Source organism: Saccopteryx leptura, chromosome 1, assembly GCF_036850995.1.
Source record: "Saccopteryx leptura isolate mSacLep1 chromosome 1, mSacLep1_pri_phased_curated, whole genome shotgun sequence".
In the NCBI taxonomy this organism is placed as follows: domain Eukaryota; kingdom Metazoa; phylum Chordata; class Mammalia; order Chiroptera; family Emballonuridae; genus Saccopteryx; species Saccopteryx leptura.
In genome coordinates, this window is record NC_089503.1 from 261,627,570 (window position 1) to 261,771,228 (window position 143,659).

General features: G+C 47.4%; 1 protein-coding gene and 1 non-coding gene across 4 annotated transcripts; both read right to left on the bottom strand.

Moving 5' to 3' along the window:
* Positions 1 to 21,678: 21,678 nt before the first annotated feature.
* LZTS1 (leucine zipper tumor suppressor 1) lies at positions 21,679 to 91,107 on the bottom strand. Of its 3 annotated transcripts, none has more exons than XM_066351074.1 (4): positions 90,950 to 91,107; positions 30,948 to 31,422; positions 27,744 to 28,547; positions 21,679 to 25,331 (listed from the first exon to the last, which is right to left on the bottom strand). In XM_066351074.1, exons 2-4 carry the CDS (start codon positions 31,284 to 31,286, stop codon positions 24,660 to 24,662), a joined length of 1,815 nt encoding a protein of 604 aa, XP_066207171.1. In that variant the 5' UTR covers positions 31,287 to 31,422; positions 90,950 to 91,107; the 3' UTR covers positions 21,679 to 24,659. The 3 variants fall into 3 exon arrangements, with proteins under 3 accessions (XP_066207171.1, XP_066207151.1, XP_066207159.1); XM_066351054.1 differs by having other exon boundaries at positions 90,955 to 91,089; XM_066351062.1 differs by lacking the exon at positions 90,950 to 91,107 and adding an exon at positions 86,297 to 86,402.
* On the bottom strand, positions 74,692 to 74,883 carry LOC136390069 (U2 spliceosomal RNA). The gene has a single exon (XR_010748579.1). It is a non-coding gene; the product is annotated as a U2 spliceosomal RNA (small nuclear RNA).
* Positions 91,108 to 143,659: the final 52,552 nt, after the last annotated feature.

Consider the following 143,659-nt stretch of genomic DNA (forward strand, 5'->3'; position numbering starts at 1 on the left):
TTTTTTTTTTTTTTTGCCTTTTCCTAAATACAATGTGTCCGAAAAGTCATGGTGCACTTTTGACTGGTCACAGGAAAGCAACAAAAGACGATAGAAATGTGAAATCTGCACCAAATTAAAGGAAAATTCTCCCAGTTTCTGTAGGATGATGTGGCAGCATGTGCGCATGCGCAGTAACACCGTGTATACAGCAGAGCAGCCCACGGCCATGCCAGTCGAGATGTGGACGGTACAGAGGAAAGTTCAGTGTGTTCTGTGGCTTGCTAAATTCGAATCCATGACCAAAGTGCAACGTGAATATTGGCGCGTTTATAACGAAGAGCCACCACATAGGAATAACATTACTTGGTGGGATAAGCAGTTGAAGGAAACCGGCAGTTTGGTAGAGAAACCCCGTTCTAGTAGGCTATCAGTCAGTGACGAGTCTGTAGAGGCTATACGGGATAGCTACCTAAGGAGCCCTATAAAATCTGTGCATGAGCCCACATCGAACTGTATTGAATAGGTATGAAACTGGGAGGGTTTTCCTTTTATTTGGTGCAGATTTCACATTTCTATCGTCTTGTTGCTTTCCTGTGACCGGTCAAAAGTGCACTATGACTTTACGGACACACTGTATGTTAACCTCCAGCTTTCTCATCTTGGCTTTGGTATCACACAAGAGGTTGCTCATTTTCTGCTCAAAATCTTATTCTTCCCTCAAGGTCCTGTTATGAGACGACAGATGACACATACCCCCAAATTCCTGTACCAAAGTCCTATACCCAGTACCTCAGAATATGACCTTATTTGGAAACAGGGTTGTATAGATACAGTTAGTTAAATTAAGACAAGGTCATACTGGAGTAGAGCCCTGCTGACTGGTGTCCCACTAAAGGCTGTTGTGTGGAGACAGTGTCACAGGGAGAGCACCAGGTGAAGACTGGAGAGGTAAGCCCCAGCCAAGGAAGGCCACGGATGACCCGCGTGGTGGGCGAGGGGCTTCGATGGCTCCTCCCACACAGCCCTCGGAAGGAACCAAGCCTGCCTGCACCTTGATTTGGGACATGACTTTGACATCTCAATTCTTGGACCTCCAGAACGATGGGGACATACATGCCTGTTGTTTAAGACAGTCAGTGGTAATTTGTCACGGCAGCCTCACAACACGCATGCAGGTCCAGTCCCTTCTCTGCAGTCTGTTGTGGGTCAGCACTCGGGTCCCTGAGGGGCCCAGGAAGGCACAGGCTGGTATCAGCTCCCGAGTCTCAGTGGCATAGCCCTGCCTCTCTAACTGAAGGTGCCCTTCCCCCAAAACAGGCTCTAGGCAGGGGGGAGGCAGCCTTGGCCTTACTCCCAGGCAGCACTGAGCATGCTCAGGAGAGAGTCCCTAGAGCCCAAGGCCCAGCCACCACTGGTTGGCTCGGCCACTGACCACGGATGCAGGTGTTGGGTGGGCCCTGCTTTCCAGGTGATGCCTGTCTCCCCTCAGGCTGCGAGCTGTTTGAGGAAGAGTCTGTTAACCTCAGCCCAGACAGGTCCTAACTGGGACTCTGGAACAGGATAGCGACCCTGCGAAGTGGTGGAGTAACCAGGGCCGAGGAGGAGCAGGTACATGGGAGGGGGGCAAGAAGAAGAAAGGAACACTCGTTCCTCTGCACGGTCTCAGCCCAGCGGCAGGCTCACCCGAGAGCGCCAGAGCAACACGGCCTGCGTCTTCCTCTCCACTCACTCAGCCCACCCTGGGGGTGGGGCGATGTGGGGAGTGGAACCTCTTCACTGTGACAAACAGGTGCTACCTTCACTTTCTGCTCCCCGTGACTGACGAGTAGTCGATGTGGTTCCCATTTTACAGATCAGAAAACTGAGGTTTACATTAGCGAACTGGACAAAAGCTCCACAGAGGTTGGTTACTAGCAGCAGCCACCAAATCTGCTCTGATTCGCAAGCTCCGGTGGCTTTTGGAGCTGGACACCCCTTGTCTGGGTGCTGGCTTGGGTCCTGGGTTTGAGGGGAAGCCAGTCACAGGAGCAGCCAGCTGGGGCCCCTTCTGCCACTGAGGACCTCCGTACTTCTTCATCTGTGAGTTCACTCCCTGATTCTTATCACAACCACTAATTAGAATCTTATCATAACCCCTCTGTGACTGAGCCCCGATGCCCCCCAGGGCTGCCTGTTAGACAAAGGGCCTCTGTTCCCCTCCCCCATCATCACAGCCCGGAGAGACAGCAGGTAGCCCAGCAAATGGGGTGTCAGGCGCAGCTGTGCCAGCACACTCAACACTCAGTCCCCTAATCCTCCTCCACTAAGTGGTGATTGCCGCACAGCCCAGGGCCTGGGCCTCGGCCCCCTGACTGCAGCCGGTGGCCGGGAGAGGGTAGCAGCTGGCGGGCGCACTTCCTATGGCTGCCGCGGAGGCAGATGCCAGGCCAGATTATTCCAGGAAGGCTGCGCGAGGGGTCTGCATTTGCACTTCAAAGGGGTCGGGCCACAGCTCCCCACTCTTGGGACCTCGGTCTATTGTGAGTGAGTTACCCACCCGGCCCCCCTCTTTCCTAACCTGAGGGTGCTTTACACACCCGAGGAGTTGGAGCCGCCAGTCCTGCCCGGTCTGGAAGCTCTCCTCCCGGTGGGTCTGCTTAGTGGGCTCCGCACGGACTCCTCACGGTGGCCTTTTAGTCTTAGACCTCCCAACACCTCGGTGAGAGGTCGAACTGTGTCCCTCAGTAGCTGTGTTGCCATCGGAACCCTCAGTACTTGAGAACGATCCTTGTTTGGAAATGGGATCCTTGCAGATGTAATTAGGTTGAACTGGCCTTGAATCCAATCTGACCAGTGTCCTTACTGAAGAGGAGAGAGACACAGAAAGAACAATGCCCGGTGAAGACTGACGCACCAGGCAGCCAGGGGAAACTGAGGCAAGGCTGGAAAGATGCTGCTGTGATCAGGCTGGGAGATGCCAGAGGCCCCAAGGTGCTGGGAGAGCCGGGACCACCCCCTGGAGCCTTCAGCGGGGGAGGGGCCCTGCCCACACCTTGATTCCAGGTTTCTGGCCCCACAGTGTGAGACAATGAAGTTCCGTCATCCTGGGTCATCAGCCTGTGCTGCTTGTTGGTAGCCCTAAGAGAGCAGCAAGCCCCTGAAATGCAGGTGGTGTTACACCGCGTTAACTAAAGAGGAGAGGAGCTGAGAGCCCCTGACTCCCCAGGGGCAGAGAGCTAGGACTGCTGGGGCCTCTGCTGTTCCCACGCTGGGCACTTTCCCAAGGACCAGGCTCTGACTCCAGGCGATCTGTGTGGCTGGGGGAGGGGAGACCGACCCTAGCTACCCCTCGCCCCCCGAGTAGTTAAGGTGTGACTAGGGCCTTAAACCACCTCATGAAGCGGAAAGAAGACTGGACTGGAAGCTGAGAGCATCCCTCCTCCACCTGACCCCTCTCAGCTCCCCACGTGCCCGTGGTCACCTCATCATCACTAGTGTTTGTGTCTCCTCGACCAGGAAGCCAGTCCTGAGAGCAGCGGGGGCTCAGCCCTCTCCCCACTCCTCCCACTCTGCTCAGCGCATGCCTCCTGGCTGGTCCTGGGCCGGGATTTGAAAGGCGTGAGCATCCTCAGGAAGCTTACCGTCTGGAGGAACCGTGAAGGAAGAGGTGTTCCAGCTCCTTCCAGGCCGGTGCTGTCAGGGCAGCTGTCAGCCTTCTTGAAGGCAGCATGTACCGAGGTCCAGCCGGGCCCAGAGCACAGGCCCTGACTAGGTACTGTTCCGCTCTGCACTGTACAACCCCCACCCACCCCGGTTCTGGGCAACCTCATGGGACCCAAGGGTGGGCTATGTTCCACTCCCAAGCCAGGCACCCAGTCCCAGTGGAGCAGCCCCGTCAGTTGTCAGTTTCCTTGGTCCTTCCCCACCAGAGACCCTGGCCGGTGGCCTCCAGGGGGTGGAAGCCAGCTTGTAGGTCATCCAGCAGCACCCTCGCCAGGCTGGTGAGCGCTGCTGGCATCTGGGTGGGGCAGAGGTAATCGCTCATCTTGAGATGTCACCATCCCTTGTTGTCTGTCTGGTGCCTCAGGGGACACAGACTGGAAGATGCTGAGGGGAAAGACCACCACGTGAGAATCTTGAGAAAGTGTTGTTTCAACGGCCACCAGCTGTGGAGGTGTGGCCCTTGACAGTGTCCTGGCCATTCAGGGAGCTGTGAAGGGGGCTCAGCGTGCCTCCCGGCACAGGAGTGCCACGACTCCTGCGGCGCGTACACCTGGGACTGCAGAACCACTGTGCTTTCCCCGACAGTCTGGGCTGCTGCCTCCCTCCTCCCGGTGCCTCCGAGAGAAAGGGAGGCCAGTTATTGTGCCTGCCCCTCCTGGGCCAGGAAGCGAGGGGAACCCTCCCCTTGTGCCAGTCCAGGCCCTGTCTCCTGCCCAGGAGTCTGAAGCAGCTTAATGACCTCTTCTTGCTTCCATAGGCGGTTGAAAGGCGAGCCCTCAGCCCTCCCTAGGCCACCTCCCTATCAGGCAGCCATTTGTCTACAGTCTGTCCTTTCTTCTCTGTGTAGAGCACAATAGCCTGGAAATGGCCACTTCCTCAGTCACTTACTTCCTGAGATGGCCTCACCAGCTGCACGAGGGAAGAGCCCTCACCAAGGATGCTCCTGATCATTATGACATGTGGGTAAGGGAAGCTGGACCGCAGAGGTTAAGGGGTTTGCTCAAGGTCACTTAGTGAACTAGTCATGAAGCCTGTGGAAGTCTGACTCCCCATCCAGACCCTTCTGCCAAGGACTGAGCGCCCACTGTGGCCAAGGACGTACTGGCTGGCTTTTGGGCCACTGCTCAGAGGTTACTGATAGCTGGGCTGGTGGGCTGGCTCTTAGCAACCACAGAACAACACAGCACAGCATGCCCCGGGCCCCCTTCCTTGCCAGCCCCAGTTCTGGTGGCACCAGCTGTCCTGCACATGCCTGGTGTCTGTCTCACTAGGGGAGGTTTGCTGCGGGCATCCGAGGAGTTCTCAAAAGTGCCTGTCACTGAGCACACTGGAGAGATTCAACACACGTTTCTTCTTCTCTCTGTAACTTGCCCAAGTTACAAGAATGATCCTTGGCAGTGAGCATCAGTGAGCATTGGCACAGCTGTCTTTAGGGGACAGGAAGAGGGCGCCATGCATGTCAGTCACAATTCAGCTTTCCCCAGGGCACTGGATTGGCTCTCGGCGCCATCCCGTGAGGACTTGGGCGTGGGCTGGCGAGAGCCAGGACAGAGGCCCCCCGCCATACTGCTCTGGTTTGCAGTGCAGGGTTCAGGGTGAGGGTGGGCAACAATGAGGGTACAGAGATGAGGGGGGAGAAGAGAGAGAGAGAGGCTGTGGTGGGGGCAGACCGCCCTCCAGGAGGAGGGGGCGTAGTGGCTGCAGCTCTCAGCTAAGGTTCCCTGAGACTGGCCCTCAGCTCCGAGAGCCCCTGAGCCCACAGCACACCTCCACGGGCAGTGGCTGGGGAGTGGGGATGGGGCAGGGGGTTGTACAGGCCCCAGGCCTTTCACCCCCGTCTGTGTGAGGATCAGCTGAGCACTCACAGGGAGGTCTCCCCTTTATGGGTTCACTGGCTTCCTGTCCTTGGGGTGATCCTGGGACAGGTTCCCCCGTGGAGCGTGGAGTGTGCGTGCGTCTGTTTAGACCCAGCCTCCTGGGCTGCCTCACCAATGTCAGAGGCACTTTCTGGAGGTTGACCTGCTCTCTGGTAAGGAGTGGGGATGAAACCTAAGAAATGTGGCGCCCTTTCCCATTCGGAAGCACCCTCCAGCCCCTTCTTACCACACCCATGTACACACACTCACACCCACCATGCACACTCGCACATACACACACAAGCCCTAATCTTCAACATCAACTTAGAAATACCTGGAAACTAGAGAAAAGGAGCCTGTTTTCGCTGGTTTACCCATATGTGTGTGCGCACATGTGCACATGTGTGCGTATATAAGACAAGTAAGTGGCTTGATAGTCATCTTTTCTGTGTGGCTGTGCCCTTTGGTGTCGGGAGCCGATCCACTAATGCTGGCTAACTAGGTCACAGCAGAAGAAGATCCACAACTGCTGGTTGACAAAGTCACAGCAAAAGAAGATAGAGTCACCGCAGTAAAGACCAACAGCTGCGGGTTGACAAAGTCACCGCAAGGAAAGGCACGATACTTCCCCCTTTAACTTTTTAAATTAATCTGGCCTTATATCCCCCCTTTTTTCTGGGTGTGTGCTATTAATTATGGCACAGGGATAATAGTACCGTGCTTTCCCTGTAGATTCATAGTAATTTCTTTGGAAATGAGACAGAGGGTGTAAGTTCCACAGAAAAGCCTGTAAGCCCCTTGAACTGGGCTCATAGACATAAGAGGCTGGCTATGATATCCCTCATAAAGGGTTAAGTTTGTAGGAGAATTCCTTCTTAATCATGTTAGAAAGAATAGATTGTGACTTGTGACTAGGTAGGAGGCAGTGGCTGTGTACAGAGCACCTCTCGGCCTTCACTTAATTCAACATTTTTCCTCCTAGCCTTTTCATGTAATAGAGTAAAGAAACATTCCTTTCTTCTTGCTTATTTGATCTGCAGATAGTGATACACTCTGAGAAGAATAGAGGTAGAACTTAACTAGTGTTTAAATATAATAAATAAGTAATATTTGACTAGACAATAGTATCTTAGGTAAGGTATAATAAAATGGCCCATTGTGTGGCCTAGGATGAAAGCGCAGTCAGCAAGAAAAGAATGTTTTACTAAGAGAATTGTCTTTTGACTAAAGGCAATTGCTAGGCTTTCTCAATGAGATGTTCTCATAAGATTTACATACTTTCCAAAATTCTTTAATAATGAGAGATATGTAGGGAAATCCATAGAAGTAATAACAATTAATGTCTTATGTTGCTACTAGGCTATCTTGCAAGTGCACTCTGTATATCTTTGGGTGAAAGCTATTCTTAATGTTCTGTCAATTTCTTTATAGGCAAGCCTTTTAGAATCTTGTGAGAAAAAGTAGGACACTGCTTAAACTCAAAGCCATTTATCTGAGCAAACGGTTGTCCATTGTTAGTCCTTAATAATCTCGTCTGCTAATCTCTCTCTGCCCCTTAACTCACAACAGCAGTAAAGTTAGTTAACTTTTAGTACTAATACCTTAAAAGCTTTTACCGATGTTGTTATCACTATTCAAGTTATTTTGTATTTTGAATGATTTGCTACCTGGTTTGTAATTTATAGATATAAATTAACTGTTATCCAGAAACATGTAAACATAGTGAAACAGAAGCAATGATTAACACCATGTAATTGTAACTCAGTGTGTGTGCATAAAAAGGGAGCTATACTAGCATTGAGCAGAGATGCCTGGCAGTAAATGCTAACTAGAGAATAAAGAGAAAGAAAAGAATTCGGCTCTCTCACTCGATCTCGCCGACGCCGTCTCTTCCTGTGGGACCCCTGGATCCCCCCCGGGGCTGGACCCCGGCATTTGGCGCCCGAACAGGGACCTACAGGTAATCCCCCCTCGTTGTCTCGGGACGGCTAGGACTCCACTCAGGGTGCTGCAGACCCCCCTGTAAGAAAGACAGGGTGAGGATAGGTGGAGAATTTCAGAACTTAAGATTTTGAGAAGTCATGGGCCATACTGAGTCTAAAGAAAGAAGACTCTTTATAAAAGTCATTAAGTATACACTTTCTAAAAAAGGAGTTAATGTTTCCACTAAACAAGTAGCTCGTTTTATGAAATTCGTACAAAAATGTTCTCCATGGTTTCCAGATGAGGGAACGCTTGATTTCGAGAAATGGGTTCAAGTTGGAGAAGATTTAAAACTTTATTATGAGGTACATGGACCAGAAAAGGTCCCAGTTGATACATTTGCTTTATGGAGCTTGATTAAAGATGCCTTAAATCCAGAACATGAGATGCATAAACTTTCTAAGGCAACTGCTCCTCCAAAAGAAGAGACTCCGTTAATTAGAAGTAAAAGGCAGTCTCAAGATACTACAAATCATGCTATGGCCTCTTTAAAATTAAGTAAACATCAGGATGATAGTGAAAATCTTTTATCTCCAAAAGATGAGGCTGAATTAGAAGATGAGGCAGCTAAATATAATAGGAATAATGAGGATTGGAAGTCAAAAACAGTCTTGCCCATATTATATCCCTCCAAGACTGACAAAAAGGATGAAAATAAGGCTATTAAAATGTCTTTGCCTCTACCAGTACAATCACCAGATGTTAATGAAAAGAAAAAATCATTTGGGTTAACAGGGTTGCAGAAGGCAATTCAAGCTTCTTGCGACCAAGGGGAAACTGATTTGGCATTATGTTTCCCTGTGGCTGTGGCTGGTGAATTTGATGAGGAGGATCCTACATGGGAGCCGCTTTCTTATAAATTATTGAAAGAGTTGAAAATGGCTTGCAGTCAATATGGACCCACCTCTCCTTATACTATGTCTTTGGTGGAAACAGTTTCTCATAATTGGATGACTCCTTATGATTGGGAACAAGTGGCTAAAGCTTGTTTATCTGGAGGAAATTATCTCCTTTGGAGAGCTGAATATGAGGAGCAAGCTAAACAACAGGCAGTTAGGAATCGGAGGACACATAATCCTGTGATTAGAGAAATGATTACGGGAGAAGGAGAATTTGCTGATGTTAGTGAACAGTTAAAACTTTCTAAACCAGCTTTGATACAAGTGAATAATTGTGCTATATCAGCTTGGAGAAAGTTGCCAGCTTTGTCTGGTGGAGATGTTACTGTGGTAGGAGTAAAACAGAAAGGTGATGAACCTTATGAGGAGTTTGTTGCTCGGTTGATTCAAGCAGTAAGAAGAGTTATTTCAAATGAGGCGGCAGGAGATATTATAATTAAACAGTTGGCTTATGAAAATGCTAATTCCACTTGCCAGGCTATGTTGCGGTCAGTGAGGAGAGAAGGAACGATAGGAGATTTCATCAAAGCCTGTCAGGATGTAAATCCTGCTTTTGTTCAGGGAGTAACTATTGCTGCAGCTTTAAAAGGAGAAACGTATCCTCAATTTATTAAGACTATGTATCAAGGAAAAATGCCTTCTGTCAATGAAGCTTCCTCTAAGGGAAGTCTTACTTGCTTTACTTGTAATCAAACGGGTCACTTTAGCCGACAATGCCCTAATAAGAGTGGGCAAACAGGCCCAGGAGTGCAAGGGACAGCTCCCGTAATTAATAATGCTAATAATAATGTCCCATTGCCTAAGACTTTGTGTCCACGCTGTCAAAAAGGATATCATTGGGCAAAGCTGTGCCGTTCTAAATTTCACAAAAACAGACAGCCATTAGGACCAAAGTTAGGAATAGAATGGCAGCCCCCACATAATTCAAATCTGACAAGTAATCAAAGTAGCAATCAGGGAAACTGGCAAGGGGGCCAGCCTCAGGCCCCGATAACAATTGGGGCCAGCCTGAATCCATTTGTCAACTCCGGTCCATCTCAGACCTCACCAGGGCAACCCCAGGCAGCGCAGGACTGGACCTCTGTTCCACCGCCTCAGCAATATTAACCCCTGACAGTCCGGCGGTTACATTACCAACAGGAGTTAAAGGTCCCCTTCCTAAAGGAATGGTTGGATTATTAATTGGCAGAAGTTCAACATCTTTAAAAGGAATATACGTAATGCCAGGAATAATTGATTCGGACTATGAAGGGGAGATAAAAATAATGATTGCTCCCCCAATTAAAACGCTTGAGATTTATCCTGGTCAAAGAATTGCTCAGCTTTTACTATTGCCTTACTGTCCCATCGGAAAGCCTATATCTGAACAAAAACGGGGAGAAGGTGCCTTTGGCTCCAGTGATTTTGTGTTTTGGATACAAGAAATTAAGAAAGTTCGGCCACTAAAGAAATTAAAGATTTCTGGAAAAGAAATCGAGGGGCTTTTAGATACCGGGGCAGACGTCTCCTGCATTGCTGGCAAAGATTGGCCTCGAGCCTGGCCGACTCAGTCAACTCCAACCTCATTAGTTGGACTTGGCCAGGCTTCAAATGTTGCTAAAAGTTCTCAAATATTAACCTGGCAGGATGAAGACAATAACCAAGGAACTTTCTGCCCCTATGTAATTTCAAGTATACCATTATCTCTCTGGGGGAGAGACATTTTAGAACAAATGGGTGTTTTCATGTACAGCCTAGATTCAAAAGTAACTGCACAAATGTTACAGATGGGTTTTGATCCTAATCGAGGGCTAGGAAAGAAACAGCAGGGCCAAGTATATCCAAGTCAGACGTTAGAAAATCAAGGAAGACTTGGTATAGAATATACAAATTTATAGTTGGGGCCACTGAGTTATTTGCTGCCGATCCTATTAACTGGAAATCTAACAACCCAGTATGGGTAGAACAGTGGCCCCTGAGTTCAGAAAAAATTAAGGCAGCCAGAGAATTAGTTATGCAGCAATTACAGGAAGGACATATAGAAGTTTCTAACAGTCCATGGAATACTCCTATTTTTGTTATTAAAAAGAAATCAGGAAAATGGAGGTTGCTACAGGACCTTAGGGCTATAAATGCCACTATGGAAGATATGGGGTCATTACAACCTGGACTCCCCTCACCAGTTGCGGTGCCTCATGGCTACAGTGTAATTGTTATAGATTTACAGGACTGCTTTTTTACTATACCATTAGCTACACAGGATTGTCGAAGGTTTGCATTTAGTCTGCCATCAGAAAATTTTAAACAACCTTATGAGAGATATCAATGGAAGGTATTACCCCAGGGAATGAAAAACAGTCCCACGCTTTGTCAAAAATTTGTGAATCAAGCTTTAGATCCAATAAGATTAAAATATCCTGATCTTTATTTAATTCACTATATGGATGACATTTTGCTTGCTCTGCCTGATCGGGAAAAATTGCATAATATTTTACAAGAAACAACTCAGTCTTTACAGAATTTTGGATTAAAAATTGCCCCTGAAAAAATTCAAGTACAGCCACCTTTTAATTACTTAGGACGTGTTCTGTCTACAGACATTGTCAGTCCTCAAAAGTTACAATTAAGAAAAGATCATTTAAAAACTCTAAATGACTATCAAAAATTATTGGGAGACATTAATTGGATCAGACCCTATTTGAAATTAACTACAGCAGAGCTTAAGCCATTGTTTGATATTTTGAGAGGAGATGCTGATCCAACTTCTCCTCGAGAGCTCACAGAAGAAGCGGCAAAAGCTCTTAGAAAAATAGAAGAAGTAATTAATAATCAACATTTAGTCAGAGTTATTATAGAGGAACCATGGCAGCTTGTGATTTTAGCCACTGAACACACCCCTACCGGATGTTTGTGGCAGAATGGCCCTCTAGAGTGGCTTCACTTACCTGTCTCTCACAAGAAAGTTATTATGCCCTATACTGATTTGGTGGCTACTCTTATAATTAAAGGAAGAAACCGCAGCAGAGAGTTGTTTGGTAAAGAAATGACGGAAGTCATTGTTCCTTATAATAAGGATCAATTTCAAGCATTATTACAGCTAAATTCAGAATGGCAAATTGCTTTTAGTAATTTTACAGGGCAGGTTTTATTTCATCTTCCTGCTCACCCACTGCTGCAATTTCTAAAAAGACAATCAGTAATTTTTCCCACTAAGACTTCTAGAAATCCGTTGCCGCCACCAGCTGCACTGGTTTTTACTGATGGCTCATCTAATGGTAAAGCTGTAACAATTATAGGGGATGAGCATATTATCACTGATACTCAGGAGAAATCAGCGCAAAAAACAGAAATTATTGCTGTTATAACAGCATTTCAAAAATTGAAACATGTTCCCTTTAATTTGTTCACTGATTCACAGTATATAGTTAAAATGTTTCCTCACATTGAAACTGCTTCTTTACCACATCATCTAACCACGATTTTTTCACTTTTAAGCAGCCTACAAAAGCAGATCCATTCCAGAACTCTCCCTTTCTTTATCGGCCACATTCGCTCTCACACTTCTATTCCAGGGCCACTACACGAAGGAAATCGTCTTGCTGATTTTCTTACACAGCAGAAAGCAGTGTTTACAGCAGTAGAAGAAGCAAAACTTTCACATGCTTTACATCACCAGAATGCATCTGCACTCCGGTGGCAGTTTCAATTATCTCGTGAAGCTGCTCGAGCTATCGTGCGTAGCTGTAACACTTGCCCTACTCACTTTTCTAATCGTAGTTTTGGAGTTAACCCACGAGGACTCCGACCCAATGACCTTTGGCAGATGGATGTCTGTCATATTTCATCTTTTGGCAAACTTTGCTATGTACATGTTTGTGTTGATACCTTTTCAAATGTTGTTGCTTGTACTGCACGAACTGGAGAGGCCTTTAAGGATGTAGTACAACATCTTTTTCACTGCTTTGCTATTCTAGGAATGCCAAAGGCTATTAAAACTGATAATGCTCCAGCATATACATCAGCTGCCTTTAAAAGGTTTTGTAACACCTTTAATATTTCACATATTACTGGCATCCCTTACAATCCACAGGGACAAGGTATAGTAGAAAGGACTCATCAGACCCTGAAAATGCAGATTCAAAAACTACGGGAAGGTGAGTTAAAATATAGTTCCCCACATCAGCTTTTAAATCATGCTTTGTTTGTTATTAACAATCTTAATTCAGACTCTCAAGGCCACACTCGCATGCTGAGACACTGGAATCTGGATCTGGATAAGCCTAAACCAATGGCAAAGTGGAAGGATTTATTGACAGGTCAATGGAAAGGTCCAGATGTAATTTTAACTCAAGGGAGAGGGTATGCTTGTATATTTCCACAGGACGCTGACTCGCCTCTTTGGATCCCAGACCGGCTGATTCGCCATGCCTCGCCGGAGGTCTCCGCTGCCGCCCTCTCCTTATCTCCCTCCTCCTCCTCCTTATACACCATCCAGTCCGGAGGAGACTTCTGTGCCACCCGCGTCATCAGTGACTTCCCAGCAGAGGTCATCTAGGAACTCTCCATATGATCCTGTTACATTGCCTCCTAAGGGATTTCACCCATGTGAACTTTATCCTCCAAAAAAGGCAACTCAAGAGCCTTACTAGTAGTCTGTGGAGAATAGATTTGGTTTTCCCCCATGGCAAGAATGTGCATATTACAATTATATGAATTATACTGCATATGCTGTTAATTTCACTGTACAAGATTGGTCTAGTCCTTATTCTGAATATGATTATAGAAAATTAGTACAGAAAATGAAAGACGATTACAGTTGGTCAGATAAATATAATCCTTTAAATAAAATCGTCACACGTTGGCAGTCTGCTGGATGGATACCTGCACAGCTGACTTATCAGGATGAATTAACCACCAGGTATCAAACAAAGCTTTGGCAGCTAATTGCAGCTACTGCACCAGCATATTTGGTTAGGCCTTACCCTTATCCTGCTCAGAATATTTTTGTTCAGGCTTGTGTACCGGCTCCTTATGTACTCTTGATTGCTACAATAGACAGTAATCTTTCTGTTAGTACTTATAATTCTATATTTAGCATTTCCTGCTCTCGCTGTGTTTTAACAAACTGTCTATCTTATGACACCAAAGCTCAAGTTATGTTTATTTTGCGGCAGCCACCTTATGTGATGTTACCTGTTAGTCTGTCTCAGCCTTGGTATGATGACCCAGGGTTGCATGCACTACAGGCTGCTTCTGAAGCGCTTGCTCACCATCGAGGAAAGCGATTTGTTGCCGAATTGATTTTGGGAATTACTGCTCTTATTGCTATTATAGGATCTGTAGCTGCTTCCACCACTGCTTTAGCTCAATCAGTTCACACTGCAAATCATGTGGATAGTTTATCTCGTAATATATCTCTTGCATTAGCAGTACAGGAGACTATAGATAGGAAGTTAGAATTGAAAGTGAATACTTTAGAAGAGGCTTTTATTCACATATGTAATGAGTTGTTAGCTATGAAAGCTAGAATGACTCTTAGATGCCATACAGGATTCAGGTAAATATGTATGACTCCTTTAGAATACAATCAGTCTATCATAGCATGGAATAATGTACAGAATCATTTGTTAGGTGTATAGAATAATAGTGATATTAGTTTAGATTTGAAGGAATTACATCAGCAGATACAAAACTTAGGACATTCAGGCTCTTTAGTCTCTGCCTCAGAAGTAGCTGATCAATTTGTTGAAAACATTAAAAGTATGTTTTCTATGCATGGCCTGACCTCTCTGGCTACTGATATAGGCATAATAATAGCTGTGGCAATTATCACTCTTCTTGTCCTTCCAGTCATGTTCCGACTCTTAAACAGCAATCTCAGAGAAACAACGGTGAAAATACAAAAGCTTTATTTAAATAATAAAAAAGGGGGAGATGTCGGGAGCCGATCCACTAATGCTGGCTAACTAGGTCACAGCAGAAGAAGATCCACAACTGCTGGTTGACAAAGTCACAGCAAAAGAAGATAGAGTCACCGCAGTAAAGACCAACAGCTGCGGGTTGACAAAGTCACCGCAAGGAAAGGCACGATACTTCCCCCTTTAACTTTTTAAATTAATCTGGCCTTATATCCCCCCTTTTTTCTGGGTGTGTGCTATTAATTATGGCACAGGGATAATAGTACCGTGCTTTCCCTGTAGATTCATAGTAATTTCTTTGGAAATGAGACAGAGGGTGTAAGTTCCACAGAAAAGCCTGTAAGCCCCTTGAACTGGGCTCATAGACATAAGAGGCTGGCTATGATATCCCTCATAAAGGGTTAAGTTTGTAGGAGAATTCCTTCTTAATCATGTTAGAAAGAATAGATTGTGACTTGTGACTAGGTAGGAGGCAGTGGCTGTGTACAGAGCACCTCTCGGCCTTCACTTAATTCAACATTTTTCCTCCTAGCCTTTTCATGTAATAGAGTAAAGAAACATTCCTTTCTTCTTGCTTATTTGATCTGCAGATAGTGATACACTCTGAGAAGAATAGAGGTAGAACTTAACTAGTGTTTAAATATAATAAATAAGTAATATTTGACTAGACAATAGTATCTTAGGTAAGGTATAATAAAATGGCCCATTGTGTGGCCTAGGATGAAAGCGCAGTCAGCAAGAAAAGAATGTTTTACTAAGAGAATTGTCTTTTGACTAAAGGCAATTGCTAGGCTTTCTCAATGAGATGTTCTCATAAGATTTACATACTTTCCAAAATTCTTTAATAATGAGAGATATGTAGGGAAATCCATAGAAGTAATAACAATTAATGTCTTATGTTGCTACTAGGCTATCTTGCAAGTGCACTCTGTATATCTTTGGGTGAAAGCTATTCTTAATGTTCTGTCAATTTCTTTATAGGCAAGCCTTTTAGAATCTTGTGAGAAAAAGTAGGACACTGCTTAAACTCAAAGCCATTTATCTGAGCAAACGGTTGTCCATTGTTAGTCCTTAATAATCTCGTCTGCTAATCTCTCTCTGCCCCTTAACTCACAACAGCAGTAAAGTTAGTTAACTTTTAGTACTAATACCTTAAAAGCTTTTACCGATGTTGTTATCACTATTCAAGTTATTTTGTATTTTGAATGATTTGCTACCTGGTTTGTAATTTATAGATATAAATTAACTGTTATCCAGAAACATGTAAACATAGTGAAACAGAAGCAATGATTAACACCATGTAATTGTAACTCAGTGTGTGTGCATAAAAAGGGAGCTATACTAGCATTGAGCAGAGATGCCTGGCAGTAAATGCTAACTAGAGAATAAAGAGAAAGAAAAGAATTCGGCTCTCTCACTCGATCTCGCCGACGCCGTCTCTTCCTGTGGGACCCCTGGATCCCCCCCGGGGCTGGACCCCGGCACTTTGGGAGTTGTAAGTAGGGAAATCCCCTACTAAACTGAGCCATTTCAGGATGGCAGTGTGAAACTGAGCCTGAGCATGACCTGCTTTTTCCTCAGGCTCAGGAAGCAAGAAGGAGCTGCTGACCAGCTGGGACTGCTGGGCTTTAGGCAGGAGTCAACTGGTCTTCCTGTGCTTGCCTTTCTGTGATGCCAGCTCTGGCTGGGAGCCAGCAATGGGCATCGTTGTGACCCCCTCCCCCACTTTCTAAGTATAGCCTTTGAGTTCTCATCAGACGGAGCTGGAGCCAGAGTCTCCCTGGAAAGCACATGCTTTCACAGGGCCGACTGGGAAGCGGGGCAGGAGGCCCAGGGGCTGGAGGGGGGGCTGAGCACCGCAGCCCCCCATGGCTTCCTACCCGGGCGGCCTGGTTTGCTGGGCTTCCTGTCTACACAGAATGGGCTTGGATGGAGGCCCAAGTGAGCGGCTATCTCCTGTCAGGCTGATAGTGGCCAAAGGTGGGGCCGGAGGAGACCATGCTCTGAGCATTTTCAGGAGTGGAGGATGGGTGGCTCTGATTGCTCGGGCCACGCTCATGAGCCGTGGAGGGGAAAACCAAGGCGGGCCCTGGCCGGTTGGCTCAGCAGTAGAGCGTTGGCCTGTCATGCAGGAGTCCCAGGTTCGATTCCTGGCCAGGGCACACAGGAGAAGCACCCATCTGCTTCTCCACCCCTCCCCCTCTCCTTCCTCTCTGTCTCTCTCTTCCCCTCCCGCAGCCGAGGCTCCATTGGAGCAAAGATGGCCCGGGCGCTGGGGATGGCTCTGTGGCCTCTGCCTCAGGCGCTAGAATGGCTCTGGATGCAACAGAGCGACGCCCCAGATGGGCAGAACATCGCCCCCTGGTGGGCATGCCGGGTGGATCCTGGTCGGGCGCATGCGGATGTCTGTCTGACTGCCTCCCCGTTTCCAGCTTCGGAAAAATGAAAAAAACAAAAAAAACCAAAACAAAAAAAAACCAAGGCGATCTTGGTCCAGCAGACATTCGTCTACTCACTCCTGCTTTCTTGCCATCCCCAAGCCCAGATCCTCTCCTGGAGCCGGTGTCTCCCAGGTCCCGTTTTTTTCTGTCTGGGAAATATCAATACTTCAGAATCCCATTCACTTACTCAGGGGTACCTCTGCAGGGATTACTCCTGTTCCTTAAAGCTCAGCCCACAGACGTGTGCTTCTGACAGTGGAGTTTCAGGCCGCGCAGGGGAGGGCCTGTGCTGAGGCGGTGGTGGCTCTCTGTCTGTGGGCAGTGGGGCAGGGGCTCAGACACAACCTTCCAGGACTTGTCAGGGACAGTGAACCGGAGCTTACTGTAATGAGGGTGAAAGCAGAGGCAGCCTGGGGTCAGCGCTGTGGCCACAGCCAGGTCTCACGTCCTGGGGGCCTGAGCTCCTGAGCCATAGCCCCTTGACACGGGAAGTGCAGGGCCCTGTGAGGGGTGGACGCAAGCTCAGGTTTGGGAAGTCACCCAGCCCCAGCGGCGCACGTGGGAACATCCCTTTTGGGCTTGGGCAGCAGCTCCGCCCCACTGGGCCTGCTCTGCTACACACTGGTCTTCCTCCCTCGTAAAGCCAACCACGCAAAGGGAGCCGTGGCTTTGAACCCATGGGCTCTTTGCACAGAGCCTGCAGCCCAAGAAGGTGCCACCAGTGACAGGTCATGGCAGGAAAATCATCCCGTTACTTTTGGTGTAGAATTTCATTTGCCTCACCCGTCACCCATGATAAATATTGTCTTGAGCTACCTACTGCTCAGTTAGCGCTGCTGGAAGCAGTGGGGACAGGGGTGGCAGGAGAATGGAGGGGAAATCTGTGCCTGTGTGGGCACATGTATGTGGATTGTGCTGTGTGCACATGTATGTGGGTGTGTGTACGCACATTTGTAGGAATGAGCGCAAGGCAGGGCTGAGTGTGGGGGAGAGCGGTGGGCGAGGAGTGGCTGCCTCGGGGGAGGGAGCAGGGTGCTGACTGCGCCCTTTGGCAGGGATCTTGGTCAGTGTCACAGGCTGGCTCAGGCCCAGGCCTGTTCTGCCACACCCCCTAGCAAATTTCTCTTTGTTCTTTTCTTTCCGCAGCTGCGCCCTCCCCCAAGGGGCTTTCCCCACAAGCCAGCCTTCTGGTGCTGAGGAGGGGGAAGAAGAAGGTGGAGAGACAGCTGACAGGATCAAGTCAGCTGTTCTCCAAGAGCTGGGGCTGCGGAAGTCTGGGTAGCCACTGTAGTCATCACAGATTGGAGCAGCGACATATTAACAAACAACAATAACCATGGTTAACAAATTATGATAGTAGTAATAATAATGGCAACACTACCGTATTTCTATTGGGTATTACCTCATCTAATTGTCAAATCAGCCCTCTGAAGCCCAGGGTTAAGTCAGTTATGTCACCAATGTCAGCCAGCGGCCGTGGTGGAGCCTGGAGCAGGGGGCAGCCAGCTCTGGTGCGCAGGTAAGCACCTGTCCCCTCCCGGAGCTGCCCCCCACGCAGGCACCTGCTGGTCTCAGGGTGGAATCTGGGACTGGGCAGCACAGTGGCGTTTTCTCACAAAGATGGTGACTGACAAGAGGAATGTCTGGGTGTTTACTGAGCCTGTGCTGATGGTAGATGTGAAGTTTCGGTGAGTATACTTTGGTCTGTGGTTAGATTCGGTTTGCTGAGATAGGTGTTGGGACCACATAGTGGAGAGGCTTGAAGCCAGCTGAAGGCATTGAACTTCATTTGGAGGTCAATGGGGAGCCCCTGAAGGGGTCTGAGCAAAGGAGGCAGCATGGGATAAACCCGACTGCTGAGTGTTGGTGGCTTTAATGGGACAGAGTGGGTTGACAGGGTTGCCAAGGCGACTGGGTCTGTCATTCACTAGCCATGTGACCTTGGGAATTCCTTTCTGGTCTCTGTCATAGTGAGGTGGTTGGAATTAGGTGCTTAAGGTCTTGGGCATTGTGTGATTCTCCTGATGACTCAGCTGGGACAGTAGGTGCAAGAAGGGAAAAGGACAGAAGGCTCTAAGAGGAGGAGTGGACCCTACAGGATCTAGGTCTGACTAGAGGGAAAGGACGAGGAGAGGCAGGGAGCCAGCGGCAGCGCCCACTGCAAGACAAGGCTGGTGGACAAGAGCAGCCCCAGGACGGGTCAGATGACACAGCGCGCGAATAAATGTCTGCTGAGCCCCCAGCAAAGCAGACCCCTCTCATCCAAACAAAAGGACATTAAGAAATATGTATAGATGGATAAGTTAATTGAACATGTCTCATTCAAATCACATGGAAAGATGCTATTTTAGCTTGAGCCTCCATACAAGGTTTAAGCCATTTTACGTGATTTTGTTTTTAATTTTCACGTGTGGAAGCGCGATGCTTCATACTTCAGGCCTGCCAGTGGTCTTCGCTGGAAGTGACAGGAGGAGCTGTGGGAGAGGAAGGCAAGGTTGCAGCTGCTCAGGGCTGTAGGGAACATTCAGGTGCAGTGATGAGGATGCTGAGGTTAGAGGAGAGCCATGAGTCGCCTGTCAAGAAGCTGTCTGCTGAGGCCCCAGGGAAGGTAAGATTTCCAAGAGAGAGAACTTAGGGGTGAGCGAGGGGGAAGGTCCAAGTTAGGAAAGGACAGTGACTAGCACAGTCCCCCAAAATGTTGAAAAGAGGGGATGCTTCGGCACTTCAGCCTTCCTTTTCTTGTGCCGTCTCTCCCTCTCCCTGCCTGTGGGCTCCGCCCTGCCCAGCGCAGAAGAGTGCCCGTGCTTCCCTGGCACTCGGCAGAGCGGGGCCGCCTGCTTCCCTTTCCTGCTGCAGCAGGAGGTCTGTAAGGAGGGGGACCTCGGCTGTTTCTGTCCCCCTCTGTGCCTCTGGTACCCAGAACAGGGCTCAGCATCACACTGGAGCCCAATGAGTATTCACTGAGTGGATACACACAGGCGCATGTGAGGGAGTGAACGGTGATGTTCGATGCTTCACCTTGTGATGTGTGGGTTGAGGAGAAGTTTGGGGGCAGCATGATTTTCCTCACATAGCTCAGAAAGCATCTGCTACGGAGGCTGCCGGGGGCCATCGCCCACTGCCCCCCCTCACAAGCACAGCACAGCCCATCTGAGGCCCAGGGAGGGCACCCTGGGACTGTGCTCCTGTGGCCATGCTGGGGTTCCAGCTGCTTGTTCTGAGGAAGAAAGAGGCTCCTTCCCTCTCCCTCCCTCTCCCCCCCCCCACTTCGTTTCCCTTTGTTCTTTTCCCCCTAAAATAATAAGCAGGTTTGGGGGTTCAAGGAAGGCTTGCGTCCTGGACCACACTCCAGGAGCGGGGTGGGGAAAGTCTTTGCCCCCCACTCTGCTGCCCCTCCTGCAGCTGGGGGAGTTACTCCCGGCCTGTCCCTGTCCAGGGGCCCTGCTTCCCTCGGTTCCTAGACCTGTGGGTGGAGTGGGGCTTGTTGGGGTGGCATGCATGGGGGTGGCCGGAGTGTGCTTTGGTTATTTACTTCTAAGCCACATAATAAATCACCCCAAATGTCGAAAGTTGGGCTTAGAAACCCTGCCTGGCATGGTCCTGAGGGCAGGTTTGTGGAAAGGCAGCAAGGGGGGTGGGCAAATCTCTGTTCTACAGGGGTTGGCTGGATCCTGGTCACTGTTCAGCTGTGCTCAGCTGGACTCTAGTGGGACAATAGGGCCTTCTGCCCCTGGGGTATCTGTAGAAGGCTTGGGGGACTTCTCACAGGGCAGCTCAGGGCCCCCAAGAGTATAAAAGTGGAAGGTTAAAGAGAACCAAAGGGCCTGCCTGAACTCAAGGGGAGGGGGCCATACAGGTGTGAACAGCGGGAGGCTTATTTCAGGGGAAGCCACCAATGCAACAGTCTGGCAGCCTTGGGTCGGGCTGCGAAGGAAGATAGGCAGGGGGGCTTCCCAAGCTGGGCCTGACTCCCTGGCCCCAGTGCAGGGGGCTTGCCATTGGACCACTGTGGGATCCAGTCTCAGCCTGGTCACTATCAGCAGCCTGGCCTTCCTGCTTCTCCAACATGCTCCAGGGACCCGTGCGGGCAGGCAGTGACCTCGCAGGTGTGAGCACCTGCCTTGGCATGCACTTCTTCTCTTTCCCTCCCCATTTTCTCCCCCCCTTGTTCCCAAGGCCCTTTCTGCCTGCCACCTTCCCTGGACATTCTGATCGGTCCCACCGAAGAGACTCGGTCATCTAACCCCCATGCATCCCATAGGCTGCCTCCTGCTCTGAATTCCCTCCTTCCACGGCTCTTCTGTCATCTGCCACCTGAATAGAAGCCCTCTGATCCTAGGACCTGAGCCCAAGGCAGTAAGTCGGTAGTGCTTGCCGAAGTAAATAAGGTAGGCTGGCACAAGATGGCTGCACAGATGGCCACTGTGGTGACTGCGTCTCCCCAGCTGGAGGCCCTGGTAGGGGGAACAAGAGCCACTCTGGACTCCTGCCAGAGAGGCCGTGTGCGACAGACCAAGGGCTTGGCTGGTGAGGTGGGCGCTGGAGGCGTAAGGTAAGGGAGGCCGAGGTTAGGGCTGGGGAGGGGTTCTTTTGGGGAGGAGCCTTGGCCTTTGCAGAGGACCATTCCCTGGGTCTCCTTTCCCCTTCTCAGGGCTAACCAGGGTCCATTCACAGATGAGGCCACAGGGTTGGCGAACGGCAGGGTCCAACTGGATATCTAGCTGCTGCCAGGCCCGTGCTTTCCTCTCGACTCATCATGCAGTCCCAGCTCCATCCCCGGTCGGAAGGGCATTGCCTTTCTTATTCCAAATGGAGCAGCCCCAAGAAACTGCCGAGCTGTAGACAGGGTGAGGTGGGGAGTGTGGGGTGAGGTGGGGAGTGTGGGCAGACAAGAGTGGCTATGGAGGGCGTGGGAAATGGCATTCTTTATTCATAAATAAAAACATAAAATCACCAGAAATAGTTTACATGGCCAAAAAGGGGGCATCAAAGAACAAAATAAAACAAAGCTGTCAAAAGCAAAGCAAACCAAACAACAACAAACAACGAAGAGAAAAATAACTGTGTACATATTCCTCCAAGTGCGAGTCCATCTAGAGGCAGCCGTGGCCGGGGGCTCTGGCGCTGCCTGCAGACACAGCATGGACTCCGCACAGAGGGGAGGGGAGCGCCCACCTGCACAGGGCGAGCGCTCAGGCTCAGCGAGCTCAGGGCCGCTGGGAATGACCCTCCTCGGAGCTGCTGCCCCCGTGGTCCAGCCCAGCTTCCCTTGGGCAGCCCCACTGGGTCAGAACAGGACCAGGGCAGGGACAGAGGCGCAGCAGTTTCTTCCCAGGGAGACACGGCCCCCAGTGCCCACAGGGCTCAGTGCCCATGGTGTGCAGAGTGCCTCAGCAGGGCCGCCTGCACACCTGCAGCGGGCACCCGAGAGTCTGGGCCCCTTGAGTCCCAGAGGCGACTGCCCCCCTGGGAGAGGGGCTGGGTGCTCTCTTTGTGGACAGTGTCACCATGTTCAGGCATTCTTTGGGAGCAGAGCGGGTGGGTCTGAGTGAGCAAGCATGCCAGCAGGGCTGCTCAGAGGGAAGGACAGCGAACTCATGTGGCCCCAGGTCGGGCTGAGGCCACGTCGCCTGACCGCCCCAGTCCCTGCTCAGCCTTGCTGTTCGGAGCCTCCTTCTGGACAGCTGGGCTTGGCATGGTCCAGGGGGAGTAAGGAAGTTTTTCCACAGGGAGGGGAAGGAAGTCCACATGGCAGCGAGTTTGCTATGTTACAGGACACTGATGCGCTCTGGTGCCACCCTGGGGCCTTGGGCTGGTGGCAGCCAGGGAGGGCATTCATGGGTTGGCTGAGGGCAGGGAGGTGGGGTGCAGGGTACAGTCACACAACAGTTAGCACCTACCATCCCGGACTCAGCACCCACCTCTTCTCATGTGAGGGACTGTCTTTGGGGAGAGGTGTCAGGGGTATTTCTAGCCTGGAAAAGGTGCACAGCCCCCTTTCTGTCCTGCGGGGCAGTCTCACTAAGGGAGGGACTCGGACAAGGCACGGGCTGGTGGAAAGGGAGGGGTGAAGGGCCACGGCACAGGGGATCTCTGACTTAGGGGTCTGCACTCTGCCCCCAAGGCAGGGAGGGGCTCCTGGCCTATGGGGTCCAGGTTTAAATCTAGTGTATGACTGAGAGCCATGGCTTCAAATTCCAGACACGCTCCTCTGTCGTGTGAAGGCAGCAGGACAGGCACAGCTTAACCCTGGGGGTCAGAAGGCAGATCCAACCTCAGGAAGACGGCCCTGCCCTCACCCCAGACTCAGGGAAGGAAAAGGAGCAGCTCCATTCCCACCTGGAGGCCCGTAGCTGAAGGTCAGAGGTCAGAGGTCGGGGAGGCAGCTAGGGACCGGCATGGAACTGGTAAGGACCAGACTCTCTGCCCCCCTTGCCTCCGGGTGAGCCCTCCCAGCAGGCAGGTACGAGGCGTGGGAGCCCAGCAAGGGCTGGCTGTCCCGAGCGCAGCAGCTGCGGCTAGAGTAAAAAATAGAGCACAGAACAGCCTGGCTGCCTGCTAGGACTCGCTTGCTTCTGAAAAAAACACGAAAAGAAAGAAAAAAAGGAAGAAAAAAAGATTCCTGAAATAAGCAACTGAGAAAGCCTATCTTTTCTGTCCTCCCCCAGCTCTGCGTGTCTTCTGAAGAGAAACCCAGCCTCCCCAGCACGGCCCAGCTCCCGGCAGCTGCCGCCTCTGGCCTCTGACAGTCGGGGTTCTTGTGGGGCCGTGGTGGGGCTCAGGGTGGAGGCAGACCACGGCGGCCCTGGGACGTCCCTGAGGCTGTGCCTACGCCTCTCAGCCCCGCTGCCTGGCGCTCTGGTGGGAGGACTCCAACCAGGAAGGCCTCCTGTCTGAACCTGGCACTGGAGCTGTGAAGGGAAAGGGGGTGTGTGTGGGTCGTGTGTGCTGCGACCCAGATCATCCTGCCAGTGCTGGCGGGTCGTCTTAGTGGACGCGGGCTATTTTGGATCCAGCTAAGGCTTGATTCTTGGGAAGAAAACAAGTTCAAAGTAGCTGTTGGCCAACTTCAACCAGGTGGGGAAGCCCTGCCTCCAGCCCTTCCCCGGCACTACCTGGAGGTTCTCCTTGGGACAGCTGGAAAGCCACAACCATCCCACACCACGGTGCCTTCCATCTTCCCTTCCCAGCACCTACTCAGCTCCTCAGCATCTATGGCTTTAAGGAGAGTGGTTGCTGAGGTCCAAGGTCGCCAGCCACCCAGAGGCTGCTAGCCTCCAGTTGGCGGAGCCCAGCGGGGTCTCCCTCTGCCCCGTGGTCCTCCCTGAGCGAACTCCAGGGCTGCCACAGCTCTGCTCGCTTTCCGTGGCTGCGGGATCAGGACAGTGCTGATGGTGCTCAGCCCAGTTCTGCACACTCCACTCCAGCCCCTACACCTCCTCGGCCAGAGGAAGAGCTCCGGTTATGACTGGGTCAACTTACAAGGGTGCTGGTCACAAATGGCTTTTTTCTATTCCCAAGGCATCCCAGTGTATCCAGGGGAGAAGGACCGTGGGAAGAGAGGAGGTTACTGGCCTTCACGGCAGCCACCGCCATCCCTGGGGGAGGGAGGGTACCTCTAAGTATTTGAACAAAGGCCAAGGCTGGGGGAGACCTTAAAACTAGAGGCCTGGTGGGCTGCAGAATGGTGAGCACTGGACCACGGGAGAGGGGCAGAGAGGCCAGGCGGCAGTCCCTTCTCTCGCCTCCTGGCCCTCCCCTCAGGGACCCCAGGCCTGTCCCCAGGCAGGCTCCAGAGAGGCCCAGCTACTGAGCAGGGAGGGCAGGGGGCCTCCTGGACAGGCCCAGCGCCTCTGCCTCCCAGGGCCAGGCCCCCGCTCTCCCCCTCCCAAGAGTCCCTCAGATCTCAGTGGCTATTATGTCCTCGTAGGGGATGTCAGCCCCTTCAATGTCGATCTCCAAAGATACCCCTGCGCCGTCCCTGTGGGCCAGCTGCTGCAGTGCCTTCTCCAGGTGCTGGTTGCGCTGGTACATGGCCAGGTAGCTCTGCTGCAGCTGCTTCTGGTACTGAATCACCTTCTCCTTCTCCTCCTTCCACACCAGCCGCTCGTGCTGGAAGCCCGATGACATCTGGCTGTGGCCTTGCCGCTCCTCCTGCAGCTCAGCCCGCAGCCGCTCCAGCTCCCGCTGCAGGGCTGGGATGTCCTCGCAGAAGGCGGGCGCTGGCCCCGCCCCCAGCCCCGGCCCCCAGGCCACGCAGTCCCGCTGCAGGGCGGCCTGGGCCCGCAGCTCCAGCAGCTCCTGCTCCAGCAGGGTCACCTTCTCCCGCAGCAGCTCTGCCTCGTTCTTCTTGCGCTGCAGCTCATTCTCGCAGACCTCCAGCTCCAGGCCCTTGGTGTGCAGCGCGCCCTCCAGATCCTGCGTCTTCAGCTCCACGCCCTCCAGCCTGCCCCGCGTGTCCTTCAGCTGCGCCTTCAGACTGAGGATCTCGCTGGCCTTGGCGTTGACCTCCATCTGGGACTCCTTCAGCTGCTGCTTCAGGAGGGAGATCTCGCCTGACTTCTGGCACACCTGCCAAGGGTCGGGGCGGGAGAGGAGAGAGTGCAAGGAGTGAGACATCGTAGCCCAGAGTGAGTTACATCTCCACTGCCTCCCAGCACGAAGCCATCCTGACATGGAGCCTCCCAAGAGGCCCCAAGCCTGCTGGTCTGAGTGACCCATGGAGCCCCCCCCCCCCCCCCCCCCCCGCCTTGAGGCTCATTTCATTCTGTAGTTTGGCTTGGTCTGTCCTCATGCCTCCCTCACCACCAATTCAGAGTCAAAATCTCCATCTATACCCAAGCCTGTGGTCACAGGTCAGTCAATGACCAGGGGCTAAATCTGTCCACTGCTGGCACCTCCATCATCCACATTTAACATCGATGGTACCCACTTCCATGTCTGCCTCATTTCCATCCCCACGCTTATGCACATACATTCTGATCTCTCCCCTGCAAACCAGCTCCCCTCTCCTGCCTCTTGAGGTGAAGATACAGCCAGGCATTTACCCTGTGATAAGCACGGCACCTGGCTCAGAGACAAGGCCTAATTCCTACCTACCAAATGACGGGCTACTGTGTTTTCACTGCCCCCTGCCCTCACATTTCTATTCCTCTTCTGCACCCAATGTTGGCCAAGATCTGCAAACAAACCAAAGGCACTGCAGGTCCGTCCGTTTCTGAGCCATGGCCCTTCAGGGTCACGGGTGGCTCAGAAGACCAGTCCGGTGCATGCCACAGAGTGCTTCCTGCTGCCCTGGGAATGGGCAGAGTGAGGTCAGGGTGTGGGCCTCTGACGAGGGGATTCTGGGAACAGGACTGGAAGCCACCTAGATACTCCTCACTTTTCATCTCACAGTGGAAATCTGCCCCCCCTCCCTGCCGCTGTCATGAACCACCTTGGAAGCACTGACTGGAATCAAGGCCGAGACTGCATTTGTTCATGGGGGGAGCAGCACAGAGTCATGGTGGAGGCATGAGTCTGGCTGGGGATCCTGACTTGACCACTCATGCCCTGAGTGACCATTAGCGCAGTAGTAATATGGTATAGTGGTTAACAACTTGATCTCTGGGGCCAAGCTGTCAGGATCACGTCCTGGCTCCGATACTTACAATGTGGTGGGCATGGGCAAGTCATTTAACCTGCTGTTTGCTATCACAACCTCTCTGTGCCTCAGTCTCCTTGACTATAAACTGAGGATTAGTAATCATATCTTCTCCACTGGGTAAGGAGTAGAAGAGAGAACCTAGGGCCTGGCACTTAATAAACACGCTATACATTATTATTATAAATATGTTTGAATGTATCTATGCTATAAAAATGTTTAACTGTATAGCCTGACTGAACAACCTGGGAGTGAGGTTCGTAGCAATGTCCAGCTTAGTTCCAGGTCAGACAAACAAGGACGGGGTGCCTATTGCCAGCACTAGCCTCTATCTCCGAGATGCTCTGAAGTGTCCCCGAGCCCTGGCTGACAAGCAATGACCAAGAAAGGGTCTGCTGCGCCCACGTCGACAGGAAGGAGGAAAGGCACTGCTGCCGTGGCTAACGTCCTCTCCGCTGCGGGAGACCTGGCAGACGAGGAGTGACTCTCTTCTCACCTGTCTGGTTCCCCATCATCTCTTCCATAGAAAGGAGCCTTTCCCTCCACTCCTGGTGACGCTGTCACTCTGATTCCCAGTATAAGTACACAGAGCTCCTGTGCCAACAGATGGCTGAGCTGCTAGGGTGGTAGTGCTGGTCCAACCAGACACAGTGACCCCTCAGTCCCTGTCCAGGGGAAAGCCTGCCCTGGGGTGAAGCACAGCACCCCCCTCATCCCAGCACCACCTCCAGGGGCCTCCCAGAAATAGAAGCTGCTCTCAGGCAGGATGTGGGGGTCAAGGCAGATGCACAGGCCTCACCTCCAGCTTGCCTGTTGGTGCATGAGCCCTTTTCTTCCTCTTGTTTCTATCTCAGACCCCTGATCGAGCCTCCACTTCCACTTCTAGAAGTGCTCCATTCTGTCACTGAGATCTGCCACAAATGGGGTCACTCTCACCAGTGGGTGGGACCCTTCCCTCAAAAAGTAACAAATCCTATGCTTTCTTGTGGCTCCTGGACCGGCATGAATCCAGGTGTGGCTGTGCCTCCGTGGAGGCTTCTGTGAGCAGACGAAGCGAGTCGGCCCTCAGGTACCCAGCTAGGCTTTGTTTCTCATGACTCCAGCCTCTTGGTCAGTGGCTGGGTCAATAAACTCCATTCTGGGGCCATGAGACCCTGACACAGGAAGAGAGGGAGAAGCCCAAAGTGCATCCCTGATGTGGTTACCCGGGAGCCTCTCGCTTGGATCATGAAGCTGGCTCTCCAGCACAGCATGCTGGGCTGGGCTGTGTCACACACCACTGGCCAGACCTGGAGCAGGGAGGGGTCTGGGCACCAAACCTCAGCCACCCCAAGCCTCACCTCCCACTGGGTCTCCTCCAACGCAGGGGCGAAGCTGGTCTTCTCCTTCTCGTAGGACCGCAGCTTGGTCTCCAGGAGGTCCTGCTCCTTCATGAGGTTGTCGAGCTCCTGCCGGAGCTGTCGCTTCTCCTGCTGGAGCTGCAGCACCTGCAGGTGCAGCACTTGCTGCGTGCGCTGGCCTTTCTGCGAGGCCGCCTTCCGCTTGCTGCCGCCCTTCTGCTCCGGACCCTCCGGCTCCTCCAGGCAGCGCCAGCGCCGCTCCTCGCAGGCCTGGCTGGAGGCCAGCTCCTTCTCCTCAAGGCTGCGCTGCAGCTTGTGCAGCTCGCCCTCCCGCTCCAGCAGCTTCTGCTCCAGCTCCTGGATGGCGCTCTCGTCCGTGGAGATGGGCGAGCGCACGCACGAGGAGCCCCTGTCCACCTTGCCGGGGTGGGCCAGCTTGCTGCCCCCATCAGAGAAGGACAGCGCCTTCAGGCTCATCATGTTGCTGTCCTGGAGGAGGATGCCCTGGGTGATGTTGTGGGCTGAGCCACCGAAGCGGCTGGCCGGCCCCACGGCTGTGACCAGCGGGTCCAGCTGGTAGCTGCTGGTGGTGCTGTGCGTGGGCAGGCTGGACATGGAGTTACGGCCGGAGTCGGAGAGTGCCCCAGAGCACAGGCCGGGCTTCAGCTCCTGCTCCTTGGGCTTGTCTGGAGGGGCGGGGTGCAGCTGGTGGCTGGCGCTCTCGGGGGAGGCATGCAGGACGGCCCCCGATCGCGGCAGCACAGGCTTGAAGGCTGTGGGCCTCGGCGCACCCTTCTCTGAGGCCTGGGGAGAAAAGAACCACACAACCTCATGTCCCCCTCCCCACGCTGCCGCGTGGCATCCTTCTCCATCACAGCCACAGGCGATCTCCCCAGGTGCTCGGAGCAGCCTAATGTGTGGAATCCTCTCAAGCAGGAGAAACCCCTCCGTGCCACAGGGGGATGTCTTTCATAATCACCCTGTCACCAGCTTGCCTCAGCTGCCTGCGATGGGGAACAGCTTCAGCTCTGTCTCTATGCAGTGCAGGCAGGGACTCCGGGCTAGGTGAGCACGGTGTCCCTGTGATAGTCAACCCCTTGCTCACCTCACTGTCCCTTCTAGTAGACACCACCCTGGCCTCCTCAAAGGTTGGGAAGATCACTTGGCATAACCTTTTTCTCTCTCCTTCCTTCCTTCCTTCCTTCCTTCCTTCCTTCCTTCCTTCCTTCCTTCCTTCCTCCCTCCCTCCCTCCCTCCCTCCCTCCCTCCCTCCCTCCCTCCCTTCCTTCCTCCCTTCCCTTCCCTTCCCTTCCCTTCCCTTCCCTTCCCTTTCTTTTTCTTTCTTTCTTATCTTTCTTCCTTCCTTCCTTCCTTCCTTCCTTCCTTCCTTCCTTCCTTCCTTCCTTCCTTCCTTCTTTTACTCCTTCCTTGTTTCTTTCCTTCCTTCCTTCCTTCCTTCCTTCCTTCCTTCCCTTCCCTTCCCTTCCCTTCCTTTTCTTTTTCTTTCTTTCTTTCTTTCTTTTTCTTTCTTTCTTTCTTTCTTTCTTTCTTTCTTTCTTTCTTTCTCTTTCTTTCTTTCTTTCTTTCTTTCTTTCTTTCTTTCTTTCTCTTTCTTTCTTTCTTTCTTTCTTTCTCTTTCTTTCTTTCTTTCTTTCTTTCTTTCTTTCTTTCTTCTTTCTTTCTTTCTTTCTTTCTTCTTTCTTTCTTTCTTTCCTTTCTTTCTTTCTCTCTCTCTCTCTCTCTCCCTTCCTTTCCCTTTCCTTCCTCCCTCCCTCCCTCCCTCCCTCCCTCCCTCCCTCCCTCTCTCTCTCTCTCTCTCTCTCTCTTTCTTTCTTTCTTTCTTTCTTTCTTTCTTTCTTTCTTTCTTTCTTTCTTTTAGTGAGAGAAGGGGAGATAGTGAGACAGACTCCTGCATGCACCCTGACCGGGATCCATCTGGCAACCCCCATCCGGGGCCGATGCTCAAATCCAGGGGTCCCCAAACTACGGCCCGCGGGCCACATCCGGCCCCCGCCGCACTTCCGGAAGGGGCACCTCTTTCATTGGTGGTCAGTGAGAGGAGCATAGTTCCCATTAAAATACTGGTCAGTTTGTTGATTTAAATCTACTTGTTCTTTATTTTAAATATGGTATTTGTTCCCGTTTTTTTTTTTTGTTTTTTTTTAACTTTAAAATAAGATATGTGCAGTGTGCACAGGGATTTGTTCATAGCTTTTTTTATAGTCCAGCCCTCCAACAGTCTGAGGGACAGTGAACTGGCCCCCTGTGTAAAAAGTTTGGGGACCCCTGCTCAAATCAATCGAGCTATCCTCAACGCCTGAGGCCAACATGCTCAGACCAACCAAGCCACTGGCTGCAGGAGGGGAGAGAGAGAGAAAGGGGAGAGGGAAGGGGACAGGGAGGGGGAGTGATGGTCACTTCTCCTGTGTGCCCTGACTGGGGATCGAATCTGGGGTGTCCACATGCTAGGCTAATGCTCTGTCCACTGAGCTCTAGCCACTACCATTTTCACTGGTAAAGTGCTTTTCAGTTTATAAGCCCTTTAGTTTGAAAAGCTTAAGGCTCTACGCAAATGTGGAGGGTCACTTCCTGGTGTGTCCAAGCCAGTGTGGGGCAGGTGACCACTGGCAGGCCCCATGAGAGTTTAATCTGGACTAAGGGCTGGGTTTCTGAGTATGTAGGACTCTTGTGTCCTCATTTCTGCTAAAGATTATGGCAAGAAACTCATAGTCCTCATCCAGTCAGATGCCTCCTGGCCCAGCTTGAGTGAGCAGCTCTGCACCATCCGGCAGCCAACGAGGAAGGAGTCTGCTGGCCAGGGAAGTGCCCGCTCTCTGCGTGGACTCCCTGTCTGCTCTTCCAGACAAGCCAGAGCACCCTCTCCTCCCACACACACTGAAAATGCTGCTGCTGCTCCTGCCAGCCCAGTGGGGCAGGGAGGGCAGGAGCTCAGAAAGCCTTGCATTTCCCCTTCGCTGTTTGCTCAACGGCTCACCCAGGACTGACCAAAGCTTCTCTTCCTTTGTTCAACCTTTGATTTCCGCAGTGTGGCTGGGCACCCTCGCCCTCACTGAGTGCCCCGACCCTTCGCAGCTCTAGATGCTCAGATCTCTGCCGCCACCCCTCCCTGCCCTGTGCTCTCCACTCATTTTGCTCTCTCCTGCCATTCCAACCCATCTACCATTACCAGAGACTCCCACTTACCATTTCTAGTTGATCAGAGAAGGGCATGAGCTTGGGTGGGGTAGACGGGCCAAAGTCCACCCTAGCCTGGCCCCCTAAGTCCCCACTGGACAGGGCAGTATAATCAGGGTGGTGGGAGCCTCGAGCCTTCTGGCTGACTTTGATGTAGAAAAAGTCTTCACTCTTTCCCATTTTGGACTTGCCATGACCTGAGTCCTGGGAGAAGCCAAATCTGAGCAGCCCGTCTGAGTACCGGTTGAGCTTCTTGAGGTGGGAGGGCTTGCGCAGCTTGTACTGAGAAGCCCGGCAGTGCTTGCTGTGGAAGCCGTGGCCAGAGATGAGGCTGCTGACGCTGCCCATGGCGCCCTGGGGCTGGGGCCAGGCGGGGCAGAGCGGGAGCCTGGTGCGGCTGTGGCAGTGAGCGAGCGGCAGTCCTGGAGCTGCAGGGGTCCTGCGGGCATAGCAAACCGCTAGCAGAGCCTGGGGGAGCGCAGACCTGGAAGAGACACCAGGGCAGAGTCAGCGGGGCTAGTGGCGACTTGAAGGGAGTCATGCTCACTGCAGGGTCTGGGCGGTGGCGAAATGTATGTGCCTGTTAACAAAAGCTCAGCCCTGTTTGTAAGCTCTCCGTTCTTCCTTTGTCCCCAAATTCAACAAACATTCGCCGAGGGCCTGTTTCTGTCAGGCACTGTTCTGGGCATGGAACACCGGAGTGGCCAGGACACTTCCTGTCCCCGTGCTCGTGGCTCGTGCCGAGTGCAGTGAGGACGGGCCGTAAACAAACGTGCACCATCTCAAGTGACAGAGGTGACAGGGGAAGTAAAGCAGAGTGCATGAGATGGAAGTTGGGGGGGGGGTGTTGTTTATACAGGGAGCACCAGGGAGGCCTCTCTATTGGGGTATGATTTAAAGGGACCCCCAAAATGAGGGAGCAAGCCATGCAGCAGTGTAGGGTCTTGAGAAACAGCTCAGAAGCAGTCCGAGTGCCGAGCCCTGAGTCCCGGCGGTGGGGAGAGCCCAGCAGAGGCGAGACCTGCAAGGAAGCCAGCCCAGCAGCAGGGCGGGCGAGGAGAAGTCAGGTGCTAGCAGGCCTGGGCCACACAGAGCCTGGTGGCCTAAGGGTGTTTGCTGTTACTCTGATGGCTTGAAGCAGTGACACCACGATCTGACTGAGGCTGTGGAAGGTCCCTCTGGCTGCTGTGTGGGGAAGAGGCTGTTGAGGGGTCTGGGTGAATGTGGAGGGCCAGTTGTGTTAGATGAGTGACTACCATGGCTGGGTCAGGGTGGTAGCTTTGGAGTAAATTTAAGATTTAATTTTAAGTTTCAGCTGATAGGATTTGTTACAGGATTGAACGCAGGGAGGAGGAGAAAGTGAGGAGCCAAGGCTGACTCCACTGTTTTTATCCAAGGAACTAGAGCAGGGGTCTCAAACTCGCGGCCCGCCGAACAATTTTGTGCGGCCCACAGACTAATCCACGAAGTTCAAAATATTTTGGATAAAATTAAGTAAGCCTAGGGGCCTACTTGTATTTTTCATTTCTCTAGCATCCTAGCTAGATATTAGCTTAGTTAACAGCAGTTGTGATGCGAACTACAGTTTCTGGTCGTTTTGTGACACTGAGTAAACTGCATGTACGATTGTTCTTGTTGTACTGATTTTTTTTTGTTTTCAACTGCAGTGAGAAAAGTGTTGCGTAACAGTTGCCTTTTGTAGACCTAGTGCAGCCCGCCGAACGGCTATGATCTTGCTCTGCGGCCCACATGCTGAGTTGAGTTTGAGACCCCCGAACTAGAGTAAGCATGCTGCCATCCACTGAGATGCAAGACCACAAAAGGCGCCAGTTTAGGATGATGTGGGGTGGGAAGTAGGGGCTCAGTGAAGACGTGGAGTAGTGTTGTGGAGTGGGTGGCGGGCTGCGTGGGGCCTGTGGGGGCTGCAGATGGCTCTGCGAAAGTTGTCTGCATAGAGAAGGCAGCTGAAAGTGGGGGAGGCCATTGGAGAAGCAAAGGCAGGAAGACAAGAGAAGGCTGAGGACTGGTTCGTGGTGGCAGGAAGGTGAGGCGTCTGAGGAAGAGAAACTGAGACGCTTCCAGTGATGCAGGAGACAAAGGAAGCCACGTGAAGACGTTGTCTCAAGGAAGGGCATCAGAGCTGCCGAAGTAAGGTGACTGAGAACTGGTCAGTGGATTGGGCCCTGGGAGGTCATCAGTGGCCGCAGCAAGAGCCGTTTTGGTAGAGTGGCAGGGAGAGAGGAAAGAGAGAAAGAGGAGGGAAATAACTACACCTTGGATGCTAAGAAGAGGTACGTGATAATAGGGGGGTCCTCAGGTTATAACAGTCGCAACATATGATGTTTCAAGTTTACGACGCTCACTCCCATAAAAACTTAAAAATATTGAGATGTGAGTGTTTTGGCTTACACAGTTCGCATCATACTTATGGATTATGTAGGCAAACTAGGTTGTTATGGGTGCCTTGGAATGCTATAGCCAGATTTTGGAAGAGAAGTCATTAACTTTCCAGACAAGCCTGCAACAATTCTTTAAGAAGGTCGAGTCTACGGCCATGCCACCCTGAACGCGCCCGATCTCGTCTGATCTCGGAAGCTAAGCAGGGTCGGGCCTGGTTAGTACTTGGATGGGAGAAGGTAGAGATGCCTACAACAGATCCTGTACCCTCTACATCAGCTGCTTCTTGAGATGAAACACCTGGAGTACAGGTAGAATCATCTCCAGCATCTCCTGCCTGTTCCTTAGGTAATCCTGATTCTCCTGACCCAGTATCTCCAGCACCTTCTGCAGGTTCTCCTGCCTCTCCAGCTTCCTCCTCCCCATAGGTCACTCTCTCCACCTTGCAATACCCTTCCAGTGTGCAAGCCAACCATGGGAATAAAGGTAAGAATTTTTTTTTACACTCATTTTTTGTAACTTTTTCTGTTACTACAGTACAGTGTCCAGTACAGTATATTTATGTCCTTTTCCTTTTTCTGTGGCTTAGTTGTGTTTTTATGTTCTAGATTATGATTTTACAACTGTGTTAGGATAGGTAAGTGACTTAGGCTAGGGTGTGTTTCAACTTACACCAAAATTCGGGTTACATCATTGTCGTAGGAATGGAACTATGTCACAACCTGAGGACCTCTTGTAAACAGTTTGGATTCCCAGTTATGCCCCCTGCCAGTTGTGACATGTGAGGTAAACTCTAACATCTTCAACCTTCAGTTTCGTTTCGAGGACAGTTTCAATTCTAAGACACTAAACAATTTTTTTTAAGTAATTGAAATGCATCTAATAATAAATGCTGAAAACTATAACAACGACCTTGCCTATCACTGGACAGAGGAACACACTGGGACTTCAGTGCCAACACACTCACAGATCTAGGCAAATGTGTAAGCACTGGTCACATGACTTCCAAAGCAAAGAAAGGCTGTGGAGTTGTCATGCGTTGTGAAGGAGTATTTCCCTTAGCCAGTCAAAAGATCCAATGAAGAAAGAAAAACGACAAGTTTAATAAAAAATGAAATCAGAAGGAACCCTGTGCTCTTTACTCTGCTCTAAATGATACTCTTGATCCTGAAGGGGCAAAAAATGTCCTGGGCAGGCAGGCCAAGGGGAGTTCCGCATGCACAGCGGAAGGAGCCAGAAGTCTCCTCAACTGTGAATGCAAAGGCTTGGACTAAATCATGCATTGTTACCCTGAAGAATGAAGTGGCTATGTTATGAATAAATATGCTCTATGTTCCATTTGTAAAAGCACAATACAACCAAACATCATTGTGTAAGTGTGATGTACGTTTTCCTCTGGAAAGCTTTTCCTAAATTGATGGCCTCTGAGAATCCATGAAGCATAGCCATTCCTACCCCAGAGGATTGTGATGAGGAGTGTATGAGATACCACCATCAGCTAACAGGTGTGCACTAGGTGCTCAGAAAATGGTAGCATTTTCACTGGTATTATGATATCATTACCATTGTTCCCTCTAGCAATCATCATTCCTATGTTATCTTTGATCCACCCCCACCCCCACTTTCCAGCATGAGATCTTGCTCTTCCAAATGCAAACAGAGCTACCTAGGTCGGAGTATGGAGTTCCTCTGCTCACTTAACTGGTTGACAATGACGAATATATTTTTCATCCCCCAGGTCATCCATCTCTTATTTAGCCAAGGCCTTCAGTTCCTTGGAGAAGAAAAATTCTGTTGTGCATATGTAGGAAAGCTATTTTTGGCCAAAAGACTCTCCTGCACTCCGCTTGTTATACCCCGTGGGCGACTGGCCCATCCCGGTGCACATCTGTGAGCATCTGTGCGGACAGTGTTGTGGAGATACGGCAGATCTGGATGTGAAAAGCAACTTCTCTGAGGTTGCTTTGCTCACCAAATAAAAATAGTAACTATTTTAGGGGGTCACTATGAGGATGAAGCAGACTAACAGAAGTCAAGGGCAATGCTCGGCACGTGATGGGTGCTCTACAGACACGTGATCAATGGAACGACGGGCCAGGGTGTCGCCATCGAGAAGGGTAGAACACAGTGAGGCTGTAACTAAGCAGACATACTCCAAGGGTCCCTTTGCATTCCCTGGCTCCTCTGCTATCTCCTCTCACCTGCCCCTTGAGACACCGCCAAATTTGTCTTTCCCCGAACTGGTCATCTTAAGCATCTGAAGTGGCACAATCATCACACACCCTGATGAAAACCCTCAAGGCTCCCTATTGTTCTTAGAGTAGAGCAGACTCCTTACCAAGTTCTGCAGGCCTTGATTTGCCTGCTGTGCCAATCGTATCTCACCCTCTTCTTTCCTTGCTCATAACTACAGCGACAGCCCCTCAGCTATTTTCTGTTGGTTGAGCACAGCAAGCCTTTTGCTACCAAGGGGCTTTTGCTCCTGCTGTTGCCTTTGCTGACAAGTCCCTTCCCTTAGCCCTTTGCACAGAATAGTCTCTCATCTTTCAGTTCTTAACTCAAATATCGCCTCTGCCAAGGTAGCTTTGTCTGGTTACCCCAGGAAAAATCCATCTCCGCAATTACTCTCTATTATTCCAATCTGTTCATTTCCTTCATAACACTGGCTTGATTTAATCTGTAATCTTATTTTTAAACGTGTCTGTTGTGAATGTCGCCACCAGAATATGAGCTCAGGGGGAGCAAAGACTTTGCATCTATAGTTTCTAGAACACAAAAGAGGAAAATGAGGCACAGATTCAGAGAGGTGAGATGATCTGGCCTTTGTTACTCCACTGATCAGTGACCATGGTGGACCTAGACCCAAAGTCCATGAATCTGCTCGATGGTACACTGTTGAGGACTTCAGGTGAGGTTCAGAGATGTTAGGGGTCAGCCCTGGATAGCAGTGAATTTCCAGGGTTGGGGCAGAGAAGCCTGGAGGAGAAATCAAGGCTGTTGCCTTTGGCCATAGCTTCACTTTCCTGCTGGGCGGATGACAACAGGGTTTCAGGTACAGATGAGCTCCTTTGCTACCTGAGCAGCAGCCTGGATGGCTTGTGAACCACAAGCACTGCTCTAGGCCCTAGAGGACTGGGAGAAAGACCCATGATGCAGGGGGGCAGAGGAAGGAGGGCTGCAGGATGGTGCCTCCAGCCCTCAGAGTGCATTCTTAGTCCCTGATCCCTGCCCTCTCTCCATTTCCCAGGTCTTGAAACACAGAGGAGCTTTGAAGTTTGAGATTATCCCCAGATCCACTAATTACCTTTAAATGTCTGGACTTGTTCAGTTTTCAACTTGGAGAGAACATCACAGAAAAGTTGGCTGTGGTCCAGCCTAGTTCCCAGCCCTAGTTTCCCACCCACCCAGCTCTGCAGGACTGTGTCTCTGTGCTCAGGGAGGAGGGAGGAAGGGCAGTTTTACTCCTGGGAGGCAAATCCCACTAGCCAGGGGTAGGTACTCAGGGTGGAAATAAGCAATCACACAGATCTCGGGCGTTCAAACAGGGGGAAGGAAGAGGGAAGGACCAGATTGAGGAAACAGGGAAAAAACGATAGAACTTCACAGTGAGTATTTTGGAGAAATCTTGTCTGTACGACCTCCCACTGATTTCAAAGGAGCAGCAAGAATTATACTTTGGTTCTTAAAGGAAGAGAGAAAAAGAGAACAGCTAGTAGAAAAGAAACCCCTAGGCTATCCTTCTCAGAATTTGGCCCCAGAGAACTCAGGAGATCTCACCTCCAGACCCAGTGCCATCCCAGTCCCCCTTTAAATGACTGTGGCTGCTACAGCAGGACTGGCAATGACCTGGGTTCTGGGACACCCTCAGCTCTGAGCTGCTTCTACTCCCACCACAGCCGCCTTCTCCCACTCTATTCTGCTTACTTTTTAGCAAAGGAAACCAGGGCTGATGCCACAGAGACCACATGTCTCCGATCGTCCCTTCCTGGAATACAGAGATAGAGACATGGAGGTGAAGAGGGGCCTGTCTAGACTCAGGAAGGTGAGAAGTAACGCTACACACCCTCCCAAACACAGGGAAGAGCAGTTTAGGACCTGCCCACACCAATCTAATCCTTCTGGCCTGGGGAAAATGAGGGTCCATACCTGCCCTCCCCTCTCCCCCAGGCCTGAAGAGGTCATCACAAGATGAGGATACTCAGCCTCCAGCCACCTTACCCCTTCTCAGCCCTCCATTCTCCCCTTCCTCTCCCTGTTTTCTCTCCCTCCTTCACTCTCCCCTTCTCTCCTCCTCCCCACAGCCTCCCAGGGAGCTGTCCTGGTGGGAGTGTCAACCAGACACCCACAGCCACACTGTGAGACATCTCTGCTCTGCCTGGCCCCTCCCATCGACGAGGTACCACTGCCCACTGCGCACCCACAAGGACTCACGGAGCTCCCTGAGGATGCGCCAGAAACCTGTGTAGCCTCCTCCAGCATCCAGGGTGAGCTGTGCTGCCCACTCCCAGGCCCACCCGGTGGGGTACGTCCCAGTAACTGCTGTGCAATGTCACCTGCAAGCTAAGCCTAGATGATGGGGCTGCGTGTGGATGGTTCATTTAATCATTTATTCAATAAATATTAATCAGCATCTGACAAGGACCAAGTATGCAAAATGCAAGGGGAGGGAGAAAAAGGAGAACAGTTAAGTGCATAGAATAAAAAACCAGGATTGACCTGTGGTGGCGCAGTGGATAAAGTGTCGACCTGGAACGCTGAGGTTGCTGGTTCAAAACCCTGGGCTTGCCTGGTCAGGGCACATTGGAGTTGATGCTTCCTGTTCCTCACACCCCTCTCCACCCCCGGTCTCCCCTCTCTAAAATGACTAAATGAAAAAAAATCTAAAAAAAACAACAACAACAGGGAAGAACAGGTGTGTGTGTGTGCGCACAGCATGCACAGGCACATATGAGGGAGCATTTACTACTTCACTGGCCCCAGGGAAGGCCTCTGAGGAGATGGCATTCAGAAAGAGGCTGCCTGATGACATTTTCCAATAGAAACCTCCCTTAGGGAGAACAGCAGTATCAAGGCCTGAGGTGGCGCCAGGTGCTTGGCCTTGGTTCTCAGGTGGGATAACTTGGCAAATGGCTAATTTTGGGGACAAGACATTGACTGTCATGACTGGGATCTGGTAGATGGAGCACAGGACAAAGACAGCCCCTATGACAGAATATCCTCCCAAACTATCAACAGAGCTGAGGTTGAGAAGCCTGGTTTTAGAGGAACAGAAAGAGCATTTTCAGATCGTCAATTCTGCCACTCACTCTGGGACTTCGAGCAAATGATCTGAAAACTCCGTGCCTCAGTTGCAACGTGGAGGCAATCATGCCTGTGCTGCCAGAAGACTTCTATATTGTCAACCAATGGTCAGTGGGGCCAATTCAGCACCAACAGGAATCCCCACTTTGGAGTATGGTGAAGGAAATTTATTTACTGCAAACAGCTTAATGGTAGTTGTAGACCATGGCTGTGAAAACTGCTGTGTGCTCAATAGAGTGCAGCCTGGCGGCGCTACCACACATCGTTCAAGTGCCTTCGGCTCCACCTGGGAAACACAGTCTTCCTTTTTGGAAAATGCACTCTCCCAGGTACAGGGCAACTGACTTATATACACAGAAGTCTCCACCCCTGGTCCGTGATTGATCAGAATAGAGCCACTCTGATTGGTCAGAGCTCGCAGTTTCAGTTGGGTATGAGAAAGTCTCAATCCTATTAGTTGAAATAGGACTCCAGGAACTCCTTAATTAGGGGTAGTTCAGATGGCAGAAACAGTGCTGGCAGGCACCTTGGCACAGAAGCTGGCGGGTTAGCACTGAGGCTTCTCTTGCTAAATACAGTTTGCCTGTGTAGAAATGGCCCATGTGTAGAAATGACTGCTAGGCTGTTTTTAAAATTTTGAGCCCAGTTAGCCACCAGGAGCCTTTCTTTCTTTTTTCTTTTCTCTTCTCTTCTCTTTTCTTTCCTTCCTTCCTTCCTCTTTCTCTTTCCTCCCTTCCTCCTTCCTTCCTTCCTTCCTTTTTTCAGGGTTCACAGTATGAACATGAAAGGAAGTGAGAGCTTAGCAAGTATTTGGAAAAATCACCAGTGCTGGTTATTGTTAGTATTATTTCTCATTCTCCAGGCCAGTTTGCTGAGATGTTCGATTATACAATAGATGGCTTACTACAGGAGTGCCTGGCACTCCCAGATCAACCTGGCTGGCCACCAGTACTGCCTCAGTGGTCTGCAGAATGCAGATTTGCCATGTTGCCCCTGTACCCAGGAGAGACAGATGGGAAGCCAGGTGTAACCCCCCCTCCCCGCCCTTTGCAGTGGAGCTTCATGCCCTCTCTGGGCTGTTTCCAACAACAACATGAAGGTCTGGGTTCAGTTCAGTTATTTGAGACCTCTTGAGTGAGAACTATTGACCCACTCCGCACAAAAGTGTCTCCCCTCCAAGAGCTGGCTATGACTTCATTCTTAGGGTTCCTCCTTGACCCGGAACTCCCTTAACTGACCCAGATTAAAAGAATATATCCTATCCTGGGGGGATCAAAGGTGAGCTTGGGGCTCTGAGGAGGAACACATAACTTGGTTTTAGATTATTGTCTTAACTAATGACTCCCGGCTTCCCTTCAGGGGCTGAGGAGGTGAGAGCAAGGAGGGGAAGTGAAACTAAAGAAACTGTATCACCTCAGTGCAGCCTGCTCTTCCAAACTCAGACTCCAGGGCCAGACTTCAGACCTACTTCAAAGGGGGTCATAAAATGAAAGGAGGGGCCAGGCAGTCAGAGGGGCGGCCACTAGAACCTGATGAACCAGGTTCCGGGTGGGCACCTCACCAATGCTTGCCGCTGCTCCTGACATGATGATATTAGAGCTCTCCTCTTCTATTTATTTTTGATTATTAAAATAACAAAATACTATAAATAACATGAGTAGCTCATGCAGATTTGACAACTGTTAAAACATTATCATATTTGTTTCAGAAATAAAACATCTAAGTAGAAATCTCCATTCCCTAGTCCTTTCCTCTCCCCATCTTTCTTTCCTTTGGCGGGAGGGGGGCCCCTATCATGAATTTTCTGGGTCCATTTTTTTCTAGCGAGAGAAAGAGAGAGAGAGAGAGAGACGGGGACAGACAAACAGGAAGATAGAATGATGAGAAGCATCAATTCGTAGCCAGAGACCTTGGACTCAAGCCAAGGACCTTTGGCTCAAGTCAGCAACCTTGGGCTTCAAGCCAGCAATTATGGGGTCATGTCTATGATCCCACACTCAAGCTGGCCACCCCGCGCTCAAGCTAGTGCAGCCATGCTCAAGTCAGATGAGCCTGTGCTCCAGCAGGTGACCTCAGAGTTTCAAACCTGAGTTCTCTACATCCCAGTCCGACGCTCTATTCACTGTGGCACCACCTGGTCAGGCCTTAAACATTTTTATATACAGGAATACTCTATGTATCACTTGGTTTTTCACTTTTTATAAATGGTGTTGAGATAAGAACCCCCCCCCCCCCCTTGAACTAAGAGGTGTCAAGGGCATTTTATGATTTAGGCCAAGTGTTCAGAGAAATTTTGTAAATGTGATTTTTATACTTGTGTGTGATTTACACCAGCTCAAGATGGCCAATTGCATTCCTGCTTAGGAATGGCTATTATATTGCAAATGGAGAGGTTTTTGTACTAGAAGGTTTTGAAAGGAAGGAGGAAGGAGACTTCTGACCCCCCACCCTTCTCCACACCTGTGAGGAGGAAGATAAACAAGTAAGGAATGCAGGGGGGAAGGGAGATCTAAGGAGCCCTTTCCTGTCCCCGTTCTTTCAGTTTCTGAGACCTTAATGTGCGATTTATAAACACTTATCTTCTGATATCACTTAAATCCCGTCCTATCCTGAAATCGTGTGATTGATGTGTTGTAAAGCCAGTAGCCACGGCCACCATCACAGCAGCCTGGCCCATGCAGGTTTGCATTAGATTCGAACAGACGGTAATGAAACTACGGAGCCAAGAACTGGTGGGCCATCATCTTTATCCTACCTTGCACCTGGTGGGCAAGAAATACACACAGTGGGAAAACACTTCCCTTTCCATTCAGGGCTCCCAAAGCCACTGACTTATCTGAGTTTCCTAGAATCAAAGGTTTCTAGCTCACCAGCCTTATTCACTTCTGTTCCCCATCTCCTTCTCTCTGCACAAACTCTGCACAAACTGGCCTCTCCTTCAGCACTCCACCATCTTGGCTGCTTCTCCTCTTCTCCATGTGGCCTTTCTCTGTTCTCCTCCAGCATAGGCTCCTCTGCCCCATTTTATAGGGTAGAAATCAAAACCTTAATCCAATATACAAACAAGTATTAAAAGTACCACACCCCAGTTTCTGAAAGGCACTGTACCTCACTTCACTGATTCCATGTAGAGACACCCAGTCCAGATAAATTTTTTTTTTTTTTACAGAGACAGAGAGTCAGACAAGGACAGACAGACAGAAACGGAGAGATGAGAAGCATCAATCATTAGTTTTTTATTGTGCACTGCGACACCTTAGTTGTTCATTGATTGCTTTCTCATATGTGCCTTGACCGCGGGCCTTCAGCAGAATGAGTAACCCCTTGCTCGAGCCAGCAACCTTGGGTCCAAGCTGGTAAGATTTTGCTCAAACCAGATGAGCTCGCGCTCAAGCTGGTGACCTCGGGGTCTCGAACCTGGGTCCTTGGCATCCCAGTCCGATGCTCTATCCACTGCGCCACCGCCTGGTCAGGCCAGTCCAGATAAATTTTGAAGAGTTTTATTAAAGGAGGAGATTTATTAATATGCCAGCTGCATATGACTGACATGGGGCATCAGGCCCAAATCGTGCAATCCCCCAAAATAGTTCAGGGGCTGTTTATATACTCTTAATTATACATGGGAGGGGAAAAACCTGACATCATGGCATAAGTTTATACCTTTTGTTTAGAGATACATACATTAACTACATGCTTTCAGGAGGGGAGGGGTAGTTTCCATAGGGACAAATGCTTGTAAATGGTTCATCAGTATAAGAAAATATTTTAATTTAATCTTTTCCTTCCTGTACCTGGCTAGCTATTCACCCATTTCCCCATAGGTGTGGGGGAAAATCAGAGAATCCAAGTCTCCTTCCTCTTCTGCATTTACAACACAATGCCATCGGCCATATTGGTTTTATGCTAATCACAAGTACAGAGAGGTCACCCACAAAACCTCTCTGTACACCCAACCCAAATCAACAAAATGTTCTTTAAACTTCCTAAAATATTAATATTAATTCTGTAGCTTTTGGCACCTTACAACATAAGGAAGTTTCTGATACAGAGTCACTTATCTGAGGCATAATGGGATTCCTCATGAGAGTGCACCACCCCACATCATGCAACAGTCAAGGGTGTGTGGAAAAGCTTAGTCTTAAAACTAAGCCTTAGGCTATAATGACCCTGCCAGCTTACAGCCTGTCCCCCATACTCAATGCAAACTATAAGCGAGCAAACATATATATCATATTTACAAACTTATTTGACCAACACGTGTGTACCTCTAGACAAAGGAATCACGAGATCCATGTATATGAACTTGTGTTCTGTAAAGGGTATATAGGATGTAAGAAATCTAATTTCAGGGAGCACGTGGCTTTGGAACTACTAGTCCCATGTGCTCTGCTGGCTTTTTAAATAAAAATTCTCTTTTCCTCTTATACAGTTTTCTGAGTGTCCTCCGTTGATTCACTTTCCTGCAACAGTGTCATGTTGCACATATTATTCTGCAACCCTGATTGCTTCATTTAACATTTTGCACACTGGGATCACTTGTGTTGTGCCTTCCCCTGCTGTGCAGCTGTTCTCTCATATTTGATTGACCATTCCCTACTCAGGTGTTTCCATTTTGTTGCTAACACCCTCTTGTACACAATTACTTCCCCACATGTATGGGGGGTTTTGTAAGAATTATTATTTTTTGAGTCTTGGTAGATAGCTATTTTTTAAAGCCCCTTCCCTTAAATTGAAACTCTCAAGAAGAGGTAGCATCTGAGACCCATATTGACCAATGTCTCAAAGAAGGGCAAGAGTGGGACCAGAGTCCCAAACCCCACTTTGCCATATTACTCCAGAGTGGGGAAGGGGCACATCATTGTTATTCAGAAGAGGAAGCCATTGGCAGAGCAGCAGCAGGAGGGAGGACCCAGGTGACAGGGTGTGGAGAAGGAGTCTTGGCCATAGACCTCATCCTGCTGCAGGTGACAAAGGACCTTCCTTCTCTGAGGCAGCCTGGACACTGAGGGCAGCACCTTCCGTCGTCAAAATTCCACACCAATGAAGCCGCACCGGACCTTAGAGAGCCCTCAGCCCAACCCCTTCGCTGCACAGGCTGCAGAGAGGCCCCGAGCAGGGAAGGGACTTGCTAGTCACATAAAAAGTTCTAGACTTGAAACCAGCATTCTTTCCATTGTACCAACAGGAGAGGGCTGTCTTCCATTTCCAGACAAGGGGTGAGCAGCTCCTTGCTGTGTGGGGGCCCAACATGTAAGGGATGTATGTGAAGAGCGTGTGTGCACGTGCGTACACGGAAGGCTGTCTGATACAGATGGGATTCCTTCCTGTGAGCTCTCAGCTCTCTGCACCACTCCGATAGAGATGATCCCCTGGGGGTCAGTGCCTGAGAGGCAGAGGAGGAAGCTGGGCAGGCTCTGCCTCCGCTTGGCCCAGCCGTGAGGGATGGGGAAGCTGCCCTGCCTCCAGCAGTGGCTGATGGTGGCCGGACTGGGACCAGAGCTCTACCTGCAGCTGTCTCCCCCAGTCTGGGGGGCATCACAGTCCAGAACAACTTCCGATCTTAGCCCCAGGAGCCACACCTTTGTTTACTTAGTTCAGGTTTTATCTGTGGAACCTGGAGAACACACTCACTATTAATTCATTCACATTTGTCCTTCAGGGTAGACCACATGCCAAATGTCAGGAAAGGTGGTGCCTAGAAGAACAGGGGCAAGCCTCTCACAAAGAACTTGAGCCTAGGAGTGAACAACCTGCAGCTTCTTTTTAAAGGATGAATCCTGCCCCCTCCTGGCCTGGCTTGGGTCTCCCCACTTTGGGAAGCCCTTAGGACCCTAGGAAGCCCTCTTTCTCTGCTTTCAAGGGGATGGTGGAGAGACAAGACAGGTACATCTAAATAAGAAGCATTTTAAAAGGCAGCACCAATTGAATTGAGGATTATAGCTAGCTCTGCCTCCAGCGCAAATGGTTAATGTTTTCTTTCATGCAGAAGTGATGCCAATGTTTCCACTCTACTGTCTGCTAATGGACTGAATGTGTGTCCTCCTAATATTCATGTGTTGAAGCCTTAATTCCCAATGGATGGTATCAGGAGGTGGGCCTGGAGGGTGATTAGGGTGAGATGAGCATGTGGGTGGGGTCCTCACGATGGGATTAGTGCCCTTATAAGAAGATATCAGAGAGCTTCTATACCCTCAATCTCTCTCTCCCTCTCTTTCTTTCTCTCCCTCTATCTTTCCACTACCATGCGAGGACATAGCAAGAGGCGCTATCACCACAGACAGATCTGCTAGTGCCTTGATTCTGGACTTCCAGCCTCCAGAACTGTGAGGAGTGAATGTGTGTTGCTTATGCCTCCATTTGTGCTATTTTGTTACAGCAGCCCCGCCACGCCATCGTCCTCCTTCCCCAATCAGACACCCTGGCAGAAGATGCTACGTAGGCCACCCTATTTCTGGCACTGTCCTTCCTCCTGTTTCTCTGTCCACATGGTGCAGATTGCCCCAAAGTACTCAGACTTGCTGTTGTTTGGGGACAGTCCTATAATGGGACAGTGCTTGGTGGAAGTCAGGGAAGCTCAGCTCTACTTCCAGCTCTGCCTCCTCCAGCTCAGACTCACAGCAAACAGGCTCAGTTTCTGGCCCTGCCTGCTGTGACTTGTTTGCCCCCTCAGGCAATCCTCCTGAGGGCAGGGCCTGTGCCTGTGTAGCTATGTGTCCATGAGAGAGAGCCATCAGGCATCATTCAGTGGGTCCTACATGACCTGTGTGCCACCTGCCTGATGGCACTGGACCCTTGACAAAGGCTCAGAGATTAGTGGATCTGTTTTGTCACCTGGCATAAGGTTTAACCTCCTTGCATCTTTATTTTCTTATGGGTCAGATAAGCACAGCTGATAACTACCTCACAGAGGAGGTATTCACATGATTAGATAAAAAATATATAGATGAAAATGCTTAACCACAGTAAGAAGAAGTGCTTGTGAAATGATCAAGAAGTGTGGAATGTGGTAAGGTACCAAAGAATTGCAAAAATTAATATTATTTTTTTAGGAGGAAAAGTCAGGCTTCTTGCCCCATCCTTTCTTTAGAAAATGGAGGGAGAAGAATGCAGAAGTTTTCTGGCTTACAAGGACGACTGGTGTCGGAAGCCAATCAACGGCTGCTGGTTGACAAAGTCACAGCAAAGAAAAGGCACAACGATACTTCCCCCTTTAACTTTTTGAATTAATTTGGCCTTTTATCCCCCCTTTTCTGGGTGTGTGTGCTATCATCTTTGGCACAGGGCTTTCCCTGTAGATTCATAGTAATTTCTTTGGAAATGAGACAGAGGGTGTGAGTTCCACAGAAAAGCCTGTAAGCCCCTTTGCCTGGGCTCATAGACATAAGAGGCTGGCTATGATATCCTTGGAAAAGGGTTAAGTTTGTAGGAGAATTCCTTCTTATTAATAATGTTAGAAAAAATAGATTGTGACTTATGAATAGGTAGGAAACAGTAACTATACACAGAAGCACCTTTCAGCCTTCACTTAATTTATTACTTTACCTCCCTAGCCTTTTCATGTGGTAGAGTAGAGAAACTTTCCTTTCTTCTTGCATACCTGACCTGCAGGTGGTGGAACACTCTGAGAAAAATAAAGTTAGAACTTAACTAGTGTATGAATATAGTAGACAAGTAAAATTTGACTAGACAATAGGACATTAGGTAAGGTAGAGTTATTAATCAGTACTGACCTTTTAGAAGTTTGCACCAATATTGTTATTGCTGCTTAAGTTATTGTATAACTGTACTTAGAATGACTTACCACCTGATTTATAGCTTATAGAAATGAATTAACTGTTGCCTAGAAATATGTAACCATAATGAAACAAAAACAATTATTAATCAATGTATTCTGAATACCATGTGATTGTAATTTAGTGTGTGTGTATAAAAATAAATCTAGACTAGCCATTGGCAGAGATGCATGGCAGTGAATGCTAAAAAAAGAATTCGGCTCTCTCACTCATTTAGTGCCAACACCATCTCTTCCTATAGGACCCCTGGATTCCCCTCAGGGCTGGACCCTGGCAGACTGGGTCATTTAGTTTAACTATAGAATAAAGGTTATCTGAAGAATTTCCTTTCCCTTTCAATAAGAGACAATATTTGCATGCCCTACGCTGATTTTAACTCTTCCTGCCCTCCTAGAGTCCTGAGAGTAACATATACCTCTAGACAAAGGAATGGGAGTGTGAATGTCTTTGATATGTAAAACGACATCACTATTGTGTTACCTTGTAACTTTTAATGATTTTTATAGATCCTATAGACAAATGTTATAAGCTTGTTAATGACTGATTATTGTGTCATGTTCCCCTTCCTTTTTACCCCAACCTGTACGTGATCAAGTCAATATAACTAGCTACAAGACTATTTTTGGGACACACACGATTTGGGTCAGCTATACCCCGTGTAAGTCATATGCAGCCGGCTTATTAATAAATCTCCTCCTAAAAAGTCTTCTGTATCCTGCCTTGGTGTCTCTACATAAACCCGCAGAATTAAGATACATTACTTTACAACAGAAAGATGCTAGAACCAAATCCTCATGTCTTGAAGTTAAAGGAGCAGGTTTTTAGGGAAGGATCACCACCACCACCACCCCCGCCCTGTTTCCCTGTGGAGAGCCGGGCAGGGCAAGACCTGCCTCTTTGCCTGCAGGAGGGCATGGGGGGCTTTCAGAGTGTGAGAGCAGCCCATTGGCATCTGCTTGCCCTGGGTGGCCCCCAGCCAGCCAGCTCCTCAGAAGAGGTTTCCCTGGGGCTAAATGGGGCACATGCTCAGGATTACTTGACCCCCCTTTCAAGATGCCTCTCCCTCTGACTCTGTGTCTCCCACCCAGTACACTGCCGACTCAGCTTTCCTTACCTGGAATTCCCATGTTTGTATTACTGGCCGTGGCCTCTCTCACCATGTACTGCCTTGGGTGAGGATGGGCGCCAGGGCCAGGGCTGGGCCGGGGTGAGCCCGGTAGCTAGTCAATCATCTTAGCCCAGTCTGCAACCCACCCAGTGCTTGCTTTGCTGATGCCTGGAGGGCTGCATGTGCAAAGCTCAACACACATTTTCTGAGTGAATGGATGAATGAGAAAGAGGTGAGGATGGAGGAGGAAGAAGGTGGGGGAGCTTGGGCAGCCTGGAGAGGCTGAAGGGGGTTGAGGGAAAGCAGGTTACAGGTGGGCTGAGAGCAGGGGCCCACGCAGCTCTCAGTTAAGTGCACTTGGGTTCTGCAGAAAGACAGAAAGTGAAAGGGAAATTGCTGGCAGGCTGAGTCATCCCATTGGGTGAACAATAGGAAGCAATTCTGCTTCCCACTGCTGGGAGTAGTCAACAGCCATTCTGCCGGGCAGTCTTTTATATGCAGATTTCAGCAGTCAGCTGCTGGTTGAGCCTTCCTCAGCTTTGTGGGCAGTTTGTCTTAACAGTGCTGATTGGGATTCCTCCTTAGGAACATAACTGCCTACCAATGCCAACCTGCCCGTCTCCTTTCCAAAGTTAAGCCACAGTTACATGCAAAGCTCACACAAATTTTACTCCTGCTGCTGTGAGGGCAGTGGCTGCTCCCTTGTGAAACAGCAAAAGGTGAGCTTTGTCCATGTCCATGACCAGGGCGCCATGGGCCACCAAGGCCCATTTCTCCTCCTTCAGCTTCTAAAGCATGGTGACTCAGGTCTTCAAGGGGAGGGGTGGGGGTGGTGTGTGTGTGTGTGTGTGTGAGTGTGTGTGTGTGTGTTGTCCAGGGCAGGGGTGTGTGTGTGTGTGTGTGTGTGTTGTCCAGAGCAGGGCTGAGGGTCTGGCTGACTCCTTCCCATCTCACTGGTCAGGGTGAGGGGCCCAGGGCCTGTTATGACTTTGGAGGCCAGAATTCAGGGGACAGATGGCCCCCTGGCCTGCCAAACCCTCACCATCCTAGAGTACCAAGGTGGGCACATCCTGGAAGGGTGATTTTGAAGACATCAGGTCTGTGTCTGAGTACCTGACAGCCAGAAGCAACAGGGTTTTACCTGTTGACCATCTCTGTAGCTACCTGGAGTGTTCTGAGGGCAGGTTCAGGTTCAGCAGGGAAGCAATGTGGGCTATGGGCTTGGGGAAGGAGAATAGTGACACATGGTTAGCGACATGACTTCCCTGGTTCAGGTACCAAAGTTGGTACCTAGTTAGCCTTTGGCAAATCAAACAACTCAGCATCTTGAATTGGATGGGAGGTGTCTCCAGTTCCCTCAGGGTCTCTCTGATTCCATGGAATAATTTTGTGGCTCCATCTCTCTAAAATCCTGACCTTCGTTCACCTGTCCCCAGCTTTACACTTCTTCACTGGAGACACTGGGGTCCTGAGTCAGAGGAAAATACTTAAGTGTGCTACCTCACATTCCATTTCAGCCCTGGAGCAGAGAGCCTCTTATTAACAGTGTGCTCCCTGAACAGTTAAAGGGTTCTAAGTCCCCTTCAATGGCATCACAGAGACACCCATATAATTACTGAGAGAGCAGGAGCCTACTGCCCTCATCAGTAAGACGAGGAACAAGAGAATGGAGAAAAACTAGAAAAACTTTTAAATCCTAGAGGTGTTGGCACTGGCAGGGTGGTTCCGTTGGTTGGAACATCATCCAGCTGCACCGGGGTTGAGGGTTCGAACCCTGGCTGAGGAACACGCAGGAGGGTTCAAACCCTGGCTGAGGTATACGCAGGAGGGTTCGAACCCTGGCTGAGGTATACGCAGGAGGGTTCGAACCCTGGCTGAGGTATACGCAGGAGGGTTCGAACCCTGGCTGAGGTATACGCAGGAGGGTTCGAACCCTGGCTGAGGTATACGCAGGAGGGTTCGAACCCTTGCTGAGGTATACGCAGGAGGGTTCGAACCCTTGCTGAGGTATACGCAGGAGGGTTCGAACCCTGGCTAAGGAACACGCAGGAGGGTTCGAACCCTGGCTGAGGTATACGCAGGAGGGTTCGAACCCTGGCTGAGGAACACGCAAGAGGGTTCAAACCCTGGCTGAGGTATTCGCAGGAGGGTTCAAACCCTGGCTGCGGTATTCGCAGGAGGATTCGAACCCTGGCTGAGGCATATACAGGAGTCAACCAACGAGTGCATGGACAGGTGGAACAATAGATCAATGTCTCTCTCTCTCGTTTTCACTACCCCCTTACTGCCTCTCTAAAATTAATAAATGAATTTTAAAAAATTCATATCAATGCTCTATGATAAGAGAACACTGAGGCCCAAAGAGGTGACTTGTCCAAGACCCACAGCAAGGCGGGGAGCAGAGTTGGAGTAGAAGCCTTGTCTCCTGGCTCCCTAGCCAGCGTTCTCCCCATGACTATCTTCCTTCAACAAGAAAGAAGGAGGGCAAACCAATGACAAAGAAAAAATTCTCAAGGCAGCCAGGGAAAAGAAGAGTACAACATATAAAGGAAGGCCTATTAGATTATCATCAGATTTCTCAGCAGAAACTCTACAAGCTAGAAGAGAGTTGACCCCAATATTTAAAGCCCTGAAAGAGAGGAACTTTCAGCCAAGAATACTATACCCATCAAAGCTATCCTTCAAGTACGAAGGAGATATAAAAACATTCACAAATACAGAAAAGATGAGGGAATTTATCATCAGAAAGTCCCCACTCCAGGAAATACTAAAGGGGGTTTTCCAACCAGATTCAAAGAACAAAAGAAAACAAAACCACAAGTAACAGCTCCACCAAGAAAACAATAAAACCAAATTTAAACTGTGACAACAAAAGAAAAAAAAGGGGGGAAAGGATGAAGATTAACAGTAGCAAAGGACGATGAAGCGCAGAAATACTCATAAGATAGGGTACTACAATGAATATGGTAGGTACCCTTTTCATTACTTAATGGTAACCACCCTTGAAAAAAACACCACAAAACACTTGACTTAAAAAAGGTAGCAACAGAGGAAAGAAGTATGGAATACAAACAAACAAAAACAAATGATAGAAAAACAAAAGAGAAGAATCAAACAAGATGCAAAACTAACAGAAAGCAATTTATAAAATGGCAATAGGGAACCCACAAGTGTCAATAATTACCCTACATGTAAATGGATTAAACTTACCAATAAAAAGACACAGAGTAGCAGAATGGATTAAAAAAGAAAATCCAACTGTATGCTGCCTACAAGAAACACATCTAAGCAACAAGGATAAAAACAAATTCAAAGTGAAAGGCTGGAAAACAATACTCCAAGCAAACAACACCCCAAAAAAAGCAGGTGTAGCAATACTCATATCTAATAATGCTGACTATAAGACAGAAAAAGTACTCAGAGACAAAAATGGTCATTTCATAATGATTAAGGGGACACTGAATCAAGAAGACATAACAATCCTTAATATATATGCACCAAACCAAGGAGCACCAAAATATATAAGACAGCTACTTACTGACCTTAAAACAAAAACTGACAAAAATACAATCATACTTGGAGACCTCAATACACCGCTGACAACTCTAGATTGGTCATCCAAACAGAGAATCAATAAAGATATAGTGGCCTTAAATGAAATACTAGAACAACTGGATATGATAGACATCTACAGGACACTTCATCCCAAAATGACAGAGTATACATTTTTCTCTAGTGTACATGGAACATTCTCAAGAATTGACCATATGTTGGGCCACAAAGACAATATCAGCAAATTTAGAAAAATTGAAATTAAACCAAGCATATTCTCTGATCATAAAGCCTTGAAACTAGAATTCAACTGCAAAAAAGAGGGGGAAAAACCCACAAAACTGTGGAAACTAAACAACATACTTCTAAAAAATGAATGGGTCAAAGAAGAAATAAGCGCAGAGATCAAAAGATATATACAGACAAATGAAAATGACAATACGACATATCAGAATCTCTGGGATGCAGCAAAAGCAGTAATAAGAGGAAAGTTCATATCACTTCAGGCCTATATGAACAAACAAGAGAGAGCCCAAGTAAACCACTTAACTTCACACCTTAAGGAACTAGAAAAAGAAGAATAAAGACAACCCAAAACCAGCCAAAGAAAGGAGATAATAAAAATCAGAGCAGAAATAAACAAAATAGAGAACAGAAAAACTATAGAAAAAATCAATAAAACAAGGAGCTGGTTCTTTGAAAAGATCAACAAAATTGACAAACCCTTGGCAAGACTCACCAAGGAAAAAAGGCACAGGACTCAAATAAATAAAATCCAAAATGAAAGAGGAGAGATCACCATGGACACCATAGATATACAAAGAATTATTGTAGAATACTATGAAAAACTATATGCCACCAAATACAACAATCTAGAAGAAATGGATAAATTCCTAGAACAATACAATCTTCCTAGACTGAGTCATGAAGAAGCAAAAAGCCTAAACAGACCAATCAGCAGGGAGGAAATAGAAAAAACTATTAAAAACCTCCCCAAAAATAAAAGTCCAGGCCCAGACGGTTATACTAGTGAATTCTATCAAACATTCAAAGAAGACTTGGTTCCTATTCTACTCAAAGTCTTCCAAAAAATTGAAGAAGAAGCAATACTTCCAAACACATTTTTTGAGGCCAACATAACCCTCATACCAAAACCTGGCAAGGATGGCACAAAGAAAGAAAACTACAGACCAATATCTCTAAGATGCTAAAATACTAAACAAAATACTGGCAAATCGAATACAACAACATATTTAAAAAATAATACATCATGATCAAGTGGGATTCATCCCAGAATCTCAAGGATGGTTCAACATACGTAAAACGGTTAACGTAATACACCATATCAACAAAACAAAAAACAAAAACCACATGATCTTATCAATAGATGCAGAAAAGGCTTTCGATAAAATACAACACAATTTTATGTTTAAGACTCTCAACAAAATGGGTATAGAAGGAAAATATCTCAACATGATAAAGGCCATATATGATAAACCATCAGCCAACAGCATATTAAATGGCATAAAACTGAGGACTTTCCACCTTAAATCAGGAACAAGACAGGGTTGTCCACTCTCTCCACTCTTATTTAACGTGGTGCTAGAAGTTCTGGCCAGAGCAATCAGACAAGACAAAGAAATAAAAGGCATCCATATTGGAAAAGAAGAAGTAAAGGTATCACTTTTTGCTGATGATATGATCCTATACATCGAAAACCCGAAGGACTCCATAAAAAGATTACTAGAAACAATAAACCAATACAGTAAGGTCGCAGGATACAAAATTAACATACAAAAGTCCATAGCCTTTCTATATGCCAACAATGAAATATTAGAAAACGAACTCAAAAAAATAATCCCCTTCATGATTGCAACCAAAAAAATAAAATACCTAGGAATAAACATAACAAAGAATGTAAAGGACCTATATAACGAAAACTACAAGGCATTGTTAAGAGAAATAGAAAAAGACACAATGAGATGGAAAAATATTCCTTGTTCTTGGATAGGAAGAATAAATATAATTAAAATGGCCATATTACCCAAAGCAATATATAAATTTAATGCAATTCCCATCAAAATTCCTATGACATTTTTTAAAGAAATGGAACAAAAAATCATCAGATTTATATGGAACTATAAAAAACCCCGAATAGCCAAAGCAATCCTAAAGAAAAAGGATGAAGCTGGGGGCATTACAATACCTGACTTTAAACTATATTATAGGGCCACGATAATGAAAACAGCATGGTATTGGCAGAAAAATAGACACTCAGACCAATGGAACAGAATAGAAAGCCCAGAAATAAAACCACATATATATGGTCAAATAATCTTTGATAAAGGGGCCAACAACACACAATGGAGAAAAGAAAGCCTCTTCAACAAATGGTGTTGGGAAAACTGGAAAGCCACATGCAAAAGAATGAACTCGACTACAGCCTGTCCCCGTGTACTAAAATTAATTCAAAATGGATCAAAGACCTAAATATAAGACCTGAAACAATAAAGTACATAGAAGAAGACATAAGTACTAAACTCATAAACCTGGGTTTTAAAGAACATTTTATGAACCTGACTCCAATGGCAAGAGAAGTGAAGGCAAAGATAAATGAATGGGACTACATCAGAATAAAAAGTTTTTGCTCAGCAAGAGAAACTGATATCAAAATAAACAGACAGCCAACTAAATGGGAAATGATATTTTCAAACAACAGCTCAGATAAGGGCCTAATATCCAAAATTTACAAAGAACTCATAAAACTCAACAACAAACAAACAAACAATCCAATAAAAAAATGGGAAGAGGACATGAACAGACACTTCTCCCAGGAAGAAATACAAATGGCCAACAGATATATGAAAAGATGCTCATCTTCTTTAGTTATTAGAGAAATTCAAATCAAAACTACAATGAGATACCACCTCACCCCTGTTAGATTAGCTATTATCAACAAGACAGGTAATAGCAAATGTTGGAGAGGCTGCGGAGAAAAGGGAACTCTCATCCACTGTTGGTGGAACTGTAAAGTAGTACAACCATTATGGAAGAAAGTATGGTGGTTCCTCAAAAAATTGAAAATAGAACTACCTTATGACCCAGCAATCCCTCTACTGGGTATATACCCCAAAACCTCATAAACATTGATACATAAAGACTCATGTAGCCCCATGTTCATTGCAGCACTGTTCACAGTGGCCAAGACATGGAAACAACCAAAAAGCCCTTCAATAGAAGACTGGATAAAGAAGATGTGGCACATATACACTATGGAATACTACTCAGCCATAAGAAATGATGACATCAGATCATTTACAGCAAAATGGTGGGATCTTGATAACATTATACGGAGTGAAATAAGTAAATCAGAAAAAAACAAGAACTACATGATTCCATACATTGGTGGAACATAAAAACGAGACTAAGAGACATGGACAAGAGTGTGGTGGTTACCAGGGGTGGGGGGAAGGAGGACGCAGGAGGGAGGGAGGGAGAGAGTTAGGAAGAGGGGGAGGGGCACAGAGAAAACTAGATAGAGGGTGATGGAGGACAATCTGTCTCTGGGCGAGGGGTATGCAACATAATTTAATGACAAGATAACCTGGACATGTTTTCTTTGAATATATGTACCCTGATTTATTAATGTCATCCCATTAATATTAATAAAAATTTATTTAAAAAAAAAAAAAGAAAGAAGTAGGGGCTGAAGTGGCTACCTCACTCTAAGCTGAGAGGTACTGCTTAAATTACAGGTACTCAGATTGAAGTAGTGAGACTGAAGGTGAAATTAAGTCCCCAGTCTACATCCCAGCAACCTGTGACTTACTGTTATCACCAGCTTATCAAAGTAGTATCTTTCTCCACTAGGAAATTAGAGCTCATAAGTTTGGTTGGTGTGAGAGTGTGACAAGGAACAGAGGCAGCAAGACACAGTAGAAAGAAGCAGGCAGAATAGAAACCGTTCCACTCCTGGGAGAACTCTGCTTCTGGATGGAAGAGGGAGATCTCACAACAAAAGGCACTGTCTAGCCTAGAGGTGGGCAGGTGTGGAAGAAGGTGCAGGATAGATGAAGTATGGGGGAAAGAGTACTTGTCCTCAAGAGCTTCCTTTTGCTCCTCTCCTGCCCCTTATCCCCACCACAGGCTGGCCTTTATAGCCATTGAGTGTATCCAGTATGTGTAAGTGTGTTTATGGTGGTGGTGTACCTGGTACTTTTTTGGAACTGTGAACCCTGAGAAGGAAGATATCAAGTAAGAAGAGCTCCTTGGTGGCTAACTGGGCTCAAATTAAAGAAATAAAACAGAGGCCCTGGCTGGTTGGCTCAGTGGTAGAGCATCGGCCTGGCGTGCAGGAGTCCCGGGTTCGATTCCTGGCCAGGGCACACAGGAGAAGCGCCCATCTGCTTCTCCACCCTTCCCCCTCTCCTTCCTCTCTTTCTCTTCCCCTCCCACAGTCAAGGCTCTATTGAAGCAAAGTTAGCCCGGGCGCTGAGGATGGCTCTATGGCCTCTGCCTCAGGCGCTAGAATGGCTCTGGTTGCAACAGAGCAACGCCCCAGATGGGCAGAGCATCGCCCCCTGGTGGGCATGCTGGGTGGATCCCGGTCGGGTGCATGCGGGAGTCTGTCCGACTGCCTCCCCGTTTCCAACTTCAGAAAAAAAAAAAAAAAAAAAGAAACAAAACAGAGCCTAGCAGCCACTTCTACATGCAAACTGCACTCTAGGGAGAAGCTTACACAGAACTACCTGCCTCTACAGCAGGCGGGCCGCACTAGGTCTACAAAAGGCAACTGTTACGCAACACTTTTCTCACTGAAGTTGAAAACAAAAAAAAAAAAATCAGTACAACAAGCACAATTGTACATGCAGTTTACTCAGTGTCACAAAACGACCAGAAACTGTAGTTCGCATCACAACTGCTGTTAACTAAGCTAATATCTAGCTAGGATGCTAGAGAAATGAAAAATACAAGTAGGCCCCTAGGCTTACTTAATTTTATCCAAAATATTTTGAACTTCGTGGATTAGTCTGCGGGCCGCACAAAATTGTTCGGTGGGCCGCATGCGGCCCGCGGGCCACGAGTTTGAGACCCCTGCTCTACAGTGAACTGCCTGTCTACAATGTGTTTCTGCCATCTGAGCCAACTCTTATAAAGAAGCTTCTGGAATTGTATTTCAACCAATAAGACAGAAGCTTTCCCTATCCAATCAGAGGTACATAGCTATATCCTATCAGCATCTTCACTGACCAACCCGAGTGCCTCTAGTCTGACCAATTCCATGGCAAGGATTTGTACTCCTCATTTGCATGAAGATGAACCGATCAGGGGCCACGAGTAGGTGCTTCCATCTATCTAAGCCAGTTCCTATCTGGCTAGGAGAGCACACTTGCCCTTTCCATTGAGGACTGAAGACTGAGTTTCCCCACCAAGATGTCTTGCTAGATCAGAGCAAAGTAGCATGGAGTGGAGCAGAGCAAGGCTGTCTTGAGGCTTGTCTGAAGGCCACCATGCCCAAGGGCTACCTCACCGCTCTGCTGTTTTCATAGCTGTACAGTATCACAGTTGAGTTATTTCCACCGAATAAAGTTTCCTTCTTCACCGCACCCCAAATTACGGATTTCTGTTTACACTAAATTGGTACCAGTGACCATCAGTTGACAAAACTCAGAAAGGGACTGGAGCTGGGGAAGCCCTAGCAGAGGGCAAAGCTGACTCCAGACTCTGGATTCTGGAATGACCTAGAATGGCTTAATGAGTTTAGCCTGGTCCCTTAGAGGGTGTGGCTTTTGGTATCTAGAGTTGTCCGTGTGTGCCTGAGTGTGTTTTGTGTGCTCAGAGGCATGGTCTGTCTGATGGGATCTGTGTGCACAACGCGGGAACTTGTGACCAACCGTTCCTGATGAGTCTCTAGTCTACATCTTATGTGTCTGGCTAGGGAATTTTGACTCTGTGTCACCTCTGCCTGGATTTCTTACCCTCACTGCTTCCTCCTCCAGGGTACATTCCTTTCGGGGAACTAGAAGCCTCACATCTTTATAGCAAAGCAGCCTCTGATGAGTATCAAGTAACCCTGCTCCCCTGCTGAAGCTTGCTGCCCGCACTGCCCTGACAGGAAATAATTACTCGACAATCACTGCAAAGCCCAGGGATCCTGTAGCATTGGCCAATGGCTGCCCCTAAAGTCCCTCCTGACTGCCCCTTCACCTGTGCTACTTTAACCAGCAGTGGTTACCATCTGACATAACCACAATGGTATAAAGAGGCTCTGAAGAGCCATGTGGAGATGCTGGGACTTGAAGGTCACTCTGGCTTCCTCCTGCTCCTCCTTGGGCTTCATGCTCTGGTGACACTGAACAACTCGTGGCTCCCAACCCGCCTCTCATGCGTTTCCTCTGCCAGGAGGGCCCTCCCTGATGTTGGCTGCTACTCTGGGAAAGGCAGAGAAGCCCCTCTCCTTCCTCAACTGTGTCTGAGGAAGCAATGCCAGTCCTATGTCCAGCTGGGAAATCAAATCCAAGGCCACAGGTCTTCATTCCCTGAACTCGGCGGGAGGAGCACTGGGCCCACGACAGCGGCTAGAGACCTCATATGTCTCCTGAACACTGTTTTGTGCTGGTATGGCAAAATGAGTCACCTAATCCCTCAGTGTCTTTGTGGACAATAACCTTATGTTCTTCATCCAGTTTACAGGAGAATTAAATGAACAATGCAAGTTGAACACTGACAATTTGTGCTCAGCACATCGTAAGACTCAACAATTGTTAGCTATCCTATTTGGTATCCTGAGCCCTGTTTATCTGTCAAGACCCATCTAAAATGCTGCCTCCTCTGTGGAGCTTCCCACATGAATTCCAGCCATGTCAATCTCTAGATCCTCTTTGACAATGGTTCTCAAAGTATGACCCCCAGATCAGCAGCAACAGCGGCCCCAGGGACCTTGTTAGAAATGCACATTCTCAGGCCTGCCCCAACCCAGCTTCCTGGGGCCCAATAATCTGGGTTTTTATGGCCTCCAGAAGATTCTGTTTCAGGAAAAAGCTTGAAAACCACTGTTTTGGTATTTTCTTTGTATTTTATTATTGTATTGGTCATAGCTTGACCTGAATTATTATAAGCTTCTTGAAGGTAGACCTTGTCTTATATGCCAAGGAAATGCTGGGTGCATCCTTGTGAATTTGAGTTTGATGAACTTAAATTTTAATTAGATTTCATTTGAATAATTCTTTTTTTTTTTTTTTGCATTTTTCTGAAGCTGGAAACGGGGAGAGACAGTCAGACAGACTCCCGCATGCGCCCGACCGGGATCCACCCGGCACACCCACCAGGGGGCGATGCTCTGCCCATCCTGAGTGTCGCTATGTTGCGACCAGAGCCATTCTAGCGCCTGAGGCAGAGGCCACAGAGCCATCCCCAGCGCCCGGGCCATCTTTGCTCCAATGGAGCCTCGGCTGCGGGAGGGGAAGAAAGAGACAGAGAGGAAGGAGAGGGGGAGGGGTGGAGAAGCAGACGGGCGCTTCTCCTGTGTGCCCTGGCCGGAAATCGAACCCGGGACTTCTGCACGCCAGGCCGATGCTCTACCACTGAGCCAACCGGCTAGGGCCTCATTTGAATAATTCTTAACTTTGCATTTCCCCCACCCCCATCCCCTCAACCTTCCTATCCACTCAAGGCCCTGGGGAAATCATCTTACCCTCTTTCAGTAAGAGATCCCTTCCCCTCCCCCCTCCCCCCTCCCCTCCCCTTTCCTTTCCTCTCCTTTCTTTTCCTTCTCCCTCCTTTCCTCCTTTCCTTCCTCCCTCCCATCTTCCAAGATAGCCACTGAGGGCTCATGAAAATGACAGTGTGGAGTAAGGGTGAAGGGCACTCCAGGACTTTCAGGAAACTCTAGATATCTAAGTTTGGGTCAGAGGTATAAGATATTGAGCTGTCCTCTCAAAATGAAAACCAGGGCAAGGGAGTCTGGTCCTACCCCCAACACAAAGATTCCTTCCAGGATGCCCGGTGCCTGCTTGTTGTGACCATGGCATTACAGCCAGGTGGAAGAGAACTAAGGACACAAGAACCCCCTTTAATCCTTTCTTTATCACCTCTGTGCTGGCAATGGCTCTTCCCCAGGTCCCATGTGCAGAGTAACTAAAGGATGGGGTGACTATGGCCAGGGAGCCATGTGCAGCATAAGCATGTGATGTAGCCATGCTGACGTCTACTCTGGGTTCTCTCTGTGTCCTGCTAAAGCTACTGATTTACAAACACAAGCTTTCTCAGGGACACAGAGGCTTTGCACACAGCACAGGCTATCAGGAGGGTGACCATATAATTTGGACACTTTGAAGAGTGAACAGGGCACTGGTATAAATTACACTAGGACAGCAGACATAAAGTGGGACGTGTGGTCACCTTACTATCAGCCATATATCTTGCCATGAGGCCAGGCCAGGAATAAGCATGTCGAGAAGGGAGATCTGGTGTCTCTTGGTGAGCTGCCTCCTTCCCTCAGCCTCTTAGCATTCAGTAGACTACAAGGGACAAGGAACAGGAAGCAACTAGGAATCAGTGACTGCCAGCTAAATGGGCCATTACCAGGTGCTCTGCCTACAGTGACACAGAGGGTGCTGTGGCACCATATACTTTCAGCACCTTCACACTGGCCCCGTATCTCATCTGTCTTCTCCACAGCCCTGGACAGGTGTTGTAACAGAGTTCCAGGATCACAGCTAGAAGAGCCAGTTCTAGAACCCAGGACTTCTGGCTCATAGGCCAGTCAAGGGGAAAGCAAGGCAAAGCAGGACTGACATGCCCGGCAGGGTGGGTACAGCTGCATGTCATTTCCAGGACACATGTCAGCAGCTGCTTTGACAAGTGGAGAGATCTGTCCCTGCAGGGTGAGCTGCTGGGAATACACATGCCTTCATTCAACATTCCCAAGTATTTGGTGAGCATTCACTGCACACAGGCATAGCAGGGGGCAGAACAGAGCCTGCCCTTCTCCACAGGTACAATCGTCTCCGAAAGTAGCAGCTCTAGCTTCATTCAAGGCCCTGTACATCTAAGCCCAACTTCTCTTCTCACCTCACCTGCCACTATTGCATGCTACCCCAACGAAGCACGTTCCCCAACTGGTCCAGGACACTTAGGGTTGCAACTCACATCGACAGGGACCTCCTTCCCAGCATCCCTGAGCCCTCAAGGGTCCATGCAGCCCTTTCCCTGCCCTGTGCCTTGGTCATGCTGCCTCCATTCACCTGAGGCTCAGCCCCACACCCCATCTCAGATCTATCCCTCCTGCTTTCTCTTGCTTGGGAGGCTGCATTGCTGAGTAGTGCTCTCATCACCTAGAGAGTCAGCTTTTTGAGCCCAGATTCTGGGGGGCATACTAAAGAACCCGGATCTCCTAGCAAGCCTACATTCTGACTTCTGCCTTTTGTATTTCTCAAGTCAAACCTATTAAACCTTCTCCACTCTGTAAGCCTGTACCCACCTCTGCACTTGACTCCCTGCGAGGTAACTTCATCTCCACGATACAGAGATAACTGGAAATACCAGAGAAAAACTTCTCAATTCCTCAATGCAACTCCATTTTCCCCTCCAGGAACAACTGTCTTTCCTCCCATTCACAGCCATACTTCTTGAGACAGAAGCTATACTCACTGTTGCCACTGGCTCATTTCCCACTTCCGTCCCTACCAGCCCACTAGAACTGTTCTCCAGGGATGTTGCCAAGTCCACTGATAATTCTCAATAGTTATTCAACTTGACCTCTTAGAAGCTCATATTAGTGTCTCAACTTTATTCTTTTGGGGACCATCTTTCCTTGGCCTCTCCTTCTCTGTCACTTTCACCTCTTTCATCCTGAAATACTGGTTTCAGGGTTCTATCCGGAGCCTGTCCTCTGCTCCTGGCTGCCCCATCCTTTCTATGGTTTCAGCAGCATCTACATGGTGATGACTTTTGACTCTGTCTCTGCAGCCCAAACCTCTCTCCTGAGCTCCTGACCTGAACATCTAACTGTCTGCTGGCCATCTTCCCTTGGGTGGGCTACCACATCCCACACCCATCGTGTCCAAAATGGGATATGCCTGTTTCTGTTCCCTGCCGTTACCCATCTTCCCCCAGCATGTCCCTGCTTCTGGCTCCAAGTCTTCGAGAATGGCACAGCCAAGCCAGAAATCTGATTCCAAGAGAGTAGACCAACATTTGAGTACTAGACTTATCAGAGTGATCATTTTGTAAGTTATATAAGTGTCTAGCCAGTATGTTGTATACCTGAAGCTAATATAATATATATACAGTATGTCAACTGTAATTGGGAAAAAAAAAAGCCTGGCCTGTGGTGGTGCAGTGGATGAGTGTCAACTTGCTAAGGTCGCTGGTTCAAAACCCCGGGCTTGCACATGAGAAGCAACTACTACGACTTAATGCTTCCTGCTCTTCCTCCCTTTTCCTCTCTATCCTCTCTCTAAAATCAATAAATAAAATCTTTAAAATTAAAAATAAAGTGATCAAGCCAGGAAGTCTTGACTCCTTCCTCTCCTTCACCTCCCTATTCAAACAATCACTAAGTCCTGTTATTTATGACTTATTTTCCTCAAAGCCAACATTTCCCTCCAACTCCACTACTGCTGACTTAGTCTGGGTTTCTGTTATCATTCTGTTGGGAGATTAATGGGTCCATATTTGCTCTTCTTCAAACTTTCTCAAGGATTCACTGTTTCTCAAAGAATAAAGTCCACACTTCTGAACATGACAGAGAAGGCCTTCATCTCTGCATCGTCCTGTCGCATGGCACCACTGCCTGCCCACCCCCACTGCCCTCCACCCACCCTGACTGGTGAGAGTTCTGTAATGGGCGGCGGTCTCTCGCTGCCCTCCCCCAGGACCTCCCGTGCTGCTCCCCGTGCCAGAGTTCCCGGGATGCTGGTGGGAAGGCCTTCTGCTGTGAGGCCTGCCTGTATGTATACAGCATGTCCCCTGCCTATTCTCACAACAGCATCAATCACACTGTAGTGAGTCCTCTTGCTTCACATCTATTATTCAACGAACTATAAGACTGTTTTAGTCAATGCTGCATCCTTAACTTCCAGCATGGTACCTGGCTCTGAGCACAATATTTGTTTGTTAAGTGAATGGATAAGCATGCATTTAAAATTCATATTCTATTTTATGGTGCGGGGGTTCCATGAGCAGCAGCACCCTTTCCTAGCTCAACACCATAAAACACTACATAGTAGGTATTGACAACTTTTTGAGCCCTAACCTCCACCCTAGCGGGCTCCTGGGAATTTACTAGGTAGCCTGGAGCCAAGCTAGGATAAGCTCTATCCCACCATGCTCTAGAGCAGTGTTTTTCAACCAGTGTACTGCGGCACACTAGTGTGCCGTGAGACATGGTCAGGTGTGCCATGGGGAATTAAACATGGGTCTCCAAACTACAGCCCGCGTAGGCTATTTATCCAGCCCACTGCTAGCTGCCTCCATCCGAACATAAACATTCCCCTCACAATCCCTCCAGCTATCAGCGACAGGAAGAGTGGAGGCACAGGGAATGCTCACTGACCAATCACCTTCTAGGATTCATCCCGACCATTAGTGATGAACCGATAGTAGGCCGCCTCTCATCCACACCCAGGAAGGTCCCCGCTCGGGCTGCCGCACACTTGTCATTGTGTGGCCACGGTGAGTAGTTGAAGCTGCTACTCCTCCACATGGTCCCGATTTCTAATCCTGGTCAGGACTGGAGGTAAATGTTGCCACCACTAGATGAAGCCTCAGCCTCAGCTGGTTATGTCTATCCTGATGGTGTATATAGATATTTGACCATTTTCTTTTTAAAAGAGGCCTCCCGCAGAGGGTGATATACAATGCATCACAATGTTATCTATATTATATATGGCTTCCTGAAGGGTCATCTTCTTAAAGAGCTCAAATCTCTATATACACCATCAAAACAGAACCAAGGCCCCTGCACCCAGCTGACCATGGGATTTGAACCCACAACCTCAGGGGAACTCTAGTATTTATCAGAATCCTTACCTAGAAAGCAAACTTCTCAATCTGACAGTAGAGATGCTCTGAGGACTTATGATGTTACACAAGTACCCAACATTTTCTAAAATTGATTTTGTCCAGTCTCTATATAGAAAGAGTATTTGCCAAATTGATTTGAACCCACAACCTTGATGAAAGCTCCAGTATCTATTAGCGGGGCTGTATATATGAGGGGATACATGGGACTGTATATATGAGGGGATACATGGGACTGTATATATGAGGTTACATGGGACTGTATATGAGGGGATGTTACGTGGAACTGTATATGAGGGATGTTACGTGGGACTGTATTTATAAGGGGATGTTACATGGGACTGTATTTATAAGGGGATGTTACGTGGGACTGTATATATGAGGTTACATGGGACTGTATATATGAGGTTACATGGGACTGTATATATGAGGTTACATGGGACTGTATATGAGGGGATGTTACGTGGGACTGTATATGAGGGAGTGTTACGTGGGACGGTATATATGAGGGATGTTACATGGGACTATATTTATAAGGGGATGTTACATGGGACTGTATATATGAGGGGTGTTATGTGGGACTGTATATATGAGGGGGTTATCCTTTTTTATTTTATTTTTTAATAAACGTAATTTATTTAAACTTTAAATAAATTCTAACAGTTAGAGTGTCATTTTGTGTCATTTTGGTATGTGGTGTGCCCCAGGATTTTGTAAATGTAAAAAATGTGCCATGGTTCAAAAAAGGTTGAAAATCACTGCTCTAGAGGAGTCTGCTCTGTGTGCACTGTGCCTCAGTGGCACCCTAGTTGAATGTAGGTCTGGGGGTGTTGGGGTCTGCAGGCCTGTGTAAGACCTTCCACAGCCGTCAGAGCACAGCCAATGAATGACCTGACTCGCTGGGGTTCACGTTTGTGCACTGGATTCAACATCCCTATTGGTGTTGGAGTTCTCTAAGGCAGTGGTCCTCAACCTTTTTTGGGGCCACGGATGGGTTTGTCAGAAAATATTTTCATGGACTGGCCTTTAGGGTGGGATGGATAAATGTATCACATGACCGAGACATGCGTCAAGAGTGAGTCTTAGATGGATATAACAGAGGGAATCTGGTCATTTTTAAAAAATAAAATATCGTTCAGACTTAAATATAAATAAAACAGAAATAATGTAAGTTATTTATTCTTTCTCTGTGGACCAGTATCAAATGGCCCACGGAACGGTACTGGTCCGCGGCCCGGGTGTTGGGGACCACTGCTCTAAGTCATCTGCCCTCTGAGCTCCATTTTGTGCAGAGAATCTGGGACTCACCGAGTGAGCAGCTGTCCAGACTTGGTTGAGACTGTGGGAATTTCTGAGATGTGGGATGTCAGTACTAAAACAGGGAAAAGTCCCAGGAAAACTGGGATGAGTTAGTGGCCTTATCTAGTCGGCAGCTGGAGTTAGTACAAAGAAGATTGAATTAGTTCTAGTGACATCCAGACCCGACCCCTGGCCCCTCACTGAGTGGTTCCCTTGGGTGAAGTAATAGAAAACAAAGATTGTATGTGTGTGTGTGTGTGTGTGTGTGTGTGTGTGTGAGAGAGAGAGAGAGAGAGAGAGAGAGAGAGAGAGAGAGATGAGGTAACCTCTCAGGGTTGTGATGTTGGGCTCCTACATAGAAGTGTCTGTAGGGCCATGAGTTGGGGACAAAAAAGCACCATGTAGCCATGTGGAGGGATAGGTGGATCAATAAGTTGAGGGTAAAAAGAAAAGGAGGAATTGAACATATTAGTTAGTCCCCCAGTTCCACTCCCTCCTGAAACTTTCTTGAAGACCCCAGAGAGAGAGGCGAGCGAGGAGTGGGGGCAGCACCCCAGCAGGAGGAGGTCTATGGGGAGGGAGCATGGGATCCCAATGTGTGATGGGAAATCTGGGGGTGGGAAGGGGAATGAAGACAAGAGGGGTGAGGAGGAGAGAGGAGGGGGAGGCGGGGGTGGCGGAAGAAGGGAAGTGCTGGTTGGTTGCATCTGGGACCTCGACTGGAAAAGACCTTCATTGTGAAGTAAATGCAGTGACTAGGGCGGGTGCGGGAGGGTGGGGGAGGGGGAGGGGGGCGAGCTGAGTGCAGCAAGGTGAGGGTCCAGGGGAAACACAGTGCAGATGAATGCAGAGATGATATCGTAGCTGCTGCTTATGGGGATCTGATTGCTTCTGTGCAGAAGTCACACGCTGGGTGAGCTATTATTAATTAACTAACAGAAGTCAGGGTGTACTGGCGAGGAGGTGTTTGGCTGAATGCGTTTTAGCATGGCAGAAGAAATCTTGTAGCCTGCAGAAGTGAAGGCAGCTTTTCAGGGCCTGGAGCACATTTTAATGGGAAGAGACATCTGTGGACTAGTAGCCACATTCTTCCTCCCATCACCACCACTATCAGCATTAAAAGTAAAATAAGTGTAAGAGATCTGTAGGTTATCAACACGTAATATAATTTTGGAGTAGACTTGTTTTATTGTTTTCATTTTAAGGTACAATGGCTTGAAGAGTGGGTAATTATTAAAAGTATCGCCAGGAGTGAATAAAAGTATATAAGGCTGATATTAATTTTAACAGGACAAAACCAAGAAACAATAGTTTAAAGATTGTACTTTGAACTGGATTTTCACTCTGGAGGTCACTCTAAGTGAAAGGAAGGGGGGATAATGCTAGAAGCCCTCAGCAGCCCTAGGCAGGCAAACTGTCCTAAAAGCACCCCCTTCTCTGCTGTTACCCACAGCAGAGCCAAGATTTTCCTGCAGGATCCAAAACAGGATTTGTCAGTGTTTTGGATGTTTCCCAGAGGGGCTGTCTGTGTCTACTGCCAGTTCTGACTTGGTGCGGTCTGGGATTCTGGGACTGGAGGGAAGCTGGCAGGAGAGCCTCCTGTGCCACCAGGGGTGTCTCAGTGTGTCCTCGGGAAAGGTCTGTAGAAACAGTCCCAATTACCGGGATTCCTCTGGACTGTATAATTTCGCACACTGCCTGCTGCAGAGTTGGAACCTGAGAAATGTCCGTTGAATGAATGGACGAACAAACCTCCTGCTTAGCTCTCTCCCAGCTCAAACAGAGCCTCTGCCTAGCAGCACTAGATGTTACTTTTTTAATTTTAATTTTTTAATTTTATTTATTCATTTTTTAGAGAGAAGAGACAGAGAGAGAGAGAGAGACAGAGACAGAGACAGAGAGAGAAGGGGGGAGGAGCAAGAAGCATCAATGCCCATATGTGCCCCGGGTTTCAAACTGGCGACCTCAGCATTCCAGGTCGACACTTTAACCCACTGCGCCACTGCAGGTCAGGCTGAGATGTTACTTTTTGAAACACAGATCTAGTCACTCCAGGTTGAGGTCCTTTCAGTCTCTCCCTTTGGAGTAAGAGTCTTAATTTCCTTCCTCAGACACCTGTGCTCCCAGGGCATTCATGACTCTACGTGACCTGGACCCCAACCTCTCTTTCCAGTTTTGTCTTACTGTTTCACCCTCCACCCCCTACTGGTTCCTCACCATTTCTCCTGGTACCACTCGGTATAGAACCCTCATAGCCTGGCCCAGGCTGTTGGCTCAATCTAGAATCTCCTTCACAACTTGTTCCTGTGACCCAGCCTTTAGCCTGTGATAACCTACTCTTCAGTGTCCCACTCAAATACCACTTCCTCCACAAAGCCTTCCTGTGTCCCCTGCTTCTCTGCCTGCCATTTCACACTGGGGGCCTGAAGTTATGGCAGCCCTGACTCCATCCTCTCTTTTAAATTGCTTGTTCTTTACCTATCAGCCTGCTACTTGATCTGTCTCCACATATTCAGTAAATGACTCTTAAAGAAAGGAGAAAGAGAAGCCAGAGAGGCTTAAAAAGGTTGGAAGAAGAAACATTAATGGGCTGGTGTTAGGAAAATAAAAAATGGCAAGTCTTCTAGCTATTTGCCTCAGAAATCGCTGAAACTGGCACCAATTTCCTTTTCCTGATTCAGCCTCCACCTCTGAAAGAGGGGAGAATAAAGTTCTCCACGTTTTATCAGAGAGAAGATGAGGCTGGGCTTTCCTTCCTTCCTTAGTTTTTTCTTTCGGAGAATTGGTCCTGATCTGCGGGCATCCCACAGCGCAGGCCCACCTTCCTCTGCTGCAGTCTGCCCAGGAGTAGCCGCAGGGAGGGGCTCCGTGCCTTCTTTCCGCAGCCCTGCTGTGTCAGGAGCCAAAGTCCTCTCTGGTTTTCTGGCTCTGGATACTGCCAGTGCTGGCACCCTTCCTTGTCATTCAGGCCTCATGAAAGGCCTCTTACAACAGCTCATTCACTGCACCTCATTGTTCCTGTCCCTTCACAGACATTCACAGGAATAATTCCTCCCGTGCCACAAGCAAGGAGGCGCGTGCACATGTGTTCAGACCTGTGCTCCATTAGCAGTGAGGACACTTGAAATAAAGGGCAGCACTGCCTGAATGTGGACCTGCCCTCCCCCTCTAATAACTGGGGTGTCTACTCTGCTAATGTTATTTCAAGAAGCCCCGGGAGAACTGGGGACTTCATCGGGCAGGCAGGGAGGAAGGGAAGGGACATCCCAACAGCTCCCTTCTCTAAACACTGGCAGCCACATTGCTCCAGACAGACCCTGCTTTCCCCTCCCAGACCCCCCAGAACCAGCTAGTTCTAAAGACACAGCCCTGCATTCCTCTAAGTCAGTGGTTCTCAAATTTTTTGAAGTTGGGGTGCATATAAAATCCTACAAATAATTGTAGGTGTACTATATACAAATTTCTGAGAAATATGTTATAATGAGTAAGTCAAATATTAAAGAAAAAAATATAAAGTCCAAGTGTGCATTTATGATGAAATAAATATGACAAAATTAAATTTATTCTGACATTAAAAAACATTTTTATGTTACATTTTTTGAGTTATGCTTTTTAGAATTCATAAAAAAGAGGGGTTAAAAAATAAAAAAATGACAAAAAGTTATCTTTTTATATATATAGATACATTCTTAGTAAGATTTAGTAAATTCGTCAGGTTCAGCTGCAAATGTGTTAAGTTTTTTCATTCTTTTTTTTTTTTTTTTTTCATTTTTCTGAAGCTGGAAATGGGAGGCAGTAGACAGACTCCTGCATGCACCCGACCGGGATCTACCTGGCACGCCCACCAGGGGGCGATGCTCTGCCCATCCGAGGGTTGCTCTGTTGCGACCAGAGCCAGTCTAGCGCCTGAGGCAGAGGCCACAAAGCCATCCCCAGTGCCCGGGCCATCTTTGCTCCAATGAAGCCTTGGCTGCGGGAAGGGAAGAGAGAGACAGAGAGGAAGGAGAGGGGGAGGGGTGGAGAAGCAGATGGGCGCTTTTCCTGTGTGCCCTGGCCGGGAATCAAACCTGGGACCTCCGCACGCCAGGCTGACGCTCTACCACTGAGCAAACCGGCCAGGGCCTAAGTTTTTTCATTTTTGTGTTTATGAGAAACATGAGCCTGATGTGTCCTAGCCATTTCTTCAATGTTTGGACATATATTTGAAAGACAAACTCTCATTTCCCTGTCAATACATTGAAGAATTCCTCTCTTTTTACTCTTAATTGTGTTGAGGGTAGAAAATCCTAATTCACATAAATAGGATTTGAAAATTGTAATAAAATATTCAAAGCTTTTTAAGATATTGCCACATATTCTTCTTTTATAGAAATCAAAAGGCTTCAAAAGACAATTCCTTATGTTTAATCACCAATCCAAAACCCCCACCATATATATCATCTTAACTTTACAAAAAACAAAGGATAGAAGAAACTTGCCTCCAGTCTTTCCTGAGAACATGGAGGGTAGTGTAAACAATCCAGCACCACAGCTTAACCGCCTTTTGCAACCTAATCAGGTAAGTGAGGTTGGGATTGTGTAGTGGACCGTAAATGGCAAAAAGCCATTTTAGACTCGAGGCTTAGCAAAAGGCTAAGTTCTCCCCGCTCCATCTCCATATTTGGCTATGATGATTATTTGCACCCACTTCACTTCCTTCCTTGGGTTGCTGGAAGCAATTTACATCCCCTTCCTCTGATTCTTTGTTTGTTTTCAGATGTTGGTAGATTTCACTAATGTATCCTGTTTTTGCCTTGGAAGAGTTCCTATCTTAGGCTTGGATGTGCCAACTTTGTATCAAGGTCCTTGATTTGCATATGGCTATATAATAAAGCAAACTGGGGCTATGGGGCACTCAGATATTGCCATCAGCATTTGAAGAGTCCTCCCGGTCCCATTTTTTCTTGATGAGTATATTTCCTTAATTCCGCACCGTTATTAGGAGCTGCACTGGTTCGCGGCAGGGTTGGGCAGACTGTTAGCTTACAGCCAATTCCCCAGAACTTTGTTCCCCAAAAATCTAAACTACAAAAACCCTGTTGGTTTTTTGGTCCCCAACAGGCACATATTTCTCTGGAATACCATAGGACGCACCTGGAAATCTTCTAGGGTGCACCAGTGATCCCTGGCACACACTTTGAGAACCACTGCTCTAAGTGGTTAGTCTGGAAGTCAAGAAACCCCAGAAGCTGGCCCTCAGGCACCCTGCAGGTTTATCTGCTGCCTCCCCACTGCACCAAGTCCCAACCCACTGGCCGCTCTGTTTCCGGATGGGCTGTTGCTTTACTTATGTCTTCGCTGAATCTCTGCCGAGGGGTTGGGCAGTGCAACGGCAGAATGGTTGTTCTGTCTCAGCAACTCAGAGGAAACGGTGTCTTTCAACACTTTTTTAAGGTCAACAAGAATGTTGCTAGGGCTATGAAAGTCACTAGAGGAAGCAGAGCAAATGTTAGACTGTGAAGTGGAAGACACAGAGGAGAGTGAGTGGTCTATTTTATCACCCACCCACCAATAGAGCGCTGCAAACACCGCCACCCCCACCCCAGTTCCCCAGCCCAGCCTCAGAATCAGGCTTATTCTCCTTGATGTCAGGACCCCAATTCTCCCCTGAGGCTCCCAAGAGCTGATGATCCCCACCAGGGCCAAGGCCATGGGTTTCTGGGCAATATCGTCAACTGGCATGTACCAGCCCTGTGCACATACTGTAACACATTTCTGGAGGGCAGAGGAGGAGCTCAGACCTCTGTAACCCTCTGAGCACAGGTGGGAAGAGTCTGCCCTGAGCAGCTGCTCAGAGCTCACCGGCTTCTGGGTGGCAGGTGTAGGTGCCTGTGTGCTTACCAAGTGAGAAACAATGACATTTCTTCTCTCCCAGGACAGGTGGGACCTGGTGGGATGTTGCTCTGGAAGGGGCATTTTGTAACCAAAGAAGTACAGGCTTTCAGGTCAGACACGTGGGCAGTGCACAGCTGGGGAAAGGTCTCAGGGAAGCTGCTTAGCTCTGAATTCTAGTGTTTCTTTGTGCATTTGTCAATTGCAATGGGGTTCCTCAGTCTCGGCATATTGACAAGTTGGGCTAGATCCTTCTTTGTTGTAAGGGGCTGTCCTGTGTATCGTAGGCACTTCAGGGCCATCCCTGGCCTCTATATAGTAGATGCCAACTGTACTCACTCTCTGCCCCCTCTCCCGCCCAGCTGTGACAATTAAAAATGTCTTAGACATTGCAAATGATCCCTGGGATCAAAGTCTTTCTCAGCTGAAAGGTACTACTATGTATGCTTTATTCTAAAGCTTAGACGCTGGGACAGCACATGTGTCTGACACAGAGAGGAGGGGCTCAGTGAATGTGAGTCCCATTTGGTATTTTAAGTAAAATTTGGCAGTTTTCCTTCCATCCTCACTTGCCATGACATGTCCCTGGACCTCAGAAGTGGGTCGAATGGAGACAGTTCTGGAGAAGAGCTCAGCAGTCTCTCCAGTGGCCTCACAGGTCTCAGAGGAGATGTCTCACAGATGCTCCAGGGTGTCTCGGGAAGTGTCTCATGAGAAAGGGGTTGCATAGCTGGAGGTCCAGAAAGGTTTCCCCAGAAAGCCTTTTCCAAGCAGGCAGCACGCATCAGCTTCGGTCCCTCCTCCCCACCTGGCTGTTCTGCAGAGACGTATTGCCCTTTCTACACTAGGGACTCCCAACTGAAATAGAGTAGCAGTTCATACCACAAGGAGAGGGTGTGGAGACACTGCTGAGAAGCTCACTTGGCTGGGCACATGAAGGGAAGAGTGAGTACGCTGGCTGTAACCGCAGGACCCAGAGGACCCACAGTCTGCCCACCTTGCCTTCAGCGTACCCGGCCTTCGAATCGGCCACGTCCCGCCTGCCCAGCTCCAAGCCTTCTTCACTGGGATGGGATGACTGAAAGGAAAGAGGTCTTCAGAGGCCGGGCTTCCTTCAGGGCTGGGGTCCATGGAAATCTCCCAAACCCACTACTGGACTGTATGAGAGACAAAACTAAGCCAGTGTAGGTAATCTCACTGTTGCCCAAGCTATCAACACCCTACCTGCTCTGGTTGTTTTTTATTGTTGTTGTTGGTTTGTTTTAAAGGTGGAGTAGAATGACAATGGCTTGAACTGGCTCCTCTAGCCCATCGATAGCTATGGTCTTGAGTGAGTCATTTTCTCCTGGGCTCCCCTTGGTCTTCCCTCTGGGGCAGCACATCAGGACTGCTGTCTCGGACACACACACTCTGAGAGGCTCTGGTGAGATCAGCGACCAAGCATGCTTTGAGAAGAGGGAAAGGATTGTTGGTATCCGCCACCGCCAAGTTCATGCTGCGGGAGCACAGGGTGCAGCAGAGCCATTTAAAAGGGAGTCACGGGGCCCTGGCCGGTTGGCTCAGTGGTAGAGCGTCGGCCTGGCGTGCAGAAGTCCTGGGTTCGATTCCCGGCCAGGGCACGCAGGAGAAGCGCCCATCTGCTTCTCCACCCCTCCCCCTCTCCTTCCTCTCTGTCTCTCTCTTCCCCTCCTGCAGCCAAGGCTCCATTGGAGCAAAGATGGCCCGGGTGCTGGGGATGGTTTTGTGGCCTCTGCCTCAGGCGCTAGAGTGGCTCTGGTCGCAACATAGCAACGCCCTGGATGGGCAGAGCATCGCCCCCTGGTGGGCAGAGCATCGCCCCCTGGTGGGCGTGCCGGGTGGATCCCAGTAGGGCGCATGCGGGAGTCTGTCTGACTGTCTCTCCCCGTTTCCAGCTTCAGAAAAATACAAAATAAATAAATAAATAAAAATAAAAGGGAGTCACGGGGTGAGAGGACTGAGCTAACAGGATGCACACGAGCCAAGGTGGGTCATCTCCAAGAGGCTGAGGGGGCAGCCCACAGAGAGAGAATGAGGTCAGTGTGTAACAGGAGCTGGGAGCCCACAGCCCTGGAAGAGGGGGTCCAGCAGAACAGATGCGGAGGATGGTTTTCTGTCTGTTTTGGTTTTAGTTTTAATCAGAAGATTAGCTGAGAAAGAGTAAAAGCCATGCAAGTTTTGCTTTTTAAATTTTTTTTTTATTTTTAGGGGAAATTGAGATCTAAAAGCCCCGAAGGCATGCTTTCACTAGTATGTATTGCATTTAGGGATTGTGGGCCCGACCCGTGGCCCCTGGCCTGTGCTGTGGCTCCTTCCACTGTGGTGCCCACCTCCCCTCCCCCTAGGGCCTGCATCATCCTGGGCCCAGTCTGTGGTTACAACCTTCAAGATGGCGGGCTGCCTCTCATTCTGCACAGAGGTCTTCTAAACACAGATCTCAACACTTCCATCACTTATCTCCTGATACTCTTTCCTGCTCCCCTGGCCTGTCTCATCAAGGCCATGCTACCATCTGACAGCAGGAGAAAGCCTCTCCATCAAGTGGGGAAGCCTGTCTTACCACTGACTTCCTATGGAGAGACTTTGGCCAAGCCTCTTAACTCTCGGAGCCCTTTCCTTAGTTCTAAAAGTGACATGAGAAGACTTGACACTTGACCTCATAGTTGTGCAGTGGGGGTCAAAGCAGAGCGGATGTGACAGGGTCTCACAGGCTCTAAGTGCAGTGCCAACATTACAACCCACTGAGGTCGCCGCAGCCACTCTCAGGGTCCGTCCAAGATGGGTTCCTCGTGCTGTTTCTCTCCATAGGGTTCTCCCTCCTTTAACTGGCCAGGCGGATCCTGCCCCCCGGGCTCACTGCCCTTCTCATTCTGCTGTCCTCCTTCACTAACTGACCTTCGGCACTGAGTCCTAGTCCTGCCTCAGTTCCTCTGCACACAGGTAAGAGTTAGTGAGCCTTTTGAAATTTATCCTTACGATAAATTTAGCATTAACCCTTACAATAAATTTAGCGAAGTGTCTGGATTCAAGGTCAGTATGCAAAATACAATTGCATTTCTATATAGTAGCAATGAAGATTTCAAAAATTAAAAAACAGGCCTTTTAGAAAATGTACATGCCTGGGAACAACTGCTGTTGCACACAATCGCTACACTGAAAACTGTTAAGTATTATTATGATAAATTTAAAGAAAAACCTAAACAAATGCCGACATATGTCAGGTTCATATATTCAGAAGACTTTAATATTCTAAAGATGTTCATTCTCTCTAAATTGATCTGTGGAGGTAACACAGTCTCACTCAAAATCCCAGCAGCTTAAATATTAAAATGCAAAGGGACAAGAATAACCAAAACCATCTTGAAAAAGAACAAAGCTGGATGGTATATGTTAGCAGATTTCAAGCCTTACGAAGTAAGAATAATTAAGACGATGAGGTATTGACATAAAGCTGGAGAAACTGACCAGTGGAATGGAATAGAGTTCAGAAATAGTCCTGCACATATATGGTCACTCGGTTTGTGACAAAGGGGACAGTGCAGAGCAGTGGGAAAGTAAAGCTATTTTTATTAATTGCTGCTGGTATCCATTTATAAAAAAAAGTAAATTTTGACTCCTACTTCACACTATGCACACAATTCCAGATGAATTGTGGATATAAATATGAAAGGTAAAACACTAAAGCTTCTAGAAGAAAACATAGAAGAACAACTTCTTGGCCTCTGGATAGGCAACAATTTCTTAATCAGGACATAAAATCTCCAACCATAATGGGAAAATATTGACAAAGTAAGAATTTCTCCTCCTCAGAAGTCTTCACTGAGAGTTAAAAGGCAAACCAGAGAGTGGAAGGAGATATTTCCAATACACATCAGAATGCAGAACAGAACTCTTACACATCTCTAATGAAAAGACAGAAACCAAATTAAAAATAGACAAAAGATTTTAGCTAGCCGCTTCATAAACTAGGGTATGCAAATGGAAAAAAAAATGTATAAACAGTGCTCATCACGATCTGTCATCACAAAAATGCAAATTAAAACCATGATTAAATCCCAAGAAAAAACCACTACAGGGGGTCAGTGGAAAGCTCGACAACATCAAGTTTTGGCAAGGACGTGAAGGAAGTGAGACTGTTCCACGTCACCTGTGGCAGTGCGGGTGTCCTCGACCACACTGAGAAGGACTGGCATATGACCCAGCAATTCCACTTGTAGGTGTACACCCAGTAGGAATGTTCACATGTGTTTACGAAAAGACCTAGCAGCATATGTGTAAGAGTCCTAAACTGGAAATGCCTGGAAACTTCAATCTTGTGCATGGTGGAATATTCATGCAGGAGCACATTACGGGGTGATGAGAGCGACACACATGGGCTGGCCTCTCACAAAAAGGATGCAGCATATAAGAATCTCTTAATAAGATGCTTACAGAGAGGTAAATATAACAGTGTCAGGGATGGACGGACTAGTTAGAAGTGAAGCAGAGGATACTTTTATGTTCTATCTTTTCCTAGGGTTTTCTTTTAAACTGAGAAGAACAGATACTACACTCGATCTTAGCCAAAAGGCCAAGAAGCGATCCTAGGGTTTTCTTTTAAAGAAAACTTCTCATCTTTTAAATTTTTGAAATTTTTATTGATTTCAGAGAGAGCAGAAAGGAGAGAGACATTGATTTGTTGTTCCGCTTATTTATGCGTTCACTGGTTGATTCTTGTAGGTGCCCTGACCGGGGATTGAACCTACAACCTTGGCATACGGGCTGATGCTCTAACCACCTGAATTATGGGCGAGGGCCCCTAGGGCTCTATTTACATGAGAACTGTGAAAAATCATCTGGCTGCTTGTTTCATCCATGAGTTGTGCATATTTTTATATTATACTTCAATAAAATTCTCACAATTTTTCCCCCCGTTTTTCCCAATTTACCAAGGAGGTGACTCGGCTCAGAGGGAACAAGGAAGTGGTCCGAAGCCACCTGGGGATGAGAGGTAGAGAAGGATCCATCTCCTGACTCCAGGATCTCCAGTCCTCAAGGAGCTCTGCACCCTTGGAGCTGGGAGCCCTGACTCCCACCTGCTCTGTGCTCCCACGGCTGGCAGCACAGGGCTGGACACTGCAGCCTGCAGATGCTCAGTGCCATGGACTGACTGCTTCTGTTCCCCCAAATTCATATACTGAAGACCCAACCCCCAATGGGATGGTATTTGGAGGATGAGCCTTTGGGTGATGTTTAGGTTTAGATGAGATTGTGAGGGTGGAGCCCCATGATGGGATGAATGACCTTACAAGAAGAGGAAGAGACCAGACCCTCTTTCTCCACCATGAGGACACAGCAAGAAGGCAGCCATCTGCAAGCCAGGAAGTGGGTCAGACACCAAATCAGCCAGCACCTTGATCTTAGACTTTCCAGCCCCCAGAACTCTGAGGATGAATGTTTATTGTTTAAGCCACCCCACCTATGCATTTTGTTATAGAGCCCAAGTCGACTAAGACATTCAGTAAGGAGAGGAAGGCTGGAAGCTAAATCTATGAACTCGCCCATCTGTCCTTTTCCTCTCCCTTCCTCCCTTTCTCTCCTCTCCTTCCTGGCTCTAAAAAGTGTTCCTGAGTTTGCCTTGTTCTTAACTCAGCCTCCTGACTCGGCAGAAAGGTGTCATCTTTAGAATGCAGCTGTCAGGGTGGCTTCCACAGTGCTCCCAGGACATGGAGGTCTCCTGAACTTGGCTGTTCCTGGTGACAGCCTTCCCGGCAGCGAGGGCTGGACTGCCCTGTCTGCTCAGCTCTCACCGCTCCCTCCTCTGGGCTCTAGGCTTTGTCCTGACTCCTAGCCCCTCAGCCTAGCAGCTCCCTTCTCCAAGGGAAGAGGGAGTTGAGCAGTGCTGGCAGATCGCAGATAGGGCTTCCTTCCCGCTGCCTCCCTCCTTCCCCCACACAGCTGGGGATTCTTACTGCTGTCTCCCTGAAGAGCCAGGACCCGGAAGCTGTTAGGAAAAGCTGATCACCAGCCTCCCACAGCTCAGAAACAGGGTCACTGCTGCTGGGGAAGGCTGTGGGACACAGCTGCCGTCCCTCCTATCTCGTCTGGCCAGAAGATGTCCAAGCCGAACAGCAGAGGCCAGTGATGCTGAGCAGGGGAAAAGCCTCCTCTGAAGTTCCCTACTGCTGAGCGTTACCTTAGGTATTGGACTAAGTATGGCCAGAGGCAAGCTGCACCCCAAGGCCTCCCGAGAGGCACTGCTGTTATCCCCACCTGACAGATGCAGCAAATGAGGCCGCAGGTTTTATACCTGGCAAGTCAAGTGCCTGGCTTTGAACCTGAGCCGTGATCAACAGCTCTAGTTCTGTATCTCCAGGGCAGCAGTGCAGACCTCGCCACTGGCGGTGATCCCCTTGCCCCCTTTCTGCCCCCCCCCCACCTGGGCCTCCGGCTCTCCAGACCTCACCCCAACTGCCCTATAGCCCAGCCCCTCCTTCACCTGCCCCTGTGCTGTGGGTGTCACCCGCAGATGGGAGCTAACAGCAGGATCTACCTCACAGGGCTTCTGTAGAGTGAGTGAAATGCTACTTGTAAAGGCACTAGGATATAAATCCAGTTCTGTTTTGTTTTGTTTTTAAACATATAGGACTGGTGACTGAAGACAATTGCTGGGCTCTAACACTAGGCTCAAACTCCTGATATATTTTTTTCTAACTTTGCAGGTCCTTGGGCTCTACTTTTTTTTTTTCCATTGTCTAAATAACTGGGACATTTCCATTTGGGGGCTTTAGAGATTAGAAATTTTTGAAAGATGAGTAATCGCCTATCAACTGTTCATAAGGATTGCTCTTAAATTTTTAGAAATCACTGACCTGACCCATGGATGGTAAAACCTCAAGAACATCCGGTGTCACCAGGGCCTGGCACAGACTCCGCTAGGCAGGAGAGGTCTGGATGCCCCCTGGAGAGGTGCTGAGGGTCAGAGCTCTGCAGCACAGGGGGGGAGGGGGGCAATCCCAGCCTCTCAACTGGTGAGACAGAGGGTTAGGGGCTGGCGTGTGTCCAGCACCAGCCCCTGCTCTGCTCTAGTCACAGGTATGAACAGCAGCCCAGCCTGGGGCCTCTCTGGAGACAGGTCTGTGGGTCTCAGCCCTGACGTCCTCTGGGGCCACAGCGCTGACATCAGCTGGCCTCCCTGTCTCTTGCTTCCACTGTTGAGTCCACATTTTTCACCACTATCTCCTTGAGGAAAACTAAACTGGGGCACCTGTGGGGATCCTGTCACCTGAGTGCAGGGAGGGGCAAGAGGAGGGCAGGGTGGGGGCTCCAGGGTGTCGTCTCGGCTCAGGGTCTGGGGCAGGGAGTGATGTGGAACAGCACCTGGTGGTCTGTCCTGAGCAGGGCTCCATCCTGCATAGGGGCTGGTACACACTGAACACTGTAGTTTTCTGGCACAAGAAACTGTCATAGTCACCAACCACTCTTAGAAGCCAGACTCTGCCTTCTGCCAGTGTGATTCTATGTGGAAACAGATTTGCCTGAGAAGACTAAGGTCCCACAAGGTCTTCCTGGCCCTCAAGGAAAGTGGCTGATCGGTGGGGTCCCCACCACTGTGACCTGACAGACTGCTATCCTGGCTGCCTCAGAAGCCCTGTGCAGCCTGCGTGGGTCCAGGTAAGGCAGGGAGGCAGCCATAAGACTGGATCTGCAAATGCCTGCTCCAGAAATCCCCACCTGCCTCCCTGTCCCTGTCCCTCAGTGGCTATGGTTCAGGTAACTGAGCTCAGTCTTCAGCTGCTGGTGGAACAGGTATGGGGGAGGGAAGTGGGACCCTGGGTTTGTGCAGCCATCTCCTTACACTGTCTCCCTGTCCTGGGACACATCTCTCCAGGGACCTACTGGGATAAGACTTTTTTTTTTTTTTTTTATTCAGTGAGAGAAGGGGAGGCAGAGACAGACTCCTACATTTGCCCTGACCAGGATCCACCTGGTGAGCCCACTAGGGGCAATGCTCTGCCCATTTGGGGTGTTGCTCCGTTGCTCAGCAATCAAGATCCTTTTAGTGCCTGAGGTCATGGAGCTATCCTAAGTGCCTGGGGCCAACTTGCTCCAATGGAGCCATGGCTGCACCAGGGGAAGAGAGAGAGAGTGAGAGGGGGGAGGAGTAGAGAAGCAGATGGTCGCTTCTTCCGTGTGCCTTGACTGGGAATCGAACCCGGGATATCCACATGCAGGGCCGATGCTCTAACACTGAGCCAACTGGCCAGGACCAGGGATGAGACATCTTAAGCAGGGCTTGTGTTCCTTCAACAAGTTTCTCCTTTCTGCCAGCTTCCCAGTATATAAAGGACAGTCAGGAAGGAAGTTCACAGATACTGTCCCAGGGGCTGTGTGGAAGGCATTCCTTTGAACTCTGCCTCAGTCCCACAGGTGAAAGGTGGGCAGGTGGGAGGGTCCCCCCTCTGCCTGATTTAAGAGTGGGGAGTCAGAGACTGCTCCAGGTAAGTGCCATGACCTCTCTGTTCCTGGACAGCTCTTTGAAATCTCCTCAAACTCTCCTGGTCCTAGCTGCAACTGGGCTGGCATCCCTTCTCCCAAATGGTCCTCCACTCCATGTGAACCCTACACTGGTAGGGGCGCTGCCATGTCCCCAGTAGCCACCAACAGGCTAGGGCGGATGTGTCACTGGATTTGTCAGATTGGAAACCTAACTGCTGTGTGCCCTGGAAGAAATAACTTCAACTCTCTGGGCCTCACCATTAAAGTGAAGAAGGTTCCTCCACTTCAAAAAAGAAGAAGAAGAAGAATCCAGAGGAAGAGGAGAAGGCCGGTGGAAGCTGCACTCAATGCCAGTCTGCTTGTTCCACGGGGGAGGATGGTATCTGTGTCCCTGGTAGGGAAGATGTGCCACAACAGGAGCAGCTTCTCCTTGGCCCACTCAGGCTCCTGCCGCCATCGGGCTGAATGCCAGCAAGGCAGAATAAACGACTGGATTTTCCAGCATAGACTTGGCCTTCAGTCACTGCGTTCTCCCACGGGATACAGTCAGACCTGGGCCCTCTCACATCTGTGCACCCTCCTAAACTGAATGTACGTAGAAGTTCCTTTTTGTTTGTTTTTCTTTCTCCCCCTTTCCTGATCGTACATACTGCATAGTCCAGAAAGTGATCCAGATGGGAAACACATCGGCTTTGAAGTGGGAGGCAGAAGGAAGGAAGACGCAGCACCCCTTCGACCCAGCCCTTCGCCTTGGGAGAGACTGTCCTCCCTAAACTCTGTTCCACACAGCACTCGGGTTGGCACTGTCGGTCCTCCCAGAGGCTGAGGGAGCCCCCAGCAGAGTTCCTCTCCTCATCTCCTCCTCTCCTTCCTGCACGTGGCATAAGCCAAAGTGAACAGGAAATCCACGTTCAGTGCTGAGTACTGACTTAGGACACCTAACGATGTCCCACTCGCTGTTCTACATAATATCGTAAGCCAATTTTAATCTAGTCATATTGACAGTATGGATGCCCAGAGCATTGATGCCACGTTGGGAGACAGCGACAAAGGTAGAGTGGTTCCCTCTCACATTGTTTTTAGTTACAATGGTCTCCCTTTGCAGAGTAAGCAGATAAGAAGGTGGCTGTCACAGAGAGCACTACCTGACTCCAAAGTTGTCTCTCCCTGACCCCTGCACATGTGACTGGACCACGGGCTCAGGACCCTCTTGAATACAGAACTTACCCTCATGCCCAGTTTCCTGCCATTGGGGCTGATGGGGAGGGGCTGCAGCTAACACCGATGGAGCGCCTACTGTTTCACGTGCTTTTATTTACATTGGCTCAGAGAATTTTCATAGAAATTCTATATGGGACACAATATGTTTTACAGATGAGAAAAATGAGGCTCAGAGAAGTTAAGTGACTTGCCCAGTGACATGCAGCTAATAGGAAGTATAGCTGGGATCCAAACACTGGTCCTCTGATTCTGAAAACCATGTTCTTCCTACTGTCCAGTCCCGGATGGTTACAGGGGATTGACACGCATGAAAAAGCCCACGCCTCAGCTTTGGGACTTGCCTGCCCTCTCAGGCAGGGCTGTGGGCCGCCATCCTGGGGAGGAGGAACTCCTCGGGAGACTGAGGGAACATGGCTGGGGCTGAAATAGTTCTGGAAGAAGCTGCTGTCTCCAGGTGTCACCTCACCAGAGACTTCACAGGACACTGCCCTGGCACTGCCCTCCCTTGGCTATGCAGGTTGTTAGCAAGCAGGCAGGAAGCTCTTGGGCGGGTGCCAGGCTGAGGAGCCTTTCAAGAGAAGATGGGAATAGTGCTTTGAGACCTTCATGGCATGTGCAGGGGACCCCTGGCATCACGTTCTTCTGAGAGTAAAGGAAGTCCCTGCTTAATAAGACCTGTCCCTCGATGTGGCATCGATGCCCTGGGCAGTTAGCAGTTAGCATGGCTGACTGGCACCTATAACCTCTGTATTTTCTTTAGATTTGGTTTAAATTGAGAACATATGAGACAGAGGCAGAGACCTGGTTTTCATTTCTTCCTTTTTTTTGGGGGGGGGGGAGGCAGAGAGGAAGAGACAGGAAGGGAGGGATGAGAAACATCAACTTGCAGTTGCACCATGTTAGTTGTTCATTGATTTGTTTTTCATACATGCCTTGTGGGGGGGGGGGGCTCAAGCCAAGTCAGTGACACCCTGCTGAAGCCAGTGACCTTGGGCTTCAAGCCAGGGATCTCCCGGTTCAATGCTTTATCCACTGTGCCACCACTGGTCAGGCTGGTTTTTCATATTTAAAAGGGGTCAACTGGCCTGACCTGATAGTGGTGCAGTGGACAGAGCATCGGACTGGGATGCAGAGGACCCAGGTTTGAAACCCCTAGGCCTTTGGCTTGAGCGCAGGCTCATCCAGCTTGAGTGTGAGCTCACCAGCTTGAGTGCGGGGTTGCTGGCTTGAGTGTGGGATCATAGATATGTCCCCATGGTCATTGGCTTGAGCAAGGGGTCACTCGCTCTGCTGTAGCCCCCTGGTCAAGGCACTTATGAGAAATCAATCAATGAATTAAGGTGCCGCAACGAAGAACTGATACTTGTCATCTCTCTCCCTTCCTGTCTGTCTGTCACTACCTGTCCCTCTCTTTGTCTCTCTCCCAGTCTCTGTCACAGGGACTGTGTCTCTGACACAGTAAACAGTCTCATCAGCTGGAACCTCTCAGCACCCTGAGAACAAAGCAAGAGCAGAGGAACAGAGGAAAATAACATGCCTGAAGCAGCCAGAGAACAAGAAAAAAGACAGGCCAGAAAAATGGAGGCCATGGGGTCAGCTGTTACTGATGGCGACACTTGACCTGGTGGGGAGAGACCCACAGAGAGCGAGAGCACCCACTGTCAACACGTCCCTGTCTGTCCCTGGGGCACACCTGCAGAACACTCAAGGTTGCAGACCTGTTAATTCTACTGGCCCTGCAGTCCTTGTTCACAGACACCAGGGGGTGAGAGGAGAGAGTCCTGTGGTGGAGGTCAGTTCTGCAGTCCTTGTTCACAGACACCAGGGGGTGAGAGGAGAGAGTCCTGTGGTGGAGGTCAGTTCTGGCTCTGCCACCACCCAGCCCTGGGGCCCTGAGCTGCCCCTCCTCCCCCAACGATGGCCTCTGTGTCTTCATCTGTGAGAGAGAAAAAGCTGTTGCTATTCCTTCCAGGTCCAAAGCAGTCCAAAACCAGCTGCAGCCACGTCTCCTGTTATAAGTAAGTCCTCCACATGGCACGTTATCCCTGACCTTTGATCTTAGACTAGGAACTCCCCTCTCCTGGAAGCTTTGGCTCCCCCATGCAGAGGCACATGAGGGCTCTAGCAACATGTGCATTCAACTAGGAGACAGGGAGGTTAGAAGGGTATTCTAATAAATAGTGTTCTTTCGAGAAAGTCTCTCTACCCTCACTTCCATTCTATACTCTATTGCTAGATAAACTTCCTAAAACCCAGGTCTGCAATGTGCCAGCCCCCCCTTCCCCCATCAATACCATGGCTCCCTACTATCTCCCAAATAGCCCGCGAACCCTGAGCCGGGTGTAGGCAGGACCCTCCTCCATTTGATTCAGCTTGCCTTTGTTTCTCTGCCACTTATGTCCCTATCTTTGCCATCCTCTCCCTCCATCTCTTACAATCAAACCCAGCCCACAGGGTCCTTCTCAAATTCTCTACCTTCCATAAAGACTTTTTAGAATCATTTAGCTTTGTATAACGATATATTTTTAATGTATCTGTCTCCTCCCCAATCCCAGGCCAGCTATGTCTTGTGGAAGGGTCTCCTCCCAGCAGCTGGCAAAGTGCTTGACATGCACACAGCATTCTATAACTTTAAAGGAGGGGACTAAAATAGAAAGAACTGTGTTCCTGGGTCCAGAACAGCAGTTCTTGGAGTAAGCAGAACACAGACCACAGCCTGGGGACAATAGAACGGGTCTCAACTATCCTTTCAGCCCTCAGGTGTTGTGTTTCTATGCAGCATACAGGTCATTTCTTCAACACAGGCTCTTTAGTTTCCAGATAAATCCTGGACCCTGGACTTGGAGGTCCCATTGTAGCCCTAATATAGAAGTCACTCCATTGTCAGGAGAAAGTTTTTAAGTGAACAGACGGCCCAGATGCTGCTCAGAGGTCTGGGGAAGCCAAAAGCCTGGTGCTCCAGTCTTCCAGGTCGATGAGGAGATGTTACGGTGGCAGGAAAAGCCCAGCGTCCAGCCTCCAGGCGCCCCCCAGCTGGTGCAGAGCCTTCAGCCCCAATCTGGAGGAGGCTGGCAGCTGGAAGCCCTCCTAGCCACAGCCAGCTCCCTTGACAGTGCAGGTGGAGGCTGGGGGTTGCCTGCGGCTCTCTCCATCTGCCTGCAGAGCGGTTTGTCTGCTGGCACCACTGAGACATTGGGACTAGGGGAATTTGATCAGCAAAGAAGGGGAGGCTGTCTTCCCACGATGTGAGAGCCCTGTCTAATCCATCTCTCCTTGCACACTAGTGAGGTGCTCTTCTGGAAGGAACAGAAGGGAGCCCAAGCTGCAGTGTCTGAAAGTTGCAATAAATAAGGGAAGGTGGTCCTGAGTGCTTCAAGTGTCTGACACCCTGCGGCCCCTGACCTCACTGCAGGGCAGACCGCACAGGCATCCTTGAGGAACTCGGACAGCCTGCCTCTAGCGACTGGCAGAAGGTCAAGAGCAGCTCCAGGGCTCACTTCCCAGACTTCTGACCCTTAACATTCAGCATGTGGGCCCCAGGGTGCCTGCCTCCCTAGCAGTGTGGCAGCTTTTATTCTCAGGGTTTTCCCATTATCTGACTGGAGAAGAGGGTGGGAGGGAAGAATCAGGGCTGGGGCCCACAGGTCCCAAGCTAGCTCAGATTGTTCTGTGTTCCCCCTCCACCCTCTCCCCAGGAGACCAAACAAATGTTATCAGTGAGTCGGAGAACCTCCTCTCAAGGTCACACTGCTCTCGCCTGATGCTGTCTCCGCTGTCTGGCGTGAGAACCACTCTACTCCACCTCTTGCCAGCCCCACTGGAATGCCCGGGCGCTGGCCAGCCACCCAGCAGAAGGCCATCCGCGTTGGAGAGTGCCTGGAGCCTCTCCAAGTGTCTGCTCCCCTAGCTGGTCTGTTCGGTGGTGGAACCTTCTTCCTCCCCGAAGCTTCCTTACCGAGAGAGGAGACCAGGCTCTGAAGCTCCCTTGTCATCCCTTCTACTCTTGGCTGCGTTGGCTCCCAGACCCCGTGGACCTCGGATAGCACAAAGAAATCTGAAGGGGCTCGGTAGGAAGGGCCACCGCAGGCCTGACCACCATCAATCTCAGCCATTTCGGGCTGAGCCCTGACTGTGTCCAGGGCCTGGTGCGACCCACCTGAGGCATGACATACTTTCTCTTTCAAGAAGTGTGTAGTCTAGGCAAGCAGGAAGGAGAGAGGTGAGCATTAAGTAATAATACATGGCACAGATGGCCATTGGCAGGACAGAATCTACAGTTGAACTTAAGGAATAGGGGCTGATGGAGGGTAAGGTCTTTCTCTCCCCAAATCTGCTGTCCTTTCCTCCCTGCAGCCCAGGCAGCTGCTGCCCCTCAGTAGTGAGTGTGCCCCTCTCAGCCTAGAATCCCTGACTGTCTTCCTGCCGAATGCACATGCACATCGCCCACCGCCCCACTGTCCAGGGTTATTGAGGTCACAGGGGAAGGTGCTGGCAAACCCAGGCTTTGCTTTCCTGCCCCCTTCGCTTCCTCCTAGCTCCTTCCCTCTCTCCTTTCCTCAGTGCGCTCTCTTTTCAGCAGGAATATAATGTTCGGCTGCTTTACACCCACTCTCTGAATGCTGCCAGTGAATAATGACTAAGGTGGTGGGTGGAAGTACAGCAAGTTGAGACCAATTTAGCAGTCCAGGGTGCCAGGAGGAGGCTGACTGAGCAGCAAATGGCTCTGCCGCATCAAGGAGCATAGCTGATGCACGGCCCTGCACTGGGCCCCGCTGGCCCTGCCGCAGCCGCCTGTGGTCTGTGCATGCATGCAGTCTGTTAGGTTCACGCACGGGCTGGGCTTGTCTATACACCACTGCATTTCCACAGCAGTACCCTCCCCGCCCTGAGCTTAGCTCTACTTTTGATACCTTCCGGGGGCTGTGTCCTTATCCACCCCCTGGGCTGGGAGTTGCACCTAGACCTTTCCGTCTCTTTCTGGAGGACGCTTGGCCTGGGGACATCTGCAGCTCTACAGGGCTGATGGTAACCTGACAGACTGCTCTGGGCAGGGAGGAAATTGCCACTCTGGGGTGTCAGGGAGGGCGCTGCCCAAGCACATGGCAGACCATGTCACAGACACACCAACCAAGGGAGACCTAGGTGTGGGTCTTCCAGGTGCCACCATCTGGAAGTCTCTGAGGGTTCCTGTTATAGGGTGTGACTGTGAGTGGGGGTACTGGAGGAGAGCACGTCTGGGTGGGGGGATGACAAGACTGGGTGAGCGATTGTGGGGGTGTGTGTGCTGGCCGCCACCCTGAGGGGTGTGTGTGTGCTGGCCGCCACCCTGAAGGCAGTCATCTTCTCCCATCGAGAGTAATGGACAGGGAAACACACCTGTGGGTGATTTGGGGAGGGGAGCTCCTCACTGCCTTTGTTCCAGGTACTGAATATAACCCACATCACATCTGTTCACACACCAATTTAGCCTGTCACGTAGCAAGAAAAATCACCTCTCTGCTGGACAGATTAGAAGAACGATTAGTGTTATCTGTTAGTGAGAGTGTGAGTACATATGCGCACGCACACACACACACTGTTTTCTGTCTCTGCCGTCTCCTCCGCACCCGCTGCACCCTCTTCCCCGTCCACACTGCAACCGGGTCTCCCTGACTCCGCATCGGGGCGGCCTCGGGGTACAGTCTCCTCCCACGTCTGGTGCCCACACCTGCTCATGTTACCGGGGGAGACAGCCAGTCCATTTAGTTTGGAACTTATTTGCCCATAGATAAGGTGGAAACACCGAAATAGATAATGTAATAAAGTTTGGTGTTCCAATGAAATGTCATTCCTTCAGACAGTCAGATTCTGTGAAGGCAAAAGTTGCTATAATTTCAATGTGGAGGGGACCTAAACCTTATGAATCGACAAACTATAAAAAGGAACTGATATAAGATAAAGTTCATTTCTTAAAGTAGTCTCAAGTAGGCATTCCATTATACCAAATACTTCCTAGCTTATTATGTATCGATGTAACATCTGTGCATATCAAGTGCCTAGGGAAAAGGGGGGAAGAGAAAAAGTGAAGAAAACACTGACTCTCACACTTGAATTACAATAATTAGGAAAGTCCCTGAGTTCTTATCATTTTAAAAATCTTTTTTTTTTCTGCACATTAAACACTTGTCAACAATTCAGAACCTAAATCTGTTTAATCAGGGAGGCTGATGGTGGGTGGCGATAGCCCCAGACTGAAGGCAGGACAGCTGGGTTCATTTCCCAGCGTTCCACTGAAAACCTTGGGTAAGCTCTTTTACCTTTGACAGGCTCACTCAGCTTTCTCATCTGTCCAGTCGTGGAAGAACAGAGTCTGTCTTCCTACAGAGTTGGTAATAATTATGTCCCGTTTACAGTGTAAGGTCCCAGACAGATAGAAAGGGCCATGAAAATCATTATTACAAGCAGCCTAGGAACGGTGTTCGCCGTCTGGTGGAAGTCGGCGTCTGGCAGGAAGCGGGAGTGAGAAGCAGGATGCAGATCGCAGAGACGGAGGAAGTGGTGCCAAACGGCACCTCGGCCGCTCGCCTGGAGCCCAGCTCAGCTCTGACACAGCCCCACGCACAGCTCCCAGTCCACGGAGGAGGGGGGCCACGGCCAGTCTGCACACTGTCTGGCGGGAGGCAATGTAAGAGGTGAGCCCTCCCACCCTTCATTCCCAGCTCTGTCTGGTCAGGTTACTGGCTGAGCTGGGGGGAGGAGGGAACAGGCTCCTCCAGGATTTCCCCGGAGGAAAAAGCTCAACCCTCAGCCCTCACCCTGCATCCCGGAGCTCTGACCGGGCAGCTGCTGTGTCTACTCTCATTCCTTCTTGAGGTTCAGTCCATGACCGCCTCCTTTACATCTTCCAGCTCACCTCCCGAACGCTGAGCGGCTGCTGGGTTCAAAGTCAATCCAAGTGTCAATGTCCTTGTCAGCGGCATGTGTGCTGCTGCCCCTTCCCAATCCTCATCACAAAGTTCAATCTCAAACCATGATTTAGCCATGTTTCTAAATCTACCATCAGCCTGGTGCCTTGCATGGGTAAGACCTTTAACAAACAGTGAAATGCAGAGTTTTTCAAACCTGACTGATGGTCTTTGAAAGAAAAACTAAAATGATCACAATCCCTGAGAAGGCATGTGGCAACCCTGACATGAGAAATAACAGGGTAGTCTGGAGGCATGGGGAAGGAGGGAGTCATCAGACTCTGACCCTGTGACCTTGGGCACATCATTAGTACTTCCCCAAACACAAATACTCCCAGCAACAGAGTAAGAGTGTCCAGTTTAGATCAGTGGTTTTCAAACTGCAGCAACACAAAGATCTATTCAAAAGTAAACTCAAAAGTCCTACCATGTAGCCCTGGCCGGTTGGCTCAGCGGTAGAGCGTCGGCCTGGCGTGCGGGGGACCCGGGTTCGATTCCTGGCCAGGGCACATAGGAGAAGTGCCCATTTGCTTCTCCACCCCCCTCCTCCTTCCTCTCTGTCTCTCTCTTCCCCTCCCGCAGCAAGGCTCCATTGGAGCAAAGATGGCCCGGGTGCTGGGGATGGCTCCTTGGCCTCTGCCCCAGGCGCTAGAGTGGCTCTGGTCATGGCAGAGCGACGCCCCGGAGGGGCAGAGCATCGCCCCCTGGTGGGCAGAGAGTCGCCCCTGGTGGGCGTGCTGGGTGGATCCCGGTCAGGCGCATGCGGGAGTCTGTCTGACTGTCTCTCCCCGTTTCCAGCTTCAGAAAAATACAAAAAAAAAAAAAAAAAAAAGTCCTACCATGTAAATTGCTTAAAGACTCTGTAGGCCTTGGACACTTCTTTGTTGGCAAAGTCCCAGAAACACCTCATCATTGTCCTGGAAGCACTGCCCTTGGGGTTCCAAGTGAACAGTTTTAAAAACCCAAGTCTAGATCACACGTAGCATCTTCCACTTTATAATTGTACTTGTCGGTTGAATGAGCTGGAGATTGAGTGGGTTGGCAGATAGAGTGGGTGGGGACTAGGTTTCCCATAGGCTCCGAACTGTTGGAGGCAGGAGCTGGGATGGAGATGCCCAGTCTAGGCAAAGCCTCTGAAGGTGCTAGCTCAATAACAGAGGTGGGGATATCAAAGGCCAGGCCAGCAGAGTGTGCCCCTATAAGATCTGCGTTGAAGAAAAATGCTCCCTGTCAAGGGTCTCTGCTCTTTTCTCTCGCATCAGTCTATGAAACAAGCATGTGCTTAGGGCCCACATAGACACTGAACTTGGAGCTGGGAATTCATGGCACAATCTCTGCCTCTGCTGGCTCTTCAGGAGCCAGTGGGTAAAGGTGATATCTCATGGAATGATGGCAGGAATTCAGGAAGGCCCGTGACCCAGACTTAAGGAAAGGAGAAGGGACCGTTTCTTGGAGGAGTTGATCCTCATGGTTAAAACCAGAAATGCAAGGGGGAGCTGCTAGGTGGAAAGACTGGGCAAGAACATTTTATAGAGAAGAAATACCTATGTTCAAAGGTAGCAGGCGAAAGTGGAAGAGCTAGGGACTGAGCAGAGTTCAAATCCTTGCTCCTTCCTCCATTTGCTGTCCCAGCTATGTTATTTAAGCGTCCTCCTCTGACCATCATACATACCCCACAGGGCTGCGCTGAGAACTCACTGAGATAATGGATAAATAATTGATAAAAAGTACTGGGTACACAATGTTTGTGGTGGATGTTATCACATGTTGTGAACGATCCCCATTACACTAGTCTGGAAGTTCCTTAATGACAGCTTTGCCATCATCACTCTGCCCATCTTTTAAGCCTTGCTGCCTGGCCCAGAGCCCTGCATTTTGTAGGCACCCAATGAATATTTATTAAATGAATGCTGAATAAGTGCAAAGACATATAAATAACTTTAGGAGATTAGAGAGCCATTTTTTATGGCTGGAGCCCATCTACCTCTTGGCCCACACAGGCAGACACATGGCTTCTCAAAACTGCCTGGCAAATCTTCCCAATACATGCCAGTGCACAGGCTCCCCCAACACACACATATGACATAGCAGTGCACCTTTGAGGGAAGCCATCCCGCTACATGTCTACTGAGGCACACACAGACACACAAGCACAGCTGAATGGTTGAAACAGGTTTTAACCATCTCCAATGTCCTGTCCTCCTTCCTGCTCCCCCACAGACCCCTTCCAGAGACTCTTCCTTCTCCGCCTGAGCTTCTTCTCATTATCAGCCAAGTGAGTGTCCCCCACTCATATCTATCCAGCTGAGGCCTTTTGCTTGAATTCCTAGTTGCTAAATCTACCTTTACTCCCATTAGCTATAGGCCTCACGGAGAGCCCTGCCCCTCCTGTGACTCAGTTTCTTCCCTGGGAAGCAGAGGTAACTGTGCTTCATGTGAACCTGGTAGTTACAGTGTGAGGACAGTGGAGATAACAAAGGAGATAACGTCTGTGATGTGCAGAAAGGGCCTCAGAAGAAAGGCGCTGGATAAGTACAAGGTATAGACGCCACGCCTGATTAGCGTGTATGCCTGTCCACAGACTCCCACACACAGACCTGGCTCTTCTCCACCCTGGAGCACACACGCCCTTCCCCCTGCGATCAGTGTCTCTAACACCCATTTTCACATGCACACATATACACACATTCTTCCAGCACCTGTATTCTTCCCAGCATGCCCACTGAAAGTTGTTTTTGAACTTAAAGAAAGCTCAGGTTACAAACACTTTCTGGCTCCCACCCACAGACTGCTTTCAAGGGTCTCTCAAAAATTACCAGGCAGAGAGCTAGCTCATCTCTCTGTGGCTGGGCTCCTCTGCTCAAACGATTATAATTGGGCTGCTCTTTCAACAGAGCAGGAGACCCTTATCTGGCACAGCTCCTGCTGAGAGCTCTCCAGAACTCAGTGCCTCCTCACTCATTTGCCTGCACCCAAGACCAGAGCAGAAAGGCTGATGGCAGCAGGAGAGTGTGGATGGAATGGAAGAGGAGGGAGCTGGGAACTTCAGGCGCTCAGATCCCAAGGCACTCCTTGTTCCTGGGCAATTGAGGGCTCTGAAGCTAACAAGTCTGGGGCACTTTCCTAGGGCTTACACACTCATGGGTGAGGGTACACATTTGCTCCACAGTGCATTCAGTCCTTCACTTGGAGCAGGAAAGAGAAAGATCACCTGGCTCTTGGTGTCTTAAGCATTGGAAGGCTGTGTGTGTGTGTGTGTGTGTGTGTGTGTGTGTGTGTGTAGGAGTGAGGAGAGTGGGGGGCTGGCTGCCTCTGGTGGATGAGAGAAAGAAGTGAATGTTATGTGTGTAGGTGTGAGACTGTGTGTGTGTCACTTTGGCTGCGTTTCATGTCCAGGACTGATCCTGGTTACCTGCAGCACCAGGAGGCCACTGAAATTCTGGGGTTCACCGCCCCCATCCACATCATTCCATGTGACATGCTCCTTCAGTGGAATATCCCAAACCTCTAACTGCATCAATATTCCTGCCACCAGTGCAGACACAGACTATCACCAAAGTTCCAGACTGCCAAGTTCAGTGGCCAGGCTCCAGCTGTCAAACCCCTCTGTCTGGGGCCAGGGCCCCTCTGGCCTCACCATCACCTCTGGCTTCTTCATCTCTGACACCAGTGTCACCCAACACTTATGTCTGTCAAGATCAGATTCGTGGCTGGGTGCAGATAATAAGTCCCGTCTGCAGGAGACAGAGACCACCAATACAGAAGGACATTTTCTGTTTTGGGCTGGGACCAGCCAGCAGCACCCACCCTGGCAGAGGGGAGACGTGACAAGACAGTTACGTGCAGAAACAAAGACACCTAGACAGATCTGGCACAGACAGACAAAGACCGACGAACGTGCGGACGCTCTGCACGTCGCGGGGAACGCGGTGTCCCCGGAGCTTGCGCATCCTCCGCGGCAACAGACCCTTAAGGAAGAGAGCGAGACCCCCTCGTTCACCGTACCTTACCTGCCCCCTGCGCCTCGGGCTGACTTGAGAATTATTTTTTAGTGCGTTCTGCAGTTTGTTCTGGTTCTCTTTCCCCAGAGCTGCGCGGTGGCTCTGGCTCGCCGATCCAGGCAGGCAGAGAAAGTTCGGCCGCTCCGCCCGCACGCTGCCCGCCGCCCGCCCGCTCCCAGCGCGCGGGCCTCTGCGCTGGGTCCCGGAGCTGCGGGCGGGCGGGGCGGGAAGGGGCCGACGCTCCTCATTGGCCAGGCTTGGCTGGGGAGGAGCCGCTGGCAGGGATGGGCGGGGCCGGCGTCGGGGCCTCTCATTGGCTGGGGCGGGGCAGAGCCGCGGTGGGCGGGGCGGTGAGGGGCGGAACCTTTCATTGGTCAAGGCAGGGCGGGGCGGGGCCGACGGCGGCGTCGCTCATTGGCCCAGGCGCGGCTGCTACCTAGCCCTCGCGGCTCCGCGGCCTTTTGTTTCTGGCTGACAGCTGGGGCTGCCTGGGTCCTCCCCGCTCCTCAGCGTTCGTCGCGGGCGCGGGGTCCCGGGCCCCCATCTTTCGGTTCTCACTTCCAGCAAAGCCCGCAAAGCAGCCCTGCTTGCTCAGTCTTTCTCTCTTTCTCCCTTTCTCGACTGTTCCCATTTTACTCATCCCCTCCCTTTTTCCTTTTATTACCTGCATTCCGTTCTTAGTACTTCTGGTTTCCTTTATCCATGCCTTCACTTTCTCATTTGCTCCGTATTTGCTCCCTTCCTTGTCAGCTCTTCTTATTCACCATTGTCTTTTTACCAGCAACGTTTCCTCACTCCAACTCTCAAACCCTTCAAAGAGGCTGGATTTCTAGTTTCAAAGACGACCAGCAGCCTAGTGAGGGGCATTGCTTCACTATGCCAGTCTGACGGCTGGAACCCAGAGCACTGGCACTCCTACTCCCAAGACATTTCAAAGGCGAACTTTTTCAGTTCTCTTCCAGGGACTGAGTTTCAGGGGAAAGTTGAGAGCTGTTTCATGTTTATCACCATTAATCTCACCCAGTGCCTTTCTAACTATCATTTTCTCTACCACACACTCACTTTCAACTTTTAGCAACTGAGCTAGAAGGAAAACCAAGGTTACATACTTCGGTCAGACAGTTAAGTGGGGTGCCAGGTGTTGCCTGAGGCCCTGGTCCTGAGGGTGCCCTGAGACTAATCCTCTAAATCCCGGCCATGGCTGTGCCCAGGAAGCATCAACCTTAGACAAAAGAGAGGCAGGTGTGTGTGTGTGTGTGTGTGTGTGCGCGCGCGCGCGCTCTCTCATTGGCCCAGGTTGAGGTGGCTGACCTCTGATTAGAAGTAGAATGAAGGAAGACAGCTCTAAGGAAGCAACACCCTTTGTTTCTTTCACCCTCTGCTCAATACTCTGTAGGAGATCCTCACTACCAAATCATGACACTGTAGATCCCCAACTGTCAATTCCAGGCTTCCTGGAAGGTACCACAGCATGGGGTTTGACAGTACAGACAGGCTCTGCCCCTTATCATCCATGTGACCCTGAGCAGTGCATTAGCTTCCTTATCTCTCTCTCTCTCTTTTTTTTTTCACTTATAAAAGGGGGGAAGCAATTCCCAGAATGTAAACTCCCAGGCACAGGGACTGTTCTCTTGGGTTCATGGCTAAGGGACTTGGTCTTGTTTTGTTCACAGATGTATCCTCAGCACCTAGAACTTGCCAGGCACATAGTAGGCACTCCATAAATATTTTAAAATAATGAATTCATAGTTTATAGTTTGTGGTGAGCATTAAATAAGAATCCCTGGCATAAAGTAAGTACTTACACATGGTGGCCATTAAAAGTAACACTACAACTTCTCTGTATCACCCCAAAGGCTACTCAGCCTTCTCTGAACTTCACTTCTTTCCTACCTTTGTATGTCCTCGACCCTCAGTTTGAAAAGCCTTTCTCTACTTGTCAAAGTTTTGAGACCTAAAATACAATCCTGATTCACAACTTCTTTGATCATCCCAGGCAGAATGATGGCTCTTTTATCTAAAGTTCCATGCTTCCTGTGGCCCATTTATTGACACAGTATCTGTACGCTTGCTTGCATGGTGGCTGTGACTATAGGTCTGCATCCCTAGAATGAGCAGTCTGTTATCAGGGATTCTATACTTATCTTCAGAGACAAATGTGGTATTCACAGCTGGGAGTTTCTCAGGAGTATTTGCTGAATGGGTTAATATAGATTGAACACCCCAACCCCTTATATAAAGGGTAGACTCTTGGAAGGTAGAGTAAGGGATCGGGCCATGGGGGCTCCAGGCTTCAGTCAAACTCATTTTTTTTTTATGTCTTCTGATATGGAATTCCACTGAAGAGGCCAAAAGCTTCTGGAAGCCTGGTGCTCCTGGTTCTCACCCTACCCATGACCATTTAAATGCTGTTGGAAAACCCATGTCCCTGGCGAGGCCTCAGTTTCCTCATCTGAAAAATAGGTAGCTTGAATGAGACTCTCTGAGTGCCCTCCACCCATACTAGCATACTGTGGTTCTCCATCAGAGACATGCTAGGTAGAAGACAGGTCCTGGCATGCAGCCCTCTTATTAGTGACTGAGTTAGGCAAAGGCTTTGGGCAGTGTATTAGTGTGTGTGAGGGGTGGAACCTGGGTCCAGTATGTAACAACAGAAGCACCCTGTGCAAGGGATGCTTCAGAGATAAAGGGTGCATCGACAGTGGAGGTAGATGTAAGCAAGTAAAATGGGGGGAGGAGAGCTGTGATGGTATAGTGTGTGTGTGTGTGTGTGTGTTCATGAAAGCCTCAGGAATGTGGTCTCCAGAAGTACAAAGCCATAATTAGCTCCCTGATTCAGCTGTTGGGTATGGTAATGCAATGGCTGCGTGCCCGCCCTTAAATCCCCTGGTGAGATTCTCAGTGCAGCTCCTCTACTTTGTCTGGTGAAGGGGTGCTGCTGCTCCTGTGCCCTGGGTATCCCATTTGGACATCTGCATCACTCAGGTTCTCCCTTATCTGAGCTGAGTTTAGAAAGCTGGGTTAGAAAGCATGTTCTTATAAAAAAAATTTCCACCATCCTCATCTACTCATCACTTAAGACTCAAGTAGCTTACTTTTCTGGCTTATCATTCTGTTCTTCATGTCTAGAACCTGAGATTGGCCATGTAAGACCAGCCCACAGACCAGTTAACCCAGCAGTTTGTCTGGATCAGAAACACCTCTGCCTTTCCAATGGACTTTCACCTATCACAATTTAAATAATTGTCTGGCTTCTTGTTTACCTTCAACTCTTATAAACTTCTCATTGAAGATTGCTTGCTTCTTATCTAGCATCCAGTCCCCAGCACATGGTTGGTATTTGGCAAACACTCAGAAAATACTTGGATGGATTCTGTAGAGGGGGCAGGATGATGTTTCAGAGAGGAATGGGCTCACACACAGAAGACCCACATCTACTCCCACTTCTTCAAGCCTGTGCTGTCGTTACAACCTTTTCGAGACTCAGTTTGTTCATTGATAAAATAGGTCCAAAAATGTTTGCCCTATCTGTCTTGTGGCAATGACACAAAGATGAAAAGGACTAATAAAGTCTAAGGTGGTAAGAAAAGTAAAAAATGTTAATAATTGTTTAATTTATTTTAACTCTAAAAACCCAGGGCCTTGTATTGGGAGATAAGAAAGGCTGACTATATTTAACTAAGGTTGGGTACTCTCCAAAAAAAGGTGAGATAATATTATAATGCTAGATTGTCGAGAAAAGCTTTTGGGATCAACAGGCTGTGGCTACTCCATCTCTTTTCCAGCTATCCTGAGAAAGTACAGGAAGGTTGCTTTTCCTGCAGGTTGAGCCAAGGCCTGCTGACATTAGAGCAGGACTCGGGAACCTTTTTGGCTGAGAGAGCCATGAACGCCACATATTTTAAAATGTAATTCTATGAGAACCATGCAATATGTTTAACACTAAATACAAGTAAATGTGTGCATTTTATGTAAGACCAACACTTTTAAAGTACAATAGGTCTCTGAATTCTTTTTAATAACTTTGTTATGTTGTTGCTAACCAATGATGAATAAAGTACTTCTTACCATTAATGCGACTTCTGGTGCTGCATGGTTTTGCTGATGGCTTTGTAGTCTGGTTGATACGTGGTCAGGTTAAGCTTCATGCAGGCGCTGAGACTTCATTCCATTCAATGTGATCGTAGGTTGGTCTTAACGTTTTTTAGATGTGAGAAAGACTGCTCACATGCATATGTAGAGTCAAGCATTGTCAGTACCGCAATACTCACACGCTGCAGTGTGTGGTATGTGACGGGAAGCACGTTCCAAGTTTTGACGATCAGCTGGTCTGGTGAAGCTGGCAGGTCAAAGTTTTTTTATTTCTCCCCACTTGTGTTTGCTTGCCAACTCTGCTTACTGTTGTGCAAGTCTTTCCAAATCTTCATTCATGACTTGAACTTATTCACCCACATATCTGAGGCCTTCAGGTCAGCAGCTTGTAGCTCAAAATCTCTGACGGAGACACCAGGGATGTAACTCAGGTTGGCACTGTCCACTGCACACTCGTGTGGATAGGTGATGAACTTAAAAAGACAAGTGTGCTCAAGAAATTCTCCAAAGCACGATTTGAATGACTACAGGAGATTAGATGTGAAGTCTGCTAGCTGCTGGAGATCAAGGTGTTGAGCAGGGTCACTTGCTGTGCATGCATCTTTAAACTCTCCCAGTTTTTCAAAGTGTAGTAAACGACCTGTTTCAATGTCAGCGATGAAGAGTTCCAGCTTGTTTTCAAATGCAAACACTGCTTGTTGAAGGGATAAGACTCTATTTCCAATGCCTTGCATTTTCACATTGAGCTGGTTCAGATGTTCAGTCATGTCCACGAGATAGTAGAACATCAGGAGCCACTCAGTGTTAGCTAACTCAGGGTGCTCGACATTTTTCATTTCAAGAAAGCCCAGATTTCGCTCAGAGAAGCCGCAAAATGGCTGAGCACCTTCCCTCTTGACAACCAACGCACATTGCTGGGCAGAAGCAGACCAGCTTAATTATTCCCAACTTCATCCAGCAGTGTTTTAAACTGGCGATCATTTAAAGCAGGCGTCCCCAAACTATGGCCCACGGGCCGCAATGCGGCCCCCTGAGGCCATTTATCCAGCCCCCACTGCACTTCTGGAAGGGGAACCTCTTTCATTGGTGGTCAGTGAGAGGACCACTGTATTTGGCAGCCCTCCAATGGTCTGAGGGACAGTGAACTGGCCCCCTGTGTAAAAAGTTTGGAGACCACTGATTTAAAGCTTGGGCAACAATAAAGCTGACCACCCGAATAACCAGTGACATCACCTCACCAAGCTGCTCGCCACACATCTGAGCACAAAGCGCCTCCTGATGTAGGATGCAGTGAAAACTTAGGACGGGTCTCTTTTCATGTTCACGAAGAAGTGCTACGAATCCTCTGTTTTTCCCCACCGTGCATGGAGTACCATCAGTACACACCAAAATAAGTTTATCCATTGGTAGATTTTTTCTTTAGTGAACTCAGTGAAAGAGTTGAATAAATCCTCCCTTCTTGTTGTCTCTTTCATAGGCAATACAGCAAGACTTTCCTCACGTACTGTGTCACCGACAGCATACCTTGCAATCACGCTGAACTGGGATAAATGGCTTATGTCTGTTGACTCATCCAAAGCCAGAGAAAAGAATGGTGCTGCATTTATGTCCTTCACTTGTGTTGCCTCAATTTGATTTGCCATCATAATGGTGCGATTGTGAACAGTTCTTGCCAACAGAGGCATGTATTTTATTCATTTGATTATCTTGTCTTTATTCAAAAAGTCGTCAAAAAGTTCATTGGCAACATCAAGCATGAATATTTTGGCATACTCTCCAACTGTGAATGGCTTTCTGTTTCTCACAATTGCTAAAGCACCAGCAAAGCTAGTTGAATTCCAGTCACCTTGTTGGGTCCAAACACAGAGTTGCTGCTGACTAGCTTGCACTCTGCACAGTAGCTCTTGACATGCTTTCTTCCTGCTGTCCCCTGCTGGATATTTCGATGCAAATGTAGTATGGCATGTGTTGAAGTGCCACTTTATAGTTGATCATTTGTTTCATTGATGCAATTTTATCATTGCATATTAGACACACTGCAGAACCTGCTCTCTCCACAAAGGTGAATTCCTCTGTCCATTCCTGCTGAAAAGTATGATACTTCTCATCTTTTTTTCTTTTAGCCATCTTCTTTGTCAAAAGAGTTTCTGCAATTAGCTAGCTCAGTGGACCGCAACCTTTTTTGGGCCACAGACTGGTTTAATGTCAGAAAATATTTTCATGGACCGGCCTTTATGGTGGGATGGATAAATGTATCACTTGACCGAGACAAGCGTCAAGAGTGAGTCTTAGACAGATGTAACAGAGGGAATCTGGTCATTTTTAAAAAATAAAACATTGTTCAGACTTAAATATAAATAAAATGGGAGCAATGTAAGTTATTTATTCTTTCTCTGCGCACTGGTACCAAATGGCCCATGTACTGGTACCGGTCTGCAGCCTGGGGGTTGGGGACCACCCCCAGACTAGCTGACTACTTGATTAAAAGGAAGTTTACTTCCTAACTTCACAACAACCCATGTACTTTACGTATTATCCAATAAAAATTTGATGTTGTCCTGGAGGACAGCTGTGATTGGCTCTAGCCACCCGCAACCATGAACGTGAGTGGTAGAAAATGAATGGATTGTAAAACATGAGAATGTTTTATATTTTTAACGTTATTTTTTTTATTAAAGATTTGTCTGTGAGCCAGATGCAGCCATCAAAAGAGCCACATCTGGCTCGCAAGCCATAGGTTCCCGACCCCTGCCTTAGAGGATGCCCATCAGGGCCCTGTGTCCCTTCAGGGTACAAAATAGTTCCCTAGGAGCTGCCCTGGATGTGTAGCTCTTATAACCAGAATTTACCCTGCTTCCTTTGAGTACCAGACACCTTACTTCTTATCTCTGGGCTTCCGTAAACTCTCCTTTGCACTGGGGAGGGGAAGCTCTTCCTTGACTCCTCTAGGTGTTAAACAAGATAGAATGCAAATAATATTTCTCCTTTCCTATAAAGTACTACCTGACTTCAAGGAGTTGTTTATCATTATCATGATCCTCCTCATCATCAATAGCATGATTATCTATAACTTTTTGCTGAGTACTCAATCTGTATTCAGGTTCAGGTGACCAGAGAAGTTGTAGAGGGAAGAAACTCTTAGGTGCCCTGGAGAAAATTTGCTGACCTCAGAATTCCTTTCCAAGGATGACTCACCCAACTAACATGCTCAAGTTACCTGAGCAAATATGTCCACTTCTCTTTCATTGAAAAAAAAATTGAGTCCAAGAGCAAGAGGAGAAATAGGCTCAGTTTCACTGGAGCTGGGACCCCAAGGTTCTAAGGCATGTGTCCTATACCTGCCTCAGAGAGCATGTTACTGATGCAGTTTCTTCATGTGGTCTGGTTTGGGCAGTGTAGACCACAAGCAGGCAGACTTCCCCTGAACAGAGCACAGGGAATCAGACATCTTGGCTAATGCAAAACCAGGACTCAAGTGACACTAACCAGCTTCTAGGGCAAATATACATTGTTTAGCCACCAGTTGACAAAGCTCATGTGATAATCATTTAGCAAACCCTTTGATATAAATGCAGGATTGAACTTGATGACAGAGCAATGAGCAAGAAGTATTATAATTTGACTTGTCCCAATCCCAAACACCTTTTCTGAAAGGATGTAATAGGCAATTTCTAATTCAACATCCCAGCTTTGAAAGGTCCTGGCCCATTACCTGTTCTGGAATCTATCTCTTCCATGGTTTTTTTTTCTTCCATGGTTTTGACTAGTTTGTCTAAAAACACGAATCAGGAAGCTATTTCCACTTACAGCTAACAAAAAAACCTAATCAAACTGGCTTAAACAATAAGAAAGAAATCTCATGAATTAAAAAAATTAAGAACTCAATTCCCAGGTTACTTTCCACCTTGGCTGTACAATGTCATCAGAGATCAGGTCCGCCCATCTCTCTGTTCTGACACTCCCAGAGCATGGGCTTGCCCTCAGAATGGTACTTCATGACTGCAGGTGTATCTATCAGCCTAGCTGTCACAGAACCAGCAATGGGCTGAGGACTAAAAGACCTTTGTTCCTGCATCTCTTTCTTAGGATCAATGAAACCTTTCCTGGAAGGCTTTCAGCTGACTCTGGACAGGTTCGGCAATGACATCTGACAGTCGTGGGCAAATTCAAGGAGATTACCTTGGTTGGCTTTGACCTGTTGGTTCCGGAGGAATAGAAATAAAGACATACCTGTATATCTCATCTTTGTGTTCAAGGAGAAAAGGAGAAGCCATGGAGAAAAATAGTCAGGCTGCCTATTATCCACTACATTTTGCTGGACATTTTAATCTATTATATCTTATAGAATAATCATATAAATCATTATCTCTATTTTTTTATTAAATAATTTTATTTTTTTAATGGGGCAACATCAATAAATCAGGATACATATATTCAAAGATAACAAGTCCAGGTTATCTTGTCATTCAATTATGTTGCATACCCATCACCCAAAGTCAGATTGTCCTCTGTCACCTTCTATCTAGTTTTCTTTGTGCCCCTCCCCCTCCCCCTTTCCCTCTCCCTTTCCCCCCTCCCCCCTTAACCACCACACTCTTATCAATGTCTCTTAGTTTCACTTTTATGTCCCACCTACGTACGGAATAATGCAGTTCCTGTTTTTTTCTGATTTACTTATTTCGCTTTGTATCATGTTATCAAGATCCCACCATTTTGCTGTAAATGATCCGATGTCATCATTTCTTATGGCTGAGTAGTATTACATAGTGTATATGTGCCATATCTTCTTTATCCAGTCATCTATTGACGGGCTTTTTGGTTGTTTCCATTATCTCTATTTTTTAAAGGAAGAAATTGCAGCTCAGAGTGGTTAGATAATGTGCTCCAAATTCCACCACTAATAAACGAAAGGAAAGAATCTGGACTCAGGGCCTTCCAAAGGCTTTGAGCTCTGCTGTTCTAGCCGCCTCTCTAAAGCTGACTCTTCTCAGTCTACCTGAGTCTAGATACCTGTTGGCCAAATAAGTTTTTAAATGTGATATATGTTTGCTTGCTTATAGTTTGCATTGAGTGTAGGGGACAGGCTGTAAGCAGGCAGGGTGGTTATAGCCTAAGGCTTAGTTTTAAGACTAAGCTTTTCCCCACACCCTTGACTGACTGCATGATGTGGGGTGGTGCACTCTCATGAGGTACACTCGCATTATGTCTCAGATAAGTGACTTTGTATCAGAGACTTCCTTGTTTGTATACTGAATTAAAGGTTTTGATTTCTACACTATAAAATAGGGCAGACCGGGAGCTTGCTCTCTCTCGGTTCCTGAGATTAGCATTAGAGGAGGGAGCAGAGAAAGGTCACATAAAGGAGAGGAGAGCCAGCCAAGATGGTGGAGTGCTGAAGAAAAAGCCAGTTAATGCAGAATTTGTGCAGAGAGAAGGAGATCGGGAACAGAGGTGAATAAGGCCGGTGAGGTACAAACCTTTGATTCTAGGAAACTCAGATAAGTCAGTGGCTTTGGGAGCCCTGAATGGAAAGGAAAGTGTTTTCCTACTGTGTGTATTTCTTGCCTGCCAGGTGCAAGCTAGGATTAAAGCTTAAACTGGCCCACCAGTTCTTGGACCCATTATTTCATTACCATCTGTCTGAATCAAATGCAAACCTGCATGGGCCAGGCAGCTGTGATGGTGGCCGTGGCTTCTGGCTTTACAAGACCCCAAACTGAGTCGGAGCCTTCCAGGACCACTGTAAGCACAAGAAAGAAAATAACTTTCCCCTCTATCATCAAGTTGAAGCATCTTTGCATAGCTCTCAAACACCTCTACAATGTGTCTTTATCCTTATCTCCTCATTCCTTTTTCTCCCACTTCCCCTCCGTATAGGTCTCCTCAGTTCCACCCTGCTCCCCACCTCCATCAAGGCCACTTCCTCCTCCTGGGCCTTGTCCTCCGTCAAGCCAGAATGCAAGTGTCTTTGAAAGCCCTCTCCACACCCTGACCCAGCTTTCCTGGATCCCCCTTCTCACCCCACTGAAGTCCCATCGGAGATCCCATCCATGTCTTGCTATTCTTACCTTCACTGTGCACTTTGTAACTTGTGTTCTGTTATTTCGTGTGAATGAATCTCATTTTCCTACTCAATTTTTAAGTGCTCCGTTTGATGCCTGGCACATGATAGACACTCAACAAATATTTAATAACTAAATGAAGGCTAGGCCCACCTATTATTTTTCTCTATCCCTAATAACACTCGGCCTGCTTCTGAGCACATGGAGGGAGGGGCGGGGGTGACTAACGGCTAATTGACTTTAAACTAATTTCTCTCCAGGACTGAGGAACGACTGCAGACAAAGCCCTTGGCATAACCTTTGTCAGTTCTGAGGGAAGCCGCCCGTTCTGAGGGAAGCCTTTGGCAATGGGTCCTGTCAAGCTCGCATTGCTTGTAGCCCTAAACTCATTTAAGCAAACAGAACACATGAGACCAGGACTCCTGGGAAATCATTTAGCTTCCCCATGGGGAATGTTGGTGTGCTCATTTCCTTCCCCCTCTCCCCAGGGGGAGAAACAAATAGCAGAGCCTTTTGAGACCCTGTGTGTTGAGATTTAATTTACATGTTGATTCAGTCATTTCTCAGGAAGTCCTAGACTGAAAGGCCCAGGCTGTCCCCCTGAGACTGGGATCAGAGACTGGTTGTGTGAGATGAAGGACTTGGGCTCCTGCTGGCCTGCCTGACTTTCTGGTTGAATCCCCCTGGTCACCGCCTGTCTCTGCTAATACTGCCACACTTCCCGGGTGTCTTCTGGCATAACCTCACTCCCTTTACTTTTGTGTCCCATTCTCTAGGTGTAGACCGCATACTTTGCTCTATTTCCAGACTGAGTGTAGTCTCCATGAGAAAGACCTCAATCTTATCACTGGCAAAAATAGAGGAGGAGGGGAGGGGGCAGAAGAGTGGCAGCCGGTGTTTGTACCAGCTTATCTCCGAGGTCACTGCCAGCATTTTCTGACTCTTTTGGCCAAGACTAAAAAGTTTATGATTCTTTTAGAGTAATTTTCCCTTTTGTACAATTGAGGCAAGTGTGAAACGTCAGTTAGCCTGCCTCCCAATGTTGCTGGGAGATGGCTTGATACTTGTGGCGTGTGTAGCACAGTGACTGGCAGAAGGGAACCTCCTGCAGTCATTGTTCCTTGTCACTTGACCCCCCCCCTCCCAACGCAGACTCCATGCCTTTTCTACCTTAAACCTTCTGATTGGAAACAACCAGTGATTTGTCCTGAGGCCGACTCAGCAGGGTACCGTGGGAATCCAGTGGAACAGCATTCTGGGACTATAGACTGGAGATGAGACAAGAGTTTGAATTTGACTCTGTACTTAGTAGTTGTGTGACCTTAGCCAAGTCACACAACTTGGGCATTGTTGAGTGATACTGACAATATAATTCCACAGGCAGGAACCCAGGAAGCACACAGAGCAGATTGAATGACATTTACTATAATTCTGGGGGACACTATGATTGCTGTGAAATAAAGTCCTTCACACCAAGGTTGCATATGACAAAACAGCTTGATGCTGCTTCTTTCCTACCCCCTTCCTAAGGTCTCTGAATGTTATCAGAGAAGATAAGCTAAATGAACAAGGCAAGAGAGAACTTTCTGGCACCAGCAATGGGCAGAGAAGGTACTTGGAAGGTTGGGACTGCATCTTGTCCTTTAGATGCCAAGCCTATGGTCTGAGCAACGCTGGCCTGCCGAGTGCAGGAGAGCTGGCTTCAAATCCAGGGGAGGCAGCCAGGGAGCCTGTTCACAATGGCAGCTTGAAAGGAAGTCACTGGCTGCCTGTGCTGGAAACTCTCGGCGCAGTGTTTAGAATGTTCTCTCTCATTAATCCTATTTAAAGCCCAGCTGCTGAGAGGGTAGGCGGTGAGTCCTGTTTCAACTTGCAGCTTGAGATTCCCTGTGCTGCAGGGCTGAGCTCAGTACTGGGACTGGGAGGGGGAAGGTGGCTCTCTGAGCAGAGCTTCTGGGGCCTCCCCTCCCCAGAGACCTGCATTTCACAGGGCCGCCCAGCCCTAGTCTGTGTTGAGGGAGAGGCCACTGGCTCAGCACGGAGGAGGTGTGGGCTGCTGGCAGGCTGGCTGTGCAGGATATGGAGGAGTGTTGGTGACAGGTGGAGAACTCTTCACTGAAGTGCAGCTTGGGGAGAGAGGGACAGAAATGAGTGGGCTCTTGGACTAGAGTGTTTTCTGGGAAAGTCCCTTTCCCTCTGGGCATAGGGAAGTCTCTAGCTGGTTTAAAAGCTAGTAACAAACACTCCCAGCTTCTGTTGCTGGGGTTCTCGTAGAAGAGCCAGGTCTAGGAAAAGGAGCCTCTCCATCATCCTAAAAGGGAAAGATGTGAGTGAACTTGCTATTGATAACACTGTAGGGTCAGCCTTTTGCCCAGAAGGGTGTGTGGATAATGTTTACCTATATGGTATTGCTTCTGGGAGACCAAAAAGAAACTTCCTAAATCTGTCACTATAAATAAGAGTCAATGCCTGAGATTCAACCAGGGCAAGGCAAAATCTTCTAGTATTGTCCAAAGACCAGAGTTCATGGGCAGCTCTGACACTAGCTACATGACTATGCATGTCATTTAACCTCAGCTGATTCTCTATAAAGTGGAGACCTACCCCCCATCCTCATCTGTCATCTCTCACTGGGTTGTCACCAGATTTGTGACAAAATCAGGTGCCAACGTGAAAGTTCTTTCACACAAGCAGACATTAAGCTCCTAGCTCATACTTGTCCCCTATTGTTCTGATAAGCTTTGAGGATCAAACACTGGGATTTCACCACAGAGACAAACTTGCCCTCCTAGTTACTTCCTCTTGTTCTGAGGACCCTTTCTCTGCCTGAGCCTTTTCCGGATTGTCTGAGAAGATGCCACAATCAAGGTCAGAGCTTTTCCTAGTGAGACTGGCCAGTGGTTGAAGGATCAGTGTGTCATGATTGTGAGTGGATTGGAGTTGAATCAACCCATGGGAAAGGCGGAACACTAGACAATGTCTGAAGATTTAGTAGCAAGAGCAATGTGCCCACAGGAAGCAAAATGTGTAAGCTTAGGTCATGCACCTGTGTAAAGGTACTTAAATTGTTTTGTATCTTAGTTTTCCCCCTCAGTAAAAGGAGGATAATAAAACCCACCCCGTGGCTCCATTTGGCTTGCATGAGGGTGACAGGGGCTTGGGAATGAGAGGCTGCAAATGTAAGATAACTCAGACCCCTGGAACTGCCAGGCCGTCCTTGATGCACAACCAGTTGGCTGTGCTCTGGCTTCTTGAAGCACAGCCAGCCTCGCTGTGGTTTGCATTAAAATCCCACAATGCCAGGCACTATTGTCATTGCCTTGAAAGCAAGGAAGCAGTTAGGCAGAATATTCTATTTTAGGACTTAAAACTGGAAGAAAAAAAAAAGAAATCAATGTGCACATAAAGGGATGACTTAACAGGACTGTATTTGTGAGGAAAGGGAAGAGACCTTATACATTCACTTCTAGTCAGGTGGAACTTGACATTTATGTACTGAGTGAAATCATCACAACTAAAAAACAAAAACAAATAAAAAATCAAGTTAACAGCCCTCCTCTCCCCTGGCAAAGAGAGAGCGGTGCAGACTATCTCTAAGACATCTAGCGGGAACTGAAGAAACACACAACCTTGGATTAGATTGACACAATCTTGGCCTGGATACCAGAAGACGTGGTCCTTTAGGATTTAATTTTCTGCCTACAGAGCAGAGACTTGCTATATTTGTAGAGCACTTTATAATTTTGAAATCCAGACATTGTCTCGTATGATCTTTGTCAACCTTTTATTGCAGAAAGGGCAGCGGAAAAACCCAGGGCTCAGTAAGATTAAGTCACATACTTAACAGGTCACAGAATAAGGCAGAAGCCACTTCTCTCTCAGGTTCACATTCTTGATGTCCATGCGGAAACATTCAGCCTGCAAGTAGAATTTTTATAGGATTCTAAATTCAGTAGAATTGTTCATTCTGGAATCCTCACTACAACACATGCGGCAGGTGGTCATTCCACTCTGCTTGAAGATTTATATTAACAGAGAATGTACTGTTTTATGAGCAAACCATTCTATATTTGATACCTGTAAGTGTTGGAGAGTTGTGTGAAATTAAAAACAAAAACACTCTGTCCCTGTAATGTCTGCTCATCATTTAATAATCCACTCATTAAATGTTGAAGCCTGAATGGAACTTAGAAATGATGAAATGATGCTCAGGCCTAAGTGACAAGACTGGTGTCGGCTGGGGAGGGCTCCGAGCACCAGTGGGGTCCTCCCGTGCCAACTGCTCCTTGCTCCCTCTGCTCACAGGAGCAACCCGAACAAGCTTACTCCCTCTTCTACCTGAAAACCTGACACATACGGAAAAACCACAATCCAGTCCAGTTGGGTTTCTTCCTTTCTAACTTGAATGTTGTCGGTTTACTTTGTCCTTACTCTAAGATGTGATTTTCTCATTTATTCAGTCAGTCAATAGTTCAAGAGAACCAGCCACGTGCAGCACTGCTAGGTGCTGGGAACAGAGCAGTGAATAAGACAGTCACATCCCTGTCCTCAGGAAGCTTTCGGTCTGGCATGGAATAGGGTCATGGGGCAAACAATCTGAGGTGTGGCACGTGCAACGCTGTCAGAGGCAAGGTGTATACAGGAGGTTCAGGGTGGCTAGGAACTATGTTGGGAGGCCACCTGGTCTGTGCTGCCACTAGCCATTTTTGTTGCTATGTGTCCACATGCTGTCTAGTTAAGGGCATTCTCTCTTCTTCTTCCCCTCCCCTCCCCTCCCTTCCTCTCCCCTTCCCACCTTCTCTCCTTTCCCTTTCCTCTACTCTGTAACAATCTCTTCTTGTGTCTGTTTTTATTACAAAGATATGTTTGCAAAAACTGACCTGTGGTTAGGTTATCTCAGTTATGGGAGCTTACGGTAAGGACAAGAAAAGCTTCTGCAGACCCCCAGGGAGAGCTCTCAGAGGATGCAGAAGAGGTAACCACCGCAGCTGCCGAAGGAGAACCACCTGGGACCGTCTGACACACAAGCGTTCTTGCTCTTCCACCTCTCCTTCTTGCCCCATCTGTTCTTTCCCTACTTCCGACTTTCTTTTTGTTCTTGATTTTTTTTTCCTGTTGCATTTTCTTTGTCTTTCCATTTCTACAGTGTTCTGTCAGCTGCTTTTGAATCCCCAGAAGATCTGATTGGATCAGCCATCCTTGTCAAGAACCAAGAACCCTTATGGCGCCATATATTTGGATCAAGGTCTGCTCCCATGGGCAGGACTGTGTGGCATTTGTGGCAACAAGCACCCTTACATACATCCAAGGAATCTCTCAGAACAGGAACATGGATATGCTGGCCCCAGAGCACAGACTCTTAAATTCTAAAAGTGTCTGAGTGTGATTTCATTCTCTTAATATTTGTTTTTTGTTTTCCAGATTTTATTCATTTGTATGACAGTTTTGGACCTGGTAACTCCCTTACAAAATGAGCAGTTACACTCTTCCTCTTCATGTATGTGCTGAAAGCAAGGTTCATGATCCCAACCACTTGAACCAGAGGAGATTCATCAGTTTTAATCTAAATGACAGCTGTAATAAGACGCCTGTAATGTCTTATGCATTAATGAAGATGTTGTCCAAACTTCTGGTGGAATGGGCAGTTACTCAGTTTCTCTTCTCATCAGTACATCCGGCTGTTGAAGGACAACAGGGAAGGAGACTCAAGGCCAGTTCTCTAAGGGGTAGGAACATACGCATCTGTGGTCCCTGTGGTCAGCCATTCCAACACTTTTTGTTCAGGAGAGTGTCATAGTTTCTGCAGAACTTAAAGGCTGCCATTCAGAATGATATCTGACCAAGTGTTCTTTGGCTACTTCAAACATGGAACACAATTACTTCTCCAGTGTCTTGTGAGCAGAGAATAAAGCTGGTTGACTAGTGGCTGGCCTTCATAAATTCTGAGCTTATATGTCTACAAACATTATGACATATATTAAGAACAAGGCACAAGAGGTTTTTTAAGAATGACATTAAAGTATTATCCAAGAATAGCTGTGTCTGTGGCATCAATATACTTCAATTGTTTGTCTTGTTATTTTCAAAGTGTGGGAATTTATTAGAAATGCAAATTCTCAGGCATCACCCCCACCTACTGAGTCAGAAATTCTGGAGGTGTTTGAGTAGGTGGACTTAAAGCACACTCAAGGTTGGGAACCACTGCTTTCAGTGAGAAACAGAAATTTTTGCAAATATTATTAAGCAAGGTAAAGGACAAAATAGATATACATTCTGAACCTTTATAATTAATTATAAATAATAAAACTTGTGCATGTGCATATTATATATTTAATATACATCTTATATATTTTGTATATACACCAATATATATTTTCATATTTTATGAAATTATTTTTTTTATTTTTTTAATTTATTTTATTTTATTTATTCATTTTAGAGAGGAGAAAGAGACAGAGAGAGAGAAGGGGGGAAGGAGCTGGAAGCATCAACTCCCATATGTGCCTTGACCAGGCAAGCCCAAGGTTTCGAACCGGCGACCTCAGCATTTCCAGGTCGACGCTTTATCCACTGCGCCACCACAGGTCAGGCCATGAAGTTATTTTTCATAATATGTGGAAAATATATAAAATATATTATTTCCATTTATAATATTCATAAAATTATATATTGTTTATTACACACAGGTGTGTGTATATGCATGTGAAATGAGCCTTGTGAACTACTATGCAATCTTAAAAATGGTGTTCTTTTGGGATTTAAAATGCACCATTCTTTTCTACTTTGCATTTACAACCAATTGTCAATAGGACAAATTAAAGTGGATGGGGTTGACAAGTTATCATGATGCCTTTATTACTAAAAAAGACCAGATTGAATAACGTGACTGGAGTCAGTGGACAAATAAATGTGCTTAATATACCAAGAAATGCTCCTGTGGGGATATAGAGAAAAGCCAGGAATGCCACACTTTACCTTGAGAATGGGGACAAAATATTTTTCTCTAACAACCCTGGCTTTTTAACCACAGCATTTAGCCTTTAAGCCAAGAGGAAACAAGAATACTTTGCTTCCATACATCCACCACTGCCCCTACCCCCCAAGGCTGGAAATTAGCACTGAATCAGAACAACTGTGATTTCCCTTCAGCCCGCCTCGCCTCCGAGGACCAGCTACAGCTCTTAGAGTATCTTTCTGCCACCCCTGCGGTTCAGAGTCTATCCCACAATCTCTGAATGGATCAGAACAGTTCACGAGTTAAATAAAACCATGACCTTTCTGTACTTTGGTTGAAAACTCCCTTTCCCATCCCAAATTATATCTAAACACATTTTCCAACATAGCATATCAGGTTCTTCAATGAAATTAAATGACTCACTGAGATCTTCCAATTATAAACATATAAAGAATTCCATAATAAAATGTCAACAATTTAGGAATGCTCCAGATTTGAATATAAGTTCCCCTCATTATCAAGTTCCCAGGGAGAATTTAAAGTTCAAAGTGTCAATTTCCTTGCCAAGTCAAAGTTCAAAGAAACTACTCTCCATAATCAAATTCACTTGTTTTCATGAGTTAATGTTAAGGAAATTAAAGTCTGAAATTCTTCCTCTTCCATTTCTTACTGTGTTGAGACTCAGCCACAGAATTTCCTGCTGGTTGGGTTGAACTGGGGTTTCTTCAGCAGCTGCACCTGGACTCTCGCTGGATGGTGAATTCCTTCAAGGAACTCAGGAATCTTGTTAAGCCAAAGTCAAGCCTCAAATGCTTCACTTTTAAAGAGCTTGGTTGGTTAGTAGAACACACAGCTTATCCAGTGCAGACCACGTAGAGCCCTGTACAAGCATTCTTTCCTTGACCAAACTCTAAGCAGGATCCTCTGAGCACTTTTTCAACTAGGTCCAGCACCAGAGCATTTCAAGAGCTCAATTTGAGCAAGAATTCTGCTATGTCAGTTCAGTCAGAATTCCCCATCTTTGATATCTGGTCATTTGTGATTTCTCAGCAGATTCCTTATCCTCCATCTTCCCCAAATGATGTCTCATTATTCTGGCCAGCCTTCAGTAAGACTCCTGTTAAGACAATTTAACCAGAATTTCCCCTTTTAGTGATGTTCCTTCTTGGTAGTTTTCCATCTACCTGTAACCAAGTAAAAGCTGGAAACACCGAATTCAAGCTTGTTTTATGTCAGTGGAAGGGGGAAATGGGAGGGCTTTTGAGATCAAGGAGTGACTGATGACTGCGGACATCTGTGTCAGCAAAGGGTCCAAGGGGGATGGTGAAACTTCAGACTCCAGTTGCCGTGGTCCCAGTCATGAGATACCTATAAACCTTTTGTTAAACAATCATTATTTTTGTACATATCTTCCTTATCTCCTTGGGGAGGGGATTTTGAGCAAGGAAGTTGTTTCAGCAAATTCCTAGGCTACAGGTTAGATTTCTTTCGTGATTATCATATCTACAGGCACGACTAAGCAAAAGTTGCTAACTGACATGTCATGGGACTGGGCAGGCTCGAGCAAGATGGAGTTAGAAAGACTGATTATTTTATCCTATGACACACTGACCCCCCACCCTGCTCCTTGGCTACAAATCCTCACTTTTCCTATATTTGAAGTTGAACCCAATCTCTCTCTCCTACTGCAAAATATCATTGCAGTGGCCCCTCTATTCTTTGCGATATTTCTGCTGAATAAAGTCTGCCTTTCTGTTCTTTAACAAGTGACAGAATGCATAATTTTTTCTTTAACCAGAACCACCCAAGTCCCAGCCGTTATCCTAGGCAAAATTATGTTCTTGAATTCCAATATTTAGTGCTGCCCATTGACACTTCTACCTGAGAGGCAGGGGGAGGCAAAGAGAATCTTAGCTTCTCCTTCATCATTAGGTGGGTCAGTGACATAAGTTGTTTGGAATCCGTAGCTGATGAACTTAACCTTAACTGAAGGAAAGCTCCAAGGCAGAGGTTCATTTTGGCACTGTGCATTGATTTTGGCACTGTGGTCTATCTAAACAGGCAAGAATCCACTTGTGGTAGGTACTGCCCGCGCTCTCAGAGAAGGCATTGCAATGTTGTTGCCTTCTTGCAAAGTTTGAGAAGTTGCATTAGCATTGTTCCTCTCCCCCGAAGTCCTGGATTTCAGCCTTGCATTGAGGATGAGCACCACACCGTCCGCGAGCATAGCTTCTGCTCTGTCTTGTGCTCGTGCCCCCTTGTTTCTGCTGAGTCTGGCCAGGAGCTTCTGTGGGTTTCTAAACCTTTGCCCCTATGGCCTAGCAGGGCCCAATTCCTTCATTTTGATTTCTCAAGATACTACACTTTCTTGATTTATGAATTCCTTAAATTTCTTGGGCCTATCCCCTCAGGACCCAGTCACAGCCCCCACTGCCCACCTACAATTACCGTAATACCTTGAAATGCACCTTTCAAAGTATTTTCTTCTTTTGTACCTGAGGACAAGCCTCATAAATACAAAATCAGTTCTCCCAGACACACTTTCTTGAACCTGCTAAAGAACAAAACCCAAACTAGTAAAGCTGAAGATTTAGGGGTTCTACAAAATGGAAGGTTTTCATAGGAATAAGGGTGGGGCATGGGAGCTATTAGCAAAAAATAAAATAAAATAAAAACAAATAAAAAAATAATTATTTTTAAGCCAGAACGTCTTTTGGGGGAAGGAAAAGGCCAGGACTTTTACCCTGCAGGTTCTGTTTTCTTCCTACAAGGACCCAGAGGGCCCTCCTGACTCACTGGCGTTGACCAGATTAAGATTACGTTTCTGGTTAGGGTTGAAACTGCAATTAAATCATGGGCATTGCCACAAGTGACACCATGTTTGGTCCTGTGTTTTATTTCCTTTAACAACTTTGAAGGTCAATAGAATTTGGGGCAAAGGTGGCTCTGCCAACCTGAGCCTGTCACTAAGGATGAGAAGCTAGAACCCACTCAGTGTCTATAACACACAGGAAATTGTGCTGCCTGGCACTTTAAAAGGAACTGACGTTGTTCTGCTCACTGTGGCCTGGAAAGCTCCAACCCCATCTCAACTGGTCTGTGATGCAAGTCCAAGCTGTTTTTTACAGTGAATTTGCAGTGGCTTGTGTGGAGACAATGGCTTCTCTGCTAAGCCAGGATGGCCATATTTGACTGACCGGCTGGCCTGTGCCCTGGTCAACCATGTGACCAAAGCACTTTGCTTAAGGCAGGTATGACCTGAGCAACATTTGCTTTAAGCTGCCCAGAATTCAGTCATGACTCTCTGGATACAGCCACTCTTTGTGCACAAAACCATCATACGCTTCTGCTCAGGGAACACTGTTCAAAGAAAATTGGTAAAAACCCACAATGGTACAAACCCACCGGCTCTGTGTAAATCTCTACAAACACCATGAGCAGTCCAAGGCCCATGCACCCTGACCCCACCAAAAGCCATCTCATATGTTAATTTGGTCTGAGAACTCAGTTTCCTGGCCCATGGAACAAATGATGAAGTCTCTGAGTGGCTCAGTTTGTGTGGCACCTGTTTTCCCACCTCAGCTCTGATGCGGATAAAGGCAATGTCATAAGACATGGCTCATGTTCGTGGGCACAAGGGCGCTTCCTAATTCCCTGAGTTCTGCACACACAGAAAATGTCAGTCTACATGAAGACTCCCCAGCACTCTCCTCCCTCTCCCATGATGTAAGATCCATCATGGAGCAGAGGGGAATGGTAATTCCCTGTAGGCAGCTCACTCCCAAGAGAAAAAAGTAAAGAAGTGAGTTGTGCTAACAATACTGTTCCTAGTTGATTCTTTTCAAATTCACTGATCCGATTAAATTATTCCTTTTCCCCTGGGAAGTGAGAAGTAGCGAGAGGAACCAGGAGTGTCACACTCCCTATGGAAGAAGCAGCTATAGTGAGAAGGAAGTGCTCACCCCCTTGACATGACAGAGGTCGCATCATATAGGTGTAGAAGAGTGGTGTGTAATAAATCTACTATAAGTAGTAAGTTCAGCACCTGCCCTTCTCCTCTTGTTACTTGTGTAAATTCAGAGAAGTTACTACTAATAGTTCCTAAACAAGGACTCCGTTCCTTCTTTTTCCTTAGATTTTGCTCTAAAGATCTATTAGAAAAACAAAACAATAAACCCCTTCACATTATTATGCTGTATTTTGTAGGCTATATAGTTTATTCTGCTTCTAAACCTCCTGCCATGCCTGACCTGTGGTGGCACAGTGGATAAAGCCAACCTGGAACACTGAGGTCGCCAGTTTGAAACCTTGCACTTGTCTGGTCAAGGTACATATGGGAGTTGATGCTTCCTGCTCCTCCCTCCTTTCTCTCTCTGTCTTTCTCTCCTCTCTAAAATGAATAAAATAAAATAAACCTCCTGCCATTCTTACCACTGATTAATTTGTCTCTGAAATATTTAATCACCTGAATATGTTTCCTTCAATCTAACATCAGCAATACTTATGGCTACCTCAAGCCTCATAGAGTATCTTCTTGTCCTTTTCAGTTATATAACCTGCTTCTCAAACAAGATAAACTGGTCAATTAATTTTTCGCATGGGTGTCAAGGCATTAAATGAGGGAAAACATAATATTTTCAATAAACGTTGTTGGGACAACTGGGTATCCATATTTGAAAGAATGACCTTGGATCCCTAACTCACACCATTCTCAAAAGAAGGAACTCTTAAGGGGTAGTAGATCTAATTTTTTTTTTTTTTTTAACAAGAGAGTCAGAGACAGAGAGAGGGACAGACAGACAGGAAGGGAGAGAGATGAAAAGCATCAATTCTTTGTTGCGGCACCTTAGTTGTTCATTGACTGCTTTCTTTTTTTTTTTTTTTTTGTATTTTTCTGAAGTTGGTAACAGGGAGGCAGTCAGACAAACTACTGCATGCACCCGACCAGGATCCACCCGGCATGCCCACCAGGGGGCGATGCTCTTCCTTCTTCTGTGTGCCCTGGCCAGGAATCGAACCCGGGACTCCTGCACGCCAGGCCAATGCTCTACCACTGAGCCAACCAGCCAGGGCCCATTGACTGCTTTCTTATATGTGCCTTGACCAGGGGGCTGCTGCCTAGCCAGTGACCCCTTGCTCAAGCCAGCGACCTTGTACTCAAGCCAGCGACCTTGGGCTCAAGCCAGCAACCTTGGGTTTCAAGACTGCAGGGGGTAGTAGATATAAATGTATGAGCTAATACTATACAACTCTTAAAAGATAAAATAGGTGTAAATCTTCACGACTTTGGATTAGGCAATGATTTTTTAGATATGATACTAAAAACATTATTGAAAAAAAGAATAAAAAAATTAAATAAATATATTTTTTGTGTGTGTGTGTTGCAAATGATACCATCAAGAAAGTTAAACAGGCCCTGGCCGGTTGGCTCAGTGGTAGAGCATTGGCCTGGTGTGCAGGAGTCCCAGGTTCGATTCCTGGCCAGGGCACACAGGAGAAGCACCCATCTGCTTCTCCACCCCTCCCCCTCTCCTTCCTCTCTGTCTCTCTCTTCCCCTCCCGCAGCCAAGGCTCCATTGGAGCAAAGTTGGCCCAGGCGCTGAGGATGGCTCTGTGGCCTCTGCCTCAGGCGCTAGAATGGCTCTGGTTGCAACAGAACGATGTCCCATATGGGCAGAGCATCGCCTCCTGGTGGGTAAGCCGGGTGAATCCCAGTTGGGTGCATGCGGGAGTCTGTCTGACTGCCTCCCTGTTTCCAACTTCAGAAAAATACAAAAAAAAAAAAAAAAAAAAAAAAAAAAGAAAGTTAAACAACAACCCACAGAATGGGAAAAAAATATTTCTGAATTATATATCTGATAAAGGATATCAGAATATCTAGACTATATAAAAAAGTCTTATAACAAAATAATAAAAGACAAGTTAATTTAAAAATGGGCAGAGGATTGGAATAGACATTTCTCCAAAGAAGTCATAGAAATGCCCCACAAACACATGAAAAGATGTTCAATGTCATTAGGTATTAGGAAACTACAATCAACTGACATTGTTTTGTCACTGTGTGCTGAGCACTGTCCCTGATGCCACCTCCAGGAAATAAGACCTGGGCTCTTACTATGTTGAGCCTGCAGCATCAGCCCTTCTCTGTCTCCCTGCCCCTGTCATCACCTTCGCTCCACCTGCACACTCTTCTGGGAGTTTCCAACTTCTTTTCTGGCGAGGAGTATTGGGTACAGGGGAGCACAGAATTTGAAGTCAGACCAACCCGCATCAGCACCTGCCCTTCTTCCCTTGTTACTTGTGTAAATTCAGAGAAGTTACTTACCCCTATGAGTCTTTATGCTCGTCATTGGTAGGTAGAGAAGATCATAGCTCCCCAAGAGGGTGGGGCAGGTGCAGTGGTGTGAAGATTAAATGAGATCATGTAACTAAGGCATTTAGCACAATGTCTGGCCCCCGGAAAGTGGTCTGAAATTGGTAGCAGCTGTTATTATTTCTGCCTTGAGCTGGGCCAAAAGATCACAGAAAGCAGTGTGGTGTGGAGGCACCCTCGTGGGCAAAGCCCCAGGCCTCTGTGCCGTTCCTCATCCTTCCCTTTGTCTATGAAAGCTGCCCCAAGAGCTCTGCGGGGGGGTGGGGGGGGGCGAGGCAGCAGCCCAGTCCTCAGAACATTTCACACTGTGACCTGACTCTAGTCCTCCCAAGTTCAGCGCTTCTAGGTTTGCTCCTGGGATCAGGGCCTCCACACATATTTCTGCTGCCCTGCGTGGGGACGCTCATCTCTGCCTTCCTAATCATTCATTCTGGAGAGAAGTCATCCCTGCCTGGGCACACGTTTAAATGCATTTCGGCACCAAGGCGCCAGCCACGCCCATCCCACACACTCCTAGTGCCAAAGTGTTCTTTCTCAGGGCTGGTGGACTTGTTTCAGGCAGTCAGAACAGGCAGTCCTCAGTCTCCAAGCAGCTCCCAAGCCCTGGACTTGAGACGTTCTTCACGTCCCCTCCTAATGTACAGTACTCAGTGGTGCTCAGTAAATATGGCTGTACTTGATGAGTCACATGGGCTCATCTGAGTTTGGAATGAAAGGGAAATGAAACAAACATCTCAGGCCCTGCAGCCCACCAGGGCCAAGGCACTCACAGCACTGGGTGAGTCAGAGCTGACTCTTCTCTGTCATCTAACTGGCCAATGGAACTAAAAGCATAAACAGAGACAGAAGAGGAGAAGAGTTTCAAACCAGAGGGCCTTGTCTCTGGGTGAGAGCCAGACTAGTTTGGGGGCTTTTGTGTACAGAATCACACTGAATCCTCATAATGCCTTTATGAGGGAAGGTTTTCAATGAGTCAAACGGCAGTCAGAGCCATGATCAAGTTCTCCAATGGTCTTCTCTTTTAGCTTATTTTTAAAGAATTTCACTGCTTTGGAAAGGGGAGGCACATAGTCTGTCTAGTTAGATATGTGGCCAGGGTTTGGAAAAGGGCCGATGTTTTCCATGAATTATCTGTTATTAGACAGGTTGGGAGCCCATGATTCAAAGTTAGGTTTTGAATTTTGTCCCTGGGCATTTAATAGAGTTGTTTAAGGACATTTTATCAGGGCTCATAATAAATGTTGAATTTAAACCCTTTCCTACCCCTCTTGGTTGACAGATGCTGAGAAGTCAGGTGTAGAGAGGTGCAGTGACTTGCTCAAAGCACAGCGATCAGGTAGGGTCAGTGCTCAGATCAGGACCAAGGTTTTCCGGTTCCCATTTCGTGACTCTTTTTAACTCATCAGGCTGCTTCCTCCCTTGCCTGTGCCTCATTTGCCTTCAAGGCTGTCTGCAAAGATATCAGTGGTTGCTGGTCCTACTCTGCAGGAAGGGGATGGTGAGCAGTTCAAACTTTAGTCCAACTCACTGTTGTTTATTCTGCATTGGGGTGGGGCAGAACAAAAGAATAGACATTAAATCACCTTGCAAGGTAAACTGGGAAGAACACAATTTCTCAATTTTGGCCAATGATTCAGAAATGCAGGGTTTTGTTGATCTGGTTACTGCCAATTTTCTGTAACAGATTATCTCATGCAATAAATGATTCTACTGGTCCATACTTATGTAACATTTGATAATGAAATAACACATATGTTAGCACTTACATCTGAGGAGACACATTTACACCCTGAGTCACTAAGCTGGCATGGTTATTAATGTCACCTGTGTGTTGATCTGGGCTTTCAGATCATAACGTTCTTGACTGCAGGTACTACTCCTGAAATTTCTTTATATTTCCCACAGTATCTGGCAGTGCTGGATATTAGGGATTTTGCGTTGCCAAGTGCTAGATTGTGTTGGAGAGTAGATACCAAACAAATGTTAATTAAATAGATTACAAAGAGCTGAGATGAGCTCTATTATGTATGCCCCACTATCACTTGTGCCAATAATTCAACTTCCCTATCTCTTGCCACCTCAGACATCCCAAACAGCATATTACTTTTGAAAACTATGAGCTAGGAAGAGAAAAAACAGCTTTTGGCTCCCTATGGAGATTTATTTTATGAGAAAATATTAAGAGTTTGAAGACACCATAGAGATCATTCAGCTTGAAGTTCTCAGACTCCCCCTGAAAGCAAAGCAGAGTAAATATCTCATCCCCAGAAATGGTTTATACAAAATTTTTTGAACTTGTGTGCTTTTTATTGTAAAGATCGTGTATCTATATCTGCTGCCCCTCTCCACCTACTGCTCCGTAGGGCCAGCCTCCAAGCAACTTTTTCACCTTAACTAAAGCATTGACCAAGTCATTTAGATGCTATTGATTGGGAATTTGAAATTTAAACCAAAACAGACTCAATGTTAGAGTTCTAGAAGGAAAAGGTAGAGAGTTTCTACTGCTGAGGCCTTCAGAGTTGCCCTGGCTTGTTCCTTCGCCAATACCATCTTCTTCATACTAAAATCATCAATTTCGTGCTGATACTTCCCTTTTGGACTTAAGCTAGCTTGGTATGAGTGGTCAGCTCTTCTTTTCACGTGCAATCTCTCTCTAATAGATACATGTTTGTTTCATGCAATTATTATTTTTTTGATAAAATAAAAAACTAGCTCAAGTCACTTTAATTTAGCATTTCAGTGATTGACACATAGCTACAGGCATTAATATATTTAGCACAAACTTCAGAAAGTTCAGTGAAATCAATCATGACTATGGAAGCATGACAGTCTGAGTACCAAGGCATATAAGGCACTTGCAATCACGTATAATGAGTTAAATATTATTCCAAAGCAGCCACAGCTATATTTAGAAAAAGAAGGAGTGCCACAGGATACATTTTTATAAAATTATTAATTTAACAATTTAGAAATCATTTTTTATTTTTCAATTAGAGTTGACACACAGTATTATATTAGTTTCAGATGTACACCCCAGTGATTAGACATTACATAACTCAGTAAGTAATCATCCCAATAGATCTCATACCCATCTGACACCATACATAGTTATTAGAATATTATTGACTGTATTCCCTATGCTGTACTTTACATCTCCATGACTATTCTGTTACTACCAATTTGTATTTCTTAATTCCTTCACCTTTTTCACCCAGCCCCCCCCCCAAGCCCCCTCCCATCCGGCAAATGTCAAAATGTTCTTCCTATCTATGAGTCTGTTTCTGTTCTCCTTGTTCATTTATTTTGTTTTTTTACATTCAATTTCTTGTCATTTCTTGTTATATCTTTAATCTTTTATTCTTCTTTATATTTTTTTGTCTTTTTTAAATTGAATTTTACTGGGTGACACTGGTTGACATAATTATACAGTCTGAGGTGCCCAGTTCACATCTCTGTACACTGTATTGTGTTTGTCCCTCCCCCACCTCCAAAGTCTTCTTCTTAAAGAAGACCCTTTAACAGTTCATGGAACACTTCTTTGGCGGTGATGAACTCCTTTAGCTTTTTCTTGTCTGGGAAGCTCTTATATGTCCTTTGATTCTAAATGAGAACCGTGCTAGGTAGAGTAATCTTGGTTATAGGTCCTTGCTTTTCATCACTTTGAATATTTCTTGCCAACCCTTTGGCCTGCAAAAATTTTTTATTGAGAAATTAGCTGACAGTCTTATGGGCGCTCCCTTGTAGGTAACTAACAGCTTTTCTCTTGCTACTTTTAAGATTTTCTCTTTGTCTTTAACCTTTTGCATTATAATTATGCTGTGTGTTGGTGTGGGCCTCTTTGGGTTTATCTTGTTTGGAACTCTGTGCTTACTGGGCACAGAGAGTGCCCAGGTTAGGGAAGTTTTCTGTCATTATTTTTTCAAATAAGTTTTTTACTTTTTGCTTTCTCTCTTTTCCTTCTGGTACCTCCATGATGTGAATGCGTCAGAGGCTCCTTACACTATCCTTTTTTTTTAATTCTTTTTTTTTTTTGCTATTCTTATTGGGTGTTTTTGCTTCCTTATATTCCAAATTGCTGTTTTGTTTCTCAGTTTTATTTGCTCTACTGTTGATTCCCTGAAAATTATTTTTCATTTCTGTTAATGTATTCTTCATTTCTGACTTTATTTTTATGGTTTCCATGTCCTTTTTTATGCTGTTGAAATTCTCTCTAAGTTAATCTACCCTTCTCTTGAGTTCATTGAGCATCCTTATAACCAGTGTTTTGAACTCTGCATCTAGTAGAGTGTTTGTATTCATTTTGTTTAGTTTTTTTTTCTAGAGTTTTATTCAGTTATTTCATTCGGAACACATTTCTTTGTCTCCTCACTTTGGTAGCCTTGTTGTGTTTGTTCTTATGTGTGAACTAGAGCTGCTGCATCTCCTGGGCTTTGTAGAGTGACTTAATGTAGTAGGTGTTCTGTAGGGTCTAGTGGCACAGCCTCCCCATTCACAGAGCTGAGCACTCCAGGTGTATTCCTGTGTGGGCTGTGTGCATCCTCCTGTTGTAGTTGAGGCTTGATTGTTATTAGCTCATCAATGGGAGGGATTTACCTCCAGGTTGATCACTTGCAAGGTCTGGCTGTGACCATTATGGACGATTGGCTGTGCAAGGGCCCACCTTATGTAGCAGGACTTACTCTGGTGCCTGCTGAGCCTGCCCCTTAAGTGTGTCATCTGTGGAGATGGTTGGATGGTGCTTTGATGTGGTCTAAAGCTGTCCACAAGGTCTGCTGGCTCTGGGGCCTCTCAGGAGGTGCCTGTTAAGGTCAGCCACTGCCTGTATTCTGCCTAGGACCACCTATCATAAGCTACAGAGTGATCTGCACATGGTTACTACTTGTGCTGGGCTTGGAGGTGCCTAGGAAAAGACAAGCTGCAAGCCAAGTCTGGCTGCCGTTAGTGCCAGTGGGGACACTTAGCAAGCAAGGTACAGGGCACATCAGAATCCGATGCTGTTTGCTTGAGAGATTTTAGGAAAGTCTGAAGCATTAGCCAAGAGAGGCCATTTGTATGGAAATACCATTGGAAATAGCATGGGTGGGCCCACAGGTCTCAGGGAATCACCATGGTGGGGCAAACAGCGATAGCCAGGCTGATGGAGACTCAGACATGATGCCAGCCTGCCAGCTCTGTCAGGGAAGGGCTCAGAAAAGGGACAGTGGCCTCTGTCAGCGTTCTATCTGGCAGAAAGTTGCCCCTTCAGCTCTTACCCTGAAGCCACGCACTTAAGTTTTCCCCCATAAGTCCCTGGTGTCTTTTGAACTCCTGCCCTAGCACTGGAACTCAGAAAGAGTGAGTCCACGTAAGCCCATGTACAGGCTCTTTAAGAGTATCTCCTGGGACACCAGCAGCCTTCCGTTTTTCTAAGCCTCAAACTCCTCAGGTTTTTACAGCCAGAAGTTATGGGGACTTCTCTTCCTGGCACTGGAACCCTGGGCTGAGAAGACTGGTATGGGGCTGGAACCCCTCACTCCTCACAGGGGACCTTTACAGCCAAGATAACCCTCCCAATTTTTGTTTACTACACGTGGATATGGGACCAGCCCATTCCTCATCTCCACCCCTCCTACCAGCCTTTATGTGGCTTCTTTATATGCTTAGTTGTAGGATACACATTCAACTAGATTTTAGGCAGTTCTGAATGATGGTTGTTTTGCAGTTTAGGTATTTTATTTATTGATTTTAGAGAGAAGAGAGAGAGAGAAAGACGGAGGAGGAGGGAAGAACAAGAAGCATCAACTCATAGTTGCTTTTATGTACTTTGATCGGGCAAGCCTGGGGTCTTAAACTGGTGACCTCAGTGTTCCAGGTAAATGCTTTATCCACTGTACAACCACAGGTCAGGCTGTTCTGTAGTTTAGTGGTATTTTTGATGTGATTGTGGGAAGATGCAAGTACCACACTTATGTTGTCACATTGACCAGAAGCCCACAATTACTTCTGACATTTTTATTAGTGAAAATTCATTGTCTCTGACTAATTTGGATATGTTATGATTTTAATAATACAATATAGTTTGCTACAGGTAGTGCATATTAAAATGAATAAGAAGATGTATAAGACTGAACCATTTTAAATTGTCAACTTAACTGTTTTTGACCTACAGCAAATTCACATGTTTCAAACAAATAAATCTTAAATTACTCAGCAAGAACAAGGAATATATACAGACATATAATCACTCATCCGCTCAATAACCAGTCACAGAGCACCCTCAGTCTACTGAAGCTTAAAGAACCACAAAAAAGAATGATACACAGACTCTATGCCCAGGGGGTTCACAGTAGTGGTTAGAAGGTAGACAGTAGCACAGATGATAAACGATGTTCTAATTACATTCTATGAGAGAGGCAAGATGTTTCTTCTAAAATATTAAAGTTTTCATGAATGAGATTGTTTTAAAGTCAGGCTTTTAAAGTTTGATAACATTTTTAGATTCAAATATTTGGAATAAGAAAATTACTCAGAGAGAGAAAATTTCTCAGAAAGTGTGAGCTAAGACAAAGAGAGAAGAAAGCTGGAAAATTATGGTTCATGGATAGACAGAAATCAGAAATTACTGTCTTGCTAGAATGCAGTGTGAAGGAAAATCATGAAGCAAAACAAGTAAAGAGGAAGTTGGGGCCAAATTATGGAGGAGTTTTAGCAATGTGAAATTATAAAGGTTTTCCTACCAAGAAATGATACAATTAGGGGTGCCTCATAAAACATATTACCAGCCAGCATGAGGAGGCAGAATTGGAGTGGGATAGTTCAGGGGCAAGGTGGTGGAGGGCATCTAGGGTGACAGCAGTGAGGGTGAGCCTGGTCCAATTAGACCAAGGGAACCACACACAGAGTTCATTCTCTTTGACATATTTTTTTAAAGTTTTTTACTTAATTTATTCATTCATTTATTTATTTATTTTTAGATTTTATTTATTCATTTTTAGAGGGAGAGGAGAGAGAGAGAGAGAGAAGGGGGAGGACCAGGCAAGTCCAGGGTTTCCAACCGGTGACCTCAGCATTCCAGATTGACGCTTTATCTACTGCGCCACCATAGGTCAGGCCTTTTTGATATTTTAGACACAAAGATTGGCCTCATCTCCTGTCTATGAGAGGAGATCCATAAGCTCTTTAGAGATGGGACCTGAAAGGACTTTCCTCCAATAAGCATTAAATTGAAGAAAAGAGTTGGTCAGAAGAACTTGTGTTAAACAAGGAAAAGTATAAAATTTGAACTCATTTTATTAGAAATGCTCTTTTAAATACAAATATAAAACTTTATAAAAATGTCACTTGTGAACTCACATCCTCTATTTGCATCTGAACATCTGGAGCCCAGCGCTTCTCAGAGCCATGGTAGCTGAACACTACAATGAGCAGTCCGCAGTACTACCCAAGACAAACTCTCCAGGTGAAAAGGTGACTCTAAAAAAGTCCTGAGTTTTATTCCAGGCAGTTCATCTTCTTGGTGATGTCCACTTTCAGTTCTGTTGGCAGAGCCGCACCAGCTTTCTGGATTCTTGGTCTGAAGCTCCCTCTTGCTCAAACCCGGGAAGGTTTAGCAGCTTAGTTCACGATGCAGATACAAAACTTCCGCATCAGTCCATTATGCAATAACTAGGGCTATGCTTACCTCCCTGCTGCAAACAAGTAGAAAACTGGGTAGAGGTATCAGGCAATAGTTTTTGTGCACTGGACAACAGGTCATTAAGGACAGTGGTCCCAAGAGAGAGGAAACAAATACGGTGAACTCTACAGTTTGTTCCAGCTCTGCCTAGACCCTAGAGAGACTCGCAATGTCAGCACAGGGTGGTAACCGCAGTCTCAGAGTGGAGCAAACGGAGGATAGAGGTTGGGGAGGCTGAGGTAGTCAGAATTTCTGGAATAGTGTGCTAGAGATGAAGGAGTCGCACAGAAAAAGAGATCCAGAACTCTGCATAGTTGTCCCCTTAAGTCTATTGCTCAATAATAAGTGACACTTGCCTAGGTTGAAACTTCACCTAGCCAGTTAAGGCAGTGGTCCCCAAACCCCAGGGCCGCAGACCAATACCAGTTCGTGGGCCATTTGGTACCGGTCCGCAGAGAAAGAATAAATAACTTACATTATTTTCGTTTTATTTATATTTAAGTCTGAACAATGTTTTATTTTTAAAAAATGACCAGATTCTCTCTGTTACATCCAAGACTCACTCTTGACGCTTGTCTCGGTCATGTGATACATTTATCCGTCCCACCCTAAAGGCCGGTCTGTGAAAATATTTTCTGACATTAAACCGGTCCGTGGCCCAAAAAAGGTTGGGGACCACTGAGTTAAGGAACAGGTCGGGGAAGTGCTGCCTTGCACAGTTGGGAAGATGTTTGAGTTCTGACTACTAAGTTGAGGGTCCTCACTGAGCAGTTGGGGCTCAGAGCGGAAACTTCAGAGGGGTTAATCATGGGTTAAACTAGTCATCGTGTGCAGGCTCCTTTGAAGACAAGATAATAAAGCTTAACAAGGAGCTTCAAAAGGATTAAGCAGATGCACAAGAAACTTAACTGTTTGCCAGAATAAAGTGAAATGCCTCTAGTATATTTAAGATATTCAGCACACAAAACATCAAACATGATTTCTGGCCTCCAATTAGGAATGTCTAAACTATGAAGAAGTAGAAATAGAAGGCCCATAATAAGAAAAAAAAATCAGCCAACAAAAATAGCCACAGAAATGAGAGAAATAATGAAATTAGTTGACAAGGATTTTGAAAACAACTAGTTTAAATATGTTTAATAATTCAAGGGGAAAAAAAGAATTAAAAGAAACATATGAGTAAAGAAAATATATATTTTAAAAGAAACAAATGAAACTTCTAGGAATAAAAAGAGTAGAAATATAAAATGAAGAACCCACTGGATGGAATTGATTAATAGAAATTTAGAAACTGCAGATTAGTGAACTTGAAGACATAACAAAAACTCAGTCAATGTGCTATACTTCCACCCAAAGTACCTAGAAGGGAAAATCAAAAGCAGAAATCAATAAAAACAGATAATTTGCAAAAATAGAGAAGAAAAAAAAACAGAACAAAAACTTATTCTTTAAAAGGGTGAATAAAATGTATAAACCTCTAGCTAGGCTGATCTCAAAAAATGAAAAGAGGCCCTGGCTGGTTGGCTCAGTGGTAGAGTGTCGGCCTGGAGTGCAGGAGTCCCAGGTTTGATTCCCTGCCAGGGCACACAGAAGCGCCCATCTGCTTCTCCACCCCTCTCCCTCTTCTTTCTCTCTGTTTCTCTCTTCCCCTCCCGCAGCCAAGGCTTCATTGGAGTCAAGTTGGCTCGGGCGCTGAGGATGGCTCCATGGCTTCTGCCTCAGGTGCTAGAATGGCTCTGGTTGCAACAGAGCGACACCCCAGATGTGCGGAGCATCACTCCCTGGTGGGCATGCCGGGTGGATCCCGGCCAGGTGCATGTGGGAGTCTGTCTGACTGCCTCCCTGTTTCCAACTTTAGAAAAATATTAAAAAAAAAAATGAAAAGAGAAGTCATAAGTTAACAGTATCAGGAATGAAAGAGAGGCTATTGCTATAGACATGGATAAAATTGACACATTTTCCTGTGTGATGTGTGGGCTAAGGATGTGGTGAAGGCATTGAAGATGTAGAGGTCTTTGTAAAGTGAATCTTTTATTTTTTTCTGAAGTGAGAAGTGGGGAGGCAGAAACAGACTCCCACATGCATCCGACCAGGATCCACCCGACATGCCCACTAAGGGGCGATGCTCTGCCCATCTGGGGCATTATTCTGTTGCTACTGGAGCCATTCTAGTGCCTGAGGTGGAGGCCATGGAGCCATCCTCAGTGCCCGGGCCAACTTTGCTCCAATGGAGCCTTGGCTGTGGGAGGGGAAGAGAGAGACAGAGAGGAAGGAGAGGGGGAAGGATGGAGGAGCAGATGGGTGCTTCTCCTGTGTGCCCAGACCAGGAATCAAACCCAGGACTTCCACATGCTGGGCCAATGCTCTACCACTGAGCCAACTGGCTAGGGTCTAGAATGAATCTTAAGATGGTCTCTGCCATCATGAGGAAGCAGGTTGAGAGTAGAAAGAATAAATGGAAGTAGTGAGTAACAAGCTAAAGATGGGTAAACTATATCGTGTAAAAATTTTAACTCACATAGAAGAGTCATGGAACTATGTCACATCTAAGCAGGCATAAGATTTTCACTGGTATCTTCCATACTTATTCAGGAGAATATAAGTATAGTTCAGGCTTTGGCCAGTTGGCTCAGAGTGGTAGAATATCAGCCCAGTGTGTGGATGTCCCAGGTTCAATTTCTGATCAGGACACACAGGAAAAACAACCATCTGCTTCTCCACCCCTTCCCCTCCTTCTTCTCCTCTCGCAGCCATGGCTTGATTGGTTTGAGCATATCGGTCCCAGGTGCTGAGGATGGTTCCATGAAGCCTCTACCTCAAGCACTAAAAATAGCTCAGTTGTGAGCATGGCCCTAGATGGGCAGAGCATTGGCCCAAGATGGAGGTTGTCGGTTGGATCTCAGTTGGGGCACATGTGGGAGTCTCTCTCTCTATCTCCCCTCCTCTCACTTGTAAAAGAAGAAAAAATAGTATTGTTCATAGAATCTCCTGTTAACTTCTCTCTTCACCTGTTCTCTGGTGCTCAGCAACTCCTCAAAGCCTCATCTACTTTAAAACTCATCTACTTTAGAAAATAATCCTACTCTCCATGTTCTCCTCTCTCCACAATATTGTTACCTCCACCATCCCCCCTCACCCTCTTCAACTTTACCCACCCCCTTTCCCTGTGGTAATAATATTTATTGTTTATAATTGTTGATGTCTATAATTATTGTGCACAGCATTGTGCAAAATGCTATGGGGAAAAAAGGCAATTTCTAATATGTTTAACCATTGAAAGACTTATAATCTAGTTTAGGAGACATGTCCTAGATGCAGAAAATAGTATGATAAACCTCAACAGGGAAAAAGTATCAAAGCCAATGGGAGGAATAAGTATTACCTTGAGAATCAGCAAAGAACTCAATATGGCCAGAGAAGCTTCTGGAGGAGAGAGAGCTCCTGAGCTGGATTTTGTAGGATGTGAGAATTCAAAACGATGGGCACAGGGAAGGACTCTTTGTGCAGGGCAATAGCAAGAAGCCCCAAAGATGGCAATGCCAATTTCATGTGTGGATCAATGAGGGGGTTGAACAACCTTAAAAGGAAGAGTAGGGAGTGCTACAGTGAACCTGAAAAGCTTTTCAAACAGATATTAAAATATTTTCATTCCAAGGTGAAAGGAAGGCTGCAAGTCCTTCCAGGAAGCTCTGACCTCATTCCTGTGACACCTTTCTGGCTGACTCAGCAGCTCTGAAGGACCCTTCCTGTTGTTTTCAATGACCTAGAAACCAAGAGTGATTCCTGCCGTCACTTTTTGTCCCATCAGGGACTGCTCAGCTTAGACCTCTGCCTCATGGCCTCACACATATGCTTTGCCAACTCTGCTACTTGTTTTCTGCCACCCACCAGGAAGAAAGCTGGCCAAGACCCTGTGAGTCCAACTCAAGTGCTAGCTTCTGGGGTTTGTGCTCTGTGCTGTCACTGGGCCCCTTCACGCGAATGCTTGGAGGAAGTTATCATAGACATCCTGAAAACACGAGGTAAAAGAAGGGTATGGGATTGACCCAGGAAGGGGAGGGGGAGCCAATATTATTGGGAGTGGAGACTGTCACCGATGTGACTGCCTTGCAGTGCTTCTGGTGTTCATTCATGATGACCTCTCACTCTGTACTACTTCCGGGGTCAGTACTGCACCTCAGGTTGCTCACAGCCCAGTGAGGAGGCAGACACATACGTTGACATTGCAACACAACTAGGGATGACTGCCACAGAGTTCCGTCAGGGAACCAAGGGGCTTGGTGATTCAAGAGAGCTGCCCTAGAGGAAGTAATGTCTGTTGTGAGAAATAAATGTTGAAAAACAGCAGTGATCAACTCTAAGAGACAGTTATCACCTAAAATAGCTTCCATTGACACAAATCATTGACCATCTTCTCCCTAGGATTTGTCCTGCTTTGCCTCCAACTTTTTAACTAGTGTTAATAACCAAATTTTAACTGAGTAAATTTGAAGATCTAATTGGCTTTGTTAAAGGATTCATGAATCAAATAGCATCTCATCTAGCAAGCAGGGAAATACTCCCAAGAGGTTATGTAATGTGGAAGGCTTTATAGAAAGGAGAGATGGGCAAGGAAATCAACCAGCAAGAGAAAAATAAATTTTCATTGGAGGAAAGTAAGCATTTGAAGGAGTAGGGCTTTTTATTGGCTGAGTTGCAGCATTTTGATTGGCTGAGATTGTTGCTGGGCAAGAGGAAAATCTTCTTCCTCCTTTTGGGGTAGTAAAGTAGTTTGGAGGTACAAGGTGCAAGATACATCTCTTCCTGTTAGAGTCTGCAATTGACCTCTTCCTATTTGGGGTAATTGATGATTGGTAGGGCATGAGAATTTTCTCTACAATTTTTCCCAAGTCCAGTTTTAGTTAAGGTTTTCTTCATTAATTTCACGCTAGTTGCTTCTTTTATACATAGGTGAGTGGGAAAAATATAAACCATAGAGTCAGGAGGTCTGGACTGTTGTCCTAGCTCCTTATAATTTATGATGTGACCTACCTCATTTGCTCCATCTTGCTGGGTCCCTGTTGCCTCTGCTGTAGTGGCAACAGCTGACTCACCTGACGCAATGTTGGTCTTTGCTCCTTGAAGCGGAGCTCCAGGCTGTGCTGTCCAACTCTCCCACCAAGCTTTCAATACATTCCCTTCCTGTCTAGTTAAGCCTGTATCAGTTTCTGTTGCTCACATCTATGTCCCCCCCCAAAAAACACCAGGGGTCGAATCAGATGCCTCCCAAGGTCCCTTCCAGCTCAGTGTTCTGTGATTCAAGAATTTGTCTTCAGACTGGCTAGTATCATCGTGCTGGGCCCTCAGTGAATGAATGCTGAGTGGCCAAGCAGGCACAGGATCTCTGTCTCAGGTTCTCTCTTTTCCAAGCTTTCCCTTATCTCACTTAGTGATCTTAGCAACGCCAGCATGGAGGTAGTGAGAGCCACATCAGCAAGAAAGAGAAATGCTGCTCCACATGCCCTATAATTGTACTTATTTTTTGGACAAGTTGTTCAACACGGAAACACTGTGGAAGAGACACAGGACTCAGAGAATGGAGAAATCCGTGAACAGACAGAGAACAGAGAACAAAAGTCAGAGAGTATAGTTTGAAAGTTGGGAGTGGGATTTAGATAAGTAGAAGGGAGTTCATACTTGGTGGCAAGGGGCTGGGGTGGGCAGAGGTGAGAATGAGCCGGGAAAGCACATGGTAGGGTGGAGGGTGCACCCTAGGGCTACAGGAACAGAGCTGAAGCCTTGCCTTCAAGGGCTGTGATTGCCCCATGATTATGAGAAAGAGTGCCTGCCTTCTACATTTTACTTCTGGGTCCAGAAAACAAGCAAAGAACACCAACAAAAGAAAGGAAACCATTCAGAGACTGAGGAGGGAGAATTCAATTTGATTCTATGAGTATTTTGAGTGCCTGCTGTGTCAGGCAGTGTTCCAGGTACAGAAATAAAGAAACAAGCAACATCTAGTTCTCATGGAGTTAGTGTTCAATCAGGGCAAATAAATCACACACACACATGCATGCACACACACTCACACTCATACACACACATGGACATAGAGATCTCAGGTGGCGATGAGTGTGTACTAAGGTTATACAAAAGTGCTGTTGTGAGGGAGGATGAGTTGTAGATGAGAATGTCAGTTCACCTATCTGATAAGGTGATGTTAGAGCAGAAATCAAAAGGAAGAGAGAGTTATTTGTAAATCTGGGGGAAGACTATTCTAGACAAAGGAAATAGCAAGTGCAAAGGCCCTGAGGCATGCTTAATGTGTTCAAGGAGTACAAAGATAACCAGTGAGGCGGAAGCAAAGTGAACTTGAAGCAAAGTGAGCTTGAAGCAAAGTGAGCCAGGAGAGAGTGGTAGGAGGAAAAGTCAGAGAAGTGGGGCACAGGGGTCACATCCTGAAAGGCCATGGAGAATGACCCGTTTGGTTCACCAGAGTAAACATCCATGACCATCCATCTTCTTCCTTCCCCCTGCTCTGACCTTGGGTGAGCTGCATTGGTGAGTTGCACCTGGAACTATTAATCTTCGTAAAAGAGTGCTGACCTGTTCCATTTCCACTGACCTTGGTCTCAGGGGCTCCCTCCCTTGCCTGTTCACACTGTCAGCTGATCTGCTAATCTCATACCATCAGGAGTGAAAGCTGACTTGGGGATATGTTCTCTCTTGGCCTCTACTTGCTTTGACAACATGGAGTAGGAGCTGATTGTCCATGAGTGATGATAGGACCAACAACTGGTGAAAGTTTCTCTAGAAACTCTTGCTCTGAACATCTGTTTGGGCAAGGCTGGCAATTTCCATTGGCACACAGGTTTGAAGCTCTGAGCTTCTTTCCTTCTTCTCTTTGAGGATACCCACCAAGGTTGTGGTTCCCTATTTGCCCAAGGGGTGGTAGACCCCTTGCTTGTAACCCCAGTTTTCTCAGAAACTAATTATCTTTCATGTCCTTGCCAGGCTTCTTCCTTTGCCTTGTTACTAACCTCCCACAGGACAGAACAAACACTCTGTGGTTGTCACTCAGAGATCTAACAGTGGGGGTGGGTCTTTGGGGTTTTCACAAGGTCAGAGCAAGGCAGAACTGCATCGAAGTGGAAAGAGTAGGTTTGGGAGTGCTCAGAGACTCCTGTGTTGGGAGCTGGGCTGAGCTCAGGCAGACAGGGATGCCAGGCTGCCTCTGGGAAGTCCTACAGCAGCTGAGCTCCAAGTGACACTTCACAGGAGTGGCCCAGGATGTCCTTGAAAAAAGAGGGCTCACAAGGGCCAGAGGGGCATCTCTGACTCTTCAGTCACTCCACCTGGCCAAGGCTCTGCAGTCTCAATGACATCATAACCTTCCCTGTGTCCCTCCCCGCAGTGCCCTATGACTCTGGCCTGCAATGCAGCATAGTGGAATGCCCCAGCACATGGGCTCTGAGCCAGACAGCCTGGCTTCCATCTGACTGTGTAGATTTCTAGCATGAGACCTTGGCGAGTGACTTAACATCTCTATGCCTCAGTTTCATTAGCTACAAAGTGTGGATAATGTTTGCTCCTATTTCAAAGACAGTTGTAAGGTTTATATGGGTAAATACAGGTAAAGCTCTTAGAACCATGAATGCACAAAAAGCATCTAGCACTAGTTATTGATAGAAATAACTCCACAGCATGTGTTGGCTGTGTCTCAAGGTCTGGCAGAGTCTCCTAGGCTTTGCCCATCTCTGTTCAGAGTCTACCTAGCATGAATTATGTTTGGCAGATACAGGTACTCTCCTCTCCATCAAGAATTAAGAAATGAATGAACAAACATAGGAAGCCTCAGCTCTTCAAGCAAGTGGATAAGTTCTCCTTCATGCCTACCTCCTTGGAGCTATCACTTTATTTTTTTTTTATTTATTTTTTTTGCCTTTATATAGAAGAAGTGGACTAGGAAAGGCAGGGCAAGAGAGAGTGCAGGAAAGTCTTATGCAAACTGAGACCCCTTGGTTAATACACAGACTTGGCTTAGCCCTAGACTGCCAGGAAGGGGACTTAAAAATTAGCAAGATATGATTTCTGTCCTTTAGGAACTTACAGTGTTGGTAAAAAGACAAAATGAAAGGAAATGAGGTGCTGAATCGCAGTGACAGTTTAGAGAGGAGACCGTCGATGAAAATTATGGATGGGAGAGGGGCAGGCACCAGGCAAGATGAGCATATTGCACTTAGCCATCCATAAAAGAGAGCCAGGGGAAGCAATTTACATGCTGAGGATGGTTCTAATCTCAAGGCAGTTGCATCATTTACCTTCATCTACAGCTCCTTCTCTGGGGTTGGGGTAGATCAGAAGTCTGGGTTTGTCAGATAATAGAGAACTCTTGATATCTCTCTATTTATAAGCTTAGTATGAAGGACAGGTTCAACTAATAGCTGTCAAGCCAGGTTTTGTGTGTGTGTTTGTGTATTTGTGTATGTGTGTGTATTTGTGTGTGTGTGTGTATTTGTGTGTGTGTGTGTGTTTGTTTGAGAGAGAGAGAGAAGCATTAACTTGTTGTCCACTTAGTTGGCACCCATTGATTGTTTCTTATACATGCCCTAACTGGGGCTTGAACTGGTGACCCCAGGGTTGAGGTAGGTACCCCAGGATTGAACCAGTAACCACAATGCTCCAGGATGATGCTTTATTCACTGCACTAGTGGCCAGAGATCAAGGCAGTATTTTAAAAATAGCTATCTCATACTCTTCACAATGATGCTGAAGTTGGCTTTTCTGTACATATCGTATTTACATATGGAGTCAGGAGATCAAAGCGGCAAAGCCTACACTGAGGCTGCGGAGCTAGTGAAGGTCAACACTGCGGTCTGGACCCTGCGCCCTTCTCACATGCTCTTCTCACCTGGAACTTCAGTTTTTCTTGCTGCAGGATGGAGGGAGTGCCTTTAGGGGTGCCCCCTTTTCATACAGATGGGGAGCCCTTGAACAGTCAGCCCTGGGGCCATCTCCCACACACATCTCTCGTCCTCCTATTTTTCCTTCTTTTCTATGCTGCAGAAGAGTCTATCCTCAGGGAGCCTGAGGTACAGAACTAAGGGGTGATGGCTCATGAAGAGGGAGCTGTGCTGGGAATGACAACAGAAGATGAGGAAGGAGCGCTGGCTGGGGGTCAGGAGAGATGGCTCCTTGTCCTGAGTCTGCCTGGGGCTCGCTGTGACCATGTCACCCGCATTTCTGAATGTCAGCTTTCTCATCAGTAAAAGGCTTGGACTAAAGGAGCTTTATGATCTATTTTTACACCAGAATTTTATGGCAGGTAAAGTTGAGTCTGTGAAATTGCAGAATTCCTCTTTCCTGCCTCCTGTTCTCAGTGTCAGCTAACACCTCTTTTGTCCAAGTAGGAGACTGGAGGCTCATAGCGAGTTTCTGTTCCTCACCCTTACTTTCCACCCCTCCTGTGTCAGCGCCTGAACACCACCAGCAGCTATAGAACCAGTAGCCACATACTTCCTTCCTGCCCTAAAGCACTTGCTTTTCTCCATTGTGGACCTTGGGGCATCAGATTGGCTTGGCACTTGCTCTCAGGTTCGGGCAGGTGGGGACGGCAGAATTGCTGGTGATATTTGGGGAGAGTTGGGGAGGGCTTTGGGGAGGTACGGGGGAGGTAGTGCTTGGCAGAGTTTCCTCACAGCTTGGAAGCCCCCGGAGGCATGGGACTCTGCCTCTCGTATTTCTAGAGCTCAGGCACAGATGGCTTTATCAGTCCTTGAATGGGGGAGGCTTCCCACTCTGGATAATCTGAGGAGGGGTCTCTAGAGGCCTCTGCTCAGCCAGCCATCTCTTGCCTGAGACTGCTTAGTATAGAAGGGGGAGGGGGAGGGCCAGATGGACCACAGCCTTTCTGCCTCAAGGTGTAAATTCCACTTCAACCTCAGTCATATTGAGTAGGGGGGAAGAGACACCTCTTTGTTAGATAGCTGTTTGTTTGGCAATTAACCTGGGGTGCTTAGGGGGCACTCAGGATTACACCCGAGTGTGACAGCTGACTTCACAGCTGAGGTCTCAGTGGGGAGGGCTGGGATGGGGGTGGAGAAGACTTCTTGAAGGCAGACTGGCCTGGGATCCTGGACCCCTGGACACCACAGGTAAGATGTCAGCTGAAGGTGGGCCATTTGCAAAGCGTTCCTGGAGGGGAAGATAGTGCCCGAGAGAGTGAGGGATGCACTTCCCCAGGCCCTGGGTGTTCCTGCCCATGGCTTCAGGGGAGCACTCTGTAGCATGCGGTCCAGAGAGACCTTGGGGCTGAGCTGGCCAGAGGCCCTTTGCAGCTGCTCCCCTCCCAAGGGTGCTCCCATGAGCTTTCGCTTCCTAAGGCTTCCACTCCCTCTGCACAGAGGCTGCTCATGTGCCTCCTGAAGCCTCTTGGAGCAGGAAGTGGAGAGCAGAACTGTCCCCCTTACCGGCAGACTGTCACCTCATGCTGTGTGGCACCTTAGAAACCAGATGGGCTGGAGAGCAAGGCCATGTGCACAGGGAGGGCAGGCCTAGGGGCTCCGCCTGTGCAACCAAACCCAGCACCTGCCCTGGGCTTTCGGGAGACTGCCGTCTCAGGACTGCAAGGGATCTGACAGGTGGGGAGGGGCAGGCTACAGGGTTGAGAATGAATCAGACCTGGGTTGAATCCTGCGCTCTCACAAGCTCAGCAACCTTAAGCATGTTTCTTAAGTCTTTGGGCCTCCGTGCTTTGAGGAAAAGGCAAGTCCTGTACCTACCTGGGGCTGATCTGAAGATTCAATGAGTTAAGGTAGGTAGATGTGTTATAGTGTTATTTATTACTATGGAAAGGAAGAAACAGAATAACTTTGGGCCTGCAGCCTTGCGAGGATAAGGTTGGTCAACACTGACCATGCTGGGGGTGGAATTCTAGCTTGTAATAGACCAGGAAAAAAAAAGAAAAGAAAAAAGGAACACAAGAGCTCTCTGCTGGTTCAGCAGGTGGAAGAGATTATGGGATGGAAAACAGTGTTCTCAGCCAGTCCAAACCCTGGGAACTTCAAGGTGAATAATTTAAGGGCTTTTCTAATTCATGGGCACAGGGAGTGTTTTAGTCAGAGTGAATAAGTAATGTTTCCCTGTGAAACTGTTTTTCAAATGCATGTAGATGCTGTTGTGGTTATTAAAATAGGGACTTATTTTAAAGTGTCATGGAATTCATGGTGACCTTTTCGTTTGATGAGTTTTCTTGAACAAGAGTGACTATTTGGTAGGGATACTGGATGAATTGGTAACTCTAGTAGGTGAGTGGGGACCTCTGCAGGGGAGTAGGGTTTCTTCACAGGGACAGATGCCACGTATCTGAGGAGAGGGTCTGGGGAGCCAGAGCCTGACTGGAGTGTGGGCGGGGCTGCTGGCTGGCCCTGGCTGACAGTCTGGGCTTTGGGGCCAAGGGTGGCTTCCAATCCCAGCTCTGCCTCTCAGATCAGCCATGGGTGATAGACAAACGTGTCCTTGTAATCGTCAGCCTTCACAGAGTTCGTGAGGAGTAAAGGAAACATTATTCTAAAGTCATAGTACGTCCTTGAAAATGTGAGTTAAATGATCAGAAGATGGCATCTTCTCTTTGACAGAATATTTTCCTTCTCATATTGTCTTCAGTGCCCTGTTCTCCAGATGAGTTGCTCAGAGAAGCCGGTCTAAACTTAGAGGGTTTCATTCAAAAGAACAACAACCTGTTCTGCTTACTTTCTCTCTAAAAAGCAGGGAAGGGGAAGAATCCTATAGTTAGCCCTGGCCTCCCCTCCTCGAATGGGCAGTGGGTCTTATAACTACATTTCCATTGTTTGCTTGCTGGTGCTGGTCCTGAGGGTTCACGGCCTGGATTAGACGTCCGTCTGGCCATCAGCAGCCTGTGAGGCTGCCCCGGTAAAGGAGCATCAGAGCAGCCATTGCCTGAGGTCTGGGGCTGGCAATCACCTCTGACATGTAGGAGGGGCTCACTCTGCTAAGTGAGGGAATGAATGGATGAATGGTCCGTGCCTTGTCCTGTGTGGACAACTGCTAGGCCTTTGAAGTGGTCTCTCCTTCTTCTCCTACTGCCTGGTCACCCCAGCCCATGGCAGGAGTCCATCTGGGGTCACAAGCTCTGCCTAGCCTCCTTCCCTGGGAGAGTCGCAACCCACATGCAGGGTTTTGGGAGCAGTACTGTTCATTGTACGGTCTGACCCTCAGGCCTGAATCTCAGCTTTGTTCCTGATATCAGGAGAGGGGACACTTTGTTTCTTAGGCGGGGCTGCCAGAATCACAGGCATAAAGACTGTTCCTCCCCCACGCCAATCTGTGCTCCTTTCTAACTAGAGTTCAATTAAAAAAAAGGTGGCAAACCAATTCACATCACTAATGTTAAAGTGATAATAACTTGGAATTGGCCTCCTGGAAATGCTGGCATTTCATAGAATGTGCTTATAAGCATTAACGCTCTACAGAGAGGGAGGTTTTGTGAACAACGGGTCTAGAGAGGTGGACCAATCTCCATGCTGCAATTAGTTTTTCAACTTTAGGAGTCACCTTTCTCTCTCTCTCTCTCTCTCTCTCTCTCTCTCTCTCTCTCTGTAAATTTTTAAAAAGTTGAACTAGATAAAAACAGCCAGTATAAAGAGTGTAGATTACCCCATGCATGCTTTATAACACTTGTGAGAGAGATCCTATTAATGGCACCTTTTTACAGTTGAGAAAACTAGGGCCTAGAGAAGTTAAATGTCTTGGCTGATATCCAGAGCTACTAAGGGGCAGAACCAGGATGCAAACTCAGACAATACGATGCCAGCATCTACCTGCCTCTCGCCATTCAGCCTCTCCCTCTCACACTCAAAAAATAATTCTGTCAAACATACAGATCTGAATGTGTGTATGATGTCACCTGATACTAAAGAGGGTGCGAGAGACAGGTCAGGGCAGAGGGACTGCCTTGCATGAAACTACCCAGCTCTCCCAAGTGTAGCCTGGGGCTGGAGGAGGAGACATGGGAAGGGAGGAGGGGGTGAGGCACATGATAGACGCTGAGCAGACTTTCCCTCAGCCCTCACCCACCTCCAGCTTCTTCCTGCAGAATTTAGATTTGCCAGCCCTCACAACCACATGGGCCAGTTCTTTAACACACACACACACACACACACACACACACACACACACACACACACACCTTTTTGGTTTTATTTCTGTGCTTATTGAGTGCTTATAAAACTTACTAGACATTGCTCTAAGCATTTAGTATGTATCAACCCATTTGATCTTCCTATCATCCATATGAATGAAGTAAGTACTAATGTCCCTAGTTACAGTGGATGATGCTGAGGTACAGAAAGGCTAGGGAATTTGTTCAATATTACACAGCTAGTGAGCCCTCCCTGAACCGGCTTTCTGGACCCTTGGCTGTGCTGCCATTAGGATGTAAGGCCACATACCTGGATGTGAAATCAACACTCACCCTGCCTGAAGAGCAGAGATCGCAGTCTTTCAGGAGAGTACGCAGGCAGCCAATCATCCCAGCCACGGGGAGACACGTGCACTGCTGGGACCATCCAGGGATGTTGAGACATTCCTGCTCAAGGTGAATCAAGAGAGAACTGGCTGTTGCGGTCACACACCTGCTGCACCCTGGCCCAGGACAGCTGCGATGGTGCTGTGTGCAGATGTGGACACTGGCACTCAGGGGCTGCTGAGGGACAAGGAGCTGGGTGGCCTGACATGACACCACAAAAGCAAACCGAGGTGGTGTCTCCCATCTGGCCTTCCCCGGGTGGAGCTGGTGGAGATTTACATAATCTAGAAAAAATTGAGGAGCTTCTGGCTCCAGCCTGAGCTCACAAGTGTGCCTCCCCTGCTTCCCAAATCCCACTGAAATGGCTGCAAAGATATAAAAAGGAAATTGATCTACGACTGTGCTGAGAACAGTAGGGGTGGCTCTCCGTGCCCAGAGGCTGTGATGAATTTCTGACACTCTGGAAGGATAGGCTGGCGAGTGTGGCACTATAGCTTAGAAGATGTTTAGGGAAGGGCTGCAGGTTACCCTTCAGTACTACTTGAAAAACAGTCAGATCATGTGCAGTGAGAGGACTTCCATAATGATCCTGATAAATACAAGAAATAATATAGTTCCTCGCTTTCGGTCTGCCTGGCACGGTCCCCATTGACATTGAGACGTGCTTTCTTGAGGTTCATTACCGGGATCTGGCTGCTGTTGTGCTCCTGCCCCTGGGGTGGACATGTTCAGCTGGGGTTCTAGGAATTCGCTGGAGGCTCACAAATAGACCTAGGAGGCCAGAAGCTTCTGAGGTCTGTACAAACATTAGTGCTTCCTCGGGCACTTTTCTGGGGCCATCACTTTGGTTAGAGTTGCGTGAAACTCCGTGACCCAAGGCAGAGGGCTCTATTAGAGTTGTACATGACTTTCCCAGTTCTCCACAGATGATAAGTTACTAAGTGGCTCCTCTGAGTTCCTACTCCTCAGTACTTTCTGCCCCTACTACCAAAACAGTGCTTTTTCAGAATGCTGCTGACTATCTTGTCATATTTGAGAGTCTCACAGTAGCCCAGGTGAAAGACAGACATGTAGCGTCATCCTTACTTGAGAAAGGAGGGATCTCAGACACAGTGCAGTTGAAGGGTTTATCCAAGGTCGCATAGCAAGGCAGGGGCAGAGCACAGCGGGGCATGTCTAAAGGGCCCTGTTGGTGCTCTTTGCTGCTTCCTTTGTCTCCTTACAAATGAGAGGATCACTTCTGCAGTCTGAGCCTGCCAAGTGGTTGACACAAGAGGAGTCTGTTCAGACTCCTCTGAAAACCTGGCCCAGCAGCCTAGGGTGTGACCTTGAAATAATCCTCACCAGAGCCTGAATCTTTCACATCTGCCTTTCCTCAAATAAGAACTATCATTACCGTGGGAGTGGCAGGGCCATAGGAAATTCCAGTTACTTTTTTATCCTCCGTGGTGTCCCCAAGCACTTCTTTCCCCGCAGGCCCAGGAAGAGGTGGCCTTCCCCTCCTGCTGCACTCCTTCCCTGAGAGTCCTTGTGTGCATCCCACGGAGCCCTTTCCCTGGCTTTAACTGATGCTGCTGGGTCATTGTTAATTACTCCCTGTAGTCCCCCAGCATGTAATGGGTGGTGAGCCAGGGCCGCAGAGATCCAACCAGCAGTATTTAGCATCTGAGTCATTTGCACAAATGCGCTGAGCCTCTCTTCTCTCTGTCCCTCCTTTTCTCAGAGTAGCAGTGTGTCAGAGAGATTTGTTCCACATCTGTACCCTGATCAGCACAAGCTGCCGACTCACATCTGTTGGCTCTACTGCTCGAAACCACAGCAGTCGAGTGGAATGGGCTTAATTGACCATCCTTGTCTCGATCTGTAGGCACATCCAAAGATTCGGCTTTGGGAGGTTCCCAGCTAATTGGCTAGCGGCTGGGTTTTGGATAGGCAACTGTTCTTTGTGGTTACCCCATTCCCAGCCTAGGTGGACATTTTCAAATTCCACAGGAGCTTTAAATTACAGTCATTTGTAGGGAAGGGGCTTGTCTAAAGTGCCATTTTCACTCCCAGTTTTTATTGGGCAGCTTGGTGCCTCAGAAAGGTAACAGGCATTGGGATTCAGACAGACCTTGCCTGTTGGGAGGACTAAATAAGTCAATTACAAAAAAAAAAAAAATAAGTCAATTACGTTTATGTGAGAAAAATAGTGGCTGGCCCACAGCAAGCTCTACAACTATCTTAACTACTGTCACAGTTCTTAGACATCATGCCCCTAAAGCCCAGTACCTATGGCCATTATTATGATGTCTCATCCAGCACAGGAAGCTTCCAGGAACAAAATCATATCTTTTTTCCACCACCTGCTTAGAGCCAAACCGGTGCTTGTTGGAGACATATCAGTGCCTTAGAAGTCACCCTGGATATGAAGAAAAAAGCCTAAGCTTTAATCTTAGCTCTGTCATTAGTTGGCTACACAATCTAGACTGAGTCACTTTAGTCTTTAGGGTTTGTTCCCTTGAGGTGGGCTGGTCATTGAAGACCCTGTATTGGGTTGAGTAGTGTCCTCCCAAAATGAATGTCCACCCAGACCGCAGAATGTGACCTTATTTGGAAATACTGCCTTAGCAGATGTAATTAGGTTGAGTTTATACTACATTATGGTTATTCCTAATCCAATGTGACTGGTGTCCTTATAAGAAGAAGAAAGAACACAGAAACTCAAGGACAAAAAGACATGTAGGGAGAATGCTATGTGATGGTGGAGGCAGAGATTAGAGTGACACATCTACAGCCAAGAAATGCCAGGGGTTGCTGGTAACACCAGAAGATAGAATTGATGAGGAAGACTCCTCCTTAACCCTTCAGAGAGAACAAGGCCCTCTGACACCTGGAGTTCAGACCCTGGCTTCCGGAGCTGTGAGAGGGTAAGTTCTATTATTTTAAACCACCCAATTTGTGATACTTTGTTGGCACAGGAATCAAATATCCAACCTGAAGAGTCATTGGCTCTCATGATCTTTTTTTTTCTTTTAAAAAAGATTTTATTTATTCATTTTAAAGAGGAGAGAGAGAAAGAGAAGGGGGAGGAGCAGGAAGCATCACCTCCCATATGTGCACTGACCAGGCAAGCCCAAGGTTTTGAGCTGGCGACCTCAGTGCTCCAAGTTAATGCTTTATCCCCTGCGCCACCGCAGGTCAGGCTGGCTCTCATAGTCTTGACTTATCTGAACACACACAACCCTGTCCTCTCATTTGACATCATCCACCTCTGCTCACCACCCTGGTCTCTGGAAGTGCCACAGAACTGGGCTGACCCTTAAAAAGCAAGAAGGGGAAGGAGAAAAAGGAAGCCAGGCTGACAATGGAGTGGGGTGGCCCTGTAGCGCCTGGAAGGGTAGGCTAAAAGGAAGATACCAGGGCTGGGGGAGAGGGGTCTTATTCCAATGTGGGTTCACTCCCAGAGGCAATGCGTCACCAGGAGAAAATGCCTCAAGTGGCTCCGTTAAGCAAAAGTAGAGATCTAAGAGCCTCATGATTTGGGGAGGGCTTAAAACTGAGTCAGTTCTACAGATTTGGGAAACCTTGAATTAGTATTTGCCAGGGAACTTATAGACCTCCTCTCAGCAAAATGTTTAGAGACTATTTGTCTCTGGAAGGTGGGGAAGAAGTTGACATTTTCCCCTTTATGCTGGGAATTGTAACAAATTTTATTTTCATTTACTTTTGAGAACAACTGTGTGGTAGTTACCAATAACCCTAGTTTGTAAAAGAGGTTCAGAGCTGTGAATTCCCTGAATGCCACATGGCTTGTCCAAGACCTTTCTGGTCTGTGTGACTACAAAGACACCTGATTTGGCCATTCCCCCTTTTTGTCCCCATCAATGTCTCTCTCTCTTCCTCAACTCTTATCCACCTATTTAGAGCACTCATAGAACCATTCACATTTGCATAAAAAATTTAAAGAGTCATAAAATGTCAAAATAAGAAAGAACTTTCCCACTTTTTATTTTTGGAAATGATGAAACTCTTTTCCTGCCTTAGTTTCCCCAAGGTTTTTAAGATTTAATTCTTTAAATCTGTTACATCTCTGAGGTATCCAACTCTGCAAAGACATGGAGAGAAGAAATGACCACACAAAGGAAACACAGCCAGAGAGGTTGAGCCAGGGCTTGACCCGAGAAGTCCGGCTCAGCTCAGATCCACCACACTTGCTCTGGGGAAACATTGCCATCAATGAAATGCCAACTGACAGATTCCATCTTCTGTATCCTTGCGATTTCTAGGAACCAGATGAAATTCTTTCAAGACCTCTTCTATTGATGAGAAAAAAATGAAGGACCAATAGCACTGATGGTTTACACGGTCTGTTAAGGGATATAGAGGTCAATGTCCTGAACTTATTCATTCTCTTGCTTTCGTTCCCTGTCATTCACAATATCTATCATTCACTCTTTGATTATCTAAACATTGTTGACGACTAGAAACATTAATCAGAGACAAGCCAGGCACAGATTGCTCACTTTTTATAAAAAATTTTTGGAGCCCTGGCCGGTCGGCTCAGTGGTAGAGCGTTGGCCTGGCGTGCGGAAGTCCCGGGTTCGATTCCCGGCCAGGGCACACAGGAGAGGTGCCCATCTGCTTCTCCACCCCTCCCCCTCTCCTTCCTCTCTGTCTCTCTCTTCCCTTCCCGCAGCCGAGGCTCCATTGGAGCAAAAGATGGCCTGGGCACTGAGGATTGCTCTGTGGCCTCTGCCCCAGGCGCTAGAGTGGCTCTGGTCACAACAGAGTGACGCCCTGGATGGGCAGAGCATCGCCCCCTGGTGGGCGTGCCGGGTGGATCCTGGTCCAGGCGCATGCGGGAGTCTGTCTGACTGCCTCCCCATTTCCAGCTTCAGAAAAATACAAAAAAAAAAAATTTTTGGAAAATAACACTGGGGAACAAGATTTTTGTTGCATCCACAAAAACACTTGTTTTTATCTAATTTGAGTGTGCTGGTCTCAAATCCAACATTAGTTTTTCTCGGTATGCTACAGGTTTTTTTGCAATTCAAGATTTTAGGTTTTCATCTTATTGTAAAATTTTCAACATTTAGTTTAACATAATGAAGTAGAATGTCTTCTTGGGCATCACCTTTGTGAAAATATAATAATTTATATAATGCAGTAAATACACTAATATACTAAAAGATATGATTGCATCAGAATTTGTCTACAATTTTGAAATAGAACATTTAAAAACACTTATTTTAATCATAAAATTTGCGCAAAACTTATTTAAATTCTATTCAGGCAAAAATTTGTGTTTGTAGCTCTTGCGTTCGTGTATTTGTTGAGGACAATCTCATTTGATGTTCCAGCAGTAGTCTGTTCATCACTAACAGCTCCAAGATTTTTGGGAAACTTATCAAGGTGACTGTTCAGGAAGTGAATCTTAATGCTTATGTTACATCCAATGTTGCAGAAAGCCAACAACATTCTTTGAACCAGAAGTTCATAGTTTTCTGCTTTTTTGTTGCCAAGGAAGTTCTTTATAACTGCCACAAAAGACTGCCATGCTGCTTTCTCCTCCTTATTCATCTTCCTGGAAAATTCTTTGTCACATACGAGGGTTCGAATTTGAAGTCCATCAAATACACCTGCTTTTATCTTCTCGAAAGACAAGGCAGGAAAAGCAGAAATAATATGTTGAAAGCATTCACTTTCTTTATTCAAGGCCTGAACAAACTGCTTCATTAAGCCAAGTTTGATGTGAAGTAGGGGAAAAATGATCCTGTCTCGATTAACTACAGGTTCATTCACAATATTTTGCATCCCTACTTCCAGAGCTTCACATTTTGGTCACTCCTTCTGTGTCCAGTGTTTCTCCTGAGCCCTAGCAGGAAATTTACCATTTTAATACCCACACAAATGATCCAGTTATGCTCCTTATACTTCAGAAAGTTGAGGACAATTTTTATGTCATTATAATCTTCTCAGAGATGAGTTGAATAACCAATTGGAACTGCTGCATAAACATTACCATTGTGTAGGAGAATACATTTCAGACTTCATTTAGAGCTGTCAAGAAATAGCTGCCATTCTGTTGGACTGTAAGTGGTAACACCTAGCTGGCTGAGAAGACTACTGATATCATGACAGTAGACAAAGTGTTTGTCTTCGGAAAAAAAGTCCACAAATATTTGTTTACGCTTCCTGAAATGGGATACTTTAGCTGACCAGTGAAGTATATTCTTTTCTTGAAGCCTGGAGGCTAATAACTCAGCTGCTCTCTTTGATAGGCCCAAATCTCTTATTAAGTCACTCAATTCGGGTTGGCTAAACTGCTGAGGGGTTAATGACTGCTTGGCATTAGAAGAAGACCCTTCAGATTCTACAACCATTTCTTCATGCATCTTATCAAAATACACTTGCTCACCATGTTCACTTTCTTCATCCTTAGAAGAAATAAAACATTGAAAACTGGAACTGGGAGTGTCTCAGAGTATGAGATAGGTCATATTGCTGAAGGAATATTAGGATATGTGAACATATGCCATTTTTTCTTGCTGATACTCTTTGTATGGATCAGACAGAAATAACAGTCACTGCTGTGGTCTTTAGGTTCACGCCAAACCATGGGAATACCAAAAGGCATTCCTTTGCATTTTCCTTTGTCCAGTCATGAAACATTTCCTCATAATTATGACACACAATATGAGGAGCCCAATTCTTGTTCTGATCGCCAAGGAGAACTTGAAAATAGGCAATATATGCATGTGTCACAAATGATGAAATATTGCGCCTTTGACGTTGAAGTGTGTAACAGCCACATATATAACAGAAAGTGTCAGGACTATTCTTACATTTACGCCTACTTGAAGAAGCCATGATTCAATCTTAAAACAAAATAAGACGGTGTTTTTTTATCAGATAATAATTTTTTACATTTAAAAACAACTACAATTATATAAAAGTGATGTTTTAAAAATATTAATTGCCTTGTGGTTATATTCAGTCCAAGAGTTGTTGCCCTTTAATTCCAATTTAAAAAACAATGCATGCCATTAACTATAACAAAAATAAATAAAAATTGCATAAAAACTAGAGCATGGCCCTGGCTGGTTGGCTCAGTGGAAGAGCGTCGGCCTGGCGTGTAGAGGTCCCAGGTTCGATTCCTGGCCAGGGCACACAGGAGAAGCGCCCATCTGCTTCTCCACCTTCCCCCTTTCCTTCCTCTCTGTCTTTCTTTTCCCCTCCCCCAGCGAGGCTCCATTGGAGCAAAGATGGCCCGGGCGCTGGGGATGGCTCCTTGGCCTCTGCCCCAGGCGCTAGAGTGGCTCTGGTTGCGACAGAGCGACGCCCCGGAGGGGCAGAGCATCGCCCCCTGGTGAGCAGAGCGTCGCCCCCTGGTGGGCGTGCCAGGTGGATCCTGGTCGGGCGCATATGGGAGTCTGTCTGACTGTCTCTCCCTGTTTCCAGCTTCAGAAAAATACAAAAAACCCCACAAAACAAAACAAAACAAAACAAAACAAAAACAATAAAACTAGAGCATGCACCAAAAAACGAATTTCAGATTTGGAATCAGCGATGCAGAAATATATAGAAACAATTCTAAAACCTCATGCAATAGAAAATAAAAAAAATTTGTTCCCCAGGGTAATTTTTGATTATTTATTTTTTATTTTATTTTGTAATTCTTTTGACATATCACTTATATGCAATACCATACATATGTAAGTATGTAATTTAAAGAGTTTTGACATATGTATATACCCATAAAACCATCACCACAATTAAGATACCAAACATTTCTATCTCCTATCCCTGATTTTCTGGGCTCCTTGGCAGTCCTTCCTTCCCTCTAGTGAAATCCCCGGGACACCGCTGATCTGCTTTCTGTCACTATAGATTAGTCTGCATTTCCTAGGTTCTGGTCAGGGGAAGCTGTCACATCTAGTACCCTTTCTGTCTCTAGGGACCATGATGTGCCTTTTTAAGTCCCAGAGAACTTATGGTTCAAGAGTCCCCTGGTTCCATCCAGAAACCTGGTGGGTAAATAATACACTTGGATGTAAGAGGGTTAGGATAG

What these genes read in the sequence shown, in the direction of transcription:
- LZTS1 (XM_066351074.1), bottom strand. Translation starts at nt 31,286, where the DNA reads ATGGGCAGCGTCAGCAGCCTCATCTCTGGCCACGGCTTCCACAGCAAG. An exon ending in TCTCTGATCAACTAGAAATG is followed by an intron (nt 28,548 to 30,947) that starts GTAAGTGGGAGT and finishes TTTTCTCCCCAG; the next exon opens with GCCTCAGAGAAGGGTGCGCC. An exon ending in TGGAGGAGACCCAGTGGGAG is followed by an intron (nt 25,332 to 27,743) that starts GTGAGGCTTGGG and finishes GACCCTTGGCAG; the next exon opens with GTGTGCCAGAAGTCAGGCGA.